Source organism: Alligator mississippiensis, chromosome 2, assembly GCF_030867095.1.
Source record: "Alligator mississippiensis isolate rAllMis1 chromosome 2, rAllMis1, whole genome shotgun sequence".
In the NCBI taxonomy this organism is placed as follows: domain Eukaryota; kingdom Metazoa; phylum Chordata; order Crocodylia; family Alligatoridae; genus Alligator; species Alligator mississippiensis.
Window position 1 is genome coordinate 29,583,155 of NC_081825.1, and position 144,179 is coordinate 29,727,333.

Sequence of the window (144,179 nt, forward strand, 5' to 3'; positions counted from 1 at the left end):
GTTCTTCCTAATGTCTAGTCTAAATCTGCTCTCTGTCAGTGTGTGACCGTTGTTTCTAGTTACTCCAAGTGGTGCATTGGTAAACAGAGTATCTCCCATACCTTGTTGCCCCCACAGTGAATTTGTAGATGGCCACCAGATGTCCTCTCAGCTTTTTCTTACAGAGGCTGAAGAGATCCAGGTCCCTCAATCTCTCCTCATAGGACCTTTCCTGCAGGCCCCTAACCATACGAGTCCTCTGGACCCTCTGGAGCCTCTCAAGATTATCCAAATATCTGTTGGTTCTTGGTCATTCATTCATTTGATTTGACACAGTTTGTGTTAATGCTTTCTCTTAGAAATAAATTAATTTTTTTCTTCTGATTATGAAAACTTTGTTCATGTAAACTGTTTGCTTACTCAGATCTTCTACGGAAATTATTTTTGGTTTCCTGCTTCTTCTTGCAGGATGACCTAAAAGGGGAAATTTAAAATAAATAAACTTTCTAATTAGCATGGATGAATTATTTGCATTGTTTCTCTATACATGGCTAAATGTTAGGGCTGTGAGAAGCTTTGGTCACTGATTTAATTCAGCAGAGATTCAGCCTGATTTGGTGGCTGAATCTCCAAATCCAAATTGAATCAGGAGACCCTGTAATCTCTGAATTGAAATGGAACCCTCCAATTCAATTTGTACAGTTTTGTAGAGATTTGATGATTTGGACATAGACACAGCTTTAAATGTTTTTTCTACATACCTCAAGGTACCAGGCAGCTTGTAAACACTGAGATGCTGGGGTGGATGGAGCATCCCACAGGAGTGTGTGGGGGGTTCCCCAGCACACTCAGCGGTGGACCCAGAAGTGGACCAGAAGCACTTCTGGCACACTTCTGGGTTTGCCAGAGAGCACGTGGGGGAACCTCCCATCCCCTGGCTTGGCAACTGGTGCCTCCTGGGTCTGGTGGGGCACCTGGGGTCCCCCCATGGCCGATCACCGAGCCGGGGAAGCATGGGGGGGGTCCCCCGTGCACTCAGCAGCAGACCCAGAAATAGACCGGAAGTACTTCCTGTCCACTTTTGGGTCCACTGCCAAGCACATGAGGGACCCACTATGCTCCTGTGTGATGCTCCATCCACCCCAGCATCGCAGTGTTCATGAGTCATGTCTGGTACCTCAAGGTATATAGAAAAAACACTTAAAGCTGTTTCTGTGATCGAATCGCTGATTCTCCAAATCAGCATCAAATCTTCAGATTCAGATTTGGCCAAATCGAATCGGGACAGGGATCCAAATCAACGAATTGAATCACTGTCCTCGATTTGGGCCAAATCTGAATTCTAATCTGAATTGAATACGACCCATTTCACTCACCCCTACTAAATATAATACTGCATTCTAAAAATCAACTTTTGCACTGATCAAGATACCTTTCCTTTTTTAATCCTGGAATGGCAAATCCCATACATGTAATAACATTTAGCATTTTAAGATTTGAGGAGCTCTTTAAAAGAACACCTCTCTCTATGGAACCAATAATTGTATTGTTTTCCAAAGGCTAACTAAGGAATCCAGAAACTTATGGAAATAGTTTAGTTTAAAAACAAGGACATTCTATTGCAGGGCTATGAAACTCATCCAACCCAGTGGATTGGGCCCACACAATAGATTGGGCCCACAGACCAGCTCTGCACCTTGGAGCCAGTGTGCACCCCAGTCTGGCTTTGTGTACCATGTACAGCATATGCAGTAGCTCTGGCCCTACATGCAGCATGCAGTATGCACTGGCCCTGGCCTCATGTGCTGCATGTGGCATGTGGGGCTGGTCTGAGATCTATAGGCAAAACCATGAGCTGGATGATAAGCCCCCTTTGACAACTCTGATCTATTTTTTTTTTAAATTTAAAGTTAAATTTTAAATTAGAGGATCTTATATCTGACAATTTCTTTAAATTTATACCGAATGATAAAGACATCTGATCATAATTTAAGGTTTTACCATAGGAGAGATGTTACTGGAAGATGAATTTGCAAAAACTCAAAGACGAGGGATTTCAAAATAAAGCTATAGACAGAAGTACTGTTACTAAAGTAGAAACCATTGAAAACAACATTTTCTACGTGTTGTTATACTTAATAGATATTTTCTATTCTAAATTTAGGGAATAGTTTGGTATTCTCAAATACCAGTCTGAGTTAACTACGGACAAATGCTGAGTTTTTCCTAGCAACTACTCTAAGATTGAAAGATAATCATTAGAGTATGTATTGGAATGGCGCCACTTGACTAGGCAGTGGTATACGGGCATTCTGAGCGTTTTTACACATGCATGCATCACAGCACCGGACACTTTGAAAAGCACTTGGTACTGCAATGCATGCAGTTGAGCGGTGACAAGTGCATCAATGCTGAGAAAATGGCAGTGGTGTGCTTTTAAACTAAAACACCTCAGAGGTACTTTAGTTCAAAAGCACACTGCCGCTATTTTGTGTGTGCTGATGCACATTACGCTGCTTATACAGTTGCATGCATTGCGGTGCAGTTTGCCTCAGCTCGTGTACAGAGTAGACTCAATTAATCAAGTCTGCTCTGAAGCGGCGAATCTCTGGTATGTCGCTGGAAAAAAGTATGTGTATAAATTCCTTCTGATTCCATTTCCTTCTGAACTCTATGATGGTTTCACTACTGCTACTAACGATAGGGTTGTGCTGATTAACCTGCAATAGAATCTAAGCAAGGCCTCAGTCCTGCAACTGCATCCACACAGGTGGGCCAAACTGTGAACACAGAGCCCCTAGTGTTGCATGATGGTGCACAGGATGGATGCAGCTGCAGATTTGGGACCCAAAAGGCAATCGTGCAGCTAGAGGAAGAGGAAAACAATGGCTAGGATGTATCAGCCTTTAAATTGCTCATGGAAATACAGATTAGCTCACAGGAATATGGATTCTATTTTTGAGACAACTGAAAGTCAATGTAGCATAATAGCTAAGTTAAAGTAAGCTAAATTATAATGCATGATGAGACATGCACTCTGTAGTTGTGAGTATATAGACCTGCCATCTCTCTATATAAGTTATATTTTTTCTCCTGTGCCCCGAGTGAAACTGTAGAGGGAAGAAAACTGATGAGCTGAAAGGCACAATCAGTACACCTTTCCAAGTAATTACTTGAATGTAATTGAAATGAAACTGGAGTCTAGATTGTAATATGATTAATTTTGGGAAAAAATGATGTTTTCAAAAGTGTAAAGTAGTGGTTCTTAACAGGGGAGCTGAGGAGCCCTCTCAAGGATGATATGATGCAAGGTTTGCAGCTGCAACAGAGTGAAACTGCCCTGTGCCTGCATTCAGGTTATTAGGTACAATTGTCACATGTGCCTCTGTTTCCAGGAGGAGCATGAAGGGGAGGAAACTGGGAACAGCTGTGGCAGGAACCAGCACTCCTGCTTACTTTAGGTTTATGAGATAACACTAAAGAAGGCAGAAGCACAGAAGTTCCTATTACAGACCTTCCCAGTCCTGTTCTGCATGAGGCACATGGGGCATTTGTACCTGGTGGTGGCAGCGGCAGCAGGAGCAGTACCCCAGTTGAAAAATAAACTGAGGAACAGTGGTTCTCAGCTGGAGTGCTATCAAATTCAGAAATGCCACTGCTGTAGAGTTTCTGTTCTTTCCTGTCTGAAGTAAAGAATGTGTTATTATTTAATTAATTTAGTGCAAAGCTTGTACCTTTGACATTTGGGACTTCGGTCCTCTCTGAAACAGGTTGGTGTTTCTGTAAATAATAGTAATAAAAATAATTGATGTAATGTTGTTCAGTTATTAAGAGAACTATAGCCACCAAAAACTAGGCTCTTGATATAGCAAGGTTACTTGCTAGTAAAATTTTCCTCTTTTATTTTCTTCCTAGATCCATTCTTGTCTTGTCATGCCATACAACCATTAACAACTCAAAGCAAATTGGTCTACACATTAATAAGAACTATGGAATGGATTATTTCCAAAAAAATCTCCTAATGTGATTTTAGTACAGCTGATATATCTTAATTTAGCTACAAGAACAAACAAGACAGTATTGTATAAGGCAAAATGAAGAAAAAGCATAGACTCAAACAACATTCAGACTTATTCAAAACTGTTGGGTTTTGCCCAGTGGTGTGCACATGGATGTGCATAGCTTTATGCAATAATGTGAAAGAAAAGGAAATACCATTTGAGGATAATATGTATAATCTTTACCTACCCCCAAGTCCTGAGGAGAACTGGAGGCCATATGCTGGATGGTGATACAGGACTTAATATCTGGGGAAATGTCAGCAGCACTCCAAGCTTCTAAATACTGTTTACCTGTGACAAAGAGAAGAAAAAAAGAAGAGTAATTAAATGTTACTATGCCTTTCAAAGTTGAAATTTTAAAATGTTAGCATTCAAGTCAGACAAATCCATCTCTACAACACTTTTACGTTATCATTCCAGAACATGACTCTTGGTATTCCACCCACACTGATGACATCAACACACTGTGTTTTCTGGTTAACCTCTTCATTGCAGTTGACTGCACCAAGATCTACACTTAATGAGCTGAAAAATATCTCAGGTATATCCCGTGGTTCATTGAATTCTTTAAAATGACTTTCCCAATGCTGACATTAGCAGATTCAGTAATGCTGGAATTAACTGCCAATTTAGAAGCAGTGGGCACATCTACACAAAAGGTTTACTGTGGATTTGCCTAATTAGCTCCATAGTGAAGTTTCTGGGTCTACACGCGTAGCCCTGTTAGGCCTCAGTAAACTGATGAATGCTGCTGTAGGTTAGTACTTGTAAACACAAGTACTACCCTGTGGCAGTGTTATTTAGTGCACCACAATGCATGTATAGATGCTGACAGGGCTGGCTGGTCCATGAGGGTGCTTCAGAACAGGGACTACCTGTTGGCTAGCCCCACACTAGAGCACCCTTGGGGCTCAGCCTGCCCTCCTCAGCACATTGAGCTGGGCTGGAGAAGCCCCAGGCTGGCAGACTGACTATCCGAGTTCCCTGCCAGCTGGGTCTGCTCTGACCTGGATCAACATGCTTTGGTCCTGGGCACATGTGTAAATGCGGTGCCCGTGAGTGATTAACTCTGGCATGAACTGCACTGGAGCTTATTCATTCTCATTAATAGTATTTGTAGATGTGTCCAGTAAGTGATGTATGAGTCTCTTGAACTTCTCTGATCAAGTTGCTAATAAAAATAGGCACAGATCGTGCTTCTACTATATCTGTATTAGGAGAGTCTACCTAGTGAAACTTTTGCCCTTCACATATTGAATGAGAGTAGTAACTATTTCTGCAGCACTATATTCCACTTCCCAGGACTTAAGAAGTTTTCATGGGACAGTGAACTAAACAGGTGAAAGAGGTCAAGTACTAAATAGGGACTGGAGAGCCGAAGTTAGGTCTGATCAGGGTCGGAGGAAAGCATGTAATTCCCAGCAGGCAGGGGAGGGAGTGCAGTACCACAGCTACACCTCTCTCCTCACTTTTTGGACTAGAGCTCACTTCAGGAGCCCCCAGGGACTTTCTAAATCCCTAAACCAGGTGATAATCCCTCCTCCCTTGCCCTTTGTACTCAGAGGCATGCCCCCTCCCCTCTCCTTCCTCTACGCCTCCCCCATTTGCTGCTGCTACTGCTTTCCCTGCTACCCTGGGGCAGAGGAAGCTCCAGAACCTTTCCTGCCCAACCCCCACCCACCCAGTCCCCCCACAAGCAGGTGAGGGGAGGGTGAACCCCTCCCCCACATATCCTTGCCACCACTGGCCCCAACTTCAGCTCAGCCTAACCCCTTTTTCACCTGCTTTAGTGACTTAAAAGTCCCTGGAGTCTCCTGTGGTGTGGTCTGCTGGGACCAGTGCGGGGCTGGGTGGAGGCTGGGAGCAGGGCACGCAGCCTTCCCTGCAGTGCAAGTTGCTTTTCCCCACCCCCTTGAGAAATCCTACTAGCTCTGTGGAGATCACCTAGAAATGGTAACCGTTACCTGATAATGAGAAAACCTCCTAAAAATGGGACTTCATGGTTGCATAAAAGTGGTTAGAGAGGTTCCACGCTACCACTGAGTGATGGTGGCACATCCTTAACCTAGTATGGCCCCCAAATGCCTCCAAATCATCCAAGGCCACCTGCAGGCCCTGGGAGACACGTTGACTGTTCTTTCTGGAAGAGGAGGAAAATTCCTGCCGCTGTTGTTTGGGAAGCATTTCAGCAGGGCATTCTAGTAGAAGTCCCCAGCTCCTGCTTCTGCATATTGTCTGTCATGAGGAGGCAAGTTGAACCTATTTTCTTTAAAGCCTCTGCACTGGAGTAATGTATTGAAAATAACTGGAAGATGGTAAAGAACCCAGTCCAGACAGTCATTTGAGGTAGATTCCATTTCTTGCCTGAACTATTACTCTTGACAAAGTCCATTATTGTCCATTACAACCTGTTTTGTTGTTTGTGAACTTTTACTTGGAGGGCATGTCTAAAATTTACTCACAGGTACATTAACATGTTTTTCTTAGTCATTTGCTTTATGCATTAAGTGACCTTTTTTTCTTTGGCTCTCAACGGTTGCAGACTAGGATGTTAGCACCAAAGTTTCTGTTTCTGAAATGCATTTTCAGACCCCTTCTAACCATTGCTTTTCTTATACATTACAGCTACAGGACATAAAATAAATTGCTCTCCGTTTTTTAAATGTGTTTTGTTAAGAGCCATCAGTCCAAATGGTCTCCCTCTAGCAGACACTATACTTTAGGTTGTTCTGAGGATGCCTACCCTTCAGTTCCTAACAGAAAAGTTCCCATAACTAAGCAGGAAAAAAAGATCTAAGGAAGCATCTGAGTGCTGCTACTTCAAGCTTTCAAAAAAAGCCTGCAAACAATTTTTAAAACAAAACATAGTGCATGGCTGAGTTTCATCTCTACTGTGATGTTTGCGCACACAGAGATATTCAGGAAGTAAGGCCCCCAGTAATCTGATGAGGTTCCAATCTGAGTCTCACTGAACTTAGTGGAAAAATCTTTGATTGTCTTCAGTGGGAACTGAACCAGACCCCCACTTGGAGCAAATATTTTATTTCCTACTGTGGGTTTTTTATGCTTCTCAGGTGCATTTTATGTTCTTTCTGTTTTTGGAGTGGTTTTATATTTCCACAAAGTATTGTAACCAGGGCTGTACTCAGTACAGACAGTCTATCCAGGCAGTTAGAACAACTTTTCTTGTGGCTAAATTTGACAAAAGCTGGTGTCAATATGCAGGCACTAAAGTAAAGTGATACTTGTTCCAGTGAGCCTTCTATAGAAGAAGAAAGCATTGCCTTTATTGAAATACAGGAGTTTTGTAAGCACAGCTTTTAGTTCATTTTATTTTTAAAAAAGATTTCTAACTTCAGCCCATTATGAGTATTGAAAGCTTCAGTGTGTGACATTTGTACATCAAGACATGGCTTTTGAGGGCTGACCATATGTTTGATAAGACAACCCCTCTTTAAGGATTTCAAGTGTGAATGAGACCACTGATTGTATCCTGATACAAAGGCAGGAAAATAACAAAGTTTAGCATCATGGAAATATTTGCTCTGCCTCTGTCTCTGAAACAGGTAGTTTTATATTACTGTTTTCTTACAAGGATAGTCAATAAAAGGCCTTCATTCCAGCCAGTTTTTTTTTTCGTTTGTTTCAAAATGAAAAATTTTTAATCTTGTCCCTATTTTTGTTCATCTAGCTCAAGGACTTGGTTCATTTTTAGCACAGAAATAAGTTACCTATATATTCAGATTCCTGTATAGGTTTGGCAGGAAAAATCTGCAGACCTTTCATAGCCTCCAAAGTGGAGTCATTTACAGTATCATAATCATATCTTTCTTCATCCAGACCTGTGATTGCAAAATCTTGATCCTGAGAGAGAGAGAAATTCAGGTGATGCAAGAGAATCTGTAAATAAAAGGCTGTCAGGCCTAGAAAAAGCTTGTGTAACCCCATTGACTTAAATGGTTACAATGGTTTCCATAAAATAGACTTTTTATTTGCTAATATCAATAAAAATGTTATAGTTTTAGAATAACTACAGCACCCATAAAACATACGGACCCAAACAAATCTTGTTTATTAGATGGTACCAAACAGACAGGTGCCTGTCAAGAAGCAACTCCATTATTCCCTTTGGCCATATACATGTAAGAATAAAAAAATGTTGGAATAGGGAGGGAATCTGAACACTCTGGAGGGCAATCCTATTGCAATAACAGGGGCACTTAAAAGCCCACAGGGGCCATGTTCACAGACATTTGGTTATCTGGGAACAAGTAGCAGCGGTGCACCTCCCTAGTTGTCCCCAGGGAATTCCCATGTCACACGTGCTCTGGCATGCAGCAAGTTACCCAGGGGTAGTAGGGGAGGCTGGGGCCAGCATCAGACTGGACCCAGCAGCCTTACCTACAATCCTGGGGGCTTCCTGGGGCTGCAGCAATGGCGATTCTGCCATGTGGAGCCTGGCTGGCAGTCACAGCACAGCTCCAGTTCTGATTTTGAGTGGCGCATGCTGCAGGCGTGTGTGCTGCTCCACCTTTTTTCTCTATGGATTTTTTTTTACCCTGGATAGCCAGGGGTCAAAAAAACTCCCTCTGCACTGCTCCTTGCTGCATGGAGAACACCTGAATGTGTGGTATATGGTGCCACAGACATGCCTGTGGTGCCACATACTACGTGGCTGTGCTCGGCTGGACGCAGTCAGGGAGACTTGTACACTTTAGGCAGGTAGGTAAGTTGGCGTTGGTCACTTTAGTTGTCCACAAACAAAATGGAATTCTGACCTAGGTGCTTAGAAATTTTACTAGTTGAAACTTGGGTATATAAGGACTTCAGGAACTTCAAGGGTTAGGCAGCAGATGGACAAGAATTTGGAGTATTTAAATTTTGGACTTGGGTTCCTGAAGTGCCATTAGGTGCCAATGAGGCCCTTTTCTGGATCTAGCTCTTAAGGACTTTGGAAAATGTAATCCAGAGTGTGTAACTTCACACTGGAGTGATTGCATTACAGCATTGATTTGCATTATTTTCCATGTGATATTTGTGCTGCTCAGTTAAATAGTCAAGCTAGGGAAAAGAATAAATGTGTAAATATAAATATTCTAATTTATACTGACGTAGGTAACGAGCTCAACATAAGGCATAACTTAAAGTAAAAATTTAGTATTCAGAATTCAGTTTTGGTGAACAGATATGCACATATCTGAGTCCTATGTGGTTATAATAGCAGAATTGCAAACAAGGGAAGTGAATGCTGATGAATGACAGTCATAAAAAATGTAAGGCTAGAAGGGACCTCAAGATCTGTTCTGTCCCACTGCTCTAATATAGAGTTGAGTTTACCTAGTTCCTGATGGAAGTTTATGTAACCTGTTCTTAAAATCTCTGTGGAGATCCCACAACATCCATAGGTAGCCTGTTCCAGTAATTAACTATCCTTCTAGTTAGAAAGTTTCCTTTTTCTTAGTATCAAACCTAAATCTCTCTTGATAAAAATTTAACCAATTTGTCCTACCTTGCTGGGCATACAGAATAATTTCTCTCTTTCCTTTTAATAGCAATACATTTGAAGACTATTATCATGTCCCTCCTTAGTCTTCTCATTTCCAGACTTAAACAAGCTCAATTATTTCAACCTATTCTGGCCTTGTTTTTTTATTTACCCCTTCCTTTTAATATCAGTTGTATTAAGCATATGGTCACAATTAACCTTTTTGTGAAGACTAGAAGAAAAAGCATTAACCATGTTCATTTTCTCTGTCACCTATTTCCTCCCTTCCTCCCTCTACCTCCTGCTTCTACTTTTTTTTTTAATTATTATGGTCTTCTTAGGTTAGGTTGCTCATTGTAACTCAGAATAAATTTTCAAAATTGAGTGAATGAGAATTCACTGGAGTGTTTTCTGTTGTTTGCTACACACTCATTTTTAGCACTACTTGGCATTAAACTTCCAGGTTTACAGGTAAACTCTTGGAATTCTTGTTCCTTCCAGCTCCTATTGGTTGTAGCATGGTTTTGAACTGTGCATATAGTGCAGAATAAGGCTGTGTATAATTTACTTTTCTAATCTTGATTCAGAGGTTTCCAACTATCAACTTGAATGGAGCATTACCAGCAGATCAAGGGGAGCGATTATTTCCCTCTTCAGCACTGGTGAGGCCACATCTGGAGTGCTGTGTCCAGTTTTGAGCCCCTCCTCCCCCACTACAGAAAGGATGTGGACACATTGAAGAGAGTTCAGCAGAGGGTAACAAGTATGGTTAGGGGGCTGGGGGACATGATTTCTGAGGAGAGGCTGAGGGAACTGGGCTTATTTAGTCTGGAGAAGAGAAGACTGAGGCAGGAATTAATATCAGCCTTCAACTACCTGAAAAGTAGTTTCAAAGAGGATGGAGGAGGCGGGCTGTTCTTAGTGGTGGAAAATGACAAAATAAGGAGCAATGATCGCAAGTTGTAGGGAAGTTTAGGTTAGATATGAGGAAGAATGTTATCATTAGGAGGATAGTAAAGCACTGGAACAGGTTACTCAGAGAGGTTGTGGAATCTCCATCCTTGGAGGTTTTTAAGGTCCAGGTAGACAAAGCCTTGGGTGGGATGATATAGTTGGGAATGGTCCTGCTTTGAGTAGGGAATTGGACTAAATGAACTCCTGAAGTCCCTTCTAACCCTAATTTTCTATGATTCTATAAAATAACCATTTTGCTTGCTTGTGTGAAAAAGTTACATTGGGGAATAGATGCATCCTATAATTTTGCAGTTTTTTGATGTTGTAGGAAGACTCTACATGTAATGATGCTATAGTTAAAACACAGCAATACAGAAAATTAACCATACAGATAGCCCCCCCCCCCCCCCCCCCAGCCCCCTTCCAAAAATAGCCACCACTGGCTTAATGCTTCTCCCATTAGAGTTACAACTCTTGGAAGCATTTACAATATCTCATTCTCTTGTGGCTGTATGTGGGCAATAAGAACTTGGTTTTCCTTCACCAGCATTATAGCAGATGGTGATTTTTAAACATCATGTCAAAATGAAGGAAAGTAAAAAATTATCAGGAAGAAAAAGCATACTTACAAAATTGTGTGCATTGCCAGGGATATCTCTGCTCTGGCTTTCTAAATAAAACATGCAAAAAGTTGGTGTGAGTACTTTTTTATAATAGTGAGGCGATGGCCCAGCTGGTTTCTGTTGCCAGTGCCATCAGGGAGTGGCGGGGGGGAGAGGCAGATGCTGGCCCCAGGCTCTAGCTCCTCTTGGCTACAGATCTGGGAGGAGCTGGGCAGAGTCAGTTTGCCCCAAGTGTCACAACTTGTCCCACACCGAAGTGTATGTTCAGGCATGTGGGCTGAGGCAAAAATCTATGGCACAAATTTGTGCTGCTCCTATTTGAGCTGCTGCAAGCACATGTGCCTGCATATGTGGATGTGCCTTAGGGGCATGCTAGCGGGGCGGGGCAGGGCAGTGGGTTGGGCTGGGCTCATTCTCCATGAGGCTCAGGTGGTGATGTGCAGCCATGGGGTAGTGCCATGGCCCACTTGTGGGCACAGCTCTGCGGCCGCACATCCTGACCCTCATGGAGAATAGGCCTGGCCCGACCTGCCCTGCTAGCGCATGCATTTGGACAGGAGACACGGGTCCCAGAGCCGTGTGTTTCAGTCCTGTCCAAAGGCACACTAGTGGGCCATGCTGTGCCATGCCGGGTTGGATACCAGAGTGTCTCACTCATCCTTTGGGTTACCTTAGGCCATGGTCCTGGGCCATGCCTTGCCCCTCTTTTTTTCCATGGTTTTTTTTTTGTTTGTTTGTTTTTTTGATACCTGGAAATTCAGTTATCAAATTTAGAGCCCGCACTACAGATTTGGAGTGCAGTGAAAATGTTTTCATTCTCAGTGTGCATCTTACAGCATCTCAAACTGGTCTGAGACACTGCAACAGGCACACATGTACTAATTTGGATGCACCCAAGGTGTCTTATAGGTATGCCACTTTGGGTGAAGATTATCTTTGAGGTGTGCTACCCAGTTCAAGTTAAATTAACTTCTTGCTGTTCAACTGAGATAAAACCACCAATTTATGGTCCTGCAGTATCCCAAGAAGCACAACTCCCAGGCAGACTAGCTATTATCCAGGACTCTACAGCCCTGGACTGACAGCTGGGCAACAGATGTGTTGGGGGAGGGAGGGAGAAGAAAGGGAAAGGGGTGATGGGGGAAAGACAGAGCGGAGAAGAGGGAGGGTGGTGGGGACTGAAACAGGTGGCCAGGTTGCTTCCTTAATAAAGTACTAACTAAATGCACAGCACCTAAAGTTTCTGTGCAGTAGTGCCGGCATGTGGTTATTTAGTAACACTTACTGTGTTACTAAACACTGTACAGTAGGCTATTAGCATGGTTTCCGCCGTGACATGCAGTTTCATTGTCTTATTAGGCTAATGCACAATAAGCGTCTCATGTAGATGTGCCCAGTGAGTTACAGTGTCAGGCTCTTTTCTTCTTTGTCAGCCTCCTGCTCCATCAGTCTTGTATTCTAGACTAAACAATAGTCCAGCTTTTATAGAAAGGGTGGAGAGTGTCCTACCTAGCTTAGCTTATAACCTGGAAGATGGGAAATATGTGTTTGCTCCCTTACTGGCTGAGGAGAGTCTGGAACTTATGTCTCTCATTTCTCGAGTGAGCACTCTAGCCAATATGTTGTTATAAATGGCGGACAGCAGCAGCACCTTGCCTTCTGGCCTTGTTTTTAAATGGAAGTGTCTATGGCTGCTGTGCTTTATGATAAATTTTTGCCTGTCCATGTATGTTAGGTATATTCAGAGCATTTAAATGGTGTGAGACCCTCATGGATTTTATCTCAAGAACACCTAGTCTATAACTGCAAATGGATGTTAGTCATAAAGGACGTGAGGAGATCCTCACTTTACCCGAGATGCCAGCATTTTTAGCCAGGTGCAATAGCAAAATGTTAGTGGTCTAGGGAAATCCGCCAGCAAAACAGGTGCCTACAGTATCTCAGGAGATACTGAGATATTGTAACCATTTTGTTAATGGTTTTCTTCGGCTTCAGCACCTCTGTTCTGCCTGAATTATACCTCAGACACCATGATGCTTTTCTGGATCCAAGATTAGGCTATTTTCCAATTGTCCCATAAGAAATCTGGGACAAAGCAGGGAATTACATGTCAGACTGCTGAGCCCCAGACTACTGCACTTAACCACTTGCTTACTGTTATGTAGGGCCAGAATTTTGTTCAGTATCCAGCGTCCTTATGATTGCTCTTTGTTAGTGACTCAAAAGTTTTATTTTTGCATGTAGTTTGTTCGACAGAGGTGCTTCCATCTCGGGCGCATTACGTTTGGTGGCACGTTTGGTCATTCTAACAAAAGTTGACAGGAATAACCTTTTAATTTTTCCTGAGGGTTTATGCTGGGATTGTGTATTCAGAAAACATTGCATAACTGTGTATGGCCCAGCAGATGGCATTAAATGTTCATTTATGCTGCATATGTGGTACTGTTATTTCTGTTCATACAACCATCTCAGGTGGGGTGAAGAAATGCTCATGCCAACTACTGGCTTGGTTCTTTTCCCACATACTTTGGAAAAAGTCAGGAGTAACTCCACTGAAGTTGATAGAATTACAGCAGCAAGCTGTTGTGAAAGGACCACCGGACCTTACAAATGTAATGAAAAACTAATTGGTGTTTTCAAGCTATATTCTTGTTGTCTGTTACTCTAGTTGTAAAAATGAGTCCCTAGTTCTTTAGTAATAAGTTAAATACTCTCATTTTGACAACAATCCTATTGGTTATATCCTCTGATCTAACCATGTTGCATTTGTTGTAGGCCCTGTGGCTTGTTTCCCAGCATATGCTGGAGCAACCTAAAGGCAAATGTAATTTAAATTTGTTTGTTTGTCCAGAGCCCCAAAGGTCTGTTCAGAGAGCCAGGGATTGCTAGAGGTGAGAGCCATGCCAAATAAACACCCACTATCTTATGAGAACATCCCCTCCAAACATGTGTGTGGAACGTGATGGTGCTGTGCCACCTTGGGATTCCCTTTGCCCAAGACAGATCCCCAGATAGCCACTTAAATTGCCAAATGAGTAGCATGGACTTGTCAGTAGTGGAACTGGGAACTGTCCCTTTATCTTCCTCTTATGTAAGCATAGACTTTAAGTTCAATACTAATTCTATAATAGTGATAACTACTTTATCAACAGTAATGTAACCAATGTAGTTTTAATTGGGCCCTGATCCTTCAAATGCTAAATACTATCTGGAAAATGGAAGACAGTTGAATGCACTCAATATTTCACAGGATTGGATTCCGCTGTTTACTCTTGTATTGTGTTCACACCCAGTTGAAACAGGGGTCCATTGTGCTAGCTATCGTGTAAACACAGGAGGCAGACTTAGGGCACAGACAGAAGTGCAGCTCCCCGCTGTAACTCAGAATGCTTAGCAGGAAATGATCTGAGTTACCAGGATCCCCTGGACCAAATGGAAGTTCAATGTTGGTTCCAGGGAGAGGGGAATCTAGCTTCTGGCTGTGAGCCTGCAGCTGGTTTCCCCTAGCAATGGCCCCTCCTTCCTGCCAGCCTGTGCTGTTTCCAGAATGGGAGGGAGGAAAGGGAGCGGAGGGAGCTCATTCTAGGGGTTCCCCAGCTGGGGCTAGAAGGTGGGTTGGATGAATTGGGGTCCCCTGGGTGGGGCTCCAATACACTTGCCCCACCCTCCAGCAGGGACTGAAAAAACCCCAGACCCAACTCCCTCTGCCCCCATCCCCACTCCCATTCTGAAAAGAGCTTTGAGGCTGGCAGGTAGGAAAATACAAGTTACAGAAAACGCCTTGTTTTGAAACATCTTCACCCAAACGCTCATGCAACAAGGGTTCAGATTTTTGCTTGATCAGCCATTTTTGGAAGCAGTCTACAGCTGTGCACTTGTTTAGACATGACTATAGACTGCTTTTTGTGGCCAGATAGGGCAAAAATTGTCACTTCCATCTGTGCCCTTTGTGCCAACGAGTTGACAATCTAATAGATACTGGGCACATCTACACATGCAGTTAATGTGCATGAATGAATTCTGGAGCATATTGCTTCAGAGTTTATTCTTTTGTAGCAGGTGGAGCCTGGTTGAAGCAGCCCAGGATGGCAGGGGACCTGAGGATCAACCTCCCTGCCCAGGGCTGCTCCAATTGGTCTCCTCATGCTGCAGAGTGGCTGGCTGGGGCATGAGGGTGCTTCAGTGGAGGCAATCCCTGGAGTGAAGCACCCTATGCCCCAGCCAGCCAGGGCACCATCTACATGTGCACTACTGCACGTGAAAAACTCTGCAGCAGTTAATTAGTCAACTGCACAGTAAATGTCTCATGTAGAGGTGCCTCCTGTTTCATAAATATTCTACAGTATAGAAACTAAAGAGTTGAATGGCTGAGAATCACTGTCTCTCAACCTCTTGACCTGGTGATCTCTTATTCATACTCTAAATTTTCATGAGCCTCTTACATTTTCTATAAAATTGTAAAAGTAATAACAGTGTCTCAAAGACAATCCTGTTAAACCAATTCAAAATATATAGGTTTGGTGGGGTGGAAGGGTATGTGTTAAAATGGGAATTCTTGGTATTGAAAGATAAAGAAGAAGGCTAGATTTTCTTTTTTTGAGACTGAAATTAAATTGTCAATGCTTTGTGACACTCTGGACTGTCTTTCATAGCTTCTTCAAGGTTGTGTTATAAATACTGTTGATTAAAATTATGTCTCCCTATTTTAAATGAGAGCTGAAACAACCTTGGTTCTATGGTCATTTTAATTAAATTGTGAGTTCAGATCCTTTGAACTTACCTTCAGGGACTTCAGTGGGAGTATGATGAGGCCTCTGAATGCTTAGTGCTTTTAGTCTCCATGGGCATCTATATACATGCTCTGAGGCGGGGGAGGGGGCACTTTAATCAAAGTGCCCGCAGTGTCAGATGTATTCAGCATCCCACAGTTGGACACGGTGGTGGAGGTACTTTAAATAAAGCTCATTTGATGAGTTAAAGTGCCCCCACTGCCATTTGAAATGTGGAGACACTGAATACATGTGACGCAGAGACTTGCAGCACATTTGATTAATCAAGTCTGCAGAGCTCCATCATGGGTATAGGTGTCCTATTTGCTGTTTACTCTCTATTTCAAATAGTGGCAGCAGATAAACCAATGTTTTTTGGTCATTCTAATAAACACCAAGACATTTTGATGCTCAGGCAGGCTCTCCAAACCTCTTTGGTACACAAAGCTACGTTGGCAATGTTGCAAAGAAAGAGGCCTGGTCAAGTCTTTCTTTACTAGCTGGTCCAATAATACTGTGAAAACACTTGTATTGTGGTAGTTTGGCATTTCTTCTTTAAGCCATAATCAAGACCTGCAGGGCTCTTAAATATTACATAGGTTCAGCTCACAGGTTGATCAAAGAATTGGGTGACTTCTCTTTAGAGGCTATGGAGGGGAAATGCAAATCAATGCCAACTGTGGTGAGGCTTTTACAACTCTTCTAGAAGTGAACAAACATTTAATTTAATATTTTAAATGTTATTGTTTCCAAATCGCAAAAGGATGAATATTCCATAGGATGTATGGTACGTTCTGATGCAGGAGGATATGTAATCATCATCTTTGGTGGGTGCTCAAACCAGGCAGCTTTTGGCTTTTTTGGGCTGTGTTGCACATTAAACTTAACATTTACTAAGTGCCGCTAAAACATGAGCAAACTCATGCCCAAGCATTTTAGTATGTGTTAAGTGCCATTGTGATGTTGCAAAGTTACTCTCTTTCAGGCAGAGATTATCTAATGTACTGACTTTAATACATGCTGGGCACATCTATATGTGTGCTTTAATGTGCAGCAGTTTATTTTACTGGGCATTAAAGTGTCACGTAAAAAACCATGCAATTATGCTAATGCGCAGTAAAACAGGCTACTGAGCATTAAGTGTCACTTAAACGTTGTGCATTAAGGCAGCGTAATGCACATTTCTTTAGTACCTCACCTTGGAGGTACTAAATTTAATGTGCATTAGAAAAGCACCTTAATGCACAGGTAGATGCACGCGCTAATTTTAATGTGTTACAACATTTCAATGATATGCAACTGTTGCAAGCAAACGTGTGATCACACCCTTTAATTAGTGGATACCTGAGATAAATGTATTTGTTACATTCTTACCAGCTCAGCTTTATTCTGATCCTGCATTCCTTGCATATCTCAAGCTATCACTGATATTGAGCATAATAAATAAGAAAAAACCTGAAAAGACTATTCAAAGAAGCATTATAATAGAAAGTCAGCAGTTTACCTCTCTGGCTTAATTTCAGCTCACCTACTGCATGTAGATTTGGCCAAGATCTAAAGAAGTAAAAGAAAACAAATTACTGGAATATTGACAATTGCTGTCATTGTAACCTCATCAAAATTAACATAACAGAGTGAATAAATACTGTACTGCTAGCCATTCGAAAGAGAGTAGTAGTTTTGGGGTTTTTGGGGGGAGGGTAATTATGGAAAATTTGACTATGTGGGGACTTACTAGAGGTCTTATTTGTGTGCTATCACAAGCACACTGCAGTCACATTTATTTTCGAAGCATTTTCCAAATACAAGTTAATTAAGTCTATCAGATAAATATTACAACAGCATCACTAAGTTACTACTTAGCCAATGTGTAACTGTGACCATGATATGCCACTCAGATGTGGGCATTAAAACCCATATGAATGGATCTTTTCCCTACATATATACATATACGTGGTGTGTGTGTGTGTATGTGTATATATATATATATTATATATAATATATATGTTGGTAACATGGCAACCTAACTCTACTTCTCTGCACTGCTATCTTCACTTTCAGTTGCCTTTCACACCTTCTTAGAGAAGGTCTCCCCTTGTGCAAGGATAGTTCTCTCACCAATCCCCACCTTGCCTCCTGAACCTTAGACATCTACCTGCCCATAGCTCCATTATGGTAGTGGTCTGCAACTGACTGATACAGAGAGTATGATAAGGATTAAGGATAAATTTAAACACTCCCCACATCACCCTAGTATCTGAACAACCACTCCAGGAAATGCTCAGTGTTTGTAAAATGTTAGCCCTAAATCTGCGGGCTCCAAAGTACCCCCAATACTCAGTGCTGTCTTATTTCTTCTGGTCTAGTTTGGCTTATTTAGTAGTAGTTGTTAAACCAAAAATGTAGCTTAGTGGTTTCCTGTTTAGCAAGCAGTTTCTGAACCACACTGGATTCATCTAGCCTTTAGCTGACCATTGTTTGAAGCAAAGACACATCAGTAATAAAACTCCTTATTAGTATAATTTATCAATGTTTTAAAAAGTAATACTCTTACTTACCTATTCAGATAGGTAAGCTTTCTGTTTTTCAAAACTTTTGGTTGTCCTACTACTATTGTTCTTCTGTTTATTCTGCTGCAGTAGAAAATAATTTATTGTTAGAAAATAGCACTGCAAAGGGAGAAAAAAAAAACTTCCATAAAAATAAGATAAGGCCCATTTATTTTACCTGAAAAATTCTACGTGCGTATTCAGATGACATTTTCCTTCCCAACCCTTTCCCCCATATTGGAGGGTATATATAATCTATTACTTTTAACTGTTTAGACCCAAATTATTTCCTATAAAGAAAGAGAAAAGGAAGGAACATGCAGAGGATGCTGAATTCCTGTTCCAGAGATACTGTTCCATTATGGTAGGGCAGGGTGTGTTGTCCTCTTGCAGAAAGAGTCAAGATATCCATAGATATCTCCGGATATCCATAGATAGATACTTATCCATAGGTAGATAAGCACTTGCTTAACACCCAGGCATATACAAGGTATACGTTATTGGTAATTTGGCAACCTAGCTTTGCTTCTCTGCCCTGCTGTCTCCACTTTTGGTTGCCTCTGAGACTTCCTTAGGGAAAGTTTTCTCAAAGAAAGAAAGAATGAAACCTATGTACAATAATACTGATCTATGAGTCAATGCACAAACACTTAGCCAACTTAATTTCCAAGTCTGTGACTAGTCTTATAGGCCACATCCAGTCTCCAGTCCCTGGGGGAACCAGTGGAGTCTTTTGGTTCCCCAGGGGCAAGTAGCAGCGGCACACCTTGTGCTGCTGCTACTTGTCCCCAGGGAACACCTGTGCCATGTGTGCTCTGGCCCACAGCAAGTTACCCCAGGTAGGGTAGGGAAGGCTGGGGCCAGCAACTGTTCTGGCCCCAGCAGCCTTATCTGGGATACTGGGGGCCTCCAAGGGCAACAGCATGGCAGGAAGCCTGGCTGGCAGTCAGGCTCTGGTTTTGGGTGGTGTGCCCTGCTGCCATGTGTGTTTCCCTGCTTTTTTCTGCATGGGTTTTTTTGACCCTGGGATCTCCAGGGGAATGCCTGGATGCTCAGTTTGTAGTGCCACAGATGTGTCTGTGGTACCATATACCGCAGGCTGCACCCATCTGGACACAGCCATAGACTTCAGTGTAACTATTTGCAAACTTAAAGTTAAGCTATTTGCATAAGATGTGAAAGAAAAGAGCTTTAAAAAGTATTATCTTTCTGATTAACGCCTGAAGATTTTAACAAGGACTATTTTCTTAGTTTTCTTCCCTTACCCAACTTTCTCTGGGTATGTTCAGCCAAACAAAGCAGCTTTCTGATCAGAGACATAACAATTCAGCTCCATGCTGGGGCAGAGTGAGCTCCTGCCATACTGATTTTGGCACTGTGATCAACTGTCATTGTGGCAATGGTTAGTTATGCACCTCCTTCCACTCACAAAGGCAGTGTCTGGGGGTGCTACCTCAGTTGTGCCCCCCTCCCCTCCCCTGACCAACTCCATTGCACTATTCTTTCTGATGTAGTATTTTCCCATGATCTCTGATTCTAACAACAAAAGTAATATTCCCCTGTTCTATAGAATTAAGAAAATTTGAGTTGGAAGGGACCTCAGGAGGTCATCTAATCCACCCCTCTGCTCAAAGCAGGACCAGCCTCAACTAGATCATCTCAGCCAAGACTTTGTCTAGTCAAGGTCTTAAAAATCTCCAAGGACGGAGAATCCACAGCCTCTCTGGGTAACCATTTACAGTGTTTTACTACCCTTCTAGTAAGAGAGTTTTTCCTAATATCTAACCTAAACTTCCCTTGCTGCAACTTGAGACTGTTGCTCCTTGTTTTGTCATCTGCCACCACTGACAACAGTTTAGCTCCAACTTCTTTGGAACCCCCTTCAGGTAGTTGAAGACTACTGTTAAATCCCTTCTCAATCTCTTCTACTCCAGACTAAATAAGCCCAGTTTCCTCAGCTTCTTCTCAGAAGTCATGTGCCCCAGCCCTCTAACCATTTTTGTTGCCCTCCACTGGACTCTCCAATTTTTTCCACATCCTTTCTGTAGTGGGCAGGGGAGGGGGCAAAACTGGGCACATTACTCCAGATGTGGCCTCTCCAGTGCCAAATAGAAGGGAATAATCACTTCCCTGGATCTGTTGACAATATTCCTACTAATGCAGTTCCAGTATGCCATTAGCCTTTTTTGCAATAAGGGCACACTGTTGGCTCATATTCATCTTACTGCCCACTGTATCACTCAAGTCCTTTTCTACAGAGCTGCTGCCCAGACAGTCAGTCCCCTGTAATGGTGCAAGGGATTGTTCTGTGCTAAGTACAGAACTTTGTACTTGTCCTTATTCAACCTTAAGAGATTTCTTTTGGTCCAGTTTTCCAAGAGGATGGATGAGTCTGTCTATTCCACTTAGGACCCTACACCTTTTCTTTGGCTTTTAGTTTAACTGATAGTATTTTCCAGTGTTTGCTGTATATTTGTGCTTCAGTTAGACCATGTATAGAAATTCATATTCTGTACTTGAGACACAATACTGTAATGGACATTTCAACACATGATTCAAGTTTACATTATTTATAGCCAGGAGAGATATCGAGGAGGAAATCTAGGACAGCATTAATTTTAAGTGGCCATTGACTAATGTTTAATTGCAGGCAAAGTGTAATGAAACACCTACAGAACTATATTTGACATTTACATTAATGCCAGCTGAATTCAACCTGATGGGTTCCATTGTAATAGATTATGATTAATTCATGATGAGATGGGTACATAAAAGTTTTCATTCCAAAATCTGAAATTTGCCAAGAATCATGAAACTAAGGGCCATATCCTGTAACACTTACTCCATTGAAGATTGACTTACTACACAAATGGCCTGATAGACTATTCGTTACTTACCGTGAAAAAGGGTATCAGAATATGACCCTAAGTAATAAAGGGAGGACTGTGAATATTAGAAAGAGGTAGAGAAATTCAGATGAGTTTCTTGACCTTTCTCCCAGCTCCTCATTCTCGTTAAGAAGAGAAACAGCAAAGGAAAAACTGATAGTATAGTATTCAATATTTGCAGATCTAACTGCAGCATTATAAATTACTTTTTTCATTGGCTTGCTAGTTTTCAGTGGTATTATAATACTTGCTCATGAGAGTAATTTTGACTCACAGGAGATTGCAAGACACAGGTTGAAATATCAGCTCAAAGAGTTCAGAAGCATTTTCTGGCTGGTTTATTATTTATTTAGTATTTGTTTTATAGTAACACCTGAGGATTCCCCTCAAAGAGCAGGGCCCCACTGCATTAGGTCTTGTACAAGAATGGAAATAAACAGCAGTGGCTACTCCAAAAACTGCTTACAAACTAAGAGTAACATGAGAGAATGAATGGGTGCAACAGATAAGAGGAGAGGGAGGAAAGTACAGAATTGTGATCAGGTGAATTAGATTTTCAGGAAAGGAGTGAAATACGGAACACAGTCATCAGTGAACAAATGTTTACAAACAAAGACTTTTCAGTCTTCACCTTGAAGGTGTTTCAAACTGAAACAATTCTCCATCAGCCAGACATTTTATCTTGATTCCAGTCAACCTTCCAAAATGCTGGTCTGATGATTATAGAAAAGACAAATCTGAAGATGGAGGTTCAAGAATGCCATTTGTTGTAGGAAAAGGCTGAGGTTTATTCTCACCTTCATGTAATTGCATCACCATAGTAATAACAGTAATTAGAACACCTAAATTTGTGGAGAAGCTTTCACAGGCTTCTCTGCTCAAAGAATAAAAACACTTTGTGAAGGGCAAGAAAGACACAAAACAGCTGTATTTTTCTCCCTGTATTTTCCTTTCCTGAACTATTCTTATTTTTTTGTGTGTATTGTATGCAGTAGAATGATTAAAGGTTAGGGAGATTTGAAACCCCAAGTCACTTGGTTGAACTGTGGTTTTGAAGAACACTGTGGCTGTCATGCATTTCCTTTTCTCATAATATATTTCTTCTCAAACATTATTACTTAGTGCTACACAGACATGATGGCCCCAATTAAACAAGGTAAAGTCAATAGGACTTAAATACATACTTAAAATTAACCATAGGCAAAATTTTAAAAGCACCAAAGTAATTTAGGCAGTTGAGTTTCCCCTCCCTTCCTCACTGCTGCTTCGGGTCTGACCCTGGTCCCACCCTCCCCCCAGATGCTTTGGGTCTAGCCCTGCTCCGTCCCCTCCCCTCCCCTCCACTGCTTTGGGTCTGACCCCATTCCCGCCCCACTGCTTTGGGGCCAGCCCTGCTCCCACCCCCGCGCCACTTTGGGTCCGACCCCCACTGCTTCAGGTCTGACCCCATTCCCCCCCTCGCTTCAGGTCCGACCCCACTCCACCCCTGCTTTGGGTCTGGCCCTGCTCCCCCCCACCCCCCGCTGCTTCGTGTCTGACCCCACTCCCGCTCCCCCACAACCCCCTGCCACTTTGGGTCCAGCTCCACTCCCCTCCTTCCCCCCTGCCACTTTGGGTCCATCCACACTTCCCCTCCCCTCCACTGCTTTGGGTCCAACCCCACTCCCCCCCACTGCTTTGGTTCCAACCCTGTTCCCCTCCCTGCCCCCTGCCACTTCAGGTCTGGCCCTGCTCCCCTGCCCACCTCTTCGGGTCTGGCCCTGCTATGTCCCACCACCACTTCGGGTCTGACCCTGTTCCCCTTCCTCCCCCTGCCGCTTCAGGTCCAGCTCCACTCCCCTCCTTCCCTCTGCCATTTTGGGTCTGGCCCCACTTCCCCCCTCCTTCCCAATGCTTTGGGTTTGACCCTGTTCCCCTCCCTCCCCCCTGGTGCTTCAGGTCTGACCCCACTCCTCCACCCACTGCTTTGTGTCTGGGCCCACTCCCCCACTCCCTTCTGCCACTTCAGGTCTGACCTATTCCCCACTCCCCCCCACCACTTCGGGGATGACCCCACTCCCCGCCTGCCACTCTGGGTCTGCCTGGCCCACATCTGCCTGCCTTCCTGGCTCCCCTCCCCTTCCTCCCTGCCCACTGCCTCCCCCTCACTGCCAGCTGTTCTGGGAGAAATTGGGGATGGGTGGTGGGAGTGCACTGCCACCATGATTCCCCCACTTCGCCCTCAGACAGGGAGGCAGGGGGGAAGCCCTGCTGCCTGCATGGCTAGGCCATGTTCCCCACTGCCAAACTTCCCCAGCAGCAGTGCAAACATGGGCCCGCACAGCCCGGGCTGCCCAGCCAATTGCCGCCTGCCCTCTCAGCGGTGCAAGCACAGTTGGCCAGAACCATTACAGACAGACCTACCGACAGACAGACTAAGCCTTTTATTATATTACAATGTTCTTACCAATATGCTATTATGCTAATGAGGGTGGGGGCAGCCCCACTACAACCCCTTTAGGAAAAAGAGAGAGAGACAGAGACAAGGCTTTTACCTCAGCTGAGCTTCTCAGATGTCAAGGCTATGGCAGTTTATAACAGATGCAGAATAACTTAAAAGCAAGGGACCTTTGGGGTTTAGGCACCCCCAGGGTTGGGTGGCAGCTGAGCAGGGGTTTTTAAGATTGCTAGTTTGGGGAAAGTATTTAAATTCTAAGCACTTAAGCTGAAGTCCTATTTCAGTAGTCAGATAGCGCCCCTCATCCCCTGCAAAAACCAAAACCTAATGTGATCATCTTGGCCAGAATTTAGGCATGTGCTTCTAGAACTGAAATTAAACAAATAGCGTTAAGCATCCAAGGTTTATTATTGCTGGAGTAGAGAGATATACATCCCAGAATAGGAGGCCTGAGCTGCCAGCCCATGGTCCCAATGCTGTTTATGCTTTTTTAGGCAATGATTTTTTACTGCAAAATTGATGAGCACTCTTCCTAGGATCTTCCTCCTTCCAAGATAGTGCCCTTACCCTCCCCCCCTCCCCCCGCACAACTGGGTTAAAAAGTCAGGCTCCCCCTTGTTAGCTATTCTTCTAGTCCCATGATTCTTTAATTGTTTTGGCTATTCAGTGGCTTCTCTGCAACAGAGATAGATGGTAGAGGGTGCCCTCAGCCTAGCATATACCCTGGTGGTTTGGGCACTTTGCTGGGAAGTAGGAGATGCAGGTTCAAACTTCCTTGGGATGAAAAGGAGCTAAAACCAGGTTTCCCACTTTGTGCTGTGGGAGTGATGTAGCCATAAGGCTGTTGGGCAAAGGATAGATGGCTCCTCCCCTATTAGAGAGAGCCTGAGTACTCAGGAGACCCTTGCCAAAGAGATACCTGATTTGTAAACCTTGAATAGCTTTAAGCGGTATTCAAATATTAACATGTACATCTTCTTCCAAATGGAGGCTCTTCTGTGCAGAAGCTATATTTTTTGCTCTGAGTTCTATTTTCACTAAAGTGTTAAAACTCTTAGGACTTCACATGAGTTTTAACATTTAGGCAGGACTGTGCTGAACTGCACACTTAATGTTGCACAAATTCTAACTTTAAAACAATTTTTCCCCTTTTTGAATCTGGGCCTATATTATTTTTAGTTCAGAAAGTCAGTAACAGGATTATCAGTGAAAAAACATATATGGAAGACAACACTTACTCAGTGTTGTGAGCATTAAAAGATATTGAATAAAATTGATACTCAAGTAAAAATACTGCATATAAACATTTAGTTATGATACTGTAAGAGATTCCATGTTGGTAAAATTTAGCTTTATTTTTGACTGGGGGAATGTTAGTACCAAAACTGATAAATAGTAACATGTTCCCTGTCTTTGTTATTTAACATAAATATACGTTCAAGAAAATGGGATTAGCTGTGCTTATTAGTGCTTATGTAGTAGGGCTGTGCAAAGCTTCAGGTGCTGATTCGATTCAGAGGAGATTTGGCCCGATTCGGCAGCGGAATCTCTGAATCCAAATCAAATCAGGGGACCAATTAAGAGGTCCAAATAGATTCAAAACTCTCTGAATTGGTTTGGAAAAGATTCAGAGAGCTTTGGTGATTTGGACAGTCCCTGCCTGCTGCAGCAGGGAGCTGGATCCGAACTCTGAGTTGGTAAGCGGGGTGGGGGAGGGAAGGCTGGAGGAGCGGGGAGGGGACCATGGGGGGACCCTTCCAAGGCTGCATCCCCTGCCTGCTCCCCCAGCACCCCTGAGTACCCACCTGCTCCCCAGCCCCGCCCCATGGCTGCCCCACCCACCCCAGCTCCTGGCCCTTTAAAAAAAAGCCCAACTCACCAGCTGCTGCCTGGTAGGGAGATGATCCCCACTGCCCCCTACTGTCCCACGCCATGTGGGGGGCTCTGTCACAAGCCCCCTGACCCCCGCCTGCTCTCCCAGACCCCCACCCTAGCTCCCGGCCCTTTAAGTAAAAAAAAACAATGCCCCCAACTCTCTGGCTGCTGCAGTGGCCTTGGGGCTTCTGGGGCCTCATGAAAAGCCCCCCACGCAGCTTGAGGCAGTGCGGGGCAGTGGGGATCACCCTCCCGCTGGGCAGGAGCCAGTGAGTCGGGGGGGAGGTTGTTTTTTTTTAAAGGGCCAGCCATGGTGGGGGGGTTGGGACCATGGGGGGGTTAAGGGGGCTCATGACAGAGCCCCCCCCATGCAGCATAGGCCAATGGGGGGGCAGCAGGGATCACCCCCCCTTCCCGGCAGCAGCCAGTGAGTGGGGGCTATTTTTTTTCAAAGAGCTGGGAGCTGGGGCAGGCCGGGTCTTGGAGAGTGGATGGGGGATGAGGCCTGTGTGATTCAGATATTCAGCTGATTCAGCAGCAGCTGAATCTCTGAATCAGATTCAACTGAATCAATTTGGGACAGTGATTTGAATCATTTAATCGAATCACTGTCCCCCAAATTGGCCGAATCCAAAGGGAATACTAGCCACTTTGCACAGGCCTATTATTTAGCATATTGATGTAACTGATTATTTGCAAAAGAATTAATCAAAATGGTGATTGATTTCTTTTTTTTTTTTGGATTGCATTCTTCAAAATGGGAATGCTTTGGGCTTTTTTATGTCATACTGAAGACATGCATGCACAAACAAACCCACCAGTTGCCCTAAAATTAAGTCAAATGATCCCCAGCAACATAAATTAACAAAAATTAATTACATGCCTTGTCAGTTAAACGAAAATTTCAGAAGTGCTAAATAGGAACAATTCCTTGGTATGGAATAGCATTAATGATCTGCAAAGCTACAAGCACTGTTTTTACACTCAACATACAAAAGATTATAATAAATTAAAACTGGCTAAGGAAGGCAAATAACTCCCCCAGTCCATGTAAAATAAACCCTGCTCTTCCAGTTCTGTGGCAATACAGATACTCAGAACTGACAAGATATATGGTATACACATATCTGTGTTATGGCCTCGTCTTTTGATTTGGGGCTGCTGCAATTAATCCAAGCCTTGCACTGGATGAAAGAGATTAGAAGAAAAACACCCGCAGTGCCTGAAGTAAAGCCCAGAACTATGATAACCCATGATTCAAACACCAGGCATTTGTCCTCTTTTAAGAGATGGAAATATTTTGCATAATCTTCCTGCTTAATTCCAAATACACTTTCAGAAATCGTCTGCCTTTTAAAAATGTACTGTTGCTAAACCCAGATTATACTTTTTTTCTCTAAAAGTGAATTGATGCTATACTTTGAAATGCTTGGAAAGGACCTGGCACAGTTTCCCCTGCAAACTCATTTTATCAGAAGAGACCTACCCATTCTGTGACAACCAGTAACCTACATGCATATAATCAGATGCACAGTTAATACAACCAGCAAGATGTCAAAGTTGGTTGCTGACCGAACATATTTTGAGAACAGCAGCATGAACTTTAGGTGCCTACAAGATAACCCAACACACTTGAAACTAGAATAAAAGGCAAGTAGGGGGTTGTGGTACCTGTAGCTATTGCTCATATAATTCTCTGTGTTTATGCCAAGTGTTTTTTTTTATCTACAACTGAAGCCCTGTCACAAGCAGAGTATATTAGTAGTAGTTAGTACTGCTACTAGGGGTGTGGAGTATGTTCTACTATGTGTGTTAAAGATTCTTTGCAGTTAATCTCTCATGATTCACTGTGTATTCTACAGAAGGGCTGCATAGCTATCATGCATGCAGAGTTTTCAGGTTTTTTACGTAACAGCTCCTTAACATTTTACTAATCTGTGTAATTAGGTACATGTGGAAGGAAGGAGCACTAGGGTATTAAACTCAGCTTCACTTTAAAAAAGAGGGTGGGCAGGATGCAGTTGTGTCCAAGCATGTTCAGTGGCCATTCATGTCAATGGGAATTGCCTGCTTAGAATGCCAGAGCTGAAGCTGTTTCAGTGACAGTGTTACCCCGCAGACCATGTAGTGATAGAAACTATAAGAACTTCCCTAATCTAGAAGAGCTAAGAATTGGGAGATCATCCCTCACCCAGTCAGAGGGACAATGGTCTGCAGAGGCTTTTCTATTGCTTCACAATTGCTTAGAGATGGAATGAAATTACTTGTTCTCTCATCCTTGAACACACAGTCCAAGCCACAATCCAGAATTAAGTGACGTGGGGAAAATATGTCATCAAAGGAGGAGCTTAGTGCCTCCCAAGTGTTAAAACAGTACTAACACTACCGACTCTCTCATATTTCCCTCCTGCCTAGAGAAGTACAAATACACAAAGTTAGCAAACACTGTATGGGGCATCTGCATGAAGAGCTTATTGAGGAAATGTTAAGTCAAAGATAGGCTTTGTGTTCACTTCTGAAAGGGTTGAGGTCCTCAGTCACTCCATTGTGTGTAGTGAGTTCTGTAGGATAGATCTGAACCCTGTGAACAATTTCATTCCTTGTGTTTATGAATCTCATCTTACTGGCTGCTGGTTTGATTATTTCAGCAGAGTGCATCTTTGATGTTAGTTAAGTCTTGGTAGTGGAGGGCAGGGTAATAGCTCATGTCACTGGGACCAATTCCAAGGAAGGTCCTGAATATTAGCTCAGAGAAATTTTAATTGTCCTCCATATTCAATAAAAAAACAGCGCTGAGAATCGCCTGAAGCCTAAATGAGAACAACCCATGATTTTACCAGCTGACAGCTGTGACCACCAGATGCACTTCACATGCAATGTAAAAATTCCCTTTAGAAAAGACTTCTTAAGTCACTTTTTTCACTGAATACTGAAATCTAATTTCCAAACAAGGTCTCCATATACTCTTGTTGAAGAAAACAGAAATAGGATCTGGTACCTGAGACCCAAACCACAGATAAATGAACAAGTCCAGGTAATTCTGTAGATTTTCAGAGTGGATGAGCACAAAGTTATTTACCTAAGTGCCTGCATTTCTGGTTGATATCTATGAAGAACTCATCATGTTAAATTGTCCTCCAAATCACACTGTCACCCTGGGGTGTTGTGGTCTAGTATTAGTTAGGAGTAATAGAATACACAACATTTAGGGATGTTGATGGACTCCATATCAGTGAGTAATTTTCTTGCAGTTCATGATTCTTGATTTATTTCTATATATCATAGATTTCATAGATTGTTTCTGTATGTGTACTGGCATATTCCCAACTGCCAGCCAAACAATGCTTGGAAGGGCATATCTAGCACATACTTTCATACTGAATAAGTACACAAGGCACAGGTTACTGGGCGAGACGGCCTGGTACTTTAACTGAACAAAGCACAAAGCTCAGTCAGAATCTGCTCAACCTTCTTGAAACCACTATTTCACCCTGTTTATTCCCTTTATTCACCCAATTCCCTTTATTTTAAGAACAATGATGCCATTATGAATATTATATCATTTAATTGCCATGGTCACTCCAAATCTGAGGTTCAATAAAGTCAATGGAAAGGCTCCCATTGAGTTAAAAAAAAGTGAAAGATTTGGATTAGGTAGCTAATAATCTAATATGTATACATAGGTATGTCTTCAGAATATCAAGATGAAATAGGTTTATATTCCTTCTATAATATTCTATAATAGTGATTCCAAACATTGTCATTTCCAGTAGTGGCTCCATTTTTATGGTAGTGTTAGAGTGCTGTTGTAGCTATGATAGCCCAGGAATTATGTGAAAGTGTAACAGGGAACCCCTACTCCTGTTACTAGGAAGGAAATAGGTAGGAAATGAGGGGTCAGACAGGACAACTAGTACAGGGGCCCAGGTGGATTGAACCAGGGACTAAAAGGCCAGACAGCTAATAAAGCAATTAGCTACACCTGGCCATAGGTGAGACGGGCAAAAGGTTCAATTGTGTGACTGGAAGGAGTTTGGGCTGGGGAATATAAGCCCAGTTTCTGAGCAGGCGGGGGGGATCTTGCTTCCAGCAGGCAGAGAAACCGGAGAGAATGGAGCTGCTGGAGGCAGACATAGGCCCTTACACACTGCCCAAGGGAGCCACAGCTGGGAGGGCTCTGATGAAAGGTAGTACTTGTGGGCAAAATTTTAGCCCAATGAGGGGAGACTATCTCATAGATTTCATAGATTTCATAGACATTAGGGCTGGAAGGGAACTTGGAAATCACTGAGTCCAGCCCCCTGCCCCAGGGGCAAGAAGTCAGCTGGGATCATAGGATCCCAGCAAGATAAACGTCCAATTGACTCTTAAAGGAGTCCAGAGTAGGTGCTTGCACCACCTGTTCCAGACCTTGGGGGCTCGGACAGTAAAGAAGTTCTTCCTTATGTCCATCCTGAAACAGTCTTGGAGGAGTTTGTGATTGTTTGACCTTGTCATGCCATGGTGCGCTCTGGTGAACAGGCATTCCCCCAGATCCTGATGTACACCCCTTATATACTTATAGGCAGCCATGAAGTCCCCCCTGAGCCTGTGCTTTTCCAGGCTGAAGAGTCCCATAGCTCTCAGCCTGTCATCATAAGGCCTGTTCTCCTGCCCTCTGATCATGCATGTGGCTCTCCTCTGGACTCTCTCAAGCTTCTCCACATCCTTTTTAAATTGTAGAGCCCAGAACTGGATGTAGTACTCCAGCTGCAGCCTTACCAAGGCCGAGTGCAGCAGGAGGATGACATCCTGGGATTTGCTAGAGAAGCAACAAATGCTTATAGGCTCAGCTGCAACATCATATTGATGGCTCATGTTCATCCTGTGGTCAATCATGGCCCCCAAGTCCCTTTTGGCCATGGTGCTAGCCGAGCCTATAAGCATGCAACAGTTTTTTCTTCCCAAGGTGGAGTACCTTGCATTTTTCGGTGTTGAAGGCCATCAGGTTTTCATCCGCCCATTTTCCGAGCCTGTCCAGGTCAGCCTGGATCACCATCCTGTCCTTGGGTGTGGATGCTTTACCCCAAAGTTTGGTGTCATCAGTGAACTTGGCCAGTCTGCTTCTGAAACCAATGTCCACATCATTAATAAAAATATCGAAAAGAATAGGCCCAAGGATGGAACCTTGGAGGACCCCACTGGCCACAGTGCACCACAATGATTGACTTCCATCAACTACCACTCTTTGGGTCCGACCTTGGAACCAATTCCCCAGCCAGAGGACTGTGATGTAGCCGAGGCCGCAGTTGGCCAGTTTTTCTATGAGATGATCATGGGATACCAGATTGAAAGCTTTTTTAAAATCAAGATATATGATGTCAGTCTCTTCTCCCTTGTCCAGGTGATATGTCACCTCATCGTAGAAGGAGATGAGATTGATCAGGCAAGACCTACCTACGACAAATGCATGCTGGCTATCACTCAGGATGTTGCCTTCAGCCAGTTTGTCAACAATGGTCTCTTTGATAATTTTTTCCAAGATCTTCCCTGGGATAGAGGTCAGGCTGATGGGTCTGTAGTTTCCCGGATCTACTTTCCTCCCTTTCTTGAAGATAGGCACCACATTGGCCTTCTTCCAATCTTTGGGCACTTTGTCTGAGTGCCACAAGTTCTTGAAGATCTGTGCCAGTGGCAGAGTTATGATGCTTGTCAGCTCCTTAAGTACCCTGGTGTGTAAGCTGTCTGGGCCAGCTGACTTGAAGGTGTCCAGCCTCTTAAGGTGTTCCTTCACGTGACCAACACTGATGAAGGGTAACAATTCTCCCTTGCCCTGGCCGTCCCATACCATATTGAGCAGGGCTGTCCCTTAGGGCTAGTGAAAAACTGACACAAAATACCCATTGAGCAGGTTGGGTTTTTCCTGGGCATCAGTTGTCAGTTGACCCATATGGTTTAGCAAGAGTCCCGTGTTACCCTTGCTTTTCCTCTGGCTCCCCACATATCTAAAAAAGGACTTTTTATTGCCCTTGATATGTGTACACAGTTGGAGTTCAGTTGCAGCCTTGGCTTCCCTGGTTCGCTCCCTACAGGTCTGGACAAGTGCAGAGTACTCCTCCTTTGGGATGGATCCAGTCTTCCATCCTTTATAGGTCTGGCTTCTTAGATGCAGGAGGTCCACTAGTTCCCTGCAGAGTGAAGGGGGCTGCTCTACCCTTTTGCTGTCTTTCCTCTGAGACAGGATAGATATTGCTTGAGCTTCCAGGATTGCTCCATTGAGAAGCAACCACTCTTCCTGAACTCCCCTCCCTTTTGGGTCATGGTCCCTTAGGACCTCATCAACAAGTCTGCTGAACTTGTCAAAGTCAGTTTTCCTGAAGTTGAGGACTTCTGCTTTGCTGACTGACTTGCCAGTTTTATGGCGGATGATGAAGGTGATCAGCTCATGGTCGCTGTCTCCCAACTTCCCTTTGATCATTAGGTCACTGATTAAGTCATCCCCCATTGCCAGTACCAGGTCGAGCAGTGCTTTGCCTCTCCTCAGTCCATAGACTTCTTGAGTCAGACAGAGCACATCCACGTACATGAGGAAACTTTGCGACCCTTCGGATGTGGCCGAGTGCTTTTCCCATGAGATGTCTGGGTAGTTGAAATCTCCCATGACAACCACGCACCGGGAGCATGAAGTCTCAGCCAGTTCCTTGGTGAATTCCTGGTCAAGCTCTTGACCCTGGCTAGGAGGTCTGTAATAGACTCCCACCATTATGTCCCCTGTGCTATGTTCACCATGGATTTTGACCCAGAGAGTCTCCAATTCTCCACCCTAGGTGCCAATATCGGCTTGCAGGGATGTGTAGCTTTCCTTGACATAGAGAGCTACCCCCTCTGCCCCTTTTGTCCATACAATCTCTCCTGTACAAGGTATAGCTGTCTATACCTGTGGCCCAATCATAGGTGGAATCCCACCAGGTCTCTATTATCCCTATGAGATCATAATCCTTTTGGTTTAGCAGGAGGACCAGTTCCTCCTGTTTATTCCCCAAGCTCCTGGGGTTGGTGTACAGGCACGTAAGTGCCTCATTGGAGGCCCTTGCCTTCCCTACAGATTGCTTTGGGGCTGGTGTAGGGGTGGGTTACCTTGAGTGCCTTAGCCTGCTGGATTTCCAAAAGCTGCCCAGTGGGCTTGCAGTGGTGGTAGTCCCCTCATCCCCTGGCAGGCTCAGTTTAAAGCCTGGTCGAGCAGGTCAGTGAGTCTGGCTGAGAAGAGCCTCCTCCCCAGCAGAGTGAGGTGGAGGCCATCTCTTCCCAGCAGTCCACTGCCTCTCTCACCAAAGAGCGGACTGTGATCGTGGAAGCCAAAGCCTTCATGATGACACCAGCACCACAGTCTTTGGTTGACTACCTTGATCCTTCTCTCCCTCCTCAGCCCATAGCCCAAGACTGGGAGGATCAAGGAAAATGCCACCTGTGCCCCCAACCCCTTTAGCCCTGCTATTTGTTATGAAGCAGTTGGATTGTGGGGTTTTTTCTGCTGTCCCATTTTAGGGAACTGGGTTGTGGTTATAGGTGTAGAGGAAGCCACGAGTAGGGGATACCTGAGTGTGCTTCTTTACAGTAGATATCAGAAGTCAGCCCAAGTCAGATGGGTGGAGACTAGTGAGGTAAAAATGGATCCCCCAGGAAAAGGGAGTTGCCATCAAGGCAAAGACAATCCATGTAGGTTGAGATCTTGAATAATAGGCCAAGGTGCAGGGTAGGGTCAGAGAGGAAAAGGGGCCAAGGCTGTGACACTCAGAACCCCAACAAGTGCTTGGAATCCTACATGGGTACTCCCCTTAAAGGGGAAGTACCAGAGAGCGCAAAGGCCCCAAAGTGGAGCTAACTGAGGGGTGGGCAAATATAGCCTGAGCGTTCCCCTTATTGGCATGGGGCTTAGGTGGAGAACTGCATGTAAGCCTTGTGTGATGGAGTTGGTGGTCCGACCACGTACAGCCCTGGGGTTCACTGGAACTACGCACGGCTGTGGAGGCCATGAGCACCCTGAGGGTCTGCTGCCACTGGTGTCAGGAGCTGTGTGCAATGGGGGTTCCGTGTGTAAGGGGAGAGTGTTTGTATGGGGGGTTCCACATGCACATCCCACCATATGCACACCCCACATTCCCCCATCCACACTCCTCCACACACCCACCCCCCACACACCCACAGCCCCCGCAAGCCCCATACCCACCCACACACCCCCACACATCCCTACAAACACACGTTCCCTACAAACCCCACACATCCACCCATACCACGCCACATCTTCGCCACAAGAGTTAGATTTATTATGCAGTCTCCTCTATATATACTCTGCAAACACACACAGATCAGGAAAAATATTTTTTGAAATAGAATTAAAATATGTTATAGTAGATGTTTGATTTTTAGTATATAACTTTTTTTTTCCAGTTCCAAGATGGCAACCCCCCCACTCCCAAAATGTGTATTTCTGGGGGCAAGAGAAGGGACTTCTGGTGGCAAAGGTCAGGAGTTAAAGGTGGGACTTCTGGTCCCAAGATGGTGACCTGGGGGCAGGGCATCTGTCAAGGGATGGGACTACACTGGCAACCTTCAACAGCTGAACAAAACTCAATAAGTAGCCCACCAGCCAAAATAATTTCCCACCCCCGGGCTAACCTGACCAAATGGACCAGGAACCGTGAGGTTATACTTGGCCTCAGTTACCTCTTCCCCCAATAAGCAACAGAGCAACATCAACGTCATGGCACACGAGAGACTGGAAGTGAGGTGGGACTGGGTTAGGACTGACAAGTGGGGTGGCACACAAGGAGGATCAGGTGCCAGGGTGGCTACCCCTCTTTGGGTATCATAGAGAAGCAAGGATTTCTTAACATATCATCCTAAGAATCTGTTATTATGGGTCATTACTGAAGAATAACATTCTATAATGAAAAGATAGTGCATGAATACCCCAAAAATCATATTAAGGGTTTGTCTGAACAATCCCTAAATATTTAATACAACAGTACAATAGTAAGGCAATATAATTTTACCCAGCAAATGAAAGTCCACAATGCTACTAACTCCTAAATAGGAGTAGGAGACACAGGACCAAATACCAATCTACGAGTCATTTACACAACTTTTATGCATCTAAATTAATAAATGTAATTCCTGCACAACAAACACCAAACCTCTAGGACATGTACGTTCCTTACATTTTGTCCTTTTAGGCTCATGATCCACCCGTGCTTTACTTATTCTCTGTTAGGCAATGGTGCCATGAAGTGCAACAAGGCATCAGCCATTTCAAGCAAATTTGCCTCACTATGGAGATGAATAGATGAGAGAGACTAAAGTTAAGAGCAGTGACCTGACATCACCAGGATCCACTCCTTCCTTTTGGAACTGTATGCCATGTCTGCAGTCAAATATGAAGAACCCTTTCAAAAAAGGACAATCTTTGAAGCCCGAAGAAGGATGTGTGTATCCAAAACCCTGCATTTTTTCGCTACTGTTCAGTTGGCCTAATAAAAGATATCGCGTCTGACCCAAGAGCTTTGTTAATCAAGATTCTGAATTGGCTTCTTCACTCATTTCTGGACTTGCTGATGATTTCTCCATCTGCTAGAGGACTGTCATCCTTGAACTGAGGGACTATCACCACTGACTGATTAGGCAGAAGGCAGGATACAGTGGCACCTTTTAAAGACTAAGGTACTACCCTGCCACGCTTTCTGCCTGACTTCAGAAATTTAACTACCTCACTGTGCTCCCTGTTGTAATTTTAATCTATGTGGGAAGTACCTAAATTCTACGTAAGGCCTGAAATGCCTAGTCACAGAAAACCCATGATTAACAATTGTTTGATTGAGGAAGAGAGCTCTCCCACCTTTCAGCTCAATAGGGTAGTGGTTGGGACACTTTTCCAAGTACTCCTCAGTTACAAAACATTTGAACTCACATATCCTACTTGCCATTGTAGGCTAGGCAGGGCCAAGAACACTTTCTACCTGCCATTGGGCAATCAAAAGTAATACAATCCAGTGTCTGGAAGGAGAGCAAGTAAGCGAGAGTATAACTCTGTGGCTAAGTGAGGAAGGCACTGCCCTGGGAAGGAGAGAGCCCTGTGATCTACCCCTCCTCTTAGTGTTGTTTATACATTTTATATCAAATAGTCATTAGTTTTATACCAATGGATCTGACCCTGTAATATATACAGTTCTGAAATGATAAGACCTTTTCACTTTATAATTTCCCCCAGTTGAATAAGGGTAAAAGAAGAGAGAGGAAAAGCGAAATAAGGTGGAGGGGTATTTGTCCTATTTGCCTTTTTTGCTCATCACTGCTGAGAAGCTGTTGTGTTCTATGAGCTATGTCCTGAATTATACTACTGTTTCAACATGTGTATTATTATTATTATTGTTTTTTTTTCAAATTAAGTGTTTTCTTTTAACAAAAACAGCCATTCTCATGGTGTTGGGTTCACATTTCTATGCTTATGCATCAGTAAAACAATTTTTTGAAAATTTTTGCTGTCAAGATGTCAGTGAAAACCCAAGAGATAGTTTCTTCTGACAGCAATGGAAGCCTAGAAATATCATGTTAAGAGTCACAGGGCTGCAGAGAGCCTTGCACCTTTCGCTGATGATGATGTCACCAAATGTAGATTTAAGGAGTCATATTTTTGATACATGGCTTCAGCACTGGGCCTGCACTCCATTGCTGATCTCTTCTTTGTAACATAAAGAGTGTGAGGATTTTGTTATGTTTTTGGAAGGCAGTGTGCTCTTTCTGCACAGCACAGCAGAAAGAAAACTACTGGCAACTGAAATATGCAAGTGTTGAAAACGAACTAATGTATTTTAAAATAACCATTATATATTAATGAGCTGATTTATATAAAATATAAATTAAAAAGACACAAATAAAAGAGAAGTTGATGTCAATGGTCATAACTTGACTGACTTTAATGTAGCCATAAATACATCAGCCTGTATTTTGCATTTTCTTAATATGAGATATCCTGTACTAAACACTGATTTTAGGATAATGTTTTTTAAAGACATTTCTATATACTCCATAGCTATAGCATCTGAACTCCTCACAGTTTTTCAAACTATTTATCCTCAAAGAGTCATGGTAAGGGAGGAGAAAATACTCATTTCTTCATTTGAGAGATTGAGAAATGAGACAGAGGATTTATTCAGGAACAGAAAACTGAATGTGGATCTCCCAGATTGCAGGCTAATGATGTAGCTGCTTAGACCATCCTTCTGAACTGTTAGGATCTGAAATGTGAAACTAAAAGAAGCAACTTTTGTTTTTTAATAGGAAGCTTTGCATGGCATAATCAAAACTTTATAGTTAATTTAACTACCTAACCCCCCACCACCTAACTTGAGGACTTTTTACATGCTTCCTAAAATCCACAAACAAGGGAACCCTGGCAGACCTATCGTATCCAACCATGGGACCCTAACTGAGGAAATATCAGGTTTTGTTGAATCAATCCTAAAACTGCTTGTCACCCACAGAGCAAGTTTTGTACAAGACACTACAGACTTTCTACGGAAACTTAAAAACATAGACCACCTTCCCAGCAACACACTCCTAGCCACCATGGATGTTACCAGCCTATATACCAACATCCCACACCAGGATGGCATCCAAGCCTGCCTTACATATCTACAGGGACAAGATTACAACTCAGAATACAGACCCAAAGATATTACTGAGCTTATACACTTCATCCTCACACACGATTTCACTTTTAATAGTCAACACTTCCTCCAGATGATGGGAACAGCTATGGGCACTAAAATGGCCCCACAGTATGCCAACCTTTTTATGAGCCACCTGGAAGAAGACTTCCTCAAGAACTGCACCATCAAACCCTTGCTATACTTAAGATATATCGATGACATCTTCATCATTTGGACTGAAAACCTACAATCTCTGATTGAGTTCCATCAGAAATTCAACAGTCACCATCCCTCCATCTGACTTTCTCTAGAATACTCCAGCACCAACATCTCCTTTTTAGACACGATGATCAGTATCCAGAATGATAAAATACAGGCCATGTTATACAAGAAACCCACAGACCAACATACATATCTGCACAGAACCAGCGATCACCCTAAACACACCAAAAAAAGCTGTGATATACAGCCAAGCCCTCAGATACCACCGCATCTGTACTGAAGAGAACACCCGGGATCGCCACCTCACCAATCTTAAAAAGGATTTCACCCAACAAGGACACTCCTCCAGAGTGATAGATCGCGCGTTTGAAAGAGCCACCCGGATACCACATGAAGAACTGCTGCAGTACAGGAACACCCCCCCCGCCACAAATCGCACACCGCTGGTTATGACGTATCACCCCTACCTTGAACCTGTACGGAAAATCGTCAAACAATTGCAACCCATACTAGAAAGAGACCCTATTCTTAAAAAGATCTTCCCAGAGCCACCCATCCTAGCCTTCAAACAAGCACCGAACCTCACCAACCTCATCACCAGAAGCAAACTTCCTCAACCCCAGAACATACCAAAAGGATCCAGACCGTGCCAGGACAAGAAATGCAAAACCTGCCAACACATCTCCACCACCCACACTATTACTACACCCCACAACAGAGCCATCAGCATTCCCGGATCTTACAGCTGCACCTCCAGAAATGTAATATATCTCATCCACTGCACCAAATGCCCTGATGAAAAATACGTAGGAGAGACCAAACAATGCTGTGCACCAGAATGAACGCACACCGGAAATCTATCAAAGACAGAAATACCCAATTACCGGTGTGGGCACATTTCTCACAAGAAAACCACTCTCTCTCCAATCTCTCAGTCCTGATCCTCAAAGGAAACTTACACAACACTTCCCAGAGACAAGCCTATTAGCTGCACTTCATCACCCTCCTGGATACTAAAAATCGTGGACTAAATATAGACATTGGATTTATGACACATTATAACGTGCCTGACATCTGACTGTCCAGCCCAGCCTCTGGCTTCTTTACTCTTCATTCCATCCAGGAAAAGCACACACCAACTGCTGAAACTTCCTTAGCCTGATGAAGGGTTTTTGAACCCGAAAGCTTGCTTAATAACTATTCTCCAGCTATTTGGGTTGGTCTAATAAAAGATATCAGATTCACCCAAGGAACCTTGTCTGCCTAGTTAATTTAAAGGCACTTGTGAGTTTAAAAAGAATGTGAAAGCAGATTCATGCAATATACTTCACCGGTGGTATAAATTCACTGTTTATCCACAGTAAGGATACAGGATAGGCAGCTGCACACCTGCCAGCATCCTCCAGACTGGTTCCATAGGAGCCATCTCTCAGGGTGGCTACTACTCTCAGTAGTACTGTCACCAAGCACTCCACTGGAACTGCCAGCAGCGATACCAATTACGATGTGACCATCTGCAGAACTGGACTGAGACAAGTCCAATTTTCACATGAAACCAGTATGTCAGGTAGGCCAGCTCTCTACCCAGATCAGTGAAATGCTACAAAGCCTTCATGTTAAAGCCTAACCTTTTCAGTGTCAGATACAATACTAGCAAAGTCTAACAGTGCCATAAACAACAAATCCCTGGCAGTTTCTACCCAAGCTTGGCTAAAGCCTGCCTTCCAAAAAACCCTCTTTCCTCCTTATCCAATACCTACTTAAATGATCCAATACCTACTTAAATACAATAAGGCAATGGATACCTTAAATAAAAAATTCTGTACCACAGTGTCTAGCCAAGGTATCTCATCACAGATGTAGCAAGCTATAGTTGGAACCTTTCGATTATAAGGTGACCTGTATAGCACACTATGAAAAAATGCTCCTAGATACCATAATGTATAAAACTGCTAGGTTTTGTGCCCTGATTCACTTATGTGGTTTTTGGAACTGATTTATATTTTCTCATGTTCTGCAATGATATATTGTTCGTACAGTGAAACCAGCATTAAGATGACCACAGTTGAGAAATAAATAACATAAAAAATACAGGTACAAGTTTAAGGTTAAAAGAAGATTCCTGTTGTGGCTCTCCTTCATAGCTAGAGGCCACATCTATTCTTCCTGAGGTCAGTGGGTACTGCTCAGTGTTTAGCACCCTTGAAAATCATGTGGTGTGTTTCAATGCTTTGATATTGATGGAGGACCCTGTACACACCCATGTTTTGAAATCTTAAAATGATTAGGGGCAAAGAAAGTTATTGAATAAAGAAAGGATATGTTGATGGGATTGTGTATAGATCTGCAGCATGTGCAGCCACTGGTAACATTTGTTATATCTCCCCTGTCTCTAATACGGTCATAACGATTGACACCAGCTGAAGCTCCATGCTACAGACCACAGTTGACAGTGATCGCATTGACATGTATTGTTTCCATTTATCCTGAGTGGCTGCTAAAGCCAGACAAGCTGTTTATCAGCTGCACCCTCCAGAGAGTCAGAACAAAATGGACATTGCATTGGGTAATCTGCATTGCAGGCATGTCTCTGCCATGTCACAGCTAAGTAAACACTTAACTGTGACCTGTTAGTATCAGAGCATCATCAATTCTGCCTTCTTTCACCAATCATCTGCCTTCTAGAAGAGCATTTTCAAATGACTCATGGTGATGCATTATATTAAAAACTTTCAAAATTAACCAAAAATTTGACACACTTGAAATAAGAACATATACTATAGAGTGAATAGATGGCTATATTTTACTCTTAGGGCTCTTCTCCTATTCCTAAGCCACTTGAGCTACACTCTTATGGTTAATAACATCAGCAGAGCCACTCAAATTAATTATATTTACCCCATTGTTCTCTGTTATGATATATGACATAGTAAGAAAGAGGGCAGGCATATAATGCCTCTAAAGAGAACATTTTGCCCTTGTCAAAAAGACTGAAAGAACTTCATATCTGAAGGCAAAATGTTTTGTGCAAGCAAGGATATTTTTCAATGTGTGTTGTATGAAGTGCCTTAATTGACAACAATTCTAGACTGACCAGAAAACAAAATGTAGTGCTAGAAGCTATGTGAAAGTGTAAGAGGGAGACAGAAGCTCCCCTTACTATAAGGGAGAAACAGCATCAGGGAGACCCCCAGGTGGAGGAAGCACTGCTACAGTCACCCCGGGGCTCAATCTTGTTACAGAGAGGCAAGGATTTCTTAAGGTGATATCTTTTATTGAACCAACTGCATAGTTGTGATATAGTCAGTTAAACAAGCTTTTACTTATAAGACAGTCTTCATCAGGTCTGAAGAGTGAAAGCCAGCAGAGCATAGTAAACTATACATGTATGATAGAATATTGCTATTCCCTTGAAGAACAGGGGGAGGAAATAGATAATGAAGAAGCTAAATATATATGATTCAAAATATAGGGTGTTTGAAATTGTCTTAGTGTTTCCTTGATGGGGAATAATGAGGGAAGGATAAAATGTAATAATGAGCATTAATAGAGAACTAAAGGTATAGGGTAGATGGGGGAACAAGAATGCAAATCTTAGAGCTAAAGAAAATTAAAAAAATACGAATTTTTATTCTGTAGGCATTGACATTTTTTTCATTTTTACAAAAATAAAAATATTAGAAACAACATTTTATATTGTTTGTTTGTTTGTTATTCCCATCATGGGCAGCAGAAGGCCGGGGCTAATGGGCCTTAGCCACCCCCTCTCTCAACTGGGCCAGCGACAGCGGCTCCAGCACTCCGCCGCTACAGCATCACAGCCAGCACCCCTGCCGTGCACTCCTTTGCCGCTGTGTGCACAGCAGCAGCACACACTGTCCCTGGACCGGCCCTATAGGAGGGAGGGGTAGGGTCAGGTGGGCATGCTTCACACCACCCTGCCCCCTCAAATAATATTTTCTAGCACTGCTTGTGATTCCCATCCTTTCACTCCCACTGCTCACTCCCTTTTTCCTTCTTTTAGCCTCTTGTGCTTTTTCCCTCTTGCTGCATTAAAAAAAAGGAACCACTAGGAAGAAAAAAAAAAATAACTCGAAACTGAAAATACTTTGTTAAATCAAAAATCAAGGCAATTTCAAATATGATGTTTTTCAGAAATATAATTTTTTTGAAAAGGGTCTTTTTTGGAGTGAAAATACTAAGCAAGTATAGTCATTGTAATTAAAAGGTTTCACCTCTAATAATGGAGCTAGGTGTTTGAGAGGAAAACAGCTGTAGCCAAAGAGTCTAAGTTACAAGAAAAATATAATAAAAGGCAATAAATAGTTCTTTATTCTTAGGATAAATCTTCATAGATTGTTAGGGGCTGGAAGGGACCTCGCAGATCATCAGGTCCAGCCCCCAAAAGTAAAGTGTTCCAGGTGAGGCTTGAACTCACAACCTTGGCTCTCCTTCACTAGTACTGCATTATAAATAACACATGCTGACCCATTGCACCACTGGAGCATCTTTTGGCTTTCTTGTTTTTTGGTTTTTTTTTCTCCATCGTCTCAGAGGTACTTGAAAACATGGACCTCAGCAGATAAGGCATTGTAAGAACTCCTTCTCCTGCTCTCCTTCTGGAGCATATTGTTTTCTTGAGGCTCTGTTTTTGTACTGCAGACCTTACATTTTGCTATAGGACAGTAGGAGTGCATTGTGGCTGCAGTATGGGGGAGATGCTGGAGTGAATATTCCTGTGTACAATTTGGTTAATTGTTAAAATGTACATCATTTGTATAGTTGCCCATGATAAGAGCAGACAAAACTTGATGACCCATGTAGTCCTTTCCAGTCCTAAGTTTTAGACACAGTTTCTCTCCTCAGTTCTCTAATGCATGAAGACAAGGGGATTTCAGGGCCAAACATGGTACTAGGCACTTTTGACAATGGGAAGAAAGACAGCAAATGGGAAGCTGTAGATTCACATCTTCAGCACTGGCTGGGGTAGAATTTTTCCAAATATTTGAGTTGGTCTAATAAAATATATCAGATTTACCCCAAGAACTGTGTCTACCAAATTTGGATTGCACACCACACCATGTAAAATGTGTAGCAAGGCCCCTTGGGTCGTGTTTGCCTAGTGCTTCAGTGTATTCTTTATACCACTGCCGATTACTGTAGCATATGAGCACTTCTGCTGCATGCACAGAAGCTACCTCTAGTGTGATGCCTCTAGGAACAGCATCTTGTGCTGAGCTCTTTTTCAGTCCTTTGCACATTGCAGTCAGTGGTTTACAGCTACCCAGCTTCCCCTTACAGTTATCATACTGTAATACTGAGATGCCACTGGTATTTATTGCCCAATGTTAGGGAAATACGGTGACATTACAGCTAACACTTCAGCTGGTATCTACATGGACAGACAGGAGTGGGTGAAGTGTGTGAAGTGTACAGTCTAAATAAAAAGCAATCCTGACTAATGCTAGGGTCCCATGGTAGTAAGCATTTTACATCTATTAAGAAAAGGCCTCTGCTACAAAGATTGCCAGTTTAACATGTATGCTTGTTATCCTTTGGAATGAAAGGTCTTATCTAAATGTAAATATTTTTAAGTGATTAATTTTTGAAGTGATTAAATCTTTAAAAAGTAATTAGACCATAATTCCCTGCTGAACACTTGTTGTTAAAATGGCAAATAAATGTGGTAAGTAGATTCTAATTGATTAAAATATGTGCATTTATGCAATTGACTTAAAATGGGAGTCTTTGGATCCTAAAACCTCAAGTGTGTACTGAAGCTGGCACTTTCAATTCCAGCTCCAGTTCCAGCTGTGGCTTACCTGCCTTTGAAGTACTCACAGTTGGGACTGATACTTCTCTCCACACACAAAGCAGTCTGTGGTTTTAAAACACAGGTTCTAAATTTACTAGCAGCTTAGCTGGAAGTCGACTTAAAGCACTGAGTCTCATTGCAGAGCCACCTCTGGGTGTACTTCAAAGATGGGTGATACTACGCTGTTCTGTCTTTGACGTACCCTTGGATATAGTCTCACAGCAAAGGTAAACCAGTAGCTTTGAAAACAAAGGTTTTATAACTACATTTATATTTGGGGTGACAATAAGCTTAGCTCCTTTTTCAGGCAAAATCTTATCTAATCCATTTTTAAAAGTATTTCTGACACATTGGAGTCTGTGTGCTTACTCTTACTCTGCATGAGTTTTGCTTAATAAAGGAGTGAGAAAGCACCCTGTGTTTTTTTTTTAAAAACAGGCCTTTCTATGTTGAGAACAGCCCCACCTGCAAATACTTCACAAGGAGAAGCTACAGCTGTGTGTGTAGCTGAAACTGAAAGTGCTGGATTTATCTGATGCTGGAGGATTCATTATTCAACAACTTTGAGGGCCTTCTCATTCATTTTAATAATTTTTTTTAAAGGACTATCATATTCCTTTGGGTTTCTGAAGACATGAAGAGGATAATGTCAGCTACAAATTCTGATCCATATATCCATTTTCTGTGGTCAGTTTAATTACAGAATGGAATAGAAACAAAAAGAAAGATAAATGGTTTATTGTAGAAATTCTGCATTGACCCCATCTTCACACTACACCCACACAACAACGCGATGAGAGGTGAACCACAAAGGTTGTGTATTCTCTTTGGTGCTCCTTTATGATATGCAAAAGCAGCCTATACTTTTTTTAAACAGTTTTCATGTTCAGCTTTATGTTAAAAATCTCAAGGATATCTGATCCTTCCTCCTCCATTCTTTCTGCTGGAGGACTGGGCCTGGCATTATTTAAAAGGTAAGGTCAGTTGAGTGCATAATGGAATTTGGACTTTTATGTACCATTAGGTCCATGTCCTTAAAGGTATTAAGCACCTAATTTTTACTTTAGACACATTAAAGGGTGTAGTTTATTTTAAGGGAGGAAAAAGACATTTGCATATGTAATTGATCTATTTTTGCATTATTTTAATAGATTATGACCCTATATATACCAGATAACTTTATTCCTGTCAGCAGGTTTAAGAGCTACAACTCAGGTATGTGCGTACATAATTTAGGCATTGTTAGTTAACCTGAACTGAAACTTTAATTAGTTACAAGGAGCAGCTGCTGATGAAACATCTTACAACTCAGGCACTAACCTCAACAGCCTCTTATAACTTCCTGTTATCATACCATAACTTCCTGTTATCTGTCCCCTAGGTTCAGGCACATGAGCATATTTAATTTCCCACAGTAGGAACTCTGTTTTTGTGATAGCTCATAAAAATGATATTTTGTATCCTTTGGATTTATCCGGGCCTGTGCTTAAAGTGTTTGCAACCTCTTCTCTCTCCTTCCAGGATCTCAGCATCTTTCTCGTGCAGAAATCATTTGGGATATGAAAATTAGATATCCATATGCCTAAATCCCCTAATGGGTTTGATCTGTTAGGTAGACTCATGGTACCCTTAACACACATGGGACAGCACAAAACAGAGCAGTCATGGCCCCTTCCATTCAAAGCCACACATGTTGGTGGTGAGCATCATTCATTTACATATCATAATGGTTAGAGCACACAGGTAGCTGTGCCACTGTGTAAGATTTCTAGGGCTAGGGAGATAGTAAGTTAGAGGGAACACAACTCTGTAGCCCTAGGATGGCTGAGTGCTGGCCCTTGCTCCCAACATTGCTTATAATTTTACCCCAGTGATTCCCAAAAGGCGTGCTGCCAGTGATGGAAGTGTGCCGCAAGATCCCCCTGTGTGATGAGGTAAATGCTTTCCTCCCCTATGTTACACTTTGTGCTTGTCCCACCTATTCTAGCAGCACCTGCAACTGCTCCTCTGGGGAGTGCTGCTGTTACCGCTGCTGCTGCCCTGCCCTTCCCTTCCCTACACCCAGGCAGCCCCTTTCCTGCCCTCTCCTCCTCCCCCATACTCTCAGCAGTGCACTGTATTGTAACCAGGCACGAAGGTGGAAACCCAGTCTGAACCACACTTCGCAGTCTGGTTCAACCCCTCCCATGCTCCCATGGCCAGTAGAAGGGGATGTGAGGGTGGTTGCTGGCATGTGAAACCCTGCAGGATCAGCTTCAGCATCAGGGGCTGCCCATGCCCCCTGAAGTACAAACCAGGGGCTGGGAGAAGGCAGACAGTGGAAAGAGCAGGGCGCAGCAGGGTGAGGTCCTGCCCCCACTACCCTTAAGTGGCACCAGCCAGATCAGTGGTTCCTAACTTTTTTAGCTCCAAGGCCTCCCTTCATATCTTTTCTGAATTTAGATCTAGATTTTCAACTGGGGTGCCACAAAGTTCAGAAAAGTTATGAAGGGGGTACCTCGAGGAGAGAACAATTGAGCGCCACTGGTATAGAGACTAATCCTTTGTTTAAACAAACATGCATTTTGTGTGATATTTTTTTTTTTTTTTTTACCAGTACATCTCAGCACTGGTGTGATTTCCTCTGGCAGGGGAATGAAATATGTTATATGTTTTGAAAAGCATGTATACTTATACCTTTTCAGTGTAAGAGTAAAGTGTGCTACCAATTTTAATTCAGAAAAAAGTGTGCCCTGGGTATGAAAAGTTTGGGAAACTGCTGTATCCACCAACTATTAAATACAAACTCTGAAGGAGCCTTTCTCTTGTCATTCTCTTCCTTTCCAAAGGATTTCCCTCTTCACTGGGTTAGAACTGTGCTCCCTCCTGCTTATTTCTGTATTCCTTTCTATATCAGGGCGGGGGGAGAGCAGACCCACTGTAGCTTAGCCTAGCCTACAGTCTGGTCAGGGCACCTTCTCAGAAGGAAGGAGGTATCTGTCTCAAGAAATAATTAACAGTATAACTTTTACTTCTTTGGTGAGCATGTTAACCACTGTGCTACTGTTGCTATGTCCTTTGGCAGTGTCTCTAAAAGTGGCCTTGCACCTAACAGGACAGCTTAGATACTGAACTCCAGGAAGTGGTTTCAGACTAAATCCCAGACTCACAAGTCTGGGAAACAATTAATTCACAAGTCTTGGATTCTTTAAAGGGCAGCCGACTATTTTACTGTGCATTAAAGCGTCATGTAAAAAAGTGTGACTTTACACTAATGCACAGTAAAATAGTCTACTATGCATTAAGTGTCACTGAAAAACTAGGCAAATGCACTACTATGCATTGGTACAGCCTAATGCACGTTAATTTAGTACCACAGGGCCCTTATACACATGTGGAGAGCCTGCTCTGATGCACTGGAAATCCAGTGCATTGGAGTAGACTCAGTTAATAGAGCCTACTGGAGTGTGTAAATTGATGTGCTCTGGCAGCCTCGTGCATCACAGGTATCAGTGGTGTAGCGCATCTCTGGGCTGAGAAAATGGCAGTGGTGTGCTTTGAAATAAAATACTTTTGATGTGCTTTAGTTCAAAGTGCCCCACCACCATTTTCTCAGAATGGAGATACACTGTGCCACTGATACATGTGACGCGCAGAAGCTTTTAATTTGTGCAGCTTGCTAGTTAAGTGCCCAGTGCTGCATCAGGAACACATGTAAAAAATGCTCTCACATTGGAGGTACTAAATTTTTAAGTGCATTAGAAAAGGTGCATTAATGCACGTGTAGATGTGTCCAAGGATGCCTAACTTAGGGTTTAAGTCTGGGAAGAGGTGATATTTCAGAGACACTGCTCTTTGGCTTTTTCTATTGGGTGTCTTGGGGATCTCCTCTTTTAAGTGTTTTAGCTATTGTGAATTGTACTCCTAAGCATTTCCATTTTGCTATGTAGAGAATTTAGGCTCCCAGCCCAAGTTTGTGAATTCCCCTCCTTGGTCTGGGTACCTAAGGATAATTTTATGCATCTGACCCTTTATGCTTTTACCATGTGCCCGTCCAAACACACACACACACACACACAAAATCTAAGTGTAGAGTTACCTGCAGTTCCTATGGATACAACTTAGCTAGCACTAACCTTTTAAGATTCTGCTAACAGCATAGTTTCTGCAGCATAGAGCACAGTGTGGTTTTGAAAACCCGCCCAAAAAATTCAGTATGTATGTGGGGAGTTAGCCACACTGAACTCTGTACTTCTGCAGGTACATTTCTACCTGTACACAAGCTTCAGCATATGTGCATTTTTGTTGAGGCATTTGATGTGATCTTTTCTTTGTGTACTTGACTGTTTTAGTTTTGAAATGCAAAACCAAACCAAACTGAAACTAAAATGAAAGGTTGCATGTTTAATTTTTTAAATAAAAACCGGGCAATGCAAACCCTAAGCATATTGTAGCAATATTAATTCATCAAAACTGAACTGAAGCAGTTGGAGGATCAGTGCAAAATATTTGCATTGAATGTGAAATGAATGTGCACTGAGTTTTTATTCAAGAGTCAGGGGCTTTGTGAACTGTAGCTACAACTAGCAAAATTCAGTGAAATAAAGGCTGAGTTTTTTCCACACACAGCTGTGTCTTTCCGCAGATTATAATTGGTATTATTTGTCATAAAGAATAACCTAGAGACCCTATGTACAAATGAAATGGCCATAATCTTGACTGACACACTGGGGACTGAACAAGAGAGCTCCGGAGCTAAAAGCAGCAGTGGGTACCACAATACTTAATAGGAGCTTTCTAGCTGGGGCTGTACTGGCTTGGAGTCCAGTTTGCCTCTGGAATACATTTACCACTGAGTTACATAAACATATAACAAAGAGAGGATCCCTGCAGTGAATTACTTGGCTTCCCTCATTTCCCTTCCTAATTCCAGGACAACCCTGAAGCCATTAAAGATAAGGAATATGTTGTTCGCATCTCCTGGAGAGAAAGATGATAATGTAGTGATCCCCCTCCTGAACACAGTCTCAAATGTTCAAATGCAGAGAGGTTGGATTACTACTATCAGTCTCTGGGAACCAAATTGTACAATTTACTGTAGCCATATAAACACATGCTGTGCCTACCCTGGCAGTGTAAAGGAGTCTCAAAGTGGGTGTATATCATATTTTCACTTCCATTTAGAGACCCTTTAAACTGCCAGAGTGGAAAGTCAATTATGTTCAGTCTTTAAAGGACTTCTCTGTTCACTATGTGAAGATTAATGAGTCCCATTACCTGATGGGACTTGTATTCATAACCCCAAGCAACTTGGTGTAGGGAAAAAATGGATTCCCACAAGCGTTTGGCACAGTCTGTTTTATTTTAACAAACTGACTGAGCACAAGTTAATTCTATAAAGCACTGTATACTTTTCTTCTTCAGGTTATTGAATCCTGATACAGTATGTGGCATCTTGAACCAGTAAACAAGGGTTGACTTTCTCAACAGCTACAACCTTGGCAGGAAACAGCCAAACAGTCATTAAGGGCAGGGAATGTAAGTTTGTGACATAGTTTGGAAGAGAAGCCACCATAAAGTTGAGACTTAGGGAATATAGCAGTCTAATGCTGACATGAGTGAGGGAAAGATGAAGTGCACTCTGTGTAACCACTAACCATAGTCACTGGCTATGAAGTTGGATGGTGCTTTCTCTCTGTCTCTACAGTAGAACTGATGATAGGTCATCTTCTTTGGGAACTACTGAGTGAAGGGGTAAAGTCTGGCCCTATCAAATGCTGCGGCAAATTCTTAATTGACTCAACTGGGCCAAAATTTTCCCAATACAGCTTGACAAAGGCAGAAGAGGCTGAAGGAGATTCCCATCTGTATAGAAAAAATAGCAAAAGAAATATGGAGATCTGTTCATTGCTCATCTCTGTTGTTTCAAGGGAAGAAAGCTAAAATCAGGAGTGACAGAAAGGAAGCTAAATTTCTTAGGAGGCAAAAACTTAGTGTTTTGCCTTTGCTACATTTAGTCTTAGACAGTTCTACGAGCAACAGGATTATGCTAAGAGGCAAACACAAAACTCAGAACAAATATGGAAAATGAAAATATATTTTGAGTAGCATCATGTCCCACACCAGGAGATTACAGGTTTCCATCGCTTTATGTGGGTTCTGTATGTGCGCATATATTGAAAGTTATATTAATATTATAAGTTCTTTGGGACAGAACTAAGCTGTCTCACACTGGGTGCATCTACACATGTGCTTTACTGTGGAGGTGACCAATTAGCTCCTCAGTAAAGCATCATTGTCTACATGTGTGCCCACATTAGGGTGCAGTAAATTAGCTCCACTGTAGGATAATACTATCCAGGACAAGTGGAGTAGTTACATGCACTGAAACACACATGTAGATGGTGACTGGAGCTGGCTGGGGCATGAGGGTGCTACAGTGAGGGGGCTGCCTGCTGGTTAGCCCCACACTGTAGCACCCTTGTGCCCCAGGCAACCCCTCTGCAGCATGTTAAGTTGGGGCGGAGCAGCCCTGGCCTGGCAGGCTGACCCCTCAGACCTCCTGCCAGCTGGGGCTGCTTCACCCTAGCTCAACATGCTGAGGTCCCAGGCACATGTTTAAATGCTGCACCCAGGAGCAATAAACTCTGGTGTGAACTGCACCAGATTTTATCACTACATGCTAATTGCATGTGTAGATGCACATGTGTAGATTACACTACATGTAATCCATTGTGCTTAGTGCAAAAGTGCTTTATTTTTTAATGTGTTACTATAATAGAAACAAAAAAAGTATCAATATTTCTGACAAAAGACTATTTTTTGATCTTAGCAAATCAATCGTGATAAATATTTATATCATGACAAATCTCAACGGATTGTATCTAACACTTAGGCCCCCTCTACATGTTACAGGTATTGAACAATTAACTGGTTAATTGCACAATTACCTTAAGAGCAGCTACACATGCAAAGCAACTATTACATGGTAAAAAGCTCCAACCAGTTGTGAAGTTAGACCTTGAGAACATGTACTAACTTTATACCTGGTTGCTACCGAGCTTTAATTTGCACGTGTAGCAGGGTCTCCCTAGCAGCTGGGAGCCCCATCAGTTGACAGGGCTCCCAGCTGCAGGGGTGCACTTTGCCCAGCTTGAAGTCCCCAAGCACTGGGGATTGTGGCTGCCATGATCCCCAAGGCTCAGGGGTATGTGAACCCCCCAACCTACAGGGGCCTCTTGGTGCCAGCTGTGCCTCATGTATAGCCAGGAGTGAAAGGCCCATCAGCTGCAGGGTCTCTTGGTCCTGGTTGTTCATGGCCCCTATGGCTGGGAGCTCCCTCAGCAAGGGGGGCTGCCAGCTGTGGGAGCTTTCTTCTAGCCAGTGCAAGGGGAGCCCAGGATCAGGAGGCATGGAAACTGGTTGCCTATATCTAGGTCAACAAGGTAAAGTGACAGGATGCTGCAGTGAGAACAGCGAGTTAGCTGGCTAATAGAAAGAACTACAAACACAACCTTTGTCTAAGCCATTGGAAGTTTTGCCATCATCATCATCTAGTTCAAGCCATGAATTTACAATGTGAAAACTATTGTGCTCCATTATGATAGGATTGTTATGATAGGACTACAAAGTGTTTCAGAAAGTATAAACCAAAATTTATATAACACTTTAAAGGCCACTCTCAGCCCACGCAGTAAATAAAACACATGTTGATTCCTGAGATGCAAGATTGGGCCCTACAGAAACTGCTTTTCTTGCTCACAAAGAATAAAAATAAAATCCTAGTGAAGTAAAGAAGTATTTGTGTGACCAGGGAATATATGAGCAACTCAGAATCATGTTAACTTACACATGTTTGAAAAGGCTTTTTGTGGAGGATGGGAAAAAAACCAAAACATTTCACAGTGAATAGTGATATAAAACTAATAATTATCTTGCAAATTTTCCTGGCAAGAAACACCCACATCTTCCAAGAAAGTGAGACTAGGATAATGATACTATACAAAGCACCTTATTATCACTATACAGATCAGACTTCTATATGGAATCAAGACAACATAAATGTTAGGAGGTAAAATTCATCCTGCAAATATTTATGACTGAACATCATATCTCTTTCTACATGGTCCCCTAAGCATGGAGTGCTTTCCCTGGGCAGATCCATAAGGCTCCATCCTTTCTTCCTAATGTTCACAAAAATAAGTCAAAGACAATTCTTGTGTTAATTTATGAATTAAAAAGAACAGTTTCATCATAGTAAACAAATGCTTCCTCCAACTAACCAGGTGATCTTAGAGCTGTGATCTCTGACTTCTTTTCCCCTATCCACTCTCTTTTGCTGTGTTTTACCCAGTTGGTCCCAATTATAAATGACTAATTTGTTTGTATTAAGGTAACGCCTCAGAGCCGTGGCCCAGACCAGGACATGACTATGCTAGGTGCAGTACAAAACAAGAACATCATATTCTCACTGTCCAAAGGGCTTATTAGCTATGTTTAAAACCATGAGTGACTGGTGCCTCCTGAATCTGGAGGGGTACCCGCAGAAGCTGCTGATGGTGGCGGCCCTGTCAGGGGGGCACCAGCCGTACCAACAGCATCAGTGTTAGCTGTCGGGGGTGGGCACTGTCCCCGTCAGGGGGGCACGTGTACCCCCTACCAGTCACCTATGTTTAAAACAAAAGAAAATATTTATCTGTAGACACACTGAGGAGGTGCAAGGGAACAATGAGACAATATGATCACAACATACCTCCAGCTAGACCTTAGTCAAGTAATTTGTATGCACTGTGGAAGAGGAGACTACTAGGAATGGGTTTGGAAGTAGGCCATAAAGGATAGCATAAAAGAAAGCACAGCGGTGCTTTTTCAAAGCTTTACCAGTGCCAATGGATGCTGATATTATTAGCTGGTCTGAGGCAGGTATGAGGAAGTAGGTTATGAAGGGCGTTGAAAGCAAACACCAGCAGCATTTCTTTTATGCAGTAGAGAAGGGGGGAGCCAGCAACTTGATGCAAAGAGAAGGGTTATATGATTAAAGAGAGAAGATTTTTTTAATATCATTATGAACGGGCATGAATAAGGAAAAATGATATTGGTCAAGGCAAGAGGAAAGGATGGCACAGTAATCAAGCCATTATGGGTCTGGATGACACAGGCTGTATCTTAGAGATGTTATACAGAAGAAATCTGAAAGATTTATATATAGAAGTGAAGACTTGGAGAGAAGTCTGTGCTGAAGTTGATGACCAGATTATGGTCATAAATAGCAGGCAGGATTAGAAGTGCTTTCTACTATGATCCAGAAAGGAGGTGAGTAGGAGGTTGTGGATGGGAAGTGTAATAGCTCTGTTTCAGTCATTTTGGATTTAACTCATTCATAAATAGATATGAGAGAGAGAGAGAGAGAGAGAGAATAAAAAAAAAGACAAGATTTTAGTTTGGAAAGAAGTCTGGATTAGAGAAGGTAAATTTGTGAGATGTTAGCACCTATATGGCAGTTGAATTTGTGGATGAGACTACCCAGTTATAAATTGCAGAGGAAGAAGAGAAAGGCAACAAAGACAGAGTACTATGGGCCCCCCAGAGAAAGTGGAGGAAGGGTAAGAAAGATCCTATGAAGAATATGATGAGGGAATGATTAGGTATGTGGGAAGAGAACTAGGAGTGGGCAACATTACAGGACCTAAAGGACATAATCTCAAAAGCATGGTTTATTGTGTTGAAAACAATGGACAAGGAGACTGGGGTACTGACTTGGAGATTCTGCCTTGTTAATTTCTGTGAAGGGCATCCTCAATTATGAAATAAGGACAAAAGAACAGATTGAAATGTAGTACTTACGGGTTATTCATGATTCTTGGCACCAGAAAATACAAAATCTTCAAATCAGCCTGTGAAGAGATTTCAGAGTCAGATCTGGACATGAAGGAAATTAGTCTTTAAAAATATCATGCCATGCCATGTATTTCCATTGCACATTGCTATAACAAGGTCAAAGGCCCCATCCTAGAGGCCTTTCGGAGAAGAACTCCCACTGAAGTCAGTAGGAGTTTAGTATAAGCAAGAGCTATGGAACTGGGTCCCACATGATGCTTTGATTACACTCGAAAGGGACTTAATAAATAATTCAAAATGTCATCTATTTTTAAAGCAGGAAAAAGTGCTTTATTTTTCAGTAAATATCATCATGGAATGATCAATGCTGCAGTGATTACTACTGCAGGGATCAGACCGTGTAAGAGCCACTGTTTTCAAAGGTGGCCTTAAAAGGTCTCCATTTGAACTCCTGCAACTTTTCAAATGTACACATGTTCTTCTAGCATTGTCATCCACATGCCTAGTTGATAGGGTTTGCATGCACAGCTCCCTATTTATCCATATGAGTTTTTGTTAGGGATCAAAATTTTAGCTATTTAATTTGCAATTTAAACAAAAAATATCTAAGAAAAGCATAGGTATGGGTATGTGCCTGTGAAGCTGCTTGTTCACATATGGAAGTGTCTTTTTGAGAATTTGGCCTCAAATACTTGCTGCAATTTTGGTAGTATTATGGTTTATTGATCTAAAACCTAATGAAATTGTTATTTAGCTATTAAGTAGCAGTCCCCTTTAAGTTTACTAGAGCTAACTTTCTGTTAGTAGCTCTTTGATATTTCCTTACTCAACTTCTAACCCTTTCTTCAATCTTCACTCCATGACTATAGGTTGCTTGACTATTCTTTGCTTTCTCTCAACTTCACAATCTTGGAGAAAGTCAAAGATAACCCTATTTTTATTTTCTCTTCACCTTTGGTCTCTTGTCAAATTGTTGCTTTTCCCTTGATAGCACTTGTAGAACTTAGTCTACTTTTCTGTTCTTGCTGTCAAAAATCTGGGTCACACCACCATTTTCCCTGAGAGAAGCTGGCAGAATAATTGTCCTCTTCTGTTGCTCTGAGCATCAACAAAGACTCTTCTGAATATACTCTTTCCACAGGAATTTCACATCTTTCAGACCTTTACAGCGCCGAAATACGCTTCTCACTTCTCATCTCTAATCACTGCACGTTGACACTCCCCTTAATCTTCCCTTTTCTCATTATTCTACCAGCTGGGTGGGTGTGTCCACATATACAGTTAATAAACTCCAGAGCTTATTGTTCTGGAGTTTATTTGTGCATAGCATATGGAGCCCGGTCAGAGGAGCCCGGGCTGGCAGGAGACCCAGGGAGTCAGCTTGCCAACCCAGGGCTGCTCTGATGGGGCTCCAACCACTAAGGTGCTTCAGTGTGGAGCTAGCTGGCAGGTAGCCCCCATGCTGAAGCACCCTCATGCCTCAGCCAGGCGCCCCCCCCCCGACTGCACATGGAGCCCCATCGCAGCAGCCCTAGGCTGGCTGCTCAGACAGGGCTCCATGTGCTGTGGAGCAGCTGGCTGGGCACAAGGGTGCATCAGCACGGGGTCTGCCTATCAGCTAGCCCCACACTGAAGCACCCTCATGTCTCAGACAGCCCTGTCACTGTCTACACATGCACTGCAGGGCACAAAACACCACCACTGCAGGGTAGTACTTGTGTTTAGCTGGACTGCCTAATAGGGTCACACATGCAGATGGTGATGTTTTACTACAGAGCTAATTAGTTAGCTCCACAGTAAAAGTCTGGTGTAGACATACATAGTGAAGAGGAGATTATATAAGCTTAATACACATGAGAGAGAACAGTCATATGACAATTTCACACTTTTAATGTCTGCAAAAACACTACTTTTCTTTTTACAAAGCATCCTCATTCAATTCTCTCCTCATGTTACATTTATTTTTTAGCATGGACTTCCCATCACTATAAAACAAGAGTTCTCAGGGCTTGGAGACACATAACACTTCACCTAGTTAAATGTGTAAATCTGAGACAGACATACCAGCCCATGGAACTGGTTTAAAGCCACCTGGAATGGTTCAAAAGTGTACCTGGAAAATCAGGTTCTTTTTTAACTGGTTCACTGTGAACGGTTTCAGTGTTACATGTGGACACCAAGAGTTCTGTGGCATGGGTCTGTTTGGTCCTTCAGGCATCCCACACTGTATCCTTACCCCATACTGCCTCCCCACCCCAAATGCTGCAACCGAATGTTGTGTTATGTGGCCAGAACTCTACGGACCACTTTTCCCCCATTTTGTTGGCACCTCTATGAATAAGCTCCCTTGCACTGCTTGTTCAATAAAAGTATCTTTTGAAAAATCAGCCCTGCTTGAATGTGCCCCTTTAGCATGATCCTACAGCCCTATGGAACCCACAAGCATGAGTTCAAGCACTCTTCCCCTATTCCCCCCAGTCACACCATATCAGGCATGCATACTGCAGAGAATAGTTATTCGTAGGTTATTGATGTTTATTAAATTAATTTTTAGGAGATGGGAAAGGAGAAAGGTGAAAATACCCCCAGCCACAGGCCACCCACTCCCTGAGTCAGTTGCACCCAAAGCATGGGTGCAACTCTTGCCCCCTCATCCATTGATATGCATGCCAGGCTAAGATGCTGACTCCTCCCACTCCACCCTTTATGTTAGAGCTGCAGTACTCTATGCATAAATGTGAATCAGTTCCCAATTATGTCCATACCCTGAGTTTAATGTTGGGATTATAATGATGGCTATAGGAAAACTGCATGGATAGAGAGGGGTACTGCTTATTAGTGTTCTCTGGATACATGGCCCCTTTAAATTTCTACCAAGAAACTAAACTCACTTTGTCAGATAAATTCCACATATGTGATACGTCAACTTTGCTTTTTTCCTAGTGGGCAAAGAGAGAATCATAAATAAACAAGAAGTAACATCTAGCAGCCTGCCTTGCCTTTACAGTTTCTTGACATTTTCATTTTAAATTAGCCTTAAAGAAAAGTCCTACAGACTTGGAGAGAAACTTGTTCATATACTTTATTATTTTTGTATTTCTTTTCTCAGTTTTAATTATAGGTCTTGATATTTGCATGGAAGCAAAGTTCTTGATTTTGTAGCATTCACCATTCCTGCTTTTTATTTCATATGGATTAAGTTAATATTTATACACTTCTTTGGAGATTTGTATTGTTCTTTACCTGAAGTCACAATTATCTGTTTGTGACAGCACAACTGGTTGGCTATGGCTGATGATTTATTATAAGCAATAATAAGAGCAGATAAACTAATAAGTAAGAGTAAGCATGGTTTTTCACATCTTCTATAATGGAGAGAGTAAAGAAGAAAAATGCTGTATTTACCTGAATCCAGGAGGATTCTGAATTTAAGACAACCCTCCCCAGTAATTATATTCTATACATAGGAAATGTATGTGTTATCAGCAGGGATCCAGGTTTTCCATTTCCCATGATAAAACAGAGTAAAACACAGATTTCCCCCAACCGGAGTAAAACACGGGTTTCTCATTTTAGCAGAGAAACCCTTGGACTTTGCAGTTTTGGAATGAGTGCTCTGCAGGCTGGCAGAGTCTGACCCTGCAGGGTGCTGGAGAAAGTGGGAGGAGGCTGGTCAAGTAGGGGGCACCATGTGTATGTATATGTACATTGCCACCAGGCAGCCTGGAGAGCAGCTCTGGCAGGTAAGTTGGGTGACAGGAGGATATTGAAACCCCCATAGGGAGGGAAGGAGTTGGGCAGGGTTGGGGCTGGGGCTGAGGCTACTGACCAGCTGGATGGTACCTGGGGCTTGGGGCCCGGGGCTGCAATGCACAGCTTCGTGGTCTCAGTGGGGAGTGGGATGGGGCTGCAGGTGGCTTGTCTGGGGGGAGGGTATGGCCAGCTCCCTGCTGCTGCATGCACTCCCAGAGGAGTGGGGGGCATGTGGCCTTCATCTGTGTGTGGGATGTGGGTACATGTGGATGCTGCTCATTGCAGGGTCTGCACAGCAGAGCTGCACAGGAAAGCTGCTTGCCACTGTGAACTCTGCGTTGCCTTGGTAATACATCTCCTGTATGCAAACCCATGCTGCAGCCTCCACTGTTCACATGCGTGAAGGGGAGGTGTCAGCAGGGCAGCATGGATCTTGCAGCAGCAAGCAGCTTTCCTGAGTGGTCACACTGTGCCCTGCAGTGCTAGGTCACACACAGTGGGCTGCAGAGGCCTCAGGGGAAGGCAGCAGGGCGGAAGCCTGAACTTGCAGTTGGGAGCATGCATCCCCCACACTGTGCACAGATCTGGGGGGGCAGGGATCCTCCCTACTCCCTGGGAATGCTCACCATGGTAGGGAGCTGTCCCCACTGCCCAGCTGAGCCAGCAGCAGGCAGGCAGCGGGGGGGGAGGATGAGACGGAGAGGGGGACGGCTCTGCTCCGTTCCAGCAGCTACTGTCTCCTGCCAGGGGCAGGGACTGCAGATCCCAGTCCCTGGCCCCATAGCCCTGGCACCTGGGGCCCCCCTCCAGCAGGTCTGGGTAGAGCAGAGGGCTGTGGGTAGGGGGCAAGGGGCACTAGCAGGGCCAAGGGGTTCTGGGGGGGGTGAGGAATGAGGGGCACCAGCAGGGCCAGGGGGCTGTGGGGGGCGCCTTTAATTTTAATCATGGATTTGGGGATTTTATTAGAGAATATGTAATTTTTTTTGTCAGAGAATTTGCAATTTTTTATCAGGGAAAACCAGGACCCCTGTTAATCAAGGAAAACAGTGGTAGGGGGCAGGTGGTGGGGTTCAGGCAGTAGGGAGGCAGAGGGTATGGAGGTAATGGAGGAGCAGGCAGCTTCCTCCATGTTGCCTGTCCTCCCCCACTTACTCCCTTTTGTGCCTTCCTTCCCACGCCTTTCAGCCCCTGCCCCCTTTCTCTGTCTTCTCCAGCCTCTGCCCCCTGCCTACCCCTCCTCTCCTACCCCTGCCCCTTACCCTTTGCATCAGTGCTGGCAGACTCTGCTCCAGCTGCAGCCTCTGGCACAGAGTATGGCCCCAGCCTGTCTTTGTGACAGCATCCTGGACCCATCACTGCTGCTATGGGAACAGGCTGCAGTGGGGATGGAGCTTACTGGCATGGAGCAAGGGTAAACTGGGAGGGAGGGGAGGGGAGGGGCGCTGGGGAAGCGGGGCAGGGGCCTGAAGCTGCGAGGTTGGGGGAAAGGAGCATGGTAGGAGATGGGGGAGGGAGAATGGGGGCCCATGGCTATGGAGGGAGAGTCAGGGGGTGCAGGTGCAGCAGAGGTGCCGAGAGGCAGGAAACACCTGTGGCCCTGACCCTGGCCCTGGCCCTGGCCCTGACCTGGGGTTGGAGCCACAGCTGCAGCAGCTGCTTGACCACAGGTTGCCTTGTACTCAATTCCAAGAGGAAGAGCCTTTTCTCTACATTTGAAATGGGGGAAAAACTTATTTGGGATCAGTAAATGTGGTAAATCCTTCAGGAAATATGCAATGCGCAAACTCATTTGTGGTAACATTTTTTCAAAATTCAAATGTCAGTTTCTGTTTAATAATTATAATTTGATTATGTTGTTGTTTTCAAAAAGAGCTAATGATTTTGGGTGCTTCATAATTTGAACTTAACTTGAGATAATCAGAATGGCCTGATTTTGAGTGGGTAGGTGCCGATCTCTTTCAGAAAATCAGGCTGCTGAAGGCATAAAGGCAAATCTCACCTGCTTTCTTTGCTAACCTCTTGATACTCCCTTTTGAATGTTCTCATTCTTTTACATAATTAGGTTATTTGAACTGCCCTTTACTTGTTTTGTAGCTACTTTTGACAGGTTTTTTGCTCCACAGTTTTGAAGCCTTCTCTGATTTAAGTGACTGCTTTCATTTGAATAATGGGTTTAAACAAAAGTCCTTTTTTTTAGCTCTTATTTAGCCTAGGCTGCATTTGCTTTTTTTCCTTTACTTGGGGAAAGGTACTCTGTCTGAAAGCTTGTCTAACTTCTCTTCCAGCCACACAGCTGATCCAAAAAAGATATTACTGAAATAAATAAATACAGAAATAAAACCCTCACTTCCACATATTCTCTGGGCCACTGTGCTACAGCAGCACTCAAAACCTGAATTGTTTTAAGGTTTAACCCTTATCTTTACTAGGGAAAATGTTGATTTTGGTTACAAATCTGATGCTCAGAATATTAAAGCAAGGTTAGAGAAGGTCATTTTGTAGATGGTACCATGGTGAGGTGGTAACATGTGAAATATCAGAGATATACAGGGTTGCAAGCTCTAGTGATTTATCATAAGCTTTGTGAGAGTTGTTGTTTTTATTAAAGTCCCAGCTTTTAGAAACATGTAGTTACATGGTAATCTGATTTTACTTTAAATAAAAAATGGAAATGATGTTTCTAGGATTCTAGTTTACTTGAAAGTAAACAGCTTGTAAGCATGAAAAATAAATTCTGAAAAAACAGAGGACAAGTGAAAGGAATCCAACATTTTTAATGTCATAATGTTTAAGCCAATTTCATGTTTGAGCAGAAAAGGACATACTTGGAATATTAAATGCTTGGTGTTGACATAACACATGTGTGAGATGAACTACCAAAAAAGATATGGTGATACCAGCAGAACTTAACTCAAAAAGCTGATCAGGCAGAGCTAAGAAGTGATGAGCTGACAGATGCAGCCAGATCTTGTTCAACCTGGTAATGGATCCATTTCCAGAGGTATCTAAGTTCTTCCTGTTGAAATGAAAGGGCAAGCTGTGTTGCTCTCTCCTGTGAAGTAGAACTCATCTTACAGTAGATGTGTGCTAGCTCCATGTTGAAAGTAAAGTATAGGAGAACTATGTACCTACAGAGGAGAAACAGAATGTTCTCCCTCTCCTGGCCATATAAACCAGGACTACCTACAGATACAGATGAAATATCTGGTCACTGAAAGCAGACAAGTTTCTTTGGATAAATCTGATATATTTTATTAGACCAACTTAAAAATTCTTCTTAGCAAGCTTTCAAGCATAAATACTCTTCATCAAGCTGAGGAAGCATCTGCAGTTGGTGTGTACCAACTAGCTTTACTTACCTTTGCTTGCTTGTGAGAAATGAGAGAAAGAAGAGGACTGGTTACAAGTAAAGCTGGTTTGTAGGTATCTACTTATCTTACTTATGTTAAAGGAAATTGCAGATAGAAAAGTACTTACAAGGAGAGAGGAATACGCAACTACAGATTTGGTTTTTTTTTCACGTAACATAGTTTCCTGTGTCTGAGAATTACATAACAAGCTTTGGATATTCACTGCTCTAATGTAATTCCAGCACAGAATTTCATGTATATTTGGTTCCATATAAATGAGTCACTCTGCTGAAACTTTGCAACCTATAGCATTGATACTATGGGAAAAAATGGGCATCACACCAATAGACTACTAAATTGTTCTTGGGTAGAGCTAAAAAAGTCTTCCTCCAGTCAAATGAAAGAAAAACCTTCTTTATTCCAAAACTATAATAATAGTAATAATAATAATAATAATATTGCAGTAGGTCCAGGAGTCCCAACCAACAAAAACCTTCCAGTGTGCTGGATGCTGTATAGACACAGAACAAGAGATAGTCTTTGCCCTTAGGGCCCACCCTTTCAATTATTAGAATAATCAGCAAAATCATAATACTCCTTGAGTCAGGTAGGGTTTGGGCAGTATACCCCAAATTATGTTTAAAAAAAATAATTAAACTGTAAATATTTTAAGTGTAATTTATACTGCTAGAGAATGAGGAAAAATTGTGCTCAACTCACCTTTATGAGGAAATACAATACCTATACCCAGTAGGGCTGTGTGAAGCTTTGGTCCCTGATTTGATTCAGTGGAGATTCAGCCGGATTCAGTGGCCTTTAATCTCTTTAATTGATTCGGAGAAATTCGGAAAGATTCAGAGATTCAGACATAGACACAGTTTTAAATGTTTTTCCTACATACCTCTAGGTAGCAGGCAGCTCATGAATGCTGCAAAGCTGGGGTGCATGGAGTGTTCCACAGAAGCATGGGGAGCTCCCCAGCACGCTCAGTAGCAGACCCGGAAGTGGACCAGAAGCACTTCTGGTCCACTTCCGAATCTGCTAGGGAGTGCATGGGGAGGCTCCCCCATGCCCCCCTGGCTTGGCAACTGGTCCCTCCTGGGTTTCAGGGGGCACCTGGGGTCCCCTCATGGCCAATTACTGAGCTGGGGGGGCACAGGAGGGCCCCCTGTATGCTCCCTGGTGGACCCAGAAGTGTACCGAAAGTACTTCTGATCCATTTCTGGGTTCACCGCCGACTATGTGGAGGGCCCCTCTGCACTCCTGTGGGACGCTCCATCCGCCCCAGCACAGCTGCATTCAGCAGCCATGCTGATACCTCGAAGTATGTGGAAAAAACATTTAAAGCTGTGTCTATGTCTGAATCGCTGATTCTCTGAATCAGCATTGAATCTTCGGATTCGGATTTGGATGAATTGCATCAGGGACAGTGATCTGAATTAACAAATCGAATCACTGATTCAGGCCTAATCCGAATCGAATAGGACTCACTTCGCACACCCCTGACACTTAGCCTCTGAAACATAGCCTAAAATACCTAGCCGAGTTCCACATTGCCAGAAAGTCAAAAGCAATAACCAGATCTGGTCAACATTTTTCTAAAGTAGGAACTCTGATGAAATTTTAGAGTAAACTATTTGTAATAATGTTCATATTAGGTGTTTATATATGTGCTCTGGGTGCGGGAGGAGGACGGGGGGGTGCTTTAATTAGAGTGGCATTAATTAAAGTGACCAGAGCATCTTCTGTATCAGTGTCTCTGTGCTGAAAAATAGTGGTGGGGGAACTTTAACTAAAGGTTGTCAAACAAGCTTTAGTTAAAGCGCTCCCACTGCCATTTTTCAGTGCAGGAATGCTGATATATATGACGCTGGAGTCTGCTGTAGCACGGTAATTACCATGCTCCAGCAGACTCGATTACTCAAGTCTGCTCCGGTGCATTGTAACTACAGTTGGAGTAGCCTTGCTGCTCGTGTATAGGCAACCATTATTTTCTCTTATCTCTAATCACGTCTAGCAATAACTGCAGCATATAAATGACAATCTGCTCTATTTTTAATATGAAAGAAGAACTTGAGAAGATTTCAGACCTCAGCATGAAATGCTTCATTTTGATTGTTCCATCAGTTGGGCAGATCAAGATGGAGTATCCCATTTGAACTTGTGCTCTCCATGGATAAAACCTCTGTGTCAAAAGGCAGTTACAGATATCTCATTGTAGAACTTAGCAGGCATGTTTCTCATCCATGTAGCCCATGTTAGTTTTTAGTCTATGTTTTAATGTTTTTATTTAAATGAGTGGAAAAAATCTCAAACTAAGAGGACACCCGTGGTAACATTTTCAAAGGTGCCTAAATGATATAGGAGCTAAGAAATATTGATTTTAAAAGAGATGTTATGGCTGTAACTAAAATAAAATGCTTACAAGCCACCCTAATATAAATCAGAGCTCATATCACCATAAAAGTACTTAACAGAATTTTATACTGACCTCTACAACTCCATTGCCCTGACCCTGTTTATTTTTATTGTAGAATTTTAATGGAAATGAATGAGAGTTGTATTAAACAGTACTCCAGATCTCAGTACTCCATATGTCTCAGAACATATATCACAAACTGTGACTACAATGAAAGTGTATGGTCTGTAAATCATCCTAATGTTTGACCCATCCATTATCATCCTGCTAAATCTCAAATTAAAAGGTCAACTGTATCCACTCTATCCAGTGTGTAGTATGCCAAGGATTGCATGTGGAAACTGAAATATATGTTCTATCAAAATGTTTAATGCAGTGGCACGTTAAGCCTATTTTCCAATGTCTTCCTTACCCCAGAAGAAAATAGTCACATGGAAGAGACACAAGCTGTAGAACTTGTTTATCTGATTGAAATGAACACAGTCTGTTTCCACTAATTTGTTTCTGGCATAATTAGCACATTGCTCAATTTATTTTCCTAATGCGCTCATTTGATTCTTCCATTTGCCAGTAATACAACCAGAAAGAGCATATTAACAAAATGTATAAATCTAATCGAAGCTATCCACCAACATATCTCTGTGGAGGCGTTTAATTTGTAAAATCTTTAAATTGGGTAACTCAGTTTAGCTTTACAATACAGTATTCTCTTAACATACTGCCTTTACACTGAAGCATGTATTTAGCAATGAAAAATACTATATACAAACATAGAATTTAGCAAATAGGCCTAGTATTTCAACTGACTGATAGGAGTTGCATTAATTATATAGATGGAGTAGAAACTGAAAATGATTTTAAAATGCTAGGGGAAGAGGTTGCTACATTGTGTAAAGCTGTTTTCCATATGGATTACATACAAGAGTTAAACAGTGCAATCCCACCATTTTTAAAGGCAGGAGAAATTTGTCAGGGCAGGAACAGGGCAAGTAATTAATGAAGATATTTAAAACACCTGTCTTCAGTAGAAATCTGTCTAAAGCATAAGAGCATAGGAAGAAGTAAGAGCCACTTAAAAAGCTTTACCTTAAGATGGGTGTGATCTGAAGCAGCATAATACTGAAGTGCTATTTCCTACGAAGCAAATTCCTTGCACTGTTATAAATGCTTTAAAGATTTAAATAGATTATAATTCTAATGGTAAAGTATGAGTAATACTGACACATTTCCTTGAGAGCGTCTTCTTTTGGTTATCTTATTTCTTGTAAAATTCTGCCACAGGTTTAGACACCAACCAGCTGTGTGAGGTTTGACCCATGAAAGCCCATTATTTTCATTCTCTCTCTTCCTTGAACTACACGTACTCTGTTACATTTACCTTTTTTATGCTGCAGTTAACAATTCTGCCTCTGTCTCTGCTGTTCTAACAGCAATTGCAAACCTTAAAATGAAGATGGTGAACTACTTTTGTTGGATAGCTGCTACATTTTATCAGAGAAAAATGACTGAAAATGACGGTCGTTCTCAAAATTTGATTTTGGGCAATTAATGAAACAATGCCGTCCTTTATTGTCTTAGCTGCTTTGCACTATATCCTCTTTAAGAGGCATAGACAGCTATGGAATTTCAATTGTTGGCATTTGCACACGGTGTGGGATACCATTTCTACCTGTGGTGAAACAGGATTGTCTTGTGCACCTTGCTTGTTGGCAGTAAGTTAATGGTGGGGGTTCCTCTTCCCCAATCTTTTAAATGAATCGCCTAGTGGTTAGAACACTTGGTCAAGGAATGGGAGATGGGATTCTTGACTACCTTAGGACACCACTAGAAGGGATTTAACCTTTCTCTGATTTAAGTGTTTTAACCATCAAACTAGATGCTAAGGGATACATTGACCAAAGTGCTCTCCAGCCTTCTGTTTTAATCTGGGTCACTGCACATGGCATATGTTGTTCATTGGATAAATACCACTGTACTGGCTTCTGGCTGCTGTGAGCAATGTGTGGGCTATGGACTGTTGGTTAGAACAATGTGCTAAAAGGCAGAAAATGTAGGTTCAAGTTTCCTCTGTGGGGAGTCTAGAATCAGGCCTCTTGCTCCTAACCGCTAGGCTATTTGGTTAAAAGGTGGGAAAGTGCAACTGCTCCTCGGGCATCATGCACTAACTAGCCATAGTTTTTCTGCCACTAAAATTTTGAAGACTTGTCTGGTGATTCACACATTCCTGAGCAATTCAAGCCCTCCTGGGCAGCCACCTGCCCACAGTACAGCTTTCTGAGCAAGTGCAGAAGGGAGGTGGGAGTAGCTATGCTGAATCCCAAGATGCGTATAGTGCCAAAAGCTGCAGTTCCATGGCTATATAAATGCCATTTAGGTATGTGAAATGGAAATAGGATCTGACCTTTAAAATGAGTGAAAAAAATAAACTAAAGGGTTTTTTTTATGGAAAATATTTGAACCTTTTTGTGAAGAATCTTGATGAGGAAAGGCAGTACATCATGAAAATACCTGACCCCCTTGCATTATCAGAGTTGCAGCCTAATGAGAAGGGAGAAGATTGGTGGTGTGTGGCCCCAAGAATGCAGAAGAATGTTGGAGAAGAGTAGTGGTATGTGGCCCCCCAAATGCAGCTTCTGTGAAACATCGTGAGGGTGTTTCTAAATCAAAATATTTTGGCTGACCCCCCCCCCCGCCCCCCCCCAAAAGCACCAGCTTTGAAATATTCAGAGTTTTGACAAAATTTTGCACAAGTTTTACAAAAGGCAATTTGCTTGCTGCAAGAGACCTGCTGAGAGACCCCAGTGTCTTGTGCTTATGACTAAGGTGGGGTGAATTATTTTTGGCAAATAGATGATTTGGAAAAGGAAAGGCGATTTTCATAGACCTAACCTATTTATAAATTCAGGTTGAATTCTCTAAATCATTCCAGCTGAATAAAAGGTGAAGAAAGATGTCAGAAATGTTGAAAGTTCATTTTGATATTTCCGACACAAAACATTTTCATTTTGGGGGCTAGATTCACAAGGGCACATAAAACACCATGCACACAACCAGCAGTGGGACTAAGTACAGAGAGTCAAAAAGCCCAAAGTGGAATCAATTCAATCTATGCAGCTTTCTCTAAGCTATGTAGATTGGGTTGTTAATGAACAGAATACATGCTGTCTCATCAGTCGGCCAAGGAAGGAAGATGCCTGCACTAGCCAAGGCCAGAAAGCAGGGGTTACTCATTCATGGCTCCCAGCCCTGCCAGGCTGCAAACATCCTAGCCCCATCCCATTGCCATCCCCTGGCCCCCCTACTGTGCCGACCCAGGATGAGGGGCCCAGGACTGGATGGGGAGAGCATGCCCTCCCCCGCAGCTGACAGGTAGGGGGCTGCTGAGGGGGCAGGGCTGGGATATTCCCAGCCTGGTAGAGCTGTGTTGCAGTGGGGAAAGCCCCTGACCAAATATCAATATAGAACATGGATATTCTGCATTGTATGGAATAAGTGCACATCAATGAGTATAGGATGTGGAACTCCTTCTCAGTACTGAATATAGAATGAAAATAGCACAGTAGGTTGTTACTTTGATAATGAGCAGTAAGGTATATTCAACAGTTGTGCAAGTATCTGGAGCTTGCTGGTAAAATATTAACCTTCCTTGACCTCAAGCAAGGTATACTAACTACAGAAGTTGACTTTTCAAGGTGCTGGTGTCATACTTAACGTAATGGGAGTAGAGAGCTTTCATTTCCTCACAGGAATTGCTCAGCACCGACTAAGCTTTTAAATTTCTCCAAGTCCATTTTAGTAAGAAAATAGCCCTTCAACATTATGACCAGAGTCATTCTTACTTTGTTTTAATTTATATTATGATTCCAGGTATTCTCCAGGAAGGAAATGTCATTTCTCCATAGACTCAACATTACTCATTGGTAGACCAGAGGAAACTTAAGACTTCAGAGATGGATCACACACTTGTCTTTTCTATTTTGGGAAACATCATTTAAGCTTGGTTCCTCACAGCTTTTAATTATTCTTTTTAGTTCCACACTTGTTCAAATGTATTTTTTATTTACCTTTCATTTCTACCCTTTTATCTTTCTTTATAATCAATTCACTTGTTAGTCATGACAACAGAGGGAAATTACTTACATTTCAAACTACTATAGCTAGCCAGCAACACAGGACAAAAAGCCACAATAAGCAATCTTCACTTCTAACAGTGTATTTATTTTAGTTCAGGAGTGCTATATAATTTGACAGGAAGTTAAACATAAAGAGACATTTTTTACAACACAATCTGATGAAATACCAAGGAAAATTGAAATTAATCTATATGAAGCGTATAGAGTAAAATCTGGTTCTCTCTTTCCAGGACTGAAAAGGTCAAAATACAGTGAACTACATGGAGGTATGAACCCATAGAGGCAACCAAGTTCCATGTTGGCCCATTCCATGGAAATACAAATAGCTGGGTGCAATGATAGGATGGCAGGAGCATGACCAGTGGGTTCATGCACTGCATGTATTAATGTGCCATGGATACCATTACCTAGGTCACAGATTTTCCCTCTGTATTATGCTTGGGTCATGAAAAGCATTCTGTCACCATCTCTCTGGTGTTCCTACCCAGGTTTTCTATGAAGGACATGCATTCATCCCATAACTCCTGAAAACAGTAATGGGTTTTCCCTATATACATACCCTACTCAGTGAGGAGATGATAAACTCCATATACCATTACCAGGATACATAAGACGACCCATGTATGTTTTGTTCATTTATAATTTTATACTCTGTTTTTGTAATGTCACCTTGCAAGGCAAACATTCCCATTTTATTTTCTATAATGACAAATATTGATCCTAACAAACTTTGGAACATGTTGGTTTTCTCACTTTAGTTTCCCATTCATTCTTCAGCATTGCTTATGAGGTAAAAACACAACTCTGGCAATAATACTTGTTAAATGCTACTGGAAGCTGCATGAGAGAAAATGGCATTTTTATGTTGGTGCCATATAGAGAGAATTCTAGGCAACTACATATTGAATTTTTCAGAAAGGAGGATTCTAAAGGTCAAATACTGATATCTATTATAGTGAGTGTAAATTAGAATTTATTTACTCAGACCATATGCTTCTTTGTTTTAAGTACGAGTGAGCAATCTTGTTCAGTTTATTTGCATGTGCATGCTTCTGGAATTAGGATTTATGTCAGTGTAACTGAGACTGGAACACACCCTTTAGAATCTACAGCCATTCTCCAACAGACTGTAAGACATGAGTCATAATTGCTCAAGAAATTAATTCCAGAGAGTACCACGGGAATTATTGAAATATAATGTCTGAGAAAGTGAGAATAGTGAGAATACAGAATACTATAGATAGTTTAACGGTCAAAGAAATTAAAGGATATATGTGGGTAAAAAGAATGGAACACAATGGACCCTTCCTGGCTGAACCAAAGAATTGGTTCAGATTGTAGCTGAAATCTGATGTTTTATTTGACAAAGTGAAAAAATAGTAGCATTTCATTTTGAATCAATCCAAAATGTTTTATTTGCCTCCAAATTAAATGCTTTGTTTTACATTTTAGTTGTTTATTCTTTTTGTTTGTGCTTTTATCCTTTTTTACATAGGCTCAATTTTGAAATGAAAAACTAAAGTATTTCAAAAGCCATTAAGCTTCATTTTTAGAAGTGTCAAATTGAAATGTTTTGGATTTCCCAAATAGAATCTTTAGTTTGTAAAATGAATTTCAAAATGACTCCCATTTTTGTCCAAAAATATTGTTGAATATAACCAAAGCACTCAAATAGTCTCACTTGCTGTGAAACTCAATTTTTTTTACTTATCTAGCATTCATAAAATATTGTATTGCCCAGTTCTAATTAAAAGCATATGCATATGCAATTATTAAATGTACAGTATATAGTACATAGTATACATACTTTAAAAAAAATATATAGATAGGTTCCTCAAATGAATGGAGATATATGTGAAACGTGAAAATCTGCTCAAACACAAAAGGTATCATTTAATCTGGCAGTTTATCAGGATTCCATTGCTATTAAGCTATTTCATTCATTTGTGCCAGATGATTCTCAGAGACACTGGGCTTGCAGTGTGCAGTGTTCTTCCAGAAAGTCTGACTTTTAATTAAAGTTTCTTATACTGATTAAGCATGAAGACATTAGAGTTGGATGAACAATAAGAAATATTATCCATTAATATCTTAATTCAACCAGATTTAGCAAATATAGTATTATTGTAAAATATGACCCACTTGGTCATGAATTGAGAATTATAAAAACAGAATATAACTTGCCTAAGTGAAATGTTCCTTTCTGATTGCTTGTCACTTTTATGTCATCTGATCATCTAACTCATATTAAATGATATAGCTGCTGACCACACATGGAATATGTGCTTGTGTCATTTTGGGGCTTGTGCAAATCCCAAACAAGTCAATGGAATCTTCCACTCAAAGCCAGGCAGCTTAGATTAGTTATAAAGATTGTGATACTAATAGCTCTAACAGAGGGGTGGTTAATTATTTCAGCTGGAGGGCCACTGAACACATTTTGGTATGTTAATTAAGGCCATACACACAAAATCTTTAAGAAGATACAATTTTAACAAATTATAGATACCTCCCCCAATCATATACTAAAAATCAAATCTCAACTATAAAATTTTTTTTCTTGATTTATGTTTTTTTTAATAGCGTATATAGAGGTGATGGCATAAGAGCTCAAATAAAGTCTTACTCATTTATATTGTTTGGAGAGCTGTGTGTAGGGAGGGATGTGTGTGTATGTGCCGGGGTGGGGGAGGGGTGCCTGCACACTATGTCCTGGGAGCCAGCTGGGAGGGAGGGAAGGTGGGGTGTATTAAGCATTAAGTATTAAGCTCACCTAGACAGCATGGTGCAGGTTTGGTCCTCCACCTGTCTGACCTGTGGCTGCTCTCATGGCGCTCCACATGGGGATCAATCCTGCCCGCTCCCACCTGGGGCAGCCTGTGCTATGCTCCCAGCCATGCCCACGCCCACCAGTCCTGGCTCCAGCCAGTGTGCACAGCTTCTCAGCTGGGCGGCTTGCAGTGTGGCTGCAGCCACCTGGGCAGTGCTCGGTTCCCCCCACCTCAAGTAACTCCTCCTCCAACCCCTGCTGTGCCAATCCAGGTGGGGCAGTGGGGGTGGGGAAGCTGCAGCCAGGTGGCTCCTGCTCCAGTGCTTGGGGCTCCAGCTCCAGCTCCCAGCTGCCTTCCACCCACTCGGCCACCGCAAACAGCTGTTCATTGTGCTGGGTGGGTAGAGTGGGTGGAAGATGGCCAGGATCTGGAGCTCCACATGCTGAGGCAGGAGCCACCTGGCTGCAGCTTCCTCCCTCTCCCTTCCCCCCACCTGGAGCAGCGCAGCAGGGGCAGGATGAGGGGCCGAGCAGTACCTGGGCAGCTGCAAGCGCACCAAGAGCAGCCCTGCTGGGAAGCTGTATGCACTGGCCAGGGACAGGGCTGGCAAATGTGGGTGGAAGTGCAGCATGGACTGCCCTGGGTGGGAGTGGGCAAGCCTGGCCCCATGCGAATTGCTGCGGGGGCATCTGCAGGCCTGATTCAATCAACTGGTGGGCCAGATCTGTCCTGCAGGCTATATTTTCCCCACCCTGGTTCTAACAGCTATTAAACACTAAGAGTACCATCTTGGCTCAGACAGAGATAGGTGAAAATCAGTGCTACAGTTAACTTGTATTTAATAAAATTGCAATAGGGCACTATGTTAGAGGGGAAAGTTTTGAGTATATAAAGAAAAATCCCAGAGAAGAACAGAGCAATCATTTATCAGTCTCATGTTTCTCCTGAGAACAGATGGTGCCCTGCAGGGTATATTCTGCCAGATTTCTGCTCAGTGTTAATACAAAATTGCTAGAAGGATCAGTGATGTATTACTGGTTGCTGTGACTTTAATATATTGAAAAAGCCAGTTCTGAATTTCCATTTCTTCCAGACAAGTGGGTGTGGTGAGATAATTTATTTAGTATCTAATATCTAATTGCAGTGTGGAAGGAGGCTCCTAGGCAACAGTGTTAAGATGGGAGAACTGGAAGAAATGGCACACATTGTATCAGTCTCCTATCTTTTCCTTTTCTATCCTTCGATCTTGCAGTGTGATTCTGGCACTCTTCCTGCTTTATCCTATTTGTATAAAATCTCTCCTGCCTTTACATTTCCTTCCACAGAGTGGCTCTTAACTTCATTTCACAGAGATCAAATACTTTTTTGTCTTCTACTTTCCATTTCAACTGGGAAATAGTTTCTCACTCAGGTACTGGCCAGTCTGAAAAAGTTCATTCTCTGACTATATGTTAATTCATCAGCCTTGATAATTGTAGAAGCAATAAATGCAAACTTGAGGGCATAATTTAGAGATTGTTAGTTCAGAACAGGTCATGACTAAGTTTTGTGATAGCAGTAGAAATCCTTTGTTTTTATTCCCAGGGTGGGTAATAGATAGACAGTCCATCCCAAGTGCTTTGATTCTGACCTGATGGACTAAACTCTAAACGAAGTATTTTACTGTTCATGCCCATTCAGTTCTTGATTGCTCTGCTGAACCTGTCAGCCAGTTAATGTGTTATTTCTTTCTAATATCTTTCCAATATCTGCTGCGTAAACTGCAGTATGCTGCTTAGAAAAATCTTCATGTTACATCTTTTTTACTACATTTTTATTAGATTTTTTGTTTGTGTGTGAGAGAAATGATTTTAGTTTGACTAGAAAATATCCTCAAAGATCCTGACTGCATCCCAGAAAGAATTTTTAAAAATCTATCATAACCTTTAGTTCATAACATTATTTAAGACTTTTAACTGGTGTGGACGGTGTAGCTACATAAATAATTATTACATTGGAATTTGTCTGATAAAACATGTTTAACCATATTTAGTTACATAAAGATGATATATTTTCATGGGTTTTAATCTGAAGAAATTTAACATACAAATTGACCCTATATAGATAACTAAAATTTTTACAGATTTGGCATACAGTATTTCTAGCCAAAAATGAGAGAGACACATTCAAAGCCATCAAATAAGTCATGACCTGCTTTAAGCAAAAGCAGATTAGATGGTGGTAAATAGCACTTTTGCCTTTTTTTTTTTTTTTGGACATATTTTAAACTTCAGAAATGAATGAAAAACTATTACATACCTCTGCCCAAATGGACACAAATAGAAGATGCAGTTCTTCCGTTTAAGATTCATAACTGTGACTGGTTAGACTTCCTGGAACATGTCAGAAATAGCTTTCTGGTTAATGAAACTACCTGCTAAATGATCACTGCTTGCAGAGTTTAGTACCTAGGTTCTGATTTAGCAAAAAATATATATTACAAAGACACACATGCGTAAATTGTGGTAAAAAACCATTATTACAATCGTAAATTGGTGCCCTTGTGCATGTGTTTTATGATACAGGTTGTTTTTTTCCTCCTGTGATCACTTACTCTTTTTATAAGGATTATTTGCTTACTTAATTGTTTACTCAGTGCATGGGTTAGATAGCACTCAGGCCATATACAGACATTCAGTTTCTCTTGGGGCAGTTGCTTTTCTCCCAGGAAAAGCAATGAGCATGGTCAGGATTGTTCTCCCAAAGCAAAAGACCTCTAACTAATAGATGGCAAATCTACCAGGGCCTGTTAAGGTGTTCCAGTGTTTAAGCACCCTCATTTGTATGAAACTTAATGGTTGTATTTGTCAACTTGCGCAGGTGCCCATGCACTCCCTCAGATTGGTGGTGCACCCCCTGAGACTGGCTGCCGCTGATGGTGCTGGCAGCACCTGCAGGCAGGTGTCAGCACCATCTGTGGGTGGTCACTGACTGGTGGTTGGTGCTTGCCCCCACCGCCCACACACACACCATTGACACTGCTGTGGCTGCCTGTGGGCGGTCCCCACTTGGCCCACCCTCACCTCTACCATCAACCTGGTCACCTGCAGATGCTCCTAGCTTGCCGCCACCATGCCCCTCCCACCGGCACAGCTGCCGCCGCCTCTGGGTGGTTGCCATACCAACCCCCTGCCCCAGCTTTGGGAAGCATGAGGAGTTCATGCCAACTTGTAACCTTTGGGTTTTGTTATATCCTTGTCAGCAAAGCTGAAAAGTATTTCATTATCAAACATCTTGTCTGTACAGAAGTACCAATGTACAGTGATCATATTCCTTCCTTGTCTCTTCTTAGGTAAGACAAGTTCTAAGATCTTGCCATATGACTTAGAAAACTTGTCATAAGACTTGTTTTCCAAGTCCTGGTTGACTTCAGAAGAAAGCACAAAAACTCTTGCTGCTTTTTCCATATCATTGAAAAATGGCACTTGAAACTGGGTGTAGTGGTCTATGAACACAGTATAGAGGCAAAATTTCTTCCTTGTTTCCATTTCATATTCCACTTTTTATCTAGTCATTGATGCATGTCTCTTTTGACATAGCATTGCACTGAGTACTTATATTGAGGCAGATATTTATAATGACCTCAAAGTTCTTTGAATTCCCAGATGTATTGTAGATCAAATTGAGAAGTAGATTTGAAAATACTTTGGAGCATAGGATTAGAAATCAAAGGGATCTTGATAAATTAGAGAACTAGGCTACACACAACATGAATTGCACAAGTAAAACCTGGGGCTTTGGCACTGGCACTGATGAGAAGAACCTGAGGTTCTGGTGGATCCCAAACTCAACATAGGTCAGCAATGTAATCCTACTGAAAAAAAAAAAAACAGTCAATAAAAAAGCACATGTAATTTGTCCTGGCATTAGCAGGATTGGATGCAGGACACAAACTATGAAAGTACCACTCTATTTGGAGCTGGTTAGGCCTCATTTGGAATACTGTTTCCAGTTTTGTGTACCATATTTTAAGACAAAAAAGAAGTTTTAGAGCAATAAAGATGATAAAGAGTTTGGGAAGCATTCTATTTGGGAGGAAATCCTGAAGAAATTAAGTTGTTTGGAGAAAAGCTGATTGAGGGGAGTACCAGGCTAGGGACAGAAATTATACATAAACTGGTTTAAGTGATCAGAAACTGGTTTAAACCTGTAACAGAACAGAAGCTTAGTGCACATAAACCAGTTTCAAAATGGCTGAAACTGGTTTAATATGAACCTGGTTGAATGTAGTATCAGGCTTAACTGATTTGGGTAAAACCAGTTTATGAAATTTCTGTCCCAGATCCCTTCTGGGTTGAAGTTAAATCTCAGTCCCCCAGCATCCCAGCATGCTTTCTAACCTGGACTACTCCTGCCCACCCTGGGCTGGGCTGTGCTGTGTGCTCCAGAGAGAAGGGCTGGCCCTGCCCCTTTGCTCCCTAGCTGGAGCAGTGAGGGAGGGCTAAGAAGGGGATGCGGGGGGGGGGGGGAGCAAGCCCGGTTAGGGATGCTATGGGGAGGGGGGAAGGGGAGAATGGGACTGCTCCCCCAGGCAAAACCCAGCTGGGGTCTGGAGACAGGGACTGGGGGTAAAACCCCCTTTCCCTTGCTCAAACTGCTGGCTATGACTGTGGACTACAAATCCCAGAGGCACCTGGAGGACGAAGTGATGAGCAGCCCTGCAGAGTCCTGCTGTTGTAATTCTGGAATGTAAATTCCAGAGACCTTGGGGGCAGCAGGAAGAGGGAGTGAACACATACCCAGAGAACTGTGCTGTAGCAACCCTCAGCTCCTGGTCTGAGCCACTGCACTCATGTGGCTGCATTTCCTGAATCAAAGGTAAATGTCTGTTCCCTTCTGTTTCAATTTAATCTGTGCAGTTTAAACTAATCTGCAAAGACTGAATCAATTCAGCCTCAGGCTTTTTGACTCTCTGCACCTAGCCCCAGTGTTCAAACATTTGAAAGGTTGCCAAGAGAAAGATAGAAAAATCGAGTTTTTTTTTCCCACAGAGGGAAGGGCACAACACGATATGTTTAAACTGCAGCAGAACATATTTAGATGAAATCTGAAGAAAAACTACATAGTTTTAAAAGAAAAGCTGCTGCCACAGGCAAGAAGTGGCATCTCCTGTACCGTAAGTTCTCAAGAAAAGGCTGGAGAGGCCCAAAATGGTTTAGAGATATGAATTCTGCATCTAGGTAACAAATTGATGCTTTGTATCTCTTTCAGCACGATTATTCTATGATTACTTTACACCTGTTTGTATTAAACCACATTTTGATTGACAGTAGGTGTGTCTACATGTGATATTAATTCAAAATAGGCTTACTGTACAGTTGTTAAGTAAACAATCATGGAGCTGGGGCCAGGAGCTGCCTGCTGCTAGGGCAGGGAGGCATTGTCCTGGCCTGGGCTCTGAGGTCAGAGTCCAACTCGGCAGCAGGCTGCTCCCAGGGGAGGGGATTGTTCTTCTGCTCCTTACTGCCTGGGCTTACTGGCAGCAAATTTGCTCTCAGTCACCTGTCTACATGTGGGGTACAGTGCAGGCACTACCATGTGTTGACTAACTGCACAGTAAGTGTCAGCATGGGTCACTAATACCTCTATATTGACAATTACATATTAAGATGCCAGTGAGCTAGTTTTTAATGTGTGCCATGTTATTCCATATAATGTAAGATTTTAAATCAAAATGGCACACAGGCTATTATATCAACACAGTTGCTTTTATCAATCCGATCAGGGGAAAAAAGGCCAGTGTTTGACAAGATCTAACTGCTAACTGGCATTTAATTATATTTTTATTCTCCAGTTCCCTATTGATAGAATCTTGAATTTACAGCTCCTTTTTTAAAACCTAGGATCGATTTCAAGCTAACTAGTTTATAGTTCCAACAGTCCTTGTTTTGACCATTTTAAAATATTTTAAAATATTAGAATAGTTCCTTGTGGTTCTCAAATGAGTCTTCCATTGAGAGCAAGCTGTACACATGGTTTATACAATCTTAAGTAAACAATTAAAAATCACAATAAAATAATATAATTTCAAATTTAAATCTCTAGGATTTATCATAAGGTTGTCAAATTGGTTGTGACTTACTGATATGGACTACTATAAATTACTGCCTTCTTGCTAAATGTGACTTAAACCACTTAATAAAACAACTGAACCACAGTTCTTCAGCAGAAACCCCCCACACAATAATTTAGGTCAGTCTCTTGCTGTAGGACAGCAAGTCCTGTAGTTGTGGTTTGTATCTGATTCTTCAGTTTGCAGGGTTTTATGGTAAAGTGTTTTATGGTATAGTGTTTTTACTTTAAAACTATGAGCAAACTTACAGCATATGAAACTGAAGGACATTTCAGTACCTGGGTCAGGCTTTGAGCCAAATTCTATTTCCCTGCTGTAAAAACAAAACAAAAATTAGTTCTCATCATAGCTAACACTTTCCAATGCACATAAAGCTCTTCTGGCACACCTTAATTGAAATGCTTCCTTCAAAGAGAGGCCAATACCAATCTAAACTCTTTCTCAAATTTCTAGTGTTATAGAATAGAAAAGGAATCTAAATGATGAGGTGAAAATGTTGATCAGTATCTTCTCTAGCAGCTCAGACTATTTTGTCTTTCTAGCTAGTGTCATGTGCAACTTGGACTTTGCTAGGTTCTGTTACCAGAAATAACTCACTCTTGTTGAAGTAGAGACTGTGTTCATTTTCAGTTCTTGCAACATCCTTTTGGAAGCTTGAGTGTGGGTGTCTAGGACATAATTTTCTTCTAAAGAACATAGGTTACCCAAGGAGAGAGACAACCTTTTGTTGCCTGGATAGAGGAAGGGGCTTTATTTTTACATATTCTCCAAGGTCTGTAGAGCTTTTCAGTCTATGGAATCATTCCCATTGTTGTATAGAATTAAATAATTTAAGAGCTAAGCAAAGGAAAACTGTGGTGTTAAAAGGGAAATGATTCTGTAAGATGTCTCTCATGAAAAAAGTAGTCCTCAGAATGAGAAACTCTTATTTGAAAGAACAAATGATGTTATTGAAAGGAAGGTAATCATAGACCATATTCAAGTAAATAATTCATTCTACCACTATTGCATATATGCATGTGACAAATGTGAAAAAAAATATTTTTCAAACAATTACTATTGCTTCTTGGCATACATGTAATTACAGTTATTTTATTCCTTTCTTGTGTGAGTGGAATTTCTGAAAGAGCATATACATATGTTTTCAAATATAATTTTTTTTTTTTTTTGAATTCTGATTTAGGGCTTGATGCAAAGCTGATTACAGTCACTGAAAAGTAAACCCCTCAGATTTGCATAAAATTGTTAGACATTATATCAAAATCATAAACTGAGAAATATATTGGTAGGTAGAGTACATTTTTCTCCCGATATCTTAGAAAGTCACTAGCTCTTTAATTTGTATTTAATTAATTGCTTAATTAATATCTATTATTAATAGTAAAATACCACTTTTCTGAACTGTGATCCTGTATGAAAAACATGTCTTAACTGTACATTTCTTTATCAATATTTACACACACATCTTTAAAAATGATTTTATGCATTTTTCTTTTAAAATCTAATTACAGAATAATTACTACAGATGTATTGAACTGGAAGAAATAAAATAAGAGCTATCCCAGCATCTTCTCTGAGTAGTTAAACAGAAAAAAAATCAGTGTTCAAAGAAGCTCTGTTAACTTTTTAAAACAAATATTATTCATGTTTTCCATAGCTGTTTTCTTCCTAGTTCTGGTTTATAGGTACTGTGTCAACTTAAATTTGGCTCAAAATATAGATTGCATCAAAACAGGCTTTTATAAAATCTAAGACTAATCGAAATTTTTCCATCACATTATTTATTCCAATTCCATATTTTTTATTTCAAACATTCCCCTAGAATGATTGAAAGACAAGGATTACACACAGTGTTGCCAACTGCCACGGTTCTGTGGTGAGCCCAGCAATATATGCTATTTTTCTTACAGATCCAAGCCTCAGTCATGTGATTATGTAAGCCTCAGCTCTCACTTGAAAGAAAAGTAAGTTTCTAGCATTCAGTTGCAATGAAAAGCTTGAAAAAGTAAAGCCTACAGGCTTAGAAACCAGGAAGAAAATAAAAAGATCCTAAAGTTTTATTATTTTTTTAAAATCTCATTATTTTAAAGTAAATCTACTGAGTTTTGGGGCATAACTCATGGTATTTGAAATCTTGAGTTTGGAAATATTGAGACTATGAAAGTGGAATTTACCATAGAAAAAGAGAAATTGTGAAAGTTGTGCATATAAACCCATTGCAGAAATATTGACAAGTACTGTCACCAGGACCTTATTTTTTTAGGGTGTTGCTAGTAAGCTAGGTAAAGGTACAAGCTTGTTTATGGTACATAGAGTTTGATTTTCCAGACTTTTGCACTTTTTTTAGACAGTTACACTTCTGAAAACAGGCAGAAAATGATCAAATTTTGTAGTCAGATTAGGGCAAAGCAGAATTGGGCCCATGATTTTTAAGTGTCCCACTAAATACAAAGAAATGGAAATCAGATAAATATTTTTTCTTGATATGATCTCCAGCTTAATCTGCCAAACACAAGAATCTTAGACACTCTGAATAATGTTCAGATAGGTGTCCAAAACATTGGGCCTCAGTTTTTTGTTTTCTTTAAATCTGGGCTTCTAAAGGTAAGTCTTCTAAATCATATTTTATTTAGGTATGTCTGGGGAAGTCTACACATGCATTAATGCACTGTGGTTACTGCACATTATGTTTAGTACCTGTAATAACACATTAACAGTTGAAACTAGTTTAAGCACTCTTTTGGGGCTTTAAAGTTATGTCACTCCAGCCCAAGTTTATCTCTGATCTGTGTTACCCTGTTCAGATTATGTTAGCATATAGACACTCTAGGCTACACTTCAGTGTAAACATCACACCTGCCCACCCCCGCCTCCACTGCTGGCCTAGATTGGACCCTCCCCGGGCCTCAGTCGGGTCCCTAGGGGCAGGGGGAACTCTGAGGGGCAGGGATGTCCTAGGTGGGGGGAACTGGAGGAGCCCCAGGGGGCAGGGGGGAAACCTGGAATGGAGTGTGTGGGGGGGGGGGGGGAGCGGGGGGGAGATTCTAACCTTTCATTCCTCCTGGCTCCTGTTGGCCTAAAGTGTGACTACTCCAACCTTGAGCTAGCATGAACATGGATCAACATTGAGCAGCTCATTTTAATGCATAACAAGGCCCTCAGAGTCAGTAAGGGAAGAGAAACACCCACTGCAGAGTGATGTGTACCTTTAGGTGGCAAAATATATTACATATGTTCCTTCTTCTTGCTTTGTCCTTCTTTCCAGTTACCTGCTATTTTTTAACAGCTATCAGAGTTTTGCATTAAAGGTGTTCACAATGTAGATGAGCAACCTGCTACTCAAAGTGTAGTCAGAGGTGGGTGGTTGAAGAATCAATAATTTGCATTTGCAGCTGCTTTCTTATGTGTAAATGCAACCTACTTCATAGTGTTTTCGAAACAATAGTGCCATAGGAAATTTGAAAAAATAATAAGGTATTGTTCAGCCAACTATGGAAGGAAGCATGATAGTTCCTGTGCCTGAAGCTTCTTCTTGGTATTCTGCCTTAAACTATATCTCAATGCAAAGCTGCATTTAGGAGAATATTTAATAGGAGATGTGAGGTCTAGGCTCGGTTAAAATTGCATGAACTTCAACTGAGTACTTTCCCAATGCTGTCTGTTAGTATTATGATCACGTGCCTTTATGTCATAGTGGTGGTACTGACTCTCTCCTGCCATGTCTTGCTGTTTAAAGATGATCACAATAGGAAAGTGGTAATGATACCCACCACTGGATAATGTTATCTCAAGATAGGTGTCTTCTGGGGCTCCCATCTCCCTTACACCCTGGCCTAGCACTTGTGTCAGTTTTAACTGGCGACTTTTCTATTTCAGGAACTTGCACGTCTCGACAGCTGTCTCTATGAATTGGAATCAGAGTGGACTATCAGACCTCTTCTTTTGTTTCAGGTAAGTCTAATATTAGATCTCTGTCTTGAGGGTTAAGCCCTCTATTCATGCAAGTACTCAAAAGGAAATAGTGCAATGAAAAAGAACAAGAAGCCCATTGAGTTGGTGCCCCAGGTCAGCCCCTATTCCCAGGGTATATCACGCACACAGTCAGGGATGGGGAATATTTTTTCCTTTTTTAAGTGTGACAGGGTCTTTCTGACTTGATAACACACTGGCCTGCAGAGGCAAAGGCGTGGCAAATCAAAATAAAAGGGAGGAAAAGAAAGTAACATAAATTCCAGACCTTATACTTGGGCTCAGCTGCTCCTTATTGCAAGCCCATTCTTCTCTGCTGGTTCTCCACTGCTTGCACCGCTTCGCTCAGCAACGCCCCTCCCACCAGTGTCTCCTGGTTTAGTTGAGCTCTTTCAAGCTCCCCAGCCAGCTGGCTGCTGACTCGCTGCCATTGAGGCTGTCCCACCTGCCTTCTTGGGTCACAGGACCCTGAAACTCCATCCATATATATATATGTATCAGTTGAAAGAATGTTTTATTGATATATTTACAGTTTTAAAGCAATTTGGAAGCCTACCAGTGCCTCAATCGCTGTAATAAAATAAAATAAATTCTAAATACCTATATATTTTGGCATTTGATTTTGAGTTTTTCATCATGGAAAATCAGAGCTCCTGCTGAGACCACTTTTTAAATCAGAGAATTTGTGACTTTTTTTTATCAGAGAAAACCAGGATCCCTGGTCATTAGGATACTTGCCTAAGGAGTAAGAGACACAAGTTCTAGGTACCCAGGAAGAGCTGAACCTGCATCTCCTACTTCCCAACTAAATACTTTAACCATCAGGATATAGGTCTAGGTACTACTCAGAGAACTTCCAAGGCTTCCCCTTGAAGTTGACCCACTGTGCAGCCAGTAATGGAATATACATGGAGGCAGGATGGAAGTAGAGAAAAGGTAAGGCAGAGGGAGGATGGCTTATTTAAATGGTTGCCATCCTGGAAAGGAAGGGATCTTGAGTTCTGGATACTTCCCCTGATAGCTTTTTCTGCACTTATCATTATTTATTGGATAAAATGGATTAATAGGTGTGGGATAGTTTCTGCCCAACAGAGTAGAAGCCAGGGCTAGTCATGTACATAGGTAAACTGAGAAGGCAAGTCATCTTTTCAGAGTCACATGGTGAGTCACAGTGCAATTTGGGCCCCTGAAACTCAATGTATTTGTTGCACATTATATGCAAATATTGTGTGTCAAATTGTAATGTGCCAGATGTTAAACCAATTTATCCTTGGATAAAAATGGTGGCTCATCAACCAAGAAACTGCTTCTTGAACAGCAACTTCTTTGTGGTACAGAAGTATCCCATGATAACATGTGGCCAGTTGGCATGTTACAATTTGTCACGTGATGCTCACATATAATGCACAAGAAATATGCAATCTTCCAGAGGCCTGTCAGTCATAACAGGAGACATTTCATTTTTGAAGCCTTGTGGTGATATCAGTCTGCATCTTTTTGTAAGCCTAAATTCTCTTTAAAAAATCTCCTGGGGACTTTTCCAGCACAAACTTTGCACAGTATTCAGTCCAGCTCTTGGTTTCCTTGTTGGGACCAGCATTTGGATATTTTTTTCCTATGGTTTCAAATCCATTTGTAGACTGGAGTTTGTGGTTGTACAGCTGTGGTCTTGAAACATCTGGAAGCTGTAAATTCAGAGGAAAAAAACTCTCTTTTCTTATGAAATTAAGAGCTCTTAACATTTCAGAAGATTGTTTACTTTCTAGTTTGGCATTCAGTCTTTGGGGGAAAGGCTTTTAGGCCTTTAATACTGTAGTGACATTGAATCTGAGTGAGGACACTACTTTTCCTTTCATTTCTGTCTTCTGAGTGTTTTTCAAACAGGAGACCTTAGAACAGCATGTTTTTCTCACCTTAGTTGTTACTTTGGTTTTTTATCATGAGCTCCATGTTACTTAATCACTGTCTCTAATCTTGGAAGGCAGGGTTCTGAAAGCCCCTCTGGAGTTTTTGATCCTTACCACATGACTTTCAATGACGTTTGTAATGGCTTATGGATGGAACTTTTAAAGTAAGGAAGACAGAACCACAAATTTGGATGTGAGCATCCTGTTATGAGTGGAAATACTGTGCTAGTGTTGACTATTTTGCTTTTTAAAAGCCTGTCTTAAGAAAACTTGGAAGATTGACAGTGCTTTCATGTGCTAAACAACAGACCAGCAGAAAGTAGAAAGCTTGAATTTTTTCCATTAGGAAGCTGGCATTAGTGGAAAGTAGAAACTAAGGTGCAGTAGTAAACAGTTTTGTCAAAAGACTGGAACATATCAGACTGTAATAAAAAAGATTGGACAGATGCTCAGCTGGTGTAAATCAGGAAGGGGAAATAACCCTAGGAATCTTATAGAGGTGGGTCTGATATCCCATGGACCTTGGAATCCAGAAGTGGGACCCAGATTTTATTGTGCAAAAGAATGCAACTTCCCCAACCAGTGGAGTGCTAAGTAAAGAAATCTTCCAAATGTCATTGCATAGAAATTCTCCCTGAAATCTACTATTGGGTAAGCTTTTCTGCATGAGAACAATCCAGTTTGGTGCTTGAACACTTGGCTACATACCTGACCAGATATTGTGCTACATCTTATCAGAGTGAACTGCAGCTACTGGGGTTTGTGGAGTATGGCTCATATTTGGATTCAGTGGTGAATTACTACATGCACAAAGTAACTGTATACATGGCCTCTTAAACTAGGTGTTTGCTTATACACCAACTGTAATGTATATAGCTATTTCTTTTAATTATAAATACCATATTTGGTCGAATCCAAGACAAGACCTTTACCTCATTTAACATGGGGAAAAAAGCCCCTTATCTTGCAGGTGTCTCCACAGCCTTTGCTCTCCAGCCTACCCCACCCCCACACTCATTACCCTCCAGCAGGGCTCCAAACAGGGCCCAGCCTGGTAACTCCAGCTCCAGCTCCAGTGCCTGCCCAGAGCTGCTGCTGCCACTGCAGCTACTATTAGGTTGGGCTGGAGCTGTTCACCAGTCTGGAGCAGGGCCAGAACCCTGCTGGAGCTGGGACCAGAGGGTAAGCAGCAGGAAGGGGATGAGTGGAGTGGGGGGAGGAGAAACTGGAGGGCAGTGACTGTGGAGGAGGCAGAGGTGATAGTGGTAGCAGGCACTAAGGAAGGCAAGGCTGGTGGGGGGAAGAGAGGGAGGTAGGCAGTGATGGGGCAAGTAGCAGGGGGGCAGGCACCACACAGGGGGGCAGGTGCTAGAGTACACAGATATTGGGGTGGGAGGCAGGCAGCAAGGGGCAAGGTACTGGGGGGCAAGGGGCAGGGGTCAGGCTTCTTGACTCCATCATCATCTGGTCTCCCACTGCCTGCCTCCTTACTGCTTCCTCCACCATCTCTGTCTTCCCTGTCCCTCTACTGTCCCCCACTGTTTGCCCCCCTAGCTGTCCCCCACCACCTGCTCTACCTCCTCCTCCACTAGCTGCCACCCTACTAACTCCCCCGCTGCCTAGCCCCAGGCCACCTTTTTTCCTCATTGCAATGTTGACAAAAATGAATTTAAGATGATCCTCCAAAAATTATATTTTACACTTGGAAATTATAACAAATTTATCATTTTAACATGTATAGAATTTAATTATTGGGGTGAGGGGTTGTCTTAAATTCAGAGTTGTGTTTTTGATTTGGGTAATTATGGTAAGTATCTTGCATATTATTGTAGCAGGTCCAGGCACCAGGTGTGGCTGTGGCATCCCTTGGTGGCTATGTGGCGCCTGCCCCAGTCCAGCTCCAGGTTACCCCTCCCTTTTCTTTTGCTTGCCACACCTAGGTATACTTGGTTAATTTTTAAAAGGGAGGCTGCCTAAGGATCCTAGAGTCAGCCCTAGTTCTTTGTTCTGCAATTGATCCATCTCAGATCTGGTAATCCCAACCCTGTCCTCTCGCTCGGTGCCCCCCGCCACGCCAGCCCATCTGTGCCCTGAGGGTATCTGTTGCCTTATGGGCTAGTCATGGCCACTGGCCTTCCCTGTAGTCATGCCCATGCCTCATAGATGTTACCAATTGTTCCCCCCCCAGACTAGCAGTCTTCTCTTCTCCAGACTAAATAACCCTTAACCAAATTTCCCTCCAGCAGGGGAAGAGGGCAAGGGAGCCCTTTGGGGTAGCAGGGAGCTATGTGGCTGAGCCAGTAGCACCAGGGACTGTGCCTGTGCTTGCAGGGGTGGGGTGGTCAAGAGATGCTGCATGGATGGGAGCTGTGGCTGGGTCACCTGGCATGGTGCAGGAGCCCCAGCCCAAGGAAGGGGGTGCCACCGGGCCTCCTCTCCTCCTTTTTTTCAGCCTGCGCCAGGGTTGGACTCTCTCCGCTGCCACTCACATGTAGCGTTGCCAACTCTCATGATTTCTGGTGCTGTTTTTAAAGTCTGAACTTCAGAAATATGAAAAACTTAGCTTTTTCTTTCATATATGTATATATATGTATGTATGTGTGTATATATGTGTGTGTGAATGTGTGTGCATATATGTGTGTGTGTGTATATATGTGTATGTGTGTATGTATGTGTGTGTGTGTGTATATATATATATATATATATATATACATCTATATATATATATAGATGTGTGTATATATATATACATCTATATATATATGTATGTATGTATATGAAAGAGCTAAGTTTTCACATTCCTGAAGCACAGACTTTAAGAGCAATGCCAAAAATCATGAGAGTTGTCAATACTGCACACAAGCTGGAGCTGCTGGAGCTGACATGCTCCAGCCCAGGCAGGATGGGGGCAGCTGGAGGCTCCCTCTGGCAGGACTGGGCAGCGGCTGGGGGCTGCAGGTCAGGAGTGCAGGGCACTGGCAGGGCGGGGGGGCTGGGGTTGAGCTGTGGCTTGAGAAGAGAGGCACTGAGAGGGGTAGGGGCAGGGCAACAGCATATCAGGATTGCTCAGTGCCACAAAGTATGTTGGGGGGAGGGGGGGAAGATAGCTGCAACTGGACCCATGTCCTGGTGAGCAAATGTGGCAGGGGGAGCTCTGATTTTCCATTATAAAAAAACCAAAATCAAACGCCAAAATATGTAGGTATTTAGAATTTAGTTTATTATAATGATTGAGGCACTGGTGGGCTTCCAAATTGCTTTAGAATTGTAAATATACCAATAAAATATTGTGTTAAATTGATAACTATATATATAGTGGAATTTCATTTAAATTGCAGAAAAATATGAGATTGGGTTTTTTAAATCAGAGAATGTGGGATTTTAACAGAATTTCCAATTTTTAAACAGAGAAAACCAGGATCCTTGCTCTTAGTCGTAAGTCTCACTCCAGAGGCCCCTATTAATTCTTGCTGCTCTGCTGGTTCTTCTTCAGCTTATGTTCTACTGCAGCGGGGGCCAACTTTTTTGATAGGCAAGCCACAAATTACCTCTGCATCCTCCCTGAGTACATCTCCAATCTCTTTCCCAATCTGCATTTCTGTTTTCTGTTTTCTATCCTATGCTGCCTACTCAATCTGCTGCTCTATGTTTTGCTCCCTGCCTTATATGACATTGTGTTTCCTGCTCCTTCCTTGATGTACTACGTGCCACACACAGAGGCTTCCCATGCCACTTGTAACATGTGCAGCAGGTTGGCCTCACCTCGTCTACTACTTCTTTTCATGTCCAACCCGAGATTGTTGATGACAGGTTTTTAACAGAATTCGCAGATTCATTAAAATCTGACAGGACTGCAACATGAGTGCTTCTGCTGGGGTCTTTTCTGCAGTGCTGCAGCCTGGCCAGTTATTCTCAAGTGTGTATTTGTGCATAGTTATTCCATCCCAAGGGCAGAACTTTGAATTTGTCCTTGCTGAATTTCATTTGATTTCAGACCATTTTTTCAGTATGTCTAGGTCATTCTGGATCCTAGCCCCACCCTCCAGGGTGTTTTCCACTCCACCTAACTGGGTGTCATCTGCAAATCTGCTAAGTGTGTGCTTACTCCCACTGCACAAATCATTATTGAAGAAGTTGAACAAACCAGACCCAGGACAGACCCCAGTGAATCTCAGCTGATACCTCCTCCCAAATAGGTATTAAGCCATTGATGGCTACTTTTTTTAGCATAATTATCCAACCAGTTACATATCCATCTTACGTTACTTTCATCTAGTCTGTATTTCTTGAGCGTGTTAAGGAGAATGTTGTAGGAGATGTTATCAAAAGTTCTCCATCCACTGGGTTATACAGTATGGGCCCCACAACCAACAATTGCTCCAGTTCAGATTGGGCTACTGATCACCTTGTACTACATGAGACATGGAGCCAGAAGGAGAACCAGCAAGGCAGAAGTTTGTTGCCTATTTAATTTCAATTGCCAATCACATTTTAGCTTCGATGTTAGAAGTAAATGCTTGGTTTTAAATGGAAACGTGGATATTTCTATTTTTTAAATGTTGAAACAAAATGCTCTGACAATTTTAATAAAAAAAATATTTTGAGTAAAAAATTAGAAAAAATGTCTCCTGAGTGTGAAGAGTTTTAATTTAGATGAATAAGTATTTTTTGTCAAAAAAGGTTTTGCCACAAATTTCTTGACTTGTTTAAAAGTACCCAATACTGCTTAGTGATTTTTCTGAGTGTGATTACTGTATGGCATCCCTAACTACCTCTGTGTATTTTTTCATCCTCGATGCTTCTATACCTGTGCAAGCATTTAATACTATTCCATAATAATATAATTGTGTCATCACATGAATTATTTACAAAAGCTGTTCACTAGAGATCACCTCTCCCTTGTTTCTTAGCAATGGTAACTTTTTCTCTAAGATGCTTCTGGTACTTGGAACAGGTAAATTTATTACAGCTGGGACAAGAATATTTAGTTAGAGTATAATCAGTTTCTAAAATTATTAATTTAATTCTATCTTAACCATATGTTAATTTTAATTAGCATTAGGATTTCATTGTGTTGAGTCATTCTTCAAAAAAGAATGTTAAATTCAGCAATATATGAAGGATTAGAGGTATCTGTGTGTATCCAGAGATTTAAGAATAATCAGGGCAGATTAATATTTGTATAGGGAATAAGAAATAGCATTGGCAACACCTTTGGAAATTAATTAAAATGTTTTAAGGGTTTTTTATAGGTAATTTAGTCAAATCACATTGAAGTAATGAACTGTGAACAGTCAGATTTTTAATGTAAGTCAGGAGCACTTGGGTATTTAAATTTTCTCCCAACTGAATATTCATTCATTTCTTTCCCCCATTTTTAAAAATACTTAAATTTGCCTTTTAGCCATGCAAGAGTACTCTTTATTTTCACTGGTAGGGGATTTGATTATATTCAGAAGAGTCAATTGCTATTTCAGACCCCTCAAAACAAAGATGTCTTTAATAAAATCACTATAAGCTCATTGTTTTCTGCTTTGACAAACTGCACAGACAAAATGAAAGACAGATCATTAATTTAATCTAAGTTAAACTGATAGTGATGCATTGCTGACGTACTACAGTGATAGGCACTATACAAAACTCTAAGACAGACATGAATATAATATAGTATAAGGCTTGTGTGCATTTAATCTGACTCACTTGCATATTGTAATAGGTTTTCCTTTCCCTGTTATCTAGGGAAGAGCAGAGAGAATAGAAATTGCAACAAGATGTTTTCCAAACTGCTGCTTTGTAGCAAGCTTGAGAGAAGATCTATAATCTTTAGGGAAAGCTTTGGTTTTTATCAAAGAATTATTATATTTTAAGACAATATGGGCACTTATACATGTGCCCAATGCCTGCTCTGATGTGTGCTAAGTAGCGCATGTCAGAGTCAATTAGCATGCTCCAAGCAGCCTTGGCATCATATGTATTCAGCATCTCCACACTTCAAAATGGCAGTGGGGGCACTTTTAACTAAAGCTTGTCAAACAAGATTTAGTTATAGTCTCCCTACTGCCATTTTGAAGCATGGGACACTGACTACATGAGATATTGTGGGTGCTTTAATTAGAGCAGCTGTTTGGAGCACTGCCCCCCCCCAGCATGTGTAAAGACACCCTACGATTTTACCAGATACCTCAGATGCTTCAATATGTTCCAAAAATCAAAAAAGGAGAAAAAAGTTCCTAGTGCACCACAAAACTAATGGAAATTGTCACCATTGCTGGAAACATTTAATTCAATAAACAGTAAAAACTGATTTAGCTTGCAGTCAGGGCTAATATAGTGCTGGATGGTATAACAAAGCTTATTTTAATGCTACTTATGCTCCTTTACCATGCTGCCAATCACTGAAGCATTTCAGATTGCAGAGCTGCCCATGCAGCATCTTTTTGGAGACTACAGCCTGTTTAACCACTTCTTCATAGAAGAGACAGGGCAGGGAGGCACCTTAAAGACTAACTCATTCAGAAAGGCATGAGTTCTCATAGGCGACAGCCTGGTTCATTAGCTGCTATGAACCATCTTCATTGCATCTGACAAAGTAGGCTGTTACCTACAAAAGCTTATGCTTTTCTGAAAGAGTTAGTTTTTAAGGTGCTACTCTGACCTTGTCTTCTGTCTGACTTCAGACTAAGGTGGCTAACTACCTCTCTTTTTTTTCATACAAGAAATGTAATTAAAGGCAGGGCTGGATTAACCCTTTAGTGGGCCCTAGGCAAAAAAACTTGTGGGCCCCAGGCAATTGAGACTCCCCCCCCCCCTTCCCACACTGGTGCTGCCACCCGTGGGGAGCAGGGCTCTGAGCTGCTGCTAGGAAGCAGCTGCCATGGTGGTGAGCCCAGTGGAGGGGAGGGGAAAGGAACAGAAGGGAGATGGATGGGGCCATTCATGCTGCTGCCAGGGAGGGAAGAACTGGGGCCCCCTGCAGTTCAGGGCCCTAGGCATGTACTCAGTTTGCCTATGCATTAATCCAACGTTGATTAACCCTCATCCCTTCTCATGAAACCCTAAGCATTTTTGTTCTTATGGGATAACTTGCTTCCGCACAATTTGACATCATTGGTCTCATGGCATAACTTGTTACCCCACTCATATGAACAAAATGGAACCAGTGACAACAATATAAATGTACCAAAACCTATTTATTTAACATACAGATTGTTTGAAAGAGTATTTATGATTTGAAACCAAAATATTATTTAACTAGAACTATGAACAAAATTTAAACTTTTTTAGAGTTTCAAAACGTGAATGAATAATTTGCTAAGTCTGCAGTTCACACTGTTTTCAAACTAACAATTACTTCCAAAAACATTTCCTAACTGTTTTAACTAAACATTGCATTCCTCACAAAGCAGCAGTGATGTACTGTGGTACATACAAGCAAATTGCTTACAGTCTTGACATCATCTCCAGGTTTTGCAGTCATCTGTCCGTGGACAAAAAGTACAACGTCCACTCATGCTTGCGGAAGGTTCTACTGGGGTGCATTGTGGCAATTTGTAATTTAGGGCAGTCATACCAGACTTGACAGACTTAGACAGATTACGTGTATCCATCACTCTTCATTTTATTTGTCCATCGAGAAACTATTCTCCAAGCTCCTGTAAAGAAAAGTGCTGTCTTCTTAAATATGATTATTGCTTCCAGTTTGCGTTATGGCCTAGCCAAATGATGAGGCTGGCAATGGCAGCCACATCCAGCATATTGAAAAATAGTGTCATTGGCCACTTGTTGATTTTCCATCTGCAGGTGGTCATACGGACTAAGTAGTCAAAGTTATCCACCCCCCCCCCTTGTTTTTATTGTAGTTATAGATGATGTTTGGCTTTCTTTGCTCTCTACCCACTGACAGGTCATGGTGCATGCTTGACATCAACAGCACAATTTGGGTTTCTTTGGAACATAGGAAATTAGGGTGAGTTCCCCATCAAAAGCAAAAATGGATGAAAAAGTTTCCCCTCTTTGATTTGCTTGCATTTTGTTTCAGATATTGGCCTTGTTTTTCTGAAGTGTACCCACATAAGTAAAGTCCTGCTGTAGCAGTCTTTCTGCCAGGTTAGTACTTGTGAAGAATTTGTCACCCACAATATTCCTTCCGTCTTGTACCAGGGATGAACAAGCTTTTCAACAACCAGGGTACCAAGATAACCTCGGCGTGGAGCTTCTGGTTGCCCAGGTAGATGTCTCCGGACAGGGGGAATGATGTTGCTGCATCACAGAACCTCCAAATTTTCAATCCATATTTGGCTGGCTTGCTGGGCAAATACTGTCTGAAGGGACAGTGATCTCTGAATGCAATGAGCTGCTCATCAACTGTCAGGTGTATTCCTGGAATATACCATTTCCTGAGCTGCTCCACAAATTGTGTCCAAATATCTCCCACAACTCCTCCAGTGCCTCATGACCACCGTGGTATAGACCACTCAGCAGTAGGAGGCCAATGTAGGCTTTCAGCTCTGTTTTGTCCAGCGTTTTCCACTCCTTTCTATTTTCAGGATGGCTGTCATTCCACACCCTGAATCTTCTGTCTGCCTCTCTGTTTGTTTCTCTTATGATAACAGTCAGGATATCTTGTGAGAGAAACAGGTGGAATGTTTCCATCACTGTGTCTTTATTACTTTCTCTTGTTGGCCCAGCACTTTCATGGACTATGTCCGTGGCTGTTCTGTGATGATGTGGACTTTTTCCCACACACTGCCATTCCTTCCTCTAAAGGTGTCATCATCTGCAGTGTGTTCTGGGGGTGGTGGCAGTGGTAGCTCTGCTGTAGCTCTCCTCGGTCTTCCATGGCGGCCCCAGGCTGGTCCTCTTCCCTTTCCCACTGGAAGTGTTGGCATCACTTCTGCTTGTGGCACCAACTCCTCCTCATCTGAGCTGGATGAAGCTTCCATAGACACATGGTCTTCTTGCTCTGAACAATCTCCCATGTCTGGAACAAAGCCAGCATACTCACTGCCTTGGGATAAGATTTCATCAGCGGATGGGTCGCTGTCATTCCCGGTTACCTATGCAAGACAGGCTTCAGCACTGAATATGCGCTGCCTTCTCATCCTGGGCTGCAGAAAAAAAAAAAAAAAGATTACTGATGAATGCATGTAAAAAACAATGAAAGATAAGCCTGTCCACCTATGCTTTCACAGAAGAAATTCCACCCTGCCTAATGGCAGTGCAGGTAGTGCCCTTTCCTCCAGGCACAGAAATCAGAGACCAGCATCCACCCTTTGCAGGCAAGACAAATGTTTGGAAACCACACATGCATGGGCTTATCAAGAGCAAGTAAAAGGGGCATGGGGGGTGTCAAGCCCTTAGCTTTGAAGGGGACTCCACAGTGTACTCTGTAGTGCCATATGGTATTGTTCTACTTCTTCTCTGCTGTCCCTTTGTTTCTTGTCCTCACTTCCAACAAAGGCAGGGCAAACTAGCTTGTATGTTTTGAAAGGGGCAGGTGAGGTGGAGTTTCGCCATGAGAAAAGAGAGCGGAGGTGGATTTGGGTGTGACAAAGGACTTTGGGGTTTTTTTGGCATTTTTTTGGTAAAGGGCAGGGTGTTTTGATGACCTTGCAGCCTCCAAACAAATCAGTTAGCAAAAGGTATTACCACATCTAAAACAGATCTTCATTTGCTGTAAAATGTGAAATTAAGACAACTGAAACCTAAAGAAATTGCAGGGGAACTTCAAATAGGCATAATATGGCCATATTACCAGGGTTAACTTTACATGTGCAACAAACAAAAAGAAGTAATATAATATTGTGAAGTTACCAATAGAATCATAAATGCAAACTTTGAGTTATGAGGGGTACTGGTCACCTTAGCACACCTTAGCACTCACACGTGCACACACACCCACACACACACACACACACATGCACTCACTCATTCAAACCCATGTCATTTAAACCCATGTAGTATAGTGTACAGTAGCTGCTGTAGTGATTGTGAGAGCACTGGTGACCTATCTAAGGTCCTGGAGTCTGCTGTCGATGGTCAGCTTCCTTCAAGGCGATGTCTTCTTCAGAAGGGGGTCGCCTGCTTTTTCTTCTGTCTTGGTAGGTCATAGATTCATAGATGTTAGGGTCGGAAGGGACCTCAATAGATCATCGAGTCCGACTCCCTGCATAGGCAGGAAAGAGTGCTGGGTTTAGATGACCCCAGCTAGATGCCTATCTAACCTCCTCTTGAAGACCCCCAGGGTAGGGGAGAGCACCACCTCCCTTGGGAGCCCATTCCAGACCTTGGCCACTTGAACTGTGAAGAAGTTCTTCCTAATGTCTAGTTTAAATCTGCTCTCTGCTAGCTTATGGCCATTATTTCTTGTAACCCGCAGGGGCGCCTTGGTGAGTAAAGCCTCACCAATTCCCTTCTGTGCCCCCATGATGAACTTATAGGCAGCCACAAGGTCGCCTCTCAACCTTCTCTTGTGGAGGCTGAAGAGGTCCAGGTGCCCCAGTCTCTCCTCATAGGGCTTGGCCTGCAAGCCCTTAACCATATGTGTGGCCCTTCCCTGGACCCTCTCCAGGTTATCCGCATCCCTCTTGAAGTGCGGCGCCCAAAATTGCACGTAGTATGCCAACTGCGGTCTGACCAGCGCCCGATAGAGGGGAAGTATCACCTCCTTGGTTCTGTTCGTCATGCATCTGCTGATGCACGATAAAGTGCCATTAGCTTTTCTGATGACTTCGTCACACTGACGACTCATGTTCATCTTGGAGTCCACTAGGATTCCAAGATCCCTTTCCGCTTCTGTGCCACCAAGCAGGTCATTTCCTAGGCAGTAGGTATGCTGGACATTTTTCCTCCCTAGGTGCAGCACTTTGCATTTCTCCTTGTTGAATTGCATTCTGTTGTTTTGTGCCCATATGTCCAACCTGTCCAGGTCTGCTTGCAGTTGTTCCCTGCCTTTCGGTGTGTCCACTTCTCCCCACAGTTTTATGTCATCCGCAAACTTGGACAGAGTACACTTCACTCCCTCATCCAAGTCGCTGATGAAGACATTGAAGAGCCCTGCGGGACCCCACTGCCCACCCCCTTCCAGGTTAATACCGACCCATCCACTATGACTCTCTGGGTACGACCCTCTAGTTAATTCGCCACTCACCGGACTGTGTAGTCATCCAAGTCACAGCCTCTTAACTTGTTCACCAGTATGGGGTGGGATACCATATCGAAGGCCTTCCTGAAGTCTAAGTAAACGACGTCAACCCCTACTCCTGCATCCAGGTGTTTTGTAACCTGGTCATAAAAAGAGACTAGATTAGTCAGGCATGATCTACCTGCTACGAACCCGTGCTGGTTTCCCCTCAGCATAATTTTTCCTGCCGGGCTCTTGCAAATGTGAGCCTTGATAATTTTTTGAAAGACTTTGCCTAGGATGGAGGTGAGACTAACTGGCCTATAGTTGCCTGGGTCTTCCTTCCTCCCCTTCCTGAAAATGGGGACCATATTGGTCCTTTTCCAGTCCTCCGGGACCTGGCCTGTGCACCATAAGCGTTCAAATATTCCTGCCAGTGGCTGCGCAATGATGTCAGCCAGTGCCTTCAGTACCCTCGGATGGAGCTCATCTGGGCCAGCCGACGTAAACGCATCCAGTTCCTCCAAGTGCCTCTGCACCATCTCAGGCATAAGATGGTAGTCGCTTGGTAGTCTGGTGTCTTGCTGCTGCCTCTCTACAATCCCAGTGAGAGCCTTGTCTTGCCCCTCGCTTAGGAACACTGAGGCAAAAAACTCATTGAGGAGTTCAGCCTTGTCCCCCCTGTCCGTCACCAATTGCTTATGCCCATTTAGTAGAGGTCCTATTCCACCCTGGGCCTTCCTTTTACTCCCTATATATTTAAAGAACAGTTTTTTGTTATCCTTAACTTGGGATGCCATCCTCAGCTCCATGGCCTGTCTAACTGCCTCCCTACAAGTGTGAGCAGAGGAGGTATACTCCTCTTTAGCAATCTCTCCCCATTTCCACTTTTTATATGCCCCCCTTTTAGCCTGTACACTGCTCTGGATTTCTCTGGTCAGCCAAGGAAGCCTCTTGGCCCCTTTCCCCCTTTTTCCCTGCATTGGGATCGTCTCCCTCTGTGCCCAAAGGATCATTTTCTTAAGGCACAGCCACCCTTCCTGGGCTCCCAACTCTTTAAAACTCTTACTCCGCAGTGAGTCCTTGACTAAACGCCTGAGTTCATTGAAGTCAGCTTTCCTAAAGTCTAGCACTTTCACCCTACTAGTTACCTTACCCACTCAACGTCTTATGGTGAATTCTATTATTTGGTGATCACTGTCCCCCAGGTGACCACCGATCTGTAGGTCTCCTACCATGTCATCCCCCGTTGCCAATACCAGGTCCAGCAAGGCATTCCCCCTAGTGGGACCATGCACCTCCTGCGTCAGATGGAGGTCCTGTACACAGGATAGGAACCTGCGTGAACAGTGGGACTTTGCTGTCTGTGTCTCCCAGCAGATGTCTGGGTAGTTTAGGTCAAGTGGTGGATGGCAGGATGTCATTGAGGGTCATGCTTCACTGCCTTTTATCCCTTTCTGGCAGACTTGTGTGATCCCTCAGCATCATCTTGGCTACCCAATCTGGAGGTTGCTGTCCCACATGGGTTTTGAGTAGTGCATGACAGCTGTTAGTCACAGCCACTGGGGGTTTCGCCCAATGGAGCAGTTTTGGGAGTCCACCCTTGACTTGATTGATTAAATGGCTGCAGGTTCTAGGTGGCTTGATTAGCTTAAAATGGCTTGTAGTGTAGTTTTGTGATGGTAAGTTCCTCCGGCTACCATCATGGAATGTCATGGAAGGTCTATATCGCATTACTATCTCATTACAGAAGGAAGTGTTGCAGCTAAGAAATCACTAAGGAATATTTTATGTAGCATTTTGAATTTTCCTTGGATGCTTTCTTTCCAAGAAAACTCAGTAGTATAACTGAGAGGGGGCAACTGAGGCAAAAACCTTGCTTACCGCTTTGGGGTAAGGTCACAAAAATGCCCATTGTTGCAATTATCCTCACTGCAGCCCTCTGTGCTGCCTCTGCCCTCCTATGCCTCTGAGGGAATTGCATCACTTCTTAGCTTGTGAGATCTGAGTAGTGCACAACCCAGGGTTCTCTGGTTACAAGCATCTAACCATAAAGAATCACAAACTGACTGTGGAAAAATAAATAGACCTCAGCACAATCTTTCTCTCTCCCACTTCTCTTTTATTGGTATTGTTGTTAAGGAAGCAGGAGTATCACTCTCAACCATCAAGTGAGTGACTTTATAATTACAAATTTTACTACAGATAGATGAACTTTCAGGGAGATTTGATATGGAGACCATGTTGTAAAGCAAAACAGAGCATTCCCTGTGAGCAGCTCTGTAGTCTTCTGAAAAATAGGCTGCGGTATCAAAGACTAAAATGTTAGGTGAGAGGAGAAAATAAAGTTGGGTTCATATTTCAGAGCAAAGCAGTAATTTCTCTTATGCAGACAACTGCTATCTGTGCAATGAACACCACGTTTATTGCATCAAATGAGGTTTCGATGGAGGTGCACAGAAATAGTTCATCCATATTGAAATTATTATTTGGAATGGCACACAGACATGCAAATTGTAAAACTCTGTATCGATAATCAAAACACATGAATGTGTAATGAATAAACATTACAGTGGATGCAGTTGTAGCTAAATTGATTAGGCCAAAGAGGTAAATATGTAGGGTTGGGGATATGGAAGTGTTTCAGACAGGAAAGTGATGAGTCAAACATGCTTGGTACTTTTGCTTATTTCTTTTTCAAAGTCTGTTTTCATTGGATAGCAGTCTGGCAATCTAAAATGAAATAGTTATTTTCCCTGGGTAAATAGGACTTGATACAATTTCACCAGAAATCATTGACAGAATGTGGTTGTCTTTGAAGGTTATAGTACTGGACCATTGGTTATACTTATTATATTTCATTTTTGGAATATAAAGACCGCAGGATGAACAGCAGTCATTGAAAAAAGTGTTGCCCCTCATTTACATGCAATCTTGTGTTCTGAAAATAGTAGCAATATGTATCCAAATATACCACCTTGATTTGTGATTCAAATACATTTTTATCTTATCTTTCTAAAATACAAAAAGGCAATGTGCATCCAAGCTCAGAGTTGCTTGCATAATCTGCATTGGAATGATAAAATATTGTATTTTCCCTTTCTCTTGTACAGAATGTGAGGTTTAGTTATATCATCCTTTCAAGTGCATTACTTATGATGTGAGCAATTTTTAAAAATAATTTCGCATCATTAATCTCTGAGGAAAAAAATACTGCTTCAAATTCATTAGTAATGCATCTCAGTTTTAACCAAAATGAATGGTTTATCAGTATTTATCAGTTCAATGAGTGAAAGTCTTCACCATCTTTTACACTGATTTGTTTTGCCACATAATCTCACTCTGGGATGATCAAAGCAACCATTAGGTATTATGGTACCTTATAGATGAATCATTTCTACACAGTCATAGTAAGAACATGATGATATCCACAACTGATAATGTTTCCTAACTCTCTTAAAGATATTTATACACAATATTGCATCTTTTAAGTAAAGTAAGCCAGAGTCCTGTGATCTATTCCATCTGTTTTGAGCTACTCTGCATTAATTTTGCAAAAACCAAATTCTGTCCTTGTGAATATATTAATCTTTGGTCCACGTTACTGTATTTGCCTGAATCCAAGATGACTTCAAATTTAAGATGCAGTCATTAGATTCTATACCTGGAAAATTACAAATTTGGTATAATTTTTCAGGTATAGAATCGAATTATTGGAAGGTTGTCTTAAATTCATCCCCTTCACTGTTGTGACAGGGAAGGCAAGTGGTGGGAAAAGTATTAGCAGGGGGTAAGTGGTGCAAGGACAGGTTCCTTGCTGCCTGTCCTCCCACCACTTGCCCTCCTCCCCAGTGCCTGCTCCCCCATCTCGCTGCTTATCCTATACAGCAGCTTTGGCTCTGTCTGGCCTGGGCCACAGAGTACATGGTGGCTCCAGTGCTGGCTTAGCCCACAGGAACTGTGAACCCTGGCCTGGGTCAGGGCCATCGGCCACAGCAGCTGCCTCGGGCCATACACTGTGTGGTCTTCCCCATATTCCCTCCATACTGGGCAGTCTCTTCTGCACTCCCCTCACATTGCACAGTGCCCCCCTGCACTCCTCTGCTGTGTGCCCCTTCCCTAGCTGCATGAGCCACCTCGGATGGCTCTGGGTTTATTCCTTCCTTGTTTGCCTCTCTCAACACTGCTCCTCACCACTACCACCTTGCTCCCCTTCACCCTCCCTTCTTCCTTTTCTATTCAAATATATTTCTTATATGCTGCATTGTACATGTCTGTCACAGCATCTGATTAAGTGAACTTTAAAAGCTTGTACACAAAAGCTTATACTAACTTACATGCTCAGAGAGACAGAAAAATGATTCTGGCAGGAAAAGCAACAGGTGAATACTAGATTTGTAAGGGAATTTCAGCTTCTGAAATAAGTCTTTTCTATACATGGAAGTAGGGATAGTAATTCTAGAACTGCTAGTCCATTCTTATTCCAGAATTAACATGCCTTGGTTTGAATTGGTTTTAATCTACTACTAAAATTATAAATAACATTCACATTCTTCTCCAGACAAATTACCTGGGAAATGTGCTGACCATCACTAATCCAATATTTTCCGTATATTTAAAATAAGATATAAATTTAAAAATTAGAGATGCCAGCATGCAAACAGATAGCTAGAGAGTGAGATTTTATCAAACTTCTCTTTCAAAATTAATAAAGCACTCTTTTGGCCTAGAACCTGTCCCTCTAAAGTACAAAACCACAAACAATGAAAGACCATTTATTGTGATTCAATCAAATGAGATATGCAGTCATTATGGTGAGGTGTTATTAGATCCCTTATCCCCCCATAGGGGATGTTATTGCAGGAAAAATGAGATAGACCTTTTTTGTCCCATGGGCTGGATGGGTGCTGCCTTGTCTGTCTGTGGACTGGATCTGGTTAGTGGGCCCCATCTGGCATGCAGTGTGGCTGATCCAGCTGGCTGGAGGGAGCAGGGGGGCAGCCTGGCCCTGATCTGACCCGGGGGGGAAAGGGGCATGGCTTGGACCCCATCTGATTGCATGAGGCTTGGGAATTTGGCAGTGGGGAAGTGGTGGGAGTATTAATTGCCACTGCTCCCCCAATGCCAAGTATCCCAAAGTAGCGGGAGCCCCATGGGCCAGATGCGATGGTTCTATGGGCTGGATTTGACCTCTAGGCTGTGGGTTGAGTGCCCCTGAGATAAAGAGTTTAAACCACTATTTGTGATCTTGCTCATTCTTTGAAGAAATAGGAGAGATACGGAAAATGGAAAAGAAGAAAAGAAATCTCCATTAGCTGAAAGTTTTAAATACTGGGCTAATGAAAAAATAATAATTTGGCTCCTTTGTAATAGTTTATCACCTGTCCTTTACACCATAGATGTATTTACATTTACTTATGCAAAGAATACAGGGAAACTCAAATAAAATTTACCAATTTTTATTCTTGTATTATGGTATATTGATTTATTTAATCTATTTTTGTACTCACATCTTATGTTGGTTTTAATTTTGTTTAAATTGTTAGAATGTATGTCTTACTGTATGCATTTACCAATTACTGTACATTATATAATTATATATGATCCTATTTTCAATGTTAATGTTTTGTTCAAGCAAAAGCTGTAAATAACCTACTACTGCTACTACCAAAGTTATGCTAAATCAGGAAAAAACATTCATAGTCTAGAATATAAGTGTTTACACATGGAGTTATTGAAGAATAGCTATTCCATTTTAAATTCAAACCTGATTTCATTGAAAAATGGTTTTTGTGTGTAGATGGGCCTTGACATCACTTTGAACTTTCAGACCCTTGTATACACTGATATGCCTGTCTTGCCACCAGATTCATAGACTGTAAGGCCGGAAGGGACTTTGGATGATCATCAAGTCCAGCCCCCTGCACAAAGCAGGAAAGATTTCACCTCTAAATTTATAAATGCAATTTTTATGTAAGTTTTTTTTTTTTAAACAGTTCTGTTCAACAAATGCTGAGAAGAATATATGGGCACTGCTTTCATACAAAACAAATGTTATTACTATTATTTTATTTGCACTACAAGGATCCTAAAGGCTCTGGTTGCACTATGTTAGGCAATATGCACATATATTAGAAAGCAGAGGAGTGATTACCTTTTTTGGCAGGCTAACAGAGGGTGGGTGGCAAGCTGTTGCTGCTGCTGTGGTGTGGGCTCCTTTCATCCTGGTTATTGTTGCTGCCACACAGGCTCCCTGGGGCAGGAGTGTAACTGGAAGAGAGGGGCCAGGGCACCATCCCCAGCTGTCACCTCTGAGAAAGCCCTAGGAATGGCTTTCTAGGAGCCCTAGGAAGCCCTAGGAATGACTGTCAGCAGCTGCTGACAATGTCACTGCCATCAGTACTGCAGCAACAGAGGCCCTGTGCTGAGGCTTTCCAGTGTGGATTTGCTCAGCTACACCTCTGCCCTTACAGGCTATTGTTTTAATGCCATCTCTAAACTGGCATGTGGGGCTTGTGCCCCACTTGCACCCACTCTAGTTACAGGACTGTCAAAAAGGATTGCCTCTGACCCAGGTTTCTTACAATTTAAGAATAGCAGGAGAGGCAACATGATGACGCAACAAATTGATATGTGAAATCCAAGAGAAGGATGACACAAACATGATCAACAGAGTGTATATATCAGGAGCACTGACGCTAATTGGTAACCTATGAAGGTATGGAATATGATCAGAGTGAATCCAAATTGCAAATCCAAGTCCCACCACTTCAAGGGCAAATCCTATAACTGTGTTCAGTTGTGGAAATAACGTGTACCACTGTGCTCCTATTTTTAAAAAGAATTTTGGATCTATAATTGCACCAGTGAGATAGATTAACAAGCGTAGATAATGTTTTTTCCCTGTAGAATATGGAAGTAAGGATCAGATAGTTCAAATGCCACGTTATCTTTGAAAAAGTGATGCAAAGTATTAGAAATCTCAGACCTGAGGTCAATATTGATTGAATCTGGGGATTCATGCCAAGATATAATAGCTTTATCTATCACACAATACTCTGTTAACTTAGTCAAATGTTGCCATGATTTAATTTATGCAGTATTATAAAGCAGTGTTTGTAGGACCGAAAGCCTTTGAGTTTCTAGATCTTTTAAGAAATAGTACTTATTGAGGAAAAAAAATCCAATCAAATGAGTAAAAAAGGAATAAAGATCTCATCAAATGTTCTTTTCCTGTCTGCGACACCCTCCAAAAAGATTAAAAATAATTTTCCATTTGACAAACTTTGTTGATTCCCTCCCCTCCCCCCCCATGCAAATGGAATGAACACAGCTGATTTTGTTTCAGAAGCACAACCTCAGCTGAAACAACACTTTATCTTGCCAAAGCACATTTGCTTGTGCAGTGCACCTGCTTCATCAGCGATGTCAGCACAGCTCTGAAAATAGTGATTTCTAGATAAATGTCGCTGAAGAACCAGTGAGGGGACAGGAAAACAGGACCAAGTACTCCGCTCCTGCTGGAAAGCCAGAGCAATAGGAACAGTTGGCATGTCTACTCATGTACCCAACTGCACAGCAAGTACTAAATGACTGTGCGGTAACTGCCAGTACTGTGCATTCCCAGCACGGCATGGGTTGTTTCTGACCCTACTTTGCAGTAGCAATAAGCTACTGTGCAGTAGCTCGTTGCTACTATGCAGTAGTGGTGGCATCACAGTTTGTGCTTGCTGACGCTACATCGCTTATCACTCTGGTGCCGTAGCACCTCATATAGATACATTCAGTGGGTACGAGCTGGGTGAAATACCTCGTGCAGCATTTAGCAAAATTTTTCATTGTGAAAGTGGTGTAAACAGGCTCAAAGATGTTGCCAGACAGCTGTGGAGGCCCCAAGGAGCTGTTAGAAGTCTTGTCCTAAATCTTGCAAACCTCAGGGCATTCATGTTTGTCAATCCCCAGTGTGGATTTCTGGGGATTGACCTAGTTGTTTCTGGAGTAATTGTATTAAAGTGTGTGTGTGTGTGTGTGTGTGTGTGTGTGTGTGTGTGTGTGTAAAAAACATCTCTCTGTTACATCAAAAAAACTATACTAAAATATCATTAATGTTTAGCGATCTGTAGCCTGCACACTCCAGGCAGGGGCATGCATGCAGAGGATTGTGGCTCTACCCCAGCTCCTTGCAGCAGTTACAGTCTGCCTGGAGCCAGGGCACAGCTATGATCCCCTGTATGCATGCCCATGCCCAGAGCATGCAGGCTACAGATTTTGGCTCTGGAGCAAGCTGCCCCTGTCCCATGTTCCTGGCAGCCCTGGAGCAGCCCCTTGTACTGCTCTGCCGCATGCGCTGCTGGTGCGGCTGAGGTCTCCGTGTAGTCCCCGGGCATGGGTGACTGAGAAATGGAGTCCCCAGCTGACTGGCAGCCTGGAGGTTCCCCATCCCTGACCTAGACTATGGTCTTGTAGCTGGGGAACTATCTTTGGAAGTGGGAGATGTGCATTTTAAACCTCTCAGGCTGAGGAAAACCTAATAGTGTGGTCTCACACTCCCTGTAAGAATGCTCTAATCACTAGGCTATTATGCAGAAGGTAGTCTTTGGCTCTGTTTTAAAAGGAATGAGCCATTTATTACCCATTTTTTTCTGTCTATAAGGACAGCTTTTAACTGTAGTTTACCCATATATAGGGAGTCTGTTCCAACGCTAGCTTAGCTGACAAGATAGCCGTTAATTCGTTATTTGAGGGTATGTCGGTGCACATGGATGAAATAAATACCAAGAAAAGACTTCCCTGAGGAGGCTACATTTCAGCATACTTATAATTCTTGAAAGCATTTTCTCACTGTCATTGATTAGGGATCATAAAGTGGAAACCTGGCATGCTTTAGATAATATTTAACATGATATTATTTGTTTCAGAAAGCACCTATCCACTAAGAATAATGAGGTGTGATGCATCTGGTAATAGATGCACCTGCTTTATTGTGTCTAACATTTCTTATTTCATTATGTGAAAGTGTCAGGAAATAATAAGAAGATGATGGGGAAACAGGAACTTTTTACTAAGCTTCTGCATTTTTGTGTCTCCTTTTTTCAGGGTGAAGATTCTAAGCAGTGATGAGTTTTTGTCTATCTCTTCGAACCTTCTCTGTTAATAGATGATAGTGCAAGGTAGATATTTATTTTACCTGTTTATATTTAATCCCATGACCAGAAGCTGTGAACAAGTTGTGCTCACCATTGCCCCCATTAAATATTGTCATGCTTTCCAGTAAAGGTGGAGTTAGTTCATGGCCTCAAGACTAAGTTTTCTTTTAAGGAAATTGGTTTTGTCTTGTCATTGTATAAATATGGTTTTACTATTTTTTTCTGGTTTTAGGTGTTGCTTTAGGAACTACAATAAAAGGGAAAATGGATATAAAGCCCTTGGCCTGATGTTTAGATGTGTGGCAAAGTGGGACTCCCCGTCTAGCCACAGTGCTAGGTTCCCCACTTGCCATTGGACATGCCACCCACCTGACTCACATGTCATACCTTGTTTTTAATTAATTAATAGGTGTTAATTAAGGCAGTAGGCTGCCCATTTAATGCCCCGATGCCAGGGGGCACTATCTGCGGCTCTGAACCTTCCCTACACTGCAGCCCATGCCTCGCAGATGGCATCCAGCTGTTAGTCACACCAGCCCTACACTAGGCTCCAGAATCCTATCAGGACCTCGCTTTGATCCTGCCGCTCAGGCGGCCTACTCAGCCATCATTTGGGCAGCCGAGCTCCCTGTAGCTATCTCCCTGCTCAGGTGTGGTCCCCCTGGGACCTTCAGCCACACAGGCCTCGGCCTCACCTCCAAGGCCAGGCAGGACCCCATGCCCTCTGCTCTGGGCGTCCCTTGCGGTGGGCCCCTGGCCCTTTTGACCTTCCTGGTTCTGGTCCCAGCATTGACCAGTCAAGGTGGTACTCTACCTCTGGCCTCTCTCAGTAGCCCTATACTCTCTCTTGGGTCCACCTTCTTGGATGTGCGAGCTAGGGTATCTCACACCATGACTGGTGCTCCAGGGTCTCACAGGGGACTCGCCCCCCCTCCTCTGCCCCCCCTCCCCCCCCGGAGCAGCAGGTCATGGCGCTACTTAAGATCTTACTTTTGACCCACACTAGGCCTCCCAGCAGTGGAGGACTTACCAGGGTCAGGACTCGCCCCTTTCTCTCTTGGGCTGAGCCCCCTTTACTTTGCCTCTGGCCCAAACTTCAGCCTCAGGAGTCCGAAGACATACCTGGCTATTCATACTTTATTCTCTTGTTTCCTTAAAAGCTGTTAAAGCACTGATAGGAACAACTGTCATGGTTTCATTGTGATTAAAACATTTGGTTCTCACGCCAAAATTCTTACCAGTTCACCTGGCTTCACAATGAAACCATATCATAAAGTAAAATACTACATTATACATATTTTTAAATGGGATGGATGTCTGGCAATATTTAACATCACAATTAGTTAAATTTCAAATATTTGGATTATTCACCTTCCCCTAAACTTCAGACATAGGGAATTCCTAAGCATTATTGCTTGAAATAACATGACACCAACTAGTTAACACTGACAGATGAAGTACTGGTCTTATTCCTGGAAATGAAAGCCACTATAGAAAGGAAAAGTTTTGCCAAGAAATGTAAGTACCTTTTTGTGATTATACTTTGTAATGAAATTACTGCTGGTTACATAGGACAATGAAGGGACAAGGGTTGGGTGAGATGCTCATAAATACATTTCACCCAGTATGGAGGACCCATGCCAGGTTTTCTCTACCCATACTGTGGGGACCATGTGGGAGACAACAGATGGAGCAGCCATATGGCCACTTCACTTTCTGTGCTTCACATGGGAAATTGTCTATGCTTGCTCCATGCAAGCCAGCATAGAAGGCAATACTGGTGATGACTACAGGTTATGAGATATGAGATACTGCTGTCCAGGAGGCCAATAAGCCTGTGCATGCAGCATGGAGAGGTTTTGTCTCTTGTTTCAGTGCATGTCACAAAAGGAAGGCTGTGCTGAAGTACTGTAACCTTGCCCTGATTGGGCATGTTGGCTTTGTGTTGTCTGCCAAAAATTGCTTACGCACATGGCATCCATATAAGGCTCAGTTCCCTGACTTTACAGAAACAAAGTAAATTTTTCTTGGTAAAAAACAAAGTGAAAATTTACCTAGTATTGATTGTTACAAACATGGTGTACACACCGGGTCCATTGAAATGTTCTCATAACTTTACTATTCTTGAACCAGGATTATAACTCTGTCATAGGGAACTTGTGATTATGTCATGGTTTCACTGTGAAGCCAGGTGAACTGGTAATGATGGTAGGAATTTTGGCATGAGAACCAAAATTACCAGGTTATGATATAAGGTAGGGGGAGGTATAGGAATGTGCTGTGTAGTAGACATTCTTAGACTAAGAAGCCATGAAGGTCAGTGTAACGATGTGTATAGTATATAGTTTAAGTTACAAGTAAAGAGTTTGTGGAGAAGGAGATAGGGGAGAGAGGGAGAAACCCAAGGGGGATCCACTTCATCACCTTAGATGAAGTGGAGAATATCACCAGCCAGCAGGGCCTTGTGAAGCATTTCTGGCAGTCAGCAAGCATGGGAAAATATTTTTGGCTCTTGAGAGGGGCCATCAGAGATAGTCCAGAGTGTCAAGGAAGAAGAGACGCCAGGGAGACTCTCCTCCTGGGAATTGCATGTGGCTGGTGGCAGCAGAGGGATGCCAGCAATCAGGAATGCTGAGTGAAATGGATGCCAAGCACTGGAATGCCATGGTGACAGTTGGAAGCCCTAAGGCAGGCATCTGCAAAAGGCAGAAATAAGATCAGACATGACTGGGGGCAGGTAGAAAGCATGGAGAGGGGTCTTGAGTGTGGAAGCCAGCCTGGAAGGGTTCCCATCCTCTTAAAGACTGAGCAGGATTGTGCAAAGGAGACCACCTCAAGGGGTCGATTCCTCTTGGAGAGACTTATATGTGAACTGAGCTGGGAGCAGCCCAGGCATGGTTGCCTTCCTCCCAACGACTTTGTTTCAATCTGTAGGGCACTGTCCAGGAGTTCACCTGCCATTGAGGGTGTGGGGACTGTCTGTACCTAGAACTGGCCCAGAGAGGCCTTCTTGGGGTGCAAGACTGTGAGTTAAGCCTCAGAGGAGCTCTGGCCTTTTTGTGGAGTTTTTTTTTTTAAGTTTGGACTGCTTATTTCTTTTGCCTTTGGTGGGCCTGAATTAGAAGGGCCCTGAGCTGGAGGGCCAACCTTAATCCAGCCTGCCTGAGGGGCCTTAGGGTCAGTGGGGACCAGTGTAAATAATGGAAGCCATAGTTGGTGTCAGCCCAGAGCCATGGGAGAAGCAAGTAAAAAAGGACCAACATTGCATCCTTCCTCCAATCAGTTCTAGAACACTATACAATAAAAAGGAAGTGGTTAGAGTGGGGTGTAGGGGAGGTGGAGCCCCACAAAGAGACAGACACAGTCACAGACCTAGAATGTTACTCAAAAAGGAACTGGCTTCCAACCAAAGTTAAATCAAGTCATGGTGGCTGAGAGGGAAACGTACCAGAACACTTGATTGACACTTTCTAGGTCCCTACCCTGTTGTCGCTGGGTAGAAAGGTGCCTGTCCAGAAGGGACTTAGACCATATAACACCTACCAGTGACAGAGTTTAATGTTAATAAAAGTATCCAAAATTATGTGCAGTGCATGTATTGGAAAAATTACAAAACTGATCTATAGAAAAAGTCTGGAAATATCCTGAACTTAGAACACAAAGCAAAAATTGAAAGGTTCGATTCTTTACACATATGGTATGGAATAACAGTCTTCATGTGAAACCTTGGGAAATGAAAATGCTAAGTTCTGCACTGCCCTGCTTAGTGCTGCTGGAACTGCCCACAATATATGGTTCATCAGTTATGCAGTCATGCTGGCTTGTTTCAGAGACTTACCAATAAAAAAGAGGTGCCATGTGGCAGTAGTCCTGACTTCCTCAAGGAACAGACCTGAAAGTGGTGGCAATCTGCAGATTCACATTCAAAGCTGTCACCCATACAGTTCCACAAAGCTTCATTCTTTCCTTCATTGAGGACAACATATGTGATAAACCTGTGGGGGGAAGAGAGAGTCTGTAAAATTCTATTGCCTTAGAGGTCCAGAGTAGAGAGACAATACCAAGCTCTGCATCTCTTCACAAATGGAAATACAAACAAAACCATGTCCCAGCTATCCTAGTGCTTGAATGAGAATGGCACATGGAAAAAGAATGCCTGTCTGGAACTGAAAAGAGATATGAAGGTGATGATTCTGATGAGGAAAAAAATGAAGAATCAGAAAATATCAGATAATCACTGTCAGGAAAGGGATCTTCCCTTTCTGGTCATTGGGATAATATAGACTATTATTTGGATCCTTCACAGATTCTGGGTGCATCTACATGTAAAATTAAGCCAGAGTGTTCCAGAGAAAACTGTTCCTGGGCTCAGTATTTACCCATGTGCCTGAGACTGCAGCAATTCAAGCCAGGGTGGAGCAGCCCTGGGCTGGCAGGGAGCCCAGGGGGCCAGGCCCGGGCTCTAGGTGGCGGTGTTGAGCAGAAGAGGGGTTAGAGCCAGCAGGCAGCCCCTGCCCTTTAATGCCCTTGTGCTGTAGGCAGCCTCTGTCAGTCTACATGTGTGTTTGATTACATTTCATTACTCTGCTGTAAGATACTACTGTCCCCAACAGTACAATCTTATGGTGGGGACAGCAGTTAATCTACTGCATCTTAATACTAGCGCACATGTAGATTGTTATGCTTTACTATGGAGCTAATTAGTCTACTCCACAGTAAAGCACACATGTAGATGCACCCACTGGGCATGTCTACATGTGCATATTAATGTGAAGCAATAAACTCTGGAGCTTCTTGCCCTGGAATTCATTTCTCCATGTGTGCCATTTGCAAGTGGACCCAGAACTACAGCATGTTTAGCTGGGTTAGAGCAGTTTCAGCTGGCAAGGGGTACCAGGAGTTAGTCGCTCCCCCCAGACTCAATGTGCTGCAGAGGGGCTGGCTGGGGCATGAAGGTGCTTCAGTGCGGGGCTAGTTAGCAGGAACTCCCATACTAAAGCACCCTTGTGCCTCAGCATCTACATGTGTGCTGCTACAAAGTAAAAAAAACCTCCACAGCAGGACAGTAAGTGTAAATATCTACAAGTACTGTCCTGCTGTGGAGTAAATTGGTTTACTCCGGTGTAATAAGGGTGCATGTGTAGATACACAACTTTTACTGCACACCTAATTAGTCTACAGCATCGTAAATGTGTCATGTAGATGTGCCCACTGTGTATTAAATAGCACTGCCTAAAAGTATACTTTTTTCCATGTTTTCTAGCTGAGAAACTGATATGTGACTATACCTATCTTGATCCCGCCATCTTTGTGTTAAATCTGAGTTATATAATGAACCAGTTTGCCCTTTTTAAATTCTTGAGTTACCATGGCATTTATGCTGTTTAGGAAAAATCACAACTATCTCTGGCAAGTGAGTCTAGTAGGAGCAGGGAAAAAGCCTTCTTGAGGGCTGGCATGTATTCAAAAATCTTCTTAAGGGCCTAACATACCTTTGGCCTGGCAAGATTCGTCTCGCTATCAGATCCCCCATAATACCAATGACAAAAATAATAGATAGTAATGGTGGGTGAAAGGAACTTTTACATGTACTGGAAAAGGGCAAGAGAAGCAAACAGAATTCATGGATGCTGTGGTGATTAGCATAATGTAGATAATGAGATATTGGATGCTGTAAAACACAAAATGACATGATCCCCTAGAAAGCCATTTATTCCTATTTTATCTCACATTAAATATTCTCCTTTCCTGGAATCAATGAGCACAAAACAGATGAATGGGTTTTGTGTTCATTAATTTTAATTTGATGAAATGTTACACTTACCCCTTTAAAAAGTTTCCCCAAAAATGTTATATTATGTGCAAGTCTGATACATTTCTTTTGAACCTTTAACTCTAGTTAATTTTTAAATAGATTCTTCTAACCCTTCGGCATAAATTGTGCAGTATTGTAGCTACTTAAGAAGTCTCAATTGAGGTGTCTGAGACTTGATGCTTCTGTTCATTAGTTCTATGATACTTCTGTATTTTCCTTTTCTTTTTCACTTAGAGTGCCAGATGGCTGTTTACATTGATTAGAAGTGATAAAGCAAATCTATAGAGAAATCATACTAAAAACTAAGACAAAAAGAATTGGCAACACTCTCTGGACTATCACATATAGTATTTTATTCCAAGAGAATGAGACTTAACAGCAAAACTCTCTTTGTCGCAATGATTTTACATTTTAAAGCTAGATCCTTACTTGAACTGTGTTTCAGGGCATATGAATGGTGAGGTAAGAATTTCCTCAATAACTCTGTATGGGTCAATCCATATTTTGGGTCCAAATGCACACAAGTCATAAAACATACCCCTGAACCCACTCTGCAATTACTGTCCTCTTCTGGGAGCAGGTTGTCACATTCTGAGGTGCACTCAAACCTTTAGGTGTGTCCTTCACCCCCAAGCTCCTTTGCTGTCTGGCCCTCCTCCTGTCACACCCAGGCCTTGTCAGCTCTTAGAGGAGACTTTGCCAGCTCAACAGTCGCACACTTTTTTCTAGCTGGTGCAAAAAATTACAGATTGATCCTCTCCTCTGAGAAGAGGCAAGCCTGTTTGTTCAAATACTTTGACATCACACTTAGCACAGGCAATAAGTAAAATACAAGAAATAGCAAAAATGTTATTACAAAAATGAAAAACCGTATCAGGAGCTGTATGTTAAGTACAGATAGAGATATGAAAAATAAATGGACAAATCATAGTTCTTATAGTTTCATTTCATCTTACCCTTGTATCTTATTTATAAAAATGCAGCTACTTCTACTTCTGACCTCCCTGTCAGAGTTTCTGGGCAGCAGCTTGCTAACTTGCACTGTCCAGCTAAGCCAGCCAGGGGACTATATCATCCCAATGATTTTGGAGTCTCTAGACAAAGGTCTACTACCATGGCACCTCATAAATCCATGTCTTTATCTGCTCATTTGCCTACTTCTTCCATGGAATTCATGGGGAGCATATACTATGTATTTAATGTTCTGCCCCAAGGTTTGCACCTATTTATTAGAGTAGATATCTTTCCTGATACAACTATAGGAGATATTACACATAAAAACTGCTAATCCCATATGGCTATCTATTATTCCGGTGTGTTATAATCTCTCACCCATTCTCCCCACTGTAATAAATACCAGTCTTTGATTAGACTGTTTCCAACTACCCTATTCCCTCTGAAATAAGGTTACCATATTTCCAGGATCAAAAAAGAGGACACCTGTGGGGAGGAAGGGGGGAAGGACAGCAGGGGGGAGAGGAAGCGAGGGGCAGGGATATATGATAGTGGGGGGGGGGGCAGTGATATGCTTGTGCCCTGCCTCTGCCCCTCACTCCTAATCCCCTGCCCCCCCGGCACTCCTGGTGCCTCTCACTCCTGACCTGCAGCCTCCTGCCCCCGCAACCCTGCCAGTGCCCCTCACTCCTGACCCAAAGCTTTGCCCCCCAGTACTGCTGGAGCCCCTCACTCCTAGCCCACAGCCCTGCTGGTGCCCCTCACTCCTGACATGCAGCACCTTGCTCCCCCAACCCTTCCAGTGCCCCTCACTCCCAACTCACAGCCCTGCTGGTGCCCATCACTCCCAACCTGCAGTTCCCTGCCGCCCCAGCCCTGCTACCCATGTAGTTCCTGTGCATGTGATTGTGTGTGTGCATGCACACACACACACACACACACACACACACTTTTACCTAGGATCAGCTTCCTGGGGCCCATGTGCAGAGCACATGACCCCTGACAGCCAATCATCTTGCTCATTGCTCCCAGCCCCAAGCAGCCAAGTTGCTAGTCCCCAGGAAAGCAGAAGCAAAGAAAAACCTGGACATTTGCTTTCATTTTAAAATCCTGCCCGGACATGAGGACAGGGGGCCAAAAAAGAGGACATGTCTGGGAAAACCCATATATATGATAACCCTACTCTGAAATGGAAGTCACTTTTGCCTATTTGAGGATCAGGCCAGTGTCATGTAGGCAGGTTAATCTGCATAGCTCCTACAGATGTCAGTTCTTAGGTTGAAGTTACATGTTACACTTAGACCATACCAATGGCACTTAAAACATGACCATCTGCATGTTAGAGCTTGTATTCTCATGCTAAGTGCTCTCTGAGCAACTCAAAGTTATGCCACTTCAAGTGAGGGTTAACACTGGGCTGTGCTACCTAGCTCATGTTAGGGTGATTTCAGTCTGCTCCACAGAGATAAGAGAAGCAATTTGCAGTCCTCTAGCATCCCAGAATTCACTACTTTCTGCACAATCCTCACCCTCCCAGGCAGGGATGGAGTCCAAATGTCCTGGCTCTTAGCTAAGCCTGTTTACCAGCCCTCTAGTGGCAGGTCAGAGCTGTGCAGGCAAGAAACTGCATTAATCTTTAACATGCAATGGTTCACAGCACATTCTAACTTTAACATTGCTTAACATCCCACAAATTTAGTGTGGTCTAAGTATAATATGTAACTTCACCCTTAGTGATTACTCTTTCTGAGCTGACTAGACATTGCTTTCTTTCCTAGGTGCAAATAGCCTTTGACCCTCCTGACACTTAATCAGGCACTTGATTGGCTAATGTGGGTCCTTTATAAGAAACAAAGTTACATTCATATCAAACATCCTAGTTCATGAAAACATAAGAAAGAGACATCTAAACACAGCTTAACATTAACTATGAATAGAGACCAAACACTGCATGAGCAAATCTAATTCAAAGCCAAACACTATACAAGGGAATCCAACTCAGGAAAACACTCATGACATTCCATGGATCACCCCAGAATATTCCTATTTTGAGGGGGGGAGGGAGTTTGTGACACAGGTGAGCAGGGAGGGATAAGGAATGAGCAGAATTCTGGCTTTTGCCTCAACAAGCAACTCTGCAGCTGAGTTAAGATTCAGAGATTGTAAGGGGCTGTAAGGGACCTTGAAAGATCAGCAGGTCCAGCCCCCTGCACCAAGCAGAAAAGATAACTAGGGGTCAGGTGACCCCAGCAAGGTGACTGTCTAGCCTCCTGTTGAAGATTTCCAGGGCAGATGATTGCACAACCTCTGGAGGGAGCTTATTCGACAGTCTAGACACCCTGACTGTGAAGAAGTCAACACAAGGGTCTTGTAATTTGTTGCATCTAGACACATCCAACAAAATAGAAGCAGAGAAGGAAGTGTACCTTAAAGGAGTATATGCTCTCTTATGCTTGTCCTGATGTGGTGTTACTTATGCCTTGCTCTGGTTTGGTCCCACAGGTAAAATTTATCTCCTATTTATTTGTCATTAGTTAAAAATAAAGGATCAGACCCTGTCAACCTTAGTCTGTGATCAGTACCATTAAAATCAACAGGATTTCTTGTGAAGAAAGGGAGTATTCAGTGATTGGGGAGCAAAATCTGTCCCGAAGCACAGAATATGGCATTCTTTTCTTCAAGACTGAATAATTAAAGTATTTGTGACTATAATCCTAAAGAGAAATGCTTGTTTTATAATGGAGTACTGGTCTGTTATAGTTATTCATGAGAATTCGGAAGACTGATTGGATATTTTTGAAAAGTCACAACTCCCCCAAATTTAATGAATTTTAGCACAAATTATTGTTTTTTCAAAAATCTATATCAGGAATTGGGTTGCATTCTATTTGTTCTCCTCCTGAAATAGTTTCAATCATCTAGTAGCATTTGGTAGTATGCACAGTGCTTGTAAGTGGAAATTAGAGTAGGTAAAAAAAAAAATTAATGTATACTTTGAGACTTATTTATAAGAGTTATTTCTTAAGTAGTTATCTCTCTAGTCTGTGTAGCTGTCACAGACAACACAAGGCAAGTAAAGATAAGTCTGACATTTACTTAACTGCTAACCTCTTTACCAAAATCTTCCAGGAAACAGTGCCTTTGATTCAATGAGCGGTATTGGGTCCTCCAAGTACAGAAGCAGAGCATAGTGCAATACTGTAACAAGGGTCCTACGGCTATTTTTCAGGAAGTGGGTGGAAAGAACAAGTGTGTTCTAGTGTGTGTAATTCGATTTTACCTGCTTAAACCTTCTTGTAATTTCAATTTTATAAAATTTGAATTAATTTCTTACTTTAGAAAGGTATATTGTGTCACTATTTTGCTGTTAAGCAGCTACTAGTTGTGCAGCTATTCATTTGTGGGGAAGAACTAATGATATTTTTAGTTGGGACAGACAAATCTCTTTGTCTCTCTATATTGAAAGTGATTTGTCTTGAACAATATTCTGGTCAGAAGTGTAAGAATATGCAAGTTATACATTTTAAATGGATTGTGAGTCAAAGGAGATTTAGTTACCTTTAGAATAATTTGCTTGTGGAGATGACTGGAAGAAGGTCTACATTACATCTACTTGGTTTCTCTGAATTTAGTCCTAGAAATGTAATTAAATGGGCCAGATTCACTCTGTGCATTAATAGCAAGCATGAGCATGGACCGTTATCTATTTTTTGTTGAATACATTTCTCCTTTACCAGTTTAGTGCTGAATAATTGTGATTCAGTGTTCATGAATTAAATAAAGGAAATGCAAAGAGAAGCAATGGGAATGGGAACTGTAACTTTTTAATTGGAAAACGTATGAACATTTATTCCATTTTAAATATATACATTGCAGTTGGTTTTAAATAATGATATATTCAGGCACATCCCTAATTATTAATAATTAGATACTCTGTGAAATTTTTATGCAGTAAGTATGGATCATTACTTCAGTAATTTGATTTGAAAGACAAATTTTAGAGTTTAAACAACTGAATTCTTCCACTTACTGTTTTTTACTCCTTTTATTTCTAACTAATGTCCAGTCTCAGTGTTTAAGAAGCACAGTTCCTCTTGAAACCCCCATTGTATGGGATTTGCATGCCCACAATCAGATCCTTGCAGAAAATGCAGTCTCCTCCAAACTGCATGACTGACCAGTTCTGGTGCACTGGTGGCCTGGGGCCATGGCTTCATCTTCTTCCTGACTCCTCCTGCTTTCTCTTTGTGTTGTGACAATGTGCAGTGGAGGGATGCTTTTCATGTCTTTTCCTCTTGTGCACCATTGGATACAATGTAGGATGAGGCAAGAGTGTTTTCTGCACCTAAGTTTGTGTAGGTGTCTTGCATTAGGACTGACATATCAAATCCCTCTTATGCACACAAATAGTACTACTGCAGTTAGTGGGATTGGATATATGAGATATTTGTATGAGAGTAATTTGCCCTTATACTCATTTAAAGAATGAATAGGTACATGATGTGTAGGCCCATACCAATCTAAATTACTTTGCTGTAAAGTAAAATGCCACTGATTCGAGTTACTCTGGTGTAGACATTGCATGTCCCCTTCTATCCTGGGGTAGCCCTTTGCTAATACAAGCAGTCTAATACTGGCTCTCCCCCTCCTGCCATCTACTGGTGGTGTTTTGTAATAGTGCTTACTTTGGCAAGTACTGTAGCTAAACTGGTTACCCATTTCACACACTTACGTGTCATTGCTTCATGTGTCCAAGTCCAGTAAGCCTACTTGTAGCAAAGTGTTCAGGATTTCTCCCTACATCTTTTATAGACTGCAGCAACTAAGTTACTAGATGGTAACATGGCCACATATACAAGTCACAGAGACAACTTCTAATATATTATGTCAGAAAGTGCAATGTGTGTCACCTGAATTCTTCAGCTGTCCAGCAGAAATAGAATGAAAAATGAGTCCACATCTCAGTGCTTCTGCCTTGTCAGCAAACAGAATGGGTTTGTTAGTGAATTCTTCTAGCTGGCAGCACTCAGTCCTGTGATAACAGTTGACTCTGTGTCTTTAGATTGTCTGATCAGATAGGAAATCTTGCTTTGAGCTAGAGTGGCACAAGTATCAGCATCAGGGAATAGGGCAATTCCCTACATTTCCATAGAGTTCCCCAACAAAATGAGCAAGAAATAATATTACATCTAATGTTAGTGTTTGTACCAGCACATTTAGTACAAGTTGTTTGAACTTGAAACACACACACACAATTAGAGCTGGGAAGTGATAATGCCATTTCTCAAAGTGATCTGAATACACAAAACAATTTAAGTTTAGAATTCACTGAAAATGGCTGAAAAACAATCTGTGTCTTAAACCTGAGGGTCATATATTCCTTCTTATGTCTATCCTTAAAAATGGTGGATGATTTTATTATGTTATCTAGAAAAAAGAATATATAAACAGATGCTATTACCAAGTCATTAGCAACCAGCACCATACAGCCATTGAGAGCTTTAGAGAAAAATAATTTAGTCACCCTAAATTAAGAAAAAGCTATGCAAATGTAGCCCTGCTTTCTTTTATTATTATTTAACTATTTTGTAGCATTTTAATGGATTAATTCAGGTAAAACAGTCTTAAAAGTTGTATAATTATATAGAATATCAAAAAGTTAACTACAAAAACTATACCATGTTAGTTGTAATAAACTTGTAGCACCATAGAAAACCCTCTGTATGGAATTAGGTATGCTCTGTGTTGGAGAGCTCATTGCTCTCCCTATGTGACAACAAAGCTGCCTTAGATTGGGTCTCCACACTAAAGATGACACCAATACAGAGTGTACAGTGAAAAATCATGCCCTTGATTGATATATTAGGCTAAAATGTCTACAGTATCCCTAAGGTATTCAGGTTGTAGCCATATTGGTCTAGAGGAAAAAGCAATCAGGGCTCATGGACAGAGGTAATATCTTTTATTAGACCAACAAGGTTTTTGAAAAAAAAAATTAATTGCAACCTTTGGGCACAAACACCTTTCATCAGGCATCAGAGAAAAGATTGTAAAAGTTCTCTTGGGTAGAAATGAAAGTTCATATTTCATAGGATTTCACAGAGGGGTCAGTAGATGGAAAAACCCTCTGGGCAGCAGTTCTTAGCTGGTAAGGAGTCTCAGCTCTCCTATGAGGATCTGTGATGATGCAAATTACCTTAGACAAAGGCAGGAGCAGGATCTCAGTATTCAGGTGGTCAAAGTTATTTTCTGCTTGGGAAAATATGAAGAATTCATTAAAAAAATTGGCTAAAATTCGATATCTTTTGTGTGTCAGGTATCCAGGCTATAGCCATATTGGTCTAGAGGAAAGCTTGCAATTAAAGAAATTTTTAGCAAAAAACTTGTTGGTCTAATAAAGATATCACCTCTGTCCATGAGCTCTGCTTGCTTTTTCCTAGATCATCCAAGCCAAGGCTTTGTCTAGCCGGGTCTTAAAAACCTTCAAGGCTGGAGATTCTACAACCTCCATGGGTCACCTGTTCCACCGTTTTACTACATTCCTAGTGAGGCAGATTTGCTTAATATCGAACCCAAACTTTCCTTGCTGCAACTTGAGACCATTGTTCTTTGTTCTGTCATCTGACACCACTTGTTAGTACTGTTTCCAAATTCAAGTGGTGCTTGGTGCTCTGTTTTTTTCTTGTGAGTACTAGGACTGTGAAAGACACTAAAGAAAGCTCTATGCCACTTCCTGATTCCCACTCTTGAGCACTCCCTCTTTGCTTCTGCTGAGATCTATTAAACCCAGAGATGAGGCAGCGAACTGCTTTTAAGGTGCCCCATGACCATTGCTGTCAAAAACACCAGAGAGAGAAAGCCTCCCAGGCTGACTTTGCTGCCTCATTTCTAGATTTGGTATATTCAAGCAGCAGTGGGTGGGTGCAGACTGAGAGGTGTGTGATTTTCTAGCAGTACATGTGGCTTGCAGACATTACTGCAAAAAGGGGAGATTTGGGTAGAACTGGAAGGTGGAAGCAGAGAATTCAAATTATAAGAAGGAAAGAAAGATGTTAGACATTAATGACGGAGTGGAAAGTGGAAATAAGAGGGAAACAGGCAGGATGTAGAGGAGGTAAAAATACAGAAAAGAAGTCAAGACCTAGGACAGAATCTAGGTGGGAAAGGAAAATGGAGACAAAAAAGAAAACAGGTAGAAAGGAGGAAAACCTATAATCGTGGGGAAAAACAAAATGAACAAACAAAGAAAATCAGAGAAAAGGAGAAATGGGGAAGAGATTATTAAAATAAAGGGTGAAACAGAGCTGTTCAAATTAGGGATGAGCTCCTCCCAGGGCAGATGGAAGAAGTGTTAGTGCAGGGGATAAACATTTAAACTAGAGAAATGAAAAGGAGGGAAAAAGGAGAAGGAAGGAGAAAGATAAAGGTCTCTCTAGTATCAGGGTAGTGATTTTTTTAAACATTAATATTAGCAGCTATCTTTCTGTAGCCGTCATTTATTCCATTAGATGAAGTCTGGGAATAGCCATGTCCAGGTCAGCAGCACAAGGACTATTCAAACACAAATTTCTAAATTTCGACTTCTTTCCTAGCCATAACTGTCCTCTTAAAGGAATTTTAGCTTGCTGTGCTCCTGAGTTGAAACTTTAGTACTACAGGTATCTGAGGCAAGTTTTATCTCAGGCATGTCTACATGAGATGTTTACTGCCTAGATGCCTAATTAACTGGGCAGTACATGTGTGTGTCTATATGTGCACCCCTATTATGGTGCAGGACACTAATACATTCCATAGCAGGGTAGAACTTTTATTTACAAGTCCTACCCAGCTGCAGAGTTTTTCATGCACAGCAGTGTACATGTGACATTGAGTCGGCTGCATGGGACATGAGGGTACTTTAGTGAGGGAGTCGCTTGTTGGCTACCTTTGCACTGCAGGACCCTTGCACCCCAGCCTGCCCCTCCGCAGCACATTGAGCCTGGTTGGCTGCTGCAACCTGACTCAATATGCTGCTGTCCAGGCGCATGTGTAAATATTTCTGCAGGAGCTTCTCAGGAGTAATAAACACTGGAGCAATAAGCTCTGCAATTTATTGCTGCCCATTAATAGCACATGTAGATGTGCTCCTTGTGTAACAAACTAGATGCATGTATTTGCAGCAGAGACCTGAGTTCTGTTCTTAAAGCTACTTTTACTAGAGGTAGTTCTGCTGACAACTTTCTTTAGCCATTATTTCATTGCAAGAAGGGGAGGGCAGAAATCAAATGGGACTAAATAGGAAAGGATGCCCTTTGGGTCAATATTACAATAAGTACTATTATGTCCAGCTCCTTAATTTTAAATGTATAGTTTTCCAGAAGAAATAGCAGTGATCAGTCTAAAATTCCATTTGTCAGCTTTAAAAAGTGCCAGTTCTTTCACTGAGCTCTCAACATGCCATGGCATTTAGTTCATACCACTTCATAACTTCATTCTTCTCTCTCCACAGGGACATTTTATATTTCAGCCATCTTTTTTTTTAGAGCTTGTACAAGTATTCTCAGAACACTTTTTTACTTTTCTTTCAAAACTTACTATTTTTACACAGATCTGACTTATACAGACATGAGCTTATATTTGCCTTACAATCAAAAGATTCATTTTCAAGGAGTTGGCATGGCCATATACAATATTGCGATGGAATTGATATTAAGTTGGAAGTGGAGCAGTATCTTAACCTGTGTTTACCTGTTTTACCTATGTTTGTTCATTTTTGCAGTTTCTGTTGCAATTTGGTGGAATAAACTAGTTTTATCAGTTTTTTCATATATTTCTTTCAAAGAAAGGATCAGCAGACATGAATTTAAATAAGCAGATATCTAAGCTAATTTAGATTACCAAGCTAATTTGGATTACTATATTTTTACTAAGTTAATGTAAGATGGAACAGTACAATGATATATATCTGACCACCAAGAAGCTTCCAGTCGGAATGGAAATAAACTACTGAATGGATGGTAAGCTGTTTAATCTTAACCAACTCCAAGCAAAAACTAAGACCACCCTGGCCTCAGTTATTGAGATGCAATATGTTTATCATGCTGTGGCCTGTGCTTACTCAGAAGCTGACCTTCAGGAAATTGTCAACTTCTTTGTCACAGTGTGACTGGTCACAGGGGCTGGAACTCCCAGGGGAGGGGTTTGAGCAGTGTCAGAAGGATGCAAAACAGCCAAACAAAATTCCCAGTAACGGCTGGAATCAGGGAATACTTACCTAAGTTGCCATGGCAACTTAATTATTACGTGACATCCCCTCTTATAAAAATATTTGTCAGGGTGGGAAAACACCAAGCCTGGCTGATTGCCTATATATTAAACAACTAGCACCATACAGGCAGCAAATTACAGTTGGCATGTGGATGGGGTGTTGGGAAGGAGGAGCCCCAAGGAATGCCTACACCGAGCAAACCCAAAGGTGGTCCACAACATTCTAGGAACCTCCCTTATTTACTTTTAAGACCAAGACGTGGCAAGTGGACAGGAGGAAACCCCCCACCCCCAAGTGAAGAATGGGCCACGTACCAGAGTGTGAACACCAGCAGGGACCCAAACCTGGTTAACCTGGTCCCAAATTGCCCGACTGTACCTGCTGGTCTGGCGCAGGCAGGTACAGTCTTTACCAAGGCATAAAAGAAAATCAGATTGATGCTTATCATTCAGAAATCTAAGGTCCTCCATCAACAAGCACTTAATGAGCAGTCCCCATCTCTGTTAATTCAGATTCAGAGGGAGACTCTGCAAAACGTTGGGTATTTCCTGTAAGTTGGAAACCATCTCTCAAAGAAGGCTGACATCAATGAAGGACTTCAACATCATCTCAAATGTGCAAGTGCAGCCTTCGAATCCAGTGGGAAGACAGATAAGCCATTAGCATGCTCTTGCAAGCAAACACCATGAGCACTGTGGCAATGATCTTTCAACATCAACTTCACTGGGCTGCCCATGTCATCCAGAAGCCTGACTCCAGACTCCCAAAACAAGTTTATTCTCCCAGCTCAATCAAGGCATATGCTCAAGAGGAGGGCAGAAAAAGCTTCAAGGATGTCCTGAAGGCCAAACTTGAAAAAAATGTAACATCAACATCAAGTTGTATGAAACTATATCTCTCAGGAATGCCCCAAATGGTGGGGAATTTTTCTGCAAAGATTTAAGTACTTTGAAACCTTTTGACAACAACAGGAGATGGAAAAGTGAGAGTGGCAGAAACAGCATATTGCAGATAGAATCAAAAATCCAGAGTCACCCACCCCACATGGACACATGTGCCTGAGTTAAAACAGAGTATCTCAGAGCAGCCTTGTCAGCCATCTTTGGACCCACAGGTAAAGCAATCATGGAAGACAATCATCCTTGACTGTGAGGGATTGCTGATATGTAATTTAAGAATAAATCACCAAATTATTTGGCAATCAAATCAAATTATTTGATGGATTCTGAAAGAAATTGCTTTGTGATTGTTATTTTGTGTTAGTTTTGTTTTGTAAAAAATTAAGAACCAGATTCTTTTCAATCCAGGACTCCCACAAATGTAGCGTATCAACCTACCTAGCAAGGGATATAGGTATCTGTATTTTGCAAGTTTCCTTGGGACACCAAACACGTGTTCTAATCTTAGATCCTTGCCAAGGGAAGTCAACCAATGCAGTCAATGAAGTCCCATGGTTCCTCTCGAGTGCTGTTCAAAATTCCTGCTATATACTTCACACAATAGCACGTAATATTAAATTGTACAGAACAGTGGTTCTTTAATAGTACTCATTTTTAACCCAAAAGAACCTAATGACTGATGCCAGATCAGTGCTTGCTTTCAGGGAACTATTAAAGGTGGATCTCTCACAAACACATGCATACCCTCAAACATACACACTACTTGCATTAAAAAAATGGTAAAAATAAAAAAAGCTTAACCTTCCCCTGCTTTGTTTCTTGGTATCCTTAACTGACATAAATAGTTATTATCTGCAGCCTGTATTGACCAGAGCTTGTCACATATTTTGAATTTTTAATCACACTGAAGACTGAGGAAGGCTTTAAGTTATTCCTAGTTTTCTTCTAGATGGCCTATTTAGGGAAAAGATATGTGACTTTGACTGGTTGTTGATGTCATGAAATAAGCAAATAACCATTTCCCTTTTATGTTCTTAGTTTTTATAGGGGTTATTTCCTATTTGTTTTGCTTCGGGCATATCTTCATGGCCTTCTAGGTGAACCCCAGTATTCTGGTTGGTTAAAATGGTCCAGTCCTCTCACCAAAGAAAAATTTTAGGCCTGACATGGATGAAAGTTCCATCACCAAATGAACAATGATATTACTTGATCATCTTAGGTTGACTGTAAAAGAGATATTCTTCCAGGAAAAAAATGGGGTCTTTGCCAAGAAAGGTGATCTCAGCCTTCCTTGAGGTAGTGAATATAAGACCCAAACTCAGAAAAAAATAATCTCTTATAAAATTTACTTTTCGAAACATTTTTTCGACACATCATTCTTCGTACGGTGCTTTCGCATTTCTTAAATATTCTTGGAACTAATATGAGTAAATTCATGACTTAGTCTAATGGCTTTTGATCCCAAAATGCAAGTCAATTTTACTCATAATAAAACAATTAAAATTTCCTAGGCCCAACAGGAATCTGAATCCATATTCCTCACAGTGTAAATATACTTTCCCACATAACAACTATTATTTAAATTACTTAAATAACACAACAATTATTTAAATAATTTCAATTTAGTTGGGTTCAGTAAAACCTCTGATTCATATGTCTACTCCTTTTTTTAACATGATGTAAATAATAAACTGACCCCTATTCTGTAGAATATTGCACGGGGATGGTTTTTGGTGATGCCATCAACTGGGGACAATAAGATAATTTCCACTGAAGTCAATATGTTTAGAAATATCGTCCAGCCAAACGGCTTTGTATGGTTCTGAGTATTTTTTAATTTGAAATTCTTTTTCATATTGAGTTTCTAGCTAGGACTGAAAGTGAAGAAATAGTCTGAGACTGGCTGGTCTCATGTCTATGTGGGATCAGGAAAAAGATTAAGGTTTTCTGAATTCTGATTTTGGTCTTTCAAGTTTTAAAACCAAAGAAACCCACACACAAAATACCTCCTTCTCCTAGCTCTTTAATGGATAAATGGGCTGATGGCCCAGGAGATGAAAGCACAAGGGTTTTATGGGTGAGCATGTCTCTACCAGTTGGCTCCTCAAATAATTGAGTTTGAAGATATGACTGCTCCTAAAAACTCTGGAAAAAGAAGCCAACTGACAGATAGGATGGTGCTGTTGCTAACTATTACAGTAGGGATACCTGATCACCCCTTCAAGTAGAAACTGGCCACTGGGAGACTGGCCACTAGGAGGGAGGGAGTCAGGCCTTTTGAGGGTTGGGGAGGGGCAAGATTTGAAGAGGATGAAGTAAGTAAGGAATAGAGTGGGTGCTGTTAAAGAAACTGTGTGTATGAGTGACTTGAGGGAGATGGTCACATGACTTGAGAGTATCTCAAAAGTTCCAGATAAAGTTATAATAAGCACAATAACATAAGAACATAAGAAGTGCCATACTGGGTCAGCCCAGTATCCTGTGTACAACAATACCAGGAGTGGATATTTTACAGGAAGAGTATTGGACTAGGTATATCTAGAGTAATCTTTTTCTGATCATTATCCTCCTTGGCACCCATCTTTGGTTTAGAGATGCCAGAGAAAACACCGTGAACTGCTCAGTTTAGTAGCTATTGCTCCCCCATGAATTTGTCTAGTTATTTTTTGAACTTAGCTATACTATCTGCTCCTACAACCTCCTATGACAATGGAATTCACAAGTTAACTACATGGTGTTTAAAAAAGCATCTAAAGTTTGTATATATGCCCAAGAAAGGGCATCTTTATACTTGTGCCTATGACTAGTTTGTTTTTTTTTTACACTGCTTTAAAATTTGATCTTATTAAGTGAAATTCTCTACAATTTAAGGGAAAATTGTTATTAAAATCTTGGAGGCTGGCTCTTTGTCTCTAAATTGATGGTACACAAGAAATCTTTAATGATCTAATGCTTAGGTCAAGAACATTTTGTTAAGGTCTGAGAATACTATCATATAAAAAGGTCATCGTTGAGCAGGAAGAGAATATGATAAAGAATGGTTATTGTTCATGGCAAACAATAAGAATTCACAGAGATAAAATGTCCAAGGTTGTTCCCTTCCTCAACAATATGTACACCAAAAGGTATAAATAGGGTGATCATACATCCCAGTTTGGCCAGGACAATCCTGGATTTTATAAGCTGTCCTGATGTCCCAGCTGCTTGGTGAAAATTGAAACAAAAGCCACAGAATGGGCCACCTAACATAATCCTTTCCTCCTCTACTGACTCTATCACACATGAGTATGTAGCAGCAGAGCCGGCCTATGGAGAAAATGACCCCTGGGTGAACTTGTAGGTGCCCCACCCCCCAAGTCAGTGGCACTGCTGCAGGCAGAAGCTGGTGGGTAAGGTTGTGGTGTGCAATCTGGCAGGGAGACGGAGCAGCATGGTGCACTAGGCTGGAGGGTACCGCTGCTGTTATGTGGGAGCAAAGCAGGTGGAGTGGAACAGACACCACCCTGCCCACATGTGCCCCGCCTGGCTCCTCCTGAGCAGTGGCTGGAGATGGGGGGCAGGCTGTGCTGGGCACCACTCCAGTTTGTGCATCATGCTCCTGCAAAGCAGTAGCAGTGCCTGCCCACCTGCCTGCCTGGTGCACCATGCTGCTCCACCATCACTTTAAACACAATGTCCCAGATTTCCTTAAAATAATATGATCACCATAATTATATACTTGCTTAAATCTCTGACCTTATTTTGCTGAAATGTGAGTTATACTCCATTTAGTTTCTGAGGGCATAGCATGCTATGTCCCTCATTTTAAATTGTCAGTAGTATCAGTGCAGTGAGTATGGTAAAATTAAGATTATACTACCTCCTTACCTAAGTACCTCATAATCTTACAATTCTTTTGCTACCCAGTTCACTTTAATATGTTACTCCTTTAAGTCAATGTATTTAAAAGATTGTGCAGATAAGGTATTGCACCAACCTTAGGGAGTGTTGCTCTTTTTTATCTAGGCTGATTGAAACAGTAAACTTTATTGAGTAAAAAGGACAATAGTAACTGTCCCTATGATATGAAATATGCAAGCTGTTATTAACATGGAGACAATTTATCTGTTTTCACACCTGCTTGTCCATAAAAATACTTTGCATGAATATATACCATTTCATTGCAAAAACAGAGACTTTCAAGGTTTACAGAAATTACTTCAGACATCAGTTAAATGTAGAGAAATGGTAGGCTGTTTAAAAATGTAAAATTCTGTGTAACAGTTCAGGAGAGAAAATGTAGTAAAAAACAAATTAGTTGGAAAATACCAATGGAATTTAGGGAGCGTAATAAACTTGGAATTGGAATTGGTCAGGGCATCAGTGATAAATGTCCTAATCTTGTGAAAAGTTCCAGGGTATCTTTAAAAGCTGCTAGTAATCAGCAGTTGCTTCTCATCTGTATGACATGGATGACTAGGAGATAGGCCTACACAAAGATGTGACCTCCTTTTTTGTTCTTCATGCTGAAAGAATGCCTAAACTTGCTCACAGCAAGTCCATTATCTTCTATTCCAGACAGCTACCTAGGAAGGCTTGATGCCTTGTTGAAGGTCTGTGACTGAGAAACCATCACAGAGCAATCTAGAGCCATCAACTTTGATTGCTTCTCAACTTCTGGCTTAACTCCAGGGAACAATAGATTTTCTACACAGTGGTGCCAGCAGGGCTGGAAGAGATGGAGATTCTCAGACAAAGTGCATGGCAAAAAGAGAGAGAGTGCACACAAGGTGGGGGTTGCTTCTCAGGGGGTGCACCTACATGTGTGCTTTACTGTGGGTTTGACTAATTAGCTCTGCAGTAAAGCATCACTGGCTATATGTGTGCTGGTATTAGGATGCAGTAAATCAATGAACTCCTTCATAGCATAGTATTGTCAGGGACAAGTACTATCCTAACAGTAATTATGTGTGCTGAAATACTTGTGTAGACAGTGACAGGGGATGGATGGGGCATGAGGGTGCTGAAGTGCAAGGGCTGCCTGCCAGCTGGCCCTACACTTTAGCACCCTTGTGCCCCAGCCAGCCCCTCTGACCAGAGCCTGGGGTCCAACCCCACGACTCAGAGTCTGGGGCTGATCTCCTGAGTCTGTTGCCAACCTGTGGCTGCTCTGCCTCAGCTTAAACTGATGCAGTAATGAGCACATGTGCAGATGCTGCACCTGCAAGCAGCTGAATTTGGCATGAATTGTGTCAGAGTTTATCACATAGCCTTAATGGCACATGTAGATGCACCCAGGGTGTGGGGGTGCAAAGCAAATTGCCAGCACATACAAACATGATATGCAAAGGTGGAAAAAGAGGTTGTATTTCTCTCCAGAGAAAGTCTTTTTTCCTGGGATGTTACAGAGGTACCAGTCCATTGTGCCGTTTCAGCGGTAATGCCAACTCTTGTGAAACAATCGTGAGGCTCCTGATTTCCAAGGCAAATTTACTCTAACTCATGATTTCCTGATAGCGAGATCAAATCTTGGGATTTTTTTCTTCTGGCACTTGTAGAGCAGCACCACATCAGTAAGCCTGTGGAGACGGAGGGGTGGGGGAGAGGAAAGGGGCAGGGAGGCAGATCGAGGCCCCCATGGTGAGGGAGGGAGTGAGGCTGGGGTGAATGGGGCCCTGGGGACAGGATGGGGTGGGTTGTGGGACGGAGTCATGGATGACTTATCCAGGATTGTGGGGGGGAGGTAAAGCTCCCTGTCGCTGCATGAACCACCAGAGGAGGCATGGGTGGGAGGTGCCCCCCAGATTTGTGCCTGGGATGGAGGCAGGCTACACGCTACAGCTTGGAGCTCTGTGCCCTGCTGCCTTTGCCCTGGAAGCTGCGTGCTGGCCACACTGTGTGTCCCCTGCCTACCCAGCTGCCTCGCATGGATCTTGGGGCAAAGGCAGCAGGGCTCAGAGCCCCATCCAGCAGCAGGAAGCCTGCTTCCATCTCAGGCACAAATCCGGGGGGCAGGTGCCCCCCCCATGCCGCCCCCAGGGGTGTGTACAGGGATGGGGAGCCACCCACCCCTCTCCCACAGCTCTGGATGAGCCACCCCAGGCTCTGTTGCACAGCTCACAACCCGACCTGCTTGCCTCTGCCTGTCTGCCCTCTTTCCTGCTTGCTTCTGTCTGTGTGTCTGTGTGTCTGTTTGCCCCTCACACCCTAGCCACAGCACCCCCCAGCCCTGTTGCTGCCCCTCACTCCATCCTGCCTGGATGTGTGGGGTCCCCCCCCCTCCCTGGCCTCCATCCCCCACCCCACACACACCCACAGCCATCCACACCTTCACAAATAACCCCCCACATACACTTCAAAAATAGCATCTCATGACTTAGATTCCAAATCTCTTGATTTTTAGGAGTTTGTCTCATGATTTTTGATAGGGTGGGGTTGGCAATACTGCTTCAGGTACCTGGGAAATATGTGAAATCAAATGGCCTAACACTCCTCAACCCCTTCTCTGCTCCCCCCTGCACAATGCTACCTAATAGCATAAACACACAGATCACTTGTGCCGGTTCTGACTGATCTGAGACAAACCTGCTTTTTGCATATTCCCCTGTGGCATTTAACTTTTTTCTCCAGTGCTTCCCATATGAGATATTTAAGTGAGACAACAGATTATAGGAATCCAGGCAAAAAGGCTTTTCTCTCAGAAGTGGACTTCTATTTTTACCCTGGGGCTAAAAACAGACAACTGATTTATTCCCCACCAGCCCAAGGCAAAAACTTTTCTTTACAAACCCATTTCCCCACCCTAAGCAACGGTGAAGTAGCAAATTACCAATTTTGCCCCAGGACAATCAAGACAAATTTCAGTTAATTGTCATTCAAGATGCATGTGTAAATGATTGTTCCAGCCCCTTTTGATGCGAGTCAAAACCGAGGACAGTCACCCTGGATTAAACCAGCTCTCCATTTTTAGCCTACATCTAAGTTAATAGCAGCTCAATTAAGTAAATTGCCAATCATACCATATACAAGCCTGTCAGGCTGTGTGCTCTCCCAGGCCTCTGGGTAACAAGCAGCTCAAGGGCTACATGTGTAAAAAGCAGTGCTGCTTCTCTTTTGTCTCAGATTTTATCTTGAATCATGCAAAAGAGACTCTAAGGAAATGTCTGTTTACAGTCCAAGATAGAGAGGGCAGCAGAGCCCTGAGAAGATGAGATTGGCTGCCCTAGAGGACTGTGCACCTCAGTAATACGGTTATTTTTCACAAATCTGCAGTGTTTGTTTAAAGGGTGAAGAGACTACAGTTGAGACATTATTTTGAAGAGGTTTTTGGTCCTTTTTCTTACCACCATATTCTTAAGGGACTGACCTAGAAGCCCAGAATGACCACAACCTAGGTGAGCCTCTCAGGAAGCACATTTAAGTGCCTGGAAGGGTGTTAGGATGTCTGAGGAATTGATTCTAGGGCCCAATGTCCCCAAGAAGGGCTCAGACCAGAGATTTGAACTTGGGAATGTACCTTATAGGATCTGAACTAAAAACAGTGACTAGGCTCTGCTCTGACCCAGTTAACTTTGGAAGCATGTAGGACCCCACTGTTAGATTAATTCACAAGCAGACTGGTGACCATACAGATGCAGTCTGGGTCAAGTTTTGACAGCATTCCTGGAGTGTGGGTTGTTGTAGGAAGCCATTGGGTTAAATAACATGTTATGTACAGAAATGTTTGCCCTAGGGACAGAATTATCTAAGTCTCCTTAATTCCAGTTCATCACACCCTTTCAAGTAGGTAGTACAGAGATGTGAAGTGTTATCTGGATTTGAAATCATCTGTGAAAGTTTGTAAGTCAAGGAGATTCACCTATCTTCTTCTGTAAACTCACAAAAGACTAAAATAAAATCCTCCCTTTCATATTGGGAAGTGAACTTGTTATAACTTTACACCCATTGCTTCATGGTGAAGTGCAATTACAATTGGCACCTTGCCCTCAAAGGATTTTTTTAAATTCCATTAATCCAGATGGAAGAGACACAGGCATACAGTTGGTTCTGTGGGCCTCAGTGCATTAATGCATTTGATTCAGACACAGTAGGAAAAGGTTCCAGTTCAGAGATGAAAAGGATTTTCCTAAACTCATTTAGCTTTTAGAGATGTGAATGTGCTGTCTTGGCACAAAACAATGGCCAAATGCATCCCTGGTATAATTCCATCTGCCTAAACAGGATTGCACCACAGTGAACTTGGCCCGATAGTTTTACAATAACTTAGTTATTTATGCTAACATCACAATGTACCATTTTTAAGATTTTATATATCTTATATATAAAAGATATATAAATAGCTATATATTTATAGCTATTATATATATATATATATATATATATATATATATACACACACACACACACACACACACATACACACACAATATATATAATATATAGAAAGAGGGTATATATGAATAATTTTAGAGCAATTAAAACTTAAATTATGGAGCATTTCACGCACTGACCTGAAACTTCCTGACTATACATAGATATGACAAACAAGGCAGTAAATGTGTTTTTTAACTGGAAAGCATCCCAGTACTAACTGACCCAGTGCAAAATTCAGCCTTCCCAAAAGTTCAAACCCTAAATGAGAAAGGCTGCCTTTACCTTGCCGAAACTCATGCTAAAAGGGGAATGTACATGACAGAATTCCTTGGTCAACACTTGAGGCAATAGCCCACTCAGATCTTAGGCAGAACCCATCACTCTCCTTGGATTTGGATCATAGTACTGACCATAGCTAACCATTTGAGTACAGTTTAAGAGAGGGCAATATATGAGCTAAGTTTGCCATAGCCTGGATCTCTGCTATGTACAGAGGGGCTGCGATCTTGACTTGCCCATACATGCATAACCTTTGTCACCTCTAAAAGTCCATCCTAGAGACAGGCAGAAAGCTAGTCAAAACAGGAATTTTCTGTGGTTTGCATGGTAATGTAGAAATATATATTTCTTCTGCTTTGACTTGTTCTTCCTAGCATGCCTGACGCTTTCAACCTTGTTTTGACTTTATCAGGTGTTTTCATATAAGGATGAGATTTGACTCAAAGGACTTTTACTTAAGATTTCTGAATTACCATGCCATGGAGGATGGAACATTTTGTGAACTTTGGTGGCAAACTTGATCCAGGCTCTGATGCAATTTTATGCATTCTGTGTTCTCACCAACATCAACAGAGCTACTCTTGCTAATGACCTTAATGCCTACTACCTAACACCCTGCTCTGTCTTGACCCTAATATCCCTAAAGGTTTACAAGAGCAAGATCTAGGTGAATATTTGACAATGTGACTAGTTAGTATAGACCCATATTTTCTGAGATGCAGGCATGTGTGTTCCAGAGAAATAATGAACCACTAGACTACCTGTTCACATTCTGCCAATGTATGGCCTCTAAACTTGAGCATTAGACATTGTAATATGTGCTAGCTAAATATGGGGGATTTTTGTTTTTTATACCAGTTGCTACATTATGCTTCCAAAGACATTCTATAATAGATTAAATAAAGTATGCCCTCAAACACATTTTTTCATCTCACTTGCTTCTGAAATGTAGGCTCCCTTAAGGAAAACAGTTCAATATCTTCCATATGTCTTCACTTAGAAATGCAGAATAATTAGTACATTTCAGTATCAAGTCAGTAGATCTACATTTTATGCAAGTATGGTATGCTATCGTAAATAGAGAGAGCTTTCAAACTTCTCCAAAATACACTGCACTCTACAATCTTTAAGTATGTGGGCTGCTTTGACAATGAAAAATTATTTATTCACATTTAATTAGGCCGCTAAATCTTCATGCTACTATCTCCAGATCAAAACAAAGTAAACAGCTTATTACCAATACTAGCTGAATAAAAAAAATAATAGCATGGTGAACATGTCATAGGGAAATAACTATTTACAAAATTAAATGACAGCCTCATGTTTTTTCATTCCATCCTTCTTTTAACAGCTGATTATTTTATTTTGTATGTGTCAGATGTGCAGTGTACAAAAGCTATTTGTCTTGTTCTGCTTTATTTTTCAAACTAATCTAATATTTGTCTACATGGTATACTATACTGTTCTTAGCCCCTGTATTACCCTAATTGCTCTGGTACTTGACTGCCTTATTGTATACCTAATTAAGACCAAAAAGTGACCTGCACTAAGAATTTTGCAAATGTTCTGCATTATATAACATTTTATTTCCTTCAGTGAGTGGTATCACAAGGTGCATCTACATGTGTGCTTAACTGAGCAGTAGACTAATCTGCTATGTTGTAAAGCATCACTGACTACATGCGTGACGCTATTAGACTGTTGGAGACAGTACTGTCTTACTGCAACAAAAATAACTGCACAGTAAATGCACGTGTAAATGCTGACCCAGGCATACATTGTACTTGGTCAGGCCAGGGCTGGTCACTCTCATGCCCAGCCAGCCCCTCTGCCTCCCAATACCATCTCCTGGAGACTGGGGCTGACCCCCCCAGTTCCCTTGCCAGCTTTGGGCTGTTCTGCCCTGGCTCAAACTGCTGCGGTCCTGCGCACGGTGTCTGCATGTATACCCTAGACTGTAGCAGTTTTAACATCTACATGCTCTATTTAAGGCACCATGATAAACTCTGGTAAATTGCACTGGAGTTTATCACGTCACCTTTATGGCATGTGTAGATACACCCACAGACATTCAGGAGAGGTCCTAGAAGACAGGAAGAGGGCCAATGTTGTTCACATCTTCAAAAAGGGGAGGAAAGAGGACCCAGGGAACTACAGGCCGACCAGCCTGACCTCAATCCAGGAAAAATCCTTGAAAAATTTTTCAAGGACTCCTTATACAATAAACTCATATGATTATATGATAGATATGGGACTGTTCAACCTCAAAAAGAGAAGACTTCAGGGGGATTTGATGGCAGCTTTCAAATATATTAGGGGAAAGCATCAGAGGCTAGGCTAACAACTATTTACCAAAGCACCCCAGAAGAAAACCAGAAGCAATAGTCATAAACTCCTAGAACGAGGTTTCAGACTGGGTATAAGGAAGAACTTCTTTATGGTTCATGTGACCAGACTCTGGAATAGACTCCCAGCAGGAGTGGTGCAGGCACTTACCCTGGAGATCTTCAAAAGGAAACTGGGCACACACCTTGCTGGGGTTAATTGACCCCAGCAGTCTTTCCTGCTTTGAGCAGGGGGGCTGGACCTGATGATCTCACGAGGTACCTTCCAGCCCTAAACTTCTGTGAATCTGTGACATGAAATTTGACAGTTACTGTAGTCAGAAATCCAAAATTTAACTGATTACTTAAGTTTTTATTTCTTATGTCCTTCTAGTAGCCCGGCATTTATTTTATTATTTATGTCAAATGTTTGCTGACTGTGATGCACTCAGGGGATGTTAGTTTTTTCTTGTGAGGATCCTAGGAGGACAGCAGTCACATAAAGTATTTTGGTATGTGACCTGTTTATTGTTTTGGGTTCTGACAGGAAAAGTAGATTTTGGCTACAGTAGAAAAAAACTCTTTCCATTTGCACTTTGGATAAAGTTATCTTACTGTTTGTTGTATACCGCAACACAGAGAGCATTGCAAATATTGTAGTATAGGCTATTTGTTTATCTAACAAGTTGTCAAATGTATAAGCCTGGCCAATATACAATACAGGTAGTCCTCGAACTTACAACACAATTGGTTCCTGAAAACTGTGTCTTAAGTTGAAATGCTGTAACTCAGAACCAATTTTCTTATAAGAAACAATATTATAAATGGGGGATTGGTTTCTGAACCAAGGCCCAATACCCTATTTTCACTAAAAATACCCCAGAATTTTGTACTCAATCAATTATAGATGAGTAATTTAGCTATATTAATGTATCTGTACTGTAAATAGCAATCATATTGATTTGGAAGGACTTCTTTGAGGTGACTTTGCTGGACTTTTTGAAAGGCTCTTGGTTGGACTTTTTGAAGGGTTGTTGGCTGGAGTCTTCTCAGGAGTCTTGGCTGCAGGTTTTTCTGGAGTCTTGGCTGCTTTCTTAAAGAAAGTGTCCAAGGAAGTTTGGACAGATGTTCTCCAGGGAGATGAGTGATGCAGCCAACTTGTTCACTGGTGTGGCATCGCATCGGATCAAGCGTTGTAATGTCGAAACTGACGTCATAAAGTTGAAACAGGGTGTCAATTTATAAACGCTGTAAGTGTGAAACGTTGTAACTCAAAAAGTTGTAAGTAGAGGACTGCCTGTATTACTTTAGGAGCATACAGACAGAGTAGCGGAGAACTGCTGGGCAACATAGTGAGTTCATTTTACTCCAACAACGTTTCTTAAACTACAAATTAAATATTCCTCTAAAAGCAGAAAACATTAGTGCATTTCCCTGGAACAGGTAGTTTATTCCTGCTGTTTAGGAGACTGCATTCCCCAAAGTTTCAACAATTCAGAGCATTTGTTTTTTAATTGGTGGGAAATGCACTGGAGCAACATGCTAGTGCTACAGTGTGAACTCGAACAGTTGGGACACCTCTTATGAAATTATTTGTCTCAATTGTCTTCTGATGAAGAGGAAAACACATGGGATACAAGAACTTGAGTTTTATCGTTTGACCCTAGCCCCTGTTATTTTATACAAATCAATGAACCTTTCTCCTTCAGTTAAAGAAGACAATACTAGAACCAGAGGTCTTTTCTGATGATTATATTTAGCAACAATCTTATAATGGAATTGCAACAGTTCCCATTATGATCTCTTGTGTTCAGTTGCTCATACTCTATTATAAAATCCAGAATTCTCTGATAAACAATCCAAAATGCCGATTAAAAACACAAAATCCATGTTTTTTTCCTAATTAAAATGAAACAACCCAATATATAAGTTTCAGTTGAACACAATATTTTATTGATATATTTACAATTTTAAAGCAATTTGGAAGCCTACCAGTGCCTCAATCATTATAATAAAATAAATTCTAAATACCTATATATTTTGGCATCTGATTTTTGTTTTTTTATCATGGAAAATCAGAGTTCCTCCTGCCCCCTTTGTTCACCAGGACTCAGGTCCAGCTGTGGTTTCCCCCCCTGCTGCTTTGTGGCACTGAGCAGCCCTGATATGCCACTGCCCATGCTGTTGCCCCTCATTACCAAACCACAGCCCGCCCCATCTCTGCCAGGGCCCCTCACCACCAAGTGCTAGTGCCTTTCACTTCCAACTCACAGCCCCCCATCCCTGTTCATGCTCCTCACTCCTAACTCTCAGCCCCCTGGCCCTGCCGGTACCCTTCAGTCCCAACCCACAGTCCCCCACACCCCCACAGTGCATCTCATCCTGACCCACAGCCCTCTCACCCTGCTGGTGCCTCTCACACCTGACCCACAGCCCCCTGCACCTCCCAGCCCTGCTGGAGGGGGCCCCCAGCTGCACCCCAACCTGCCAAGCCCTGCATGGACTCGTAGGATGGTGATCTGCAGGGACAGCCTGCAGTGTGAGGTGCATGCAGTGCACCTCATGCAGAAGCACAGGCAGTGGCTGTAGCACCATATGCTGCCTTACACTGCTGGCTGGGGCTGTGGTGTGGCAGGGAGGACCAGCACCATACTCCACAGCAGCAGTAGGAAGCCAAGTATGGCCCTGGCCCAGGCCATGCTACAGGCAGCAGGAAGGGGGCGAGGGGCTCCAGGTGGTCCCTGTCCCACCCCAGCCAGAGTGCAGTAGCTGCGGTTGTGGCTGTGGCAGCTGCAGCTTGTGCAGGTGGTAGCAGAGCAAGACTGCTATGTAGACAAATGCAGGGTGCTGCACCTTGGGGCATACATACAGGCTGGGGAGTTCCCTTCTTGAAATATCAGAGGTGGAAAGGGATCTTGGAGTCATTACTGACTCCAAGATGAGCATAAGCTGCCAATGCCAGACCGCAGTCAGCAAGGCCAGCCATACCTTGTCATGCATCCAAAGGTGCATCTCAAGCCGGTCCAGAGAGGTGATACTCCCCCCTCTATGCGACTTTGGTCAGGCCGCAGTTGGAGTACTGTGTCCGGTACTGGGCACCGCACTTCAAAAGGGATGTGGTCAGCCTGGAGAGGGTTCAGAGGAGGGCCACCCACTTGGTGAGGGGGCAGCTGGACAGGCCCTATGAGGAGAGACTGAAAGACCTGAACCTGTTCAGCCTCAGCAAGAGGAGACTGAGGGGGGACCTGGTGGCTGCCTACAAACTCATCAGGGGTGATCAACAGCAAATAGGTAGAGCCCTTTTCTCCCCAGCACCATATCAGGTGACAAGGAACAATGGTAATAAGCTGATGGAGAATAGGTTTAGGTTAGAGATCAGAAGGCAATATTTTACAGCTGGGGTGGCCAAAATCTGGAACCAACTTCCCAGGGAAGCAGTCCTCACCCCTACCTTGGGCAAATTCAACAGGAGGTTGGATGATCACCTGTCTGGGATCTTGTGAATGCAGCATTCATTCCTGCCTGTGGCAGGGGGTCAGGCTAGATGATCTGTTCAGGTCCCTCCTGACCCTAGCTACTATGAAACTGGCCCTAGGAAGAAAGAGACACCCACTACCCTGGGCTGGGGCTCCTACACTGCACCAGGTGGTCTGGCCATACCTCCACCCTGGGCAGTATCTCCTGGACACTCTAGCTGTGCCCCTGAAAGCACAGGCACCAGCCCCTGGCATCTCTGGCACAGCCATGTAGCTCACTGCCACCCCCAAATGATCCCCCTTCTCCCACTGGAGGGACAGGCAACTTCAGGTGGGCCCGGCTGGCAACAGAGCAGAGCTGCTTCAGACTCCCTTGGCCTGCTGCAGCCCCATCACCCCGATACCTTCCCCAGTGCCAGCAGGCACCTGTCCCTGCCCCACACCCATTCTACATGAATATCCCCTTCACACCCCTGCCACACACACACCCCCATATGCCTCACCACCCACCTCACAAACCCTCAGACAGTCCCCAAGCCCTGGCCCTCCAACTTCCCCCTGCATCAATTTACCTGTGTCTAGATGCCAGAGCTGACCCCACCACTCTGCTTGGCTGTATGCCAGCCATGGATTTGTCTGTGTGCACATGCATGTGGTGCCCCTTGCCTCCAGTTACCCTCTCCCAACTCCCCCTAGCAGTTCCTTGCAAGCTGGAAGGCTGTAAGCCTGCAAGGGAAAACCTGTAGTTTCCCATGTTTTTATCCTTTAAAGGTGAAAATCCACATGTTTCCATGTTTTTCCATGGGAAACAGAAAACCCAGATCCCTGCTCAGAACTTTTGGAAGTTTTCATTTTCCTGGCTGATATTCTTCATATAAAATATTTCTCACCCATCTTTTTAAAAGGAAAAATCAATTCCTGATAGCCACTGTTCCACTCTTAATTGTTCACTGAAATTCAGCAGCATAAAATTTCATAAGAAAAGAGTTTGTCAAGTGGCTGCATAATTTATTGCTAAAAGTAACTACTGTTCACTACATTTATGGAAAAGTAAAAAGTTGGCATCACAAAGTTACTCAAAGGGAATTTAAATTGTTTACATGAAATCCCACAAAGATATCATTTACTTTTCTTAAGCCTAATTTACTTCTTAATGAATAACAAGTTGCTAATACTTGCTATGTCACTAGGTGGCAAATGATAATATATTCTAGAGAAAAGAAAGATGGGAATGTTTAGTTTACTATATAGCAGTATGCAATGGCTATATTTACTCTTGTGTGTTAACATTATTGCATTGCTGTTTCAGCTGTGTTTTATCAGTACATTAGGGATTAAAATAAAATTACTTAATTAACAAGGATGTTATTTAGCTTTCCAAGGTGGTTTTCATCATTAGCTCTCAAAGCACTTTACAATAGATGCCAGTATTGTTACTCTCATTTTACAGACAGGGAAATAGAAACAGGTGACATGATTTTTCCAAGTAAATGAGTGGTTCAGTCAGGAATAAAACCCAGGTTTCTTAAGTTGCAGTTGAGTGTGCAAGCTTCTACAATACAGTGCCTCCCATACTTCAGTAGAGAAGTGATGGGAAAAAAACCAACAACTCTTGCTTGCTTTGTTTTCATCTTTGTGTGTTTAACTAAGTGAAAGGCAAGGATTTCTCAGGGTGAAGTTTTTATTGGTCCAACTTTGTAGCTGGGATAAGGGGATTTGTTACATGGTAATTCTGAGTGACTCTTGGAGTACTTCACACCTAAACTGTCTGCACCTAATACCTGAAACTAATTTTAAGCACTTATTATGCCACTCAAAATTACACCACTTCTGGGCAGGATTATCTCTGATCTGTGTTACCCAATTCATGATACACTCTAGGCTACACCTCACTATAAACATCCCACCTGTCCCCCCTCTCTTGCTCTGCTGGCCAAGATTAGACCCCCTGCCCTCCCTAGCACCCCAAATGCCTACTCACTACCCTTCCCCCTGACTCCCCTCCTCTGCTTACTTGTAGCTGTCTGTCCCAGGGGAGCAGGCAGGGAAAGGTTAACCTGCCTGCCCAGCCACTGCCCCTGCTCCTCTGCTGTCTGGGCTGGCCTCAGCCCAAAGAAGAGCAGCAGCCTGGCAGCAAAGGCTGGGAAGGAAGGTTAACCCTTCCCTGTCTGTTCCCCCAGGACAGACAGCATGGGCAACCATAAGTAAGGAAGGGGGAAGGTAGGATGGGATTCCTGGGGGGGCAGAGGGAGAGCCTGGAATGAGAAAGGTGGGGAGAGGGTGACCTTTTAGTCTTCTAGACCATGAGTGGTGCCTCCTGAATCTGGGGGGGGCATCCGTAGAAGCTGTCAACAGCAGCAGCCCTGTAAGAGGGGCACCAGCCCTACTGACAGCAACAGTGTCAGCTGTCGGGGGGGCACCAGCCCCATGCACCTGCTACTGGTCACCTATGCTCCAGGCCCCTATTGGCTTGAAGTGTGACTGCTCCAAACTCGAGGTACCACTAATACAGCTCAATTTTTGTGTGGTTCACAGTGTAAGGTATAACAAGGCTCAAAACACCAGGTATTCTTCCTCAGGTCTGATCACAAGGATCTAGGTGTAGCATAGTGAAAGAGGGGGTGAGAGAAATTTCCAGGGGTAGTAGACATACAATTAGCAAAAGAAAAGAAGCTGATTACTAGGAGACCAATGCCCGTAAAAAGGGAAAATGGTCATTCTCACCTTTCCTGAGTGGAAAGAATTCAGGAGTTGGGTAAAATATAATGTGCTATAAAGTAAGTGACTGATTTCAAAAGTCAAGAGGGTGATTCAGCAGTACATACTAGTGAAGCAAAGCAATTATAGACCTGGCTAGACTAATCAAGTTAGACTAGTTATTGAGTCCTGCAAAGCAGGATTCACATTCCAGTATTTAGCCCTAAATATTTTAATGAAGGAAACATAAGTCTCTATTGTCCTTCTAGTAAGTCCCTGCTTATGCACGTGTTGCAGTTTGATTCAAGCTGACTCCAAATAAGAAAAGATTTGTATGCCCCCATCCTACTGTATACGAGTTGGACAAATGAAACCTCCATTTAAGAATTCACAGTTTCTGGATTAGTTAAATGAAAGCAAGTCTTCCCTTGTTTTTGCCCATTACTGGTTTTCAACTCTGCTAGTGTTGCTAAAGGAACATTGTGCCCCTCTGGCACAATCTAGTAAACAAGTCACACAGAGCTTGGCAGATTATTAGCCTCCATGAAGCAGATACTTGATTGTGAACCTGTAGCTACCCACAGCAGGATAAATGAAATAAGGTAAAAAATAATTGTCAGTGTTTTTGGTTTAGAAATGTATAGCATCTGCATATGAAAGACCAAAGAGAAATGTGTGGTATTAAAACAGGAACTGGGTGAAATGGATGAAGCATGAGCTATTTGAGAACAGAATTTGCTTTTCCTGTTCTGTGAAGAGGACTGATCTCTTGAATGTAGAAAGCAGGAGAAAGAAGATACGAGTAAAAAAGGCATTCAAATAAAAAAAGTCATGGGAATAAAGAAGGGAAGACTGTGATAGCATTTTTAATTCTGTGTAATAGTTTTTGAGATGGGAGGGAAGAGGAAATTGTTGACCTCTCAAAGAAGCGATTGAAGGGGGTCAGATCTTTCACTGGTATGAATCAGTGTAGCTTTATGAAAGTAATTTGCATGACTCGAGAATCTTTTAACAGTCTTATAACTCCCTGAATTCAGTAAAAAAGAGATTAATTATATCTGACAACTAATTCTGCCATCAATTAGGGAAAGAAAAAAGATATTTATGGCTCCAGATAAAACCTGGTTTGGTTTTCTTTTTCCTGCTGCAGAGATGCGCATTATTGCTTCTAGGCTTTAGGGGAAGAGGACTGTATAGGCTTTCCCTGCTAGTGCAGGGTGGCTCTGCAGCAGCAACAATAGTCTAGGTGTTTAGCACTGAAGAAGAAGAGGTCCTCATGCAATGAAGTTGTGGCCAAAGCCTGGGCTTTTCACAGAGCAGAAGTTTGAACTGCCTTGGGCTGTGGGCTCTGTTACAGGTTACCTTTAAACCAGCAATAAGGCATTTAAAACAGGAGCATTCATTCATTAAAGGGTGTTAACCTGTCTTAAGTACCCTATGGATATTTGTATACATGTATGCGCCACAACGCCAGGCACTTTTAAAAGTACCTGGTGTTGCAGTGTATCTATTTGTATAAATGGTGAAATGCACGTCAGCACTGAAAAAATGGCGGTGGTGCACTTTTGAACTAAAACACGTTGGAGGATTGAACTAAAAGAAATCTCATGAGGTTCAACAAGGACAAGTGGAAAGTCCTGCACTTAGGATGGAACAACCCCATGCACTGGTACAGGCTGGGGGGTGACTGGGTGGGCAGCAGCTCTGCAGAAAAGGACCTGGACAACAAGCTGAATATGAGCCAAAAGTGTGCCCTTGTTGCCAAGAAGGCTAACAGCATACTGGGCTAAATTAATAGGAATGCTGTCAGCAGATCAAGGAAAGTGATTATTCCCGTCTGTTTAGCACTGGTGAGGCCATATCTGGAGTAGTATGTCAAGTTTTGGGCCTCCCACTCCTGAAAGGATGTGAACAAATTGGAGAGGTCCAGTGGAGGGCAAGAAAAATGGTTTGGGGGCTGGGGCACATGACTTATGAGGAGAAATTGAAGGAATTGGGCTTATTTAGTCTGGAGAAGAGAAGACTGAGAAGGAACTTAATAGAAGCCTTCAACTACCTGAAGGGTGGTTCCAAAGAACTTGGAGTTAGTCTGTTCTCAGTGGTGGCAGGGGACAGAACAAGGAGCAATGGGCTTAAGTTACAGCAAGGGAAGTTTAGGAAAACCTTTCTCACTAGGAGGGTAGTAAAGCACTGGAACAGGTTACCTAGAGAGGTGGTGGAATTTCCATCCTTTGAGGTTTTTAAGACTTGGCTAGACAAAGCCTTGGCTGGGATGATCTAGTCAGGGATGGTCTTGCTTTTAGCAGTGGGTTGGACTAGATGACCTCCTGAGATCCCTTCCAACCATAATTTTCTATGATTCTTTATTTTTTTCAATTCTTTTATGTCATTTCACATAAAAGTGCTTCAAATAATGATGTAAAAACACTTTAAGGATTTAAGCAGATCTACATGAGCTGATGGTGAGGGATCTCCCTCTGTGGCTTTACCTCCCCTTCCCCGTGATAGCCAGACCCCATTCCCCATGGCTGCTGGCTGGCCACTTCTCTCTGCCTCAGTTTCCCTGGCCCCACAAATCCTCTGCATCTCAGCTCTGCCATGAAATGTGTTCTGTGCCATGCAGCAAACACACTGGTTCTCAGCCTTGTGCCCTGGCTATTCCTCTACTCCCCCAGCCTTCCAGGGTAGGACAGCTCCCCTATGCGAGCCAGCATAACTCCTGCCCCTAACCCAGTAATGCCAACTCTCACAAAACAATCATGAAACTCCTGATTTTCAAGACAAATTAACTCTGACTTATGATCTCTGGATAGAGAGATCAAATCTCAGGATTTTTTTCTTCTGGTGCATGCAGAGCAGCATTGTGTCAGTAAGTCTGTGCAGGGGAAGGGGCAGGAGAAGGAAAGGGGAGAGGGGCAGATCAAGGCCTCCGTGGTGTGGGAGGAAGTGGGGCAGGGGCTGCAATGAATGGGGCCTTAGGGCCAGGACAGGTTGTTTGACAGAGCTGCATGCAGTTCATCTAGAAGTGTTGATGACCCACTGGTCATTGCTCCCTGCTGCTGCATGCACCCCCTGAGGAGGTATGGTGGGGCATGTGCCCCCTGGATTTGTGCCTGGGGCAGAGACAGGTGGGCCACTGTCGGCTTGGGGCTCTGTGCCCTGCTGGTTTTGTCCCAGGAAACATGCACTGGCCACTCTGTATGTCCCCTGCCTGCTGGACTCTGTTGACAGCTCCCTGGGCAAAGCCAACAGGGCACAGAGCCCCAGCCCACAGCAGAAAGTCTACCTCCACCTTGGGCACATATCCGGGAGGCATGTGCCCCCATGCCTTCCCCAGGGGTGCGTGCAGGGGTGGGGACCCACACCCCTCCCTGCGCCTCTGGATGAGCCACCTGCAGCCCTGCTGCGTGACTTGTGACCCGGCTCGCCTGCCTGCCTACTGTTCTGCCTGCGTCTCTGCCTGCTTGCCTCTCTGCCTCTGTCTGTGTGTCTGGCCTTCACTCCTAAGCCTCCCCAGCCTTGCTCCTGCTCCTCACTTGTGACCCACAATGCCCTGCATCCTGCCAGGGTGTCAGGGTGTCTGGGGACCCCTCCTCCCTGAGCTCCAGTCCCCTCCACATACCCACAGCCCTTCACACTTTCACAAATACCACCCCCCCCCTTCCCGGACACACTTAAAAATAGAATCTTATGATTTACTTGCCAAATCTGTTGACTTTTAAGAGTTTGTCTCATGTTTTTTGACAGGGTGCAGTTGGCAATACTGTTAATCCAACTTCCTTGCCCCTGCCCCCTTGTTCTGGCTCAATTCCAATTCATTGAGACACATGGCAGATTTTGATACTTTTTTTCTTTTTTTTTCCACTCCTTTCTCTTTAGTTCTCCCACCTTACCTCATTTCAAACAGTCTTTCAAGATTCCCCACTTCTAGCCTTGGCTCTGGCTTGGCTCCTGCTGCTGTGGAGGAAGGGAAGCCACAGACCCCATGCTGGTTTCCCCACCTCTGAGCTACATGCTACTCTCACCCCCTCTCTCTTACCCCAAGGGGGTGAATAGTATCCTGGCTTCTGTCCATGTGCCTGCTCATCAGGCCCTCTTGTGGTGAGTCCCATTTGTGCAGGTCTGAGACAGCATTAAGCCTTAACCTGTGTCTGCTCTGAAACTGTTCCAACTTTATCACTGCACAAGATTCAACAGAAGTAAAGGTAACCTCTAATAGTATCCATATATTAACTGCTGCATAGAAGAGTGCAATAGGGTACCAATGGGACAGCCACAGGCTGTGAGATAAGATGCTAGTGAGATGTAGTTAGCCTTGTACGTGTGAAGTCAAGTAGAAGACAGTATAGATTTGCACCCTATAGGGAGTATCTACACGTTGCCCTATGGTGACATAGCAATGTGATACATTGCTGTAAGGTGTGCTATGGTAATGTAGCGTTGACGTGTATCTACACGTGATCGCCATTTACATGGCCATAGTCACACACTCCCCAGGTACAGCGTACCACGACGGTGACATAGCAGCAAAATCTACCTGTGTGTCTCACACATGATGCAGTAACCACCCATACTGTGCCGTGCGTTAGTACCTCCAATAGGAAATACAACAATGTGCAGATGCATCCATAGGGTGCATGCAGCTGATCCTGTACATGCTTCTTGCAGCCTCTCGAACCTCTTTGAGACACTGTAAGAGACATGTGCAGGAATGAGAAAATGTTCCCCAAGCTGCAAAATTAGACCCCTGCATATCCAGGGGTCAAACCCCCCCCCCCCCCAAAAAAAAACAGGGACTGTGCCCTGAGGCAACCAGATGCTGGGTCATCCACAGAGACACTCTGGCTGCAGCACATCTCTATGGTTAGCCATCACCATGGTGCTGAAGCATGCCCTTATGAGCAGGTAGCATGCCAGCAGCAGGGAGCTAGACCCAGGCTCCACTGCCAGTAAGAGGTTGGGGGGGCTGGAAGAGGGGGGAGAGGACAGTGGGGGGGAACCCCTGCTAGTCCGTCCACTCCCTGATTCCTGCCTCACCTGGCCCCACCCCCTACCTGCCCCCTGAGCCCCCAATCCCTTCCCTGCCTGGCCCCTGCCCCCCTTGCCCCCCTGAACCCTTCCCCACCTGGCCCCATCCCCCCTAGCCCACTGAGCCCCCTGATCCCTTCCCTGTCCAGCCCCATCCCCTGCCTGCCCCCTGACCGCCCCCCCCACCCCTTACACGCCCGGCTCCATCCCACCCAGCCCCCCAGGTTGTGCAATCCCTACCCCCCCACCCCAGCATTACAGGAGGAAAAAAAACCCCAACCCTTCCAGCACTTACTGGCAGTTCCAGCTACCGTCTGGGTCACTGTGGCCCCATCTGCACAGTGCAGAGCAGGGTGACAGCCCCAACAGCCCCAGCTTGGGCCCTGCTGCCCCCTGCTTCCCTGTGCTGCCTGGGGGGGGGTCTGCCAGGAGGCTCCAGAGGCTCTGAAGCCCCCACAGCCCCAGCTCCTGGGGTGAGTAGAGGCTTTCTTTTTTTCTTTTTCTTTTTTTTTTTAAGTGCCAGAGGCTAGCGTTGGGGGGGACAGCCATGGGGGGCTGGGGTGCAAATGGGGGATGGGGCCAGGTGGGGCAGCCAATGGGGAATCTGGGGGAGTGGGGGGGGGGGCTAGGTGGGGCAGCCATCGGGTGGGGGGCAGGAGCTGGCAGGGAATGGGGCCAGACGGGGCAGCAATCAGGGGGGTTGGGGGAGCAAGCAGAGGTGGTGCATGTGGGCCCTGCAGGGGGGGCTATTGCCCCTGTGGGTGTCTGTAACTCCTGTGGGGGGCGTGGCCCCTGAGGGGAGTTTTGCAGTCCCTGTGGGGGGCTGCAAAACATATATTCATGAATTCGTGAAACATATATTTAGACTTCACTTTATTATTATGATAGAGACACTGGTAGTCTTCCAAATTGCTTTAACACTGTAGATATATCAATAAATCATGCCCAACTGATCACTATCTCTGTCTTTTACTGTCTCTCTCTCTCTATATATAATGGTCTTTTGTTTTAATTGTGGAGGAACTTGGCTTTCGGGGTATTTTACAGAGTGACTTTGGGATTTTTTTATCAGGGATTTTTCAGTTTTCCAACAGGGAACACCAGAATTCCTGCTAGGGAGGCCAGTGGTAGGACCCTGCCTGCTCAGAGCTGGCACCTTGGACCCAGCTGGTTGTGGCTGACCTCCTGGCCAATTGGAGCCAGGAGGACATGCTTTGACATGCTCAAACCAGGCCACCACACTGGGAACATCTTCTGGGCAATAGCTTCCCAGATGGCCAGGCAGGGGCACACATGGACAAAGACCAACCCTGAAGCCACAGCCCACTGGCAGCTGACGCAGAGGGGCAGATGCCTCTACTGGCTGTGCAGTCCCCATCCAGGTCTGGCAGGTGCACAGCAGGTCACAGCCAGGCAGCAGCCCCCACTGCCAGATGACTGCAGTGAGTAAAGGGTGCAGGGAACTCTCAGGGCTGCTTCAGCAGTCCAGTTGACACAAGGGTTAGTGTCCCCAGGTACCAATTGGCTGGGCCCCAGAAGCTCCTGAGAGTGAGTAGCCCTGAGCTACTTGACAGGGCATCTTTTTGTACTGCTGGGGCCAGGACAGGGCAGCTTTTTATGCTGCTGGGGACAGCACAGGTGCTGGCCCTGGGCTTTAGCTCCCCCTGGCTGCAGATCCGGGAGAAGCCAGGCAGGCTTATTTTGCTTCAAGTGGTACAATTTGCTTCACAACAACGTGCGTGTCCAAGCATGTGTGCTGAGGAAAAATGCCCTGGCTCAAATATGCACCACTTCTATTTGAGCTGCTGCAAGTGCACGTGCTTGCATGTGTGGATGCACCCATACAGACTGTCTAGTGCCAGACCAGCCATACCAAGGAAGGAACACCAGCATCAGTCCTATACTGAAGGAGTGAATATGAAAATTAAATTCTGAATAGGGCAATGTAAAAAAAAACAATAAGGAGTTGCCCTGCTGCTCTGCTTGTGTCTCCAAGTCTATATCAAAATTTAGGGCAGTTGAAATTGATGCCTGTTCCCTGGTATGCCCCAGTCATAGATTACGTACAAAAGGCTTTTTCTCCTGCTGTCTTCTCTGCTTCTTGTTGTCCATATGATATGGACCTTTTTGTTGGCTGTTACTTACTGTCTTTGTAGCTATAGATGGCTTGTTTTACTGGCTGCTGTCTGGCCTTGCCTGCATTACACTCTGCCATACCCATATAAATAAACAGAATTATTCTACTCCATGTAGAATACCCAGGCAGGGTATAGACTGCCTGATTTATTTTTTCCCTTTTTTGTGAGTTTGCATGCTTTTTGCATTTGTGTAGCAGCTTTTCCCTTCACTTTTAGTCTGTGCTAAAATGCACTGACTTGAGAAAACATAAATATAAATTGAACTCATATATGGTAAGCAAAATGCCTCTTGTAGTCTTCTCTGTTCTCTACAATAGGCTTTATATCAAGTCTCTGGTCCTCTTCATCTGAGAATGACATACAGAGACTTCTCTTTTACCTCTTGGACATTCTGCTGTATTTTATGATTAATGCTTTCATGAAAAAATAAATTAAAGCTACATCATTATTTTGTATTTATCTGTTAATGAACTGTCTTTGTCACCTATTAATCTTGAAATATTCTGTCTTTCTTCTATCTCAGTTAAATTCTTCATTATTTACTGTTCCTTTATAATCCATTTCGACTGATTCAATGTAATCTTTGCAAATGTATCTCTTATTTTGGGAACAACTATTAATAATGTTCATAATTCTCTAGACATGCAAATCAAGTGTCAGAAAGTCAAATGATTGATTGATTGATTTTGTTTCAGCAAAATTATCTAAAACTTCATTTTACAGGGACTATTTTGGCCTTTTCTGAAATTAATGGAAATACTTCTTTTTTCTGCTTGATCTGAGACTACTGAAACATGCTTACACCCTCAGAGTCTTGTCTTTTGTCCTTTCAGGTACAGTGCTGCTAATACATAATGTTTCTTCCTCATTATTTCATCTGCTTATACCTGCCCTGAGCATCATTGTAATATGTATACAAGGGTGTGTGTATGTATTGTATTTACTGAAATCCAAGATGACTTTAAATTTAAGATGACCCCCCAATAATTAGTTTCTATACATGAAAAAATATAACAAATTAATAATTTTCCATGTAAATAATCTAATTAGAAGAAAGTTATCTTACATTTGTCCCCCCCCCTTGCTGTGGCAAGGAAAGCAGTGGCAGGGGGCAAGGGTCCAGACCCCTGC